Genomic DNA, 126258 nt, shown 5'->3' with positions numbered 1-126258 from the left:
TGCCAATCGGTAGTTTCAGGAAGGAATCGGCGCTCTCTGTCAATGGCGACGCGGCTTCGCTCCGTGGGCTGGGTTGCGATCCTCAGCACCGCGCTCACACCCGCTGCCGCTCCGGAGCCTTTAAAAAGGCTCTTTCGCGATACCGGGGGGCGCAAAGGTGCCCACCGAATCTCCTTGCTCACAGGCTTCAGCGCCTGTGATTTTAGGGGTCCCCCGCTCGCCGTAGCGGGTCAGACCCGAACTCACGGAGCAGTCCTGCTTCGGAGCTCGAAGCAAGGACCGCCATTAACGCTGGCGCCGACCGGAAGTCCGGTCAGCGCGGATTTAGTCAGCTGGTCCATAGACTCCGCCCTCGGCGCCCGGGAAAGTTCATCTTTCACTGCCGAGGAGAGCCCTTCTTCGAACAGCATTTGAATGGGGTCACTCGATAAATCCCAACCCAGTCTATGAATCAGCATGGTAAACTCAGTCCAGTACTCACGGACAGATCGGCTCCCCTGTTTACATGCCATCAACTGTCTGCGCACCACTCCCTGCTCAATCTCGCTGGAAAACATCAGATCCATGGCGCGAAAAAACTTCCCCGTGTCCTTTAGGATGTCATTATTGGCTGCCATCAGGGGCCTAACCCAGTCTTTCGCCCCCCCTTCGAGATGGCCAATCACAAACGCCACTCTCGAATCCTCACCGGGGAAGTCCTCAAACTGCAGATTGAGGGCATATTGCATCTCTGTTCTAAAGGCTTGGTAGTTCCTGGGATCCACCCCAAACTTCTGCACCAATCCTGGCACCTTTCTTGAGAGTGGGGTGGTTTTTCCCTTATCCGCATCCTGAGCTCTCCTCTCCTCAAGCCTCGCCGTTTGCAGTGCTAGCTGGACCTCCAACGCCCTGTACCTTTCTTCCAGGCTTGGACCCACTCCAGCTCCTGCTCCTCCGGTTCCAGCTGGATTGCTCATGATGCCTCTCCTTGCACAAGCTGCCTGCAGAGACTGTCGGATTGCTGTGATGGGATAATGAGCTGCTTGTGCGTAAAAGCTTAGTCCCTCAGAGTTTGGCAAAGTCAGTAAACCTCTGTCTCTCACGGAGCCCCCTGAGCATGGCTCCGTCAGTCGCTGGCAGAATCCGACAGTGGGCGTTTACGGAATCTACTCCAGCATAAAAGCTCCTTGACGGAAACGCGTCGTCTGGACTCTCGGCGCGACAGTTTCCGGCGAGGGGTGGGAGTACCTATGGGAGGACCTGGAACTCCTCCGCTGCTATCGCTGGAAGACTGCCTGAGCCATTCCTCCGTGTCTCTCTCTTTATGATCCCCCCTGCTGGTGCCTTCCTCCGCTGCTGAGTCTCTCCTGACTTGTGAAAGCCCCTCCACCTCCTGCCTATCCGATGGCAGTTCCCTGACAGGGACTTTCTGTTTCTTTGTTCTCTTGTCTATTGGATACTTTGAATTACTCCCTCTAGAGGGCTGAGGGGTAATAGTTGCAAAACAGACTGTAAAAAACAAGTCAGTGGATTTTTCCATTTAAAAGCTGCTCCTGTGGGAATGACCTTGGGACATGAGTGGCCCAGCAGAAGAGATAATAACAAGAGCTAAAAGTAAAGTTGGACAAAAGAAAAGGGGCTCAATATCTAGTGTACTGCCAGCAGGTGCAGCCGGGCAGGAAAAAGTGACAAATATACCCATGGATCCAGTGACACAAGCATTACTTAAAATAAATGAATCTTTAGAAGTCTTGACAAAGCAGAGTACAGAAAATACTAAACAGCTGACAGAACTTTCAACAAAACTAGATCTGAACACTAAAAGTATTACATCTAATACAGAAACTATAAATAAATTGATTGAAGAAAACTCCATAACTCGGAAAATTGCTGAAGAAGCTAAAACTACTGCTGAAACTACACAGGAGAAATTAGTACCAGTCTGTAAAAAGTTGGATGAACATGATGCGGCCTTGTCTTTGTGGGATCTACAGAGGAAGGAGAGAAATCTGAGATTAAGATTAGTCCCTGAAAGTGAAAAAGATAACTTGGTGGACTTTCTCACAAAAGAGTTTTCGGAATTTTGGCAGGTAAACTTGGAGGAAGAAGAATTTAAGATAACAGCTGCCTTCAGACTGGGTAGGAGACAAAACAGAAAGAGTCCAAGGGACTGTCTGATAACTTTAAGATCCAAAGAGGAAAGAGATAAAATATTAAATCTACACTATCAAAAAACTTTAGAGATCGAAGACGCTTATGTGCAAATCTACAAGGACATCCCCAAATACATCTTGGAGGCGAGAACTCACTACAAAGACCTGGTTTACCTGCTGAAAAGGAACAATCTACCTTTCAGGTGGGAATTTCCACAAGGTTTGTCTTTCAACTACAAAGGAAAGAAAGTAAAAATAAGAACAGTGCAAGACAAAGAACAATTCCTGCAAAGAAACGAGGAGGACCTTCAGAAGGGAGTGGTGGAACTGACTTCAGAAGCAGATATTCTAAATTTAACATTTGGACTTAAACCACTGACAGAGGAAGAACAGAAGCAGGGAGCAGCTGGAGGAGGAACTAACTAAATAACAAGATGTCTCTGCAATTTCTAAGTTGGAATTGTAATGGATTGAACCTTCCCAGAAAAAGGCGTGAGGTTTTTCACATTTTGAAAAGAGAACAATTGGACTTGATTTGCTTACAAGAAACCCACGTGACTAGGGCACACAGAAAATTGCTTATAAATAAAAGATTAGGACAGGAATTTATTTCATCAGACAAAGTTAAGAAAAGAGGAGTGGTGATCTATGCAAAGGAAAAGTTGGCCCCAAAGCTGATTTTTAAAGATGAACAAGGAAGATTTCTGGCAATTGAAATACAAGTCCAAGGAGAAAAATTTTTGACAGTCAGAATTTATGCACCAAATGAAGGGAAGGCAGAATTTTTTAAGAAGTTGCACGAGACTTTAATGGATTATCTGGATTACAATGTAATCATGATGGGAGACATGAATGGTGTGGTCTCCACAAACATGGACAAAGCACAAAGACAGGCGGTCTCTAAGGACGGGAGATTACCAAAGACTTTCTTTGAAATGACTGAAAATATGGACTTGATTGATATTTGGAGAAGAGGAACCCTCTGGAGAGAGAGGGAACCTTTTTCTCTGAAGCAAAAATGACATGGACAAGAATCGACCAAATATGGGTTACTAGTGGGATGGCTCCAAAGATAAAAAAAGTAGAAATCTGCCCAAAGACTTGCTCCGACCATAACGCCGTAAAGATGGAGATGAAATTAACAACAGCTGGCTCCTTCAGATGGAGAATGAATGACACCCTATTTAGAGATGAAGAGATTTACAAGAAGGCCCAAAAAACTTTGAAAGACTATTTTGAGATAAATCTAAGGACAGATGTTGAGAAAAGAGTAATTTGGGACGCAAGTAAAGCCGTGATGCGAGGTTTCCTAATACAACAGAATTCTTTAAAGAGGAAGAAACGAAATGAGAAGAAAGATAAGATCTTGGAAAAGATGAAAGAAGGAGAAAAGAAACTGAGGTCAAAACCAAAGTCTCATGAGATTTTGAGAGAAATTAAGTTCTACCAGATGCAGTATATGGAACTGATGAATCAAGAGATAGAATGGAAAATTAAGCAAATGAGACAAAGGACATTTGAATCAGCAGACAAATGTGGGAAACTTCTAGCATGGGAATTGAAGAAGAGACAAAAATTGAACACAGTTACAAGTTTGGAGGTGGAAGGAAAGAACATCTATAAACCAAATGAGATCAGTAACTGTTTTCAGAGTTATTTCAGAAGATTATATGCAAGAGGGCCGGAGAATGAAGGAGAAATAGATGATTTTCTTAAGAAATATGGTTTACAAAAGATTTCACAACAAAGTACAATGGTTTTAAATGAGAAAATAACAACAAGAAATAGAGGGTGCCATTCAAAATATGCAATTAGGGAAATCTCCAGGACCAGATGGGTTGACCTCCAGATACTACAAAGCTTTGAAGGAATGGTTAGTACAACCGTTGAAGGAGGTCTGCAATGAAATTTTAGAGGGGAAAAGGGCACCCGAATCGTGGAAAGAAGCATTTATTACACTTATACCAAAAACTGAGACTGAAAAGAACCAGATAAAGAACTACCGCTCTATATCATTACTTAATGTGGATTACAAAATATTTGCTGACATTTTGCAAAAAGATTAAAGAAGGTGTTGGTGGAAGAGATTCATAAGGCTGGCTTTCTCCCAGGGAGACATTTGTCAGACAATGTGAGAAATATAATTGACATTATGGAATTGCTAGAAGTCAACATTAATACGAAGGCTGCATTAATATTTGTGGATGCGGAGAAAGCTTTTGATATCTCTTGGAGTTTTATGAAGAAGAATCTCCATGGGATGGGGGTAGGCCAAAGGTTTGAAAATGGTATAGGTGCAATATATTCTGAACAAAAAGCAAAGTTAATTGTAAACAATGTGGTTAGTGAAGAACTTCCTATAGATAAAGGGACACGACAGGGGTGCCCAATATCCCCACTACTTTTTATATCTGTCTTGGAGGTTTTGTTAAATATGATCAGGGGGGACCAGCTGGTTAAAGGAATTCAGGTCGGAGCTAAACAATACAAACTGAGGGCCTTTGCAGATGACTTAGTATTAACTTTACAACAGCCAGACACTAGTACGAAAAGAGTTTTAGAACTAATTCAAGTTTTTGGTCATGTAGCAGGATTTAAGTTGAACAAGCAAAAAACAAATGCTGAAAAAGAGAGATTTCAAAGTGAAACTGGATTAATGGTGGCAAAGAAAGTGAAATATTTGGGGATTAACATGACATCTAAGAATGTGAACCTATTTAAAGATAACTATGATAAATGTTGGACAGAGGTAAAGAAAGATCTAGAAATATGGTCAAATTTGAGACTTTCCTTGTTAGGCCGAATTGCTGTAATTAAGATGAATGTATTGCCTAGAATGTTATTTTTGTTTCAAACATTACAGATTGTGGATAGAATGGACTGTTTCAAGAAGTGGCAGAAAGATATATCTAAATTTGTCTGGCAGGGCAAAAAGCCCAGAATAAAATTCAAGATATTAACTGATGCAAAAGACAGAGGGGGGTTTGCCCTACCGGACTTAAAACTGTACTATGAATCGGCAGCTTTCTGCTGGTTGAAAGACTGGCTACTTCTTGAGAACACAGACATTTTGGATTTGGAAGGGTTTGATAATAGATTCGGTTGGCATGCATATATATGGTATGACAAGGTAAAAACTCATAAAGGATTTAAAAACCATATTGTCAGGAAAGCACTATATAATGTTTGGATTCGATATAAAGATTTGTTGGAAAATAAAACCCCTAGGTGGTTGTCACCAATGGAAGCTAAGGAGGTGAAAAAACTTAATATGGAATCCAAATGGCCAAAATATTGTGAAATTTTGGAGCAAGAGAGTGGAAAAATCAAATTACAGAACTATGAGAAAATGAAGTCTAAAGTACGAGATTGGCTTCATTACCATCAAATAATGGAAGTGTTCAAACAAGACAGGAAAATTGGCTTCCAGGTGGAGAGATCAAAACTAGAAACAGAACTGTTAGAACCCAATACTAAGAATTTGTCAAGAATGTATAACCTGCTGTTGAAATGGAATACATTAGATGAGACAGTTAAATCAGCTATGATTAAGTGGGCACAAGACATTGGTCATGATATTATGTTTGCTGACTGGGAACAGTTATGGACCACCGGTATAAAATTTACGGCATGTATTGCCTTAAGAGAAAATATTATGAAAATGATTTACAGGTGGTACATGACCCCAGTCAAGCTTGCAAAAATTTATCATTTGCCCAATAATAAATGTTGGAAATGTAATGAGACTGAAGGTACCTTCTACCACCTTTGGTGGACTTGCCCGAGGATTAAGGCCTTCTGGGAAATGATTTATAACGAAATTAAGAAGGTACTTAAATGTACATTTCATAAGAAACCAGAGGCATTTCTCCTGGGCATAGTCGGCCAAGTGGTGTCTAAGAAGGATAGGACGTTTTTTATGTATGCCACCACAGCAGCAAGGATTCTTTTAGCAAAGTACTGGAAGACGCAAGAATTACCCACGCTGGAAGAATGGCAGACGAAGGTGATTGACTATATGGGACTTGCGGAGATGACCGGCAGAATCCGTGACCAAGAAAAAGAGACGGTGGAAGAAGATTGGAAGAAATTTAAAGTATATCTTAAGAACTGTTGTAAAATTAATGAGTGCTAAAATGTCAAGGGAAAATATAGAATTACAGCTGTTATTGATTAAGTATGAGAAGAAGCTAAAAAAGAAAATAAGTAATTAGACAATTGGTGTGAGGGGTTGTTGAAAAAATTTCAAAACAGGGATGCAGAAAAGGGGAGGTAAGGGGAAGTCTGGGAAGTAAGGTTTATGAAAAAGAGGTTTTGAAATTATACATGTTTATATGTTTTGTTTGTCTATGTATTGTGTGTTGTTTTGTTTTTGTGTTGAAAAACCAATAAAAAATTATACATATATATATATAAAAAAGAGAGCTTCCTTCTCCTGTTGCCCTCCTGTTCCCCATACCAAGTCATCCTTTTGTTTGCCTGAGAGCTTCCTACTCCTGTTGCCCTAGTAGAACTTCCCCAGGGAGGATGGGGAGAAAACTCACCTTGCTTGGCTCTGCCTGCCTTTGACTCTGGCTCCAACTGAACTGTTGGGCTTCCCACTTCCCACCCCAACAGTTGTAATGGCCACCGGCGGCAGCTGTGTTTTAAATGGGGAAAGCAATGGTGACCCTCAGTCTCTAATAAAACAATGTGTTCTTTGGAGCTGCACGACTCAAATTATTCTGTAGTGGAGCTAAAAAGGCTATTCAAGAAGGGTTTTGAGGAAATAACTTCTTTGGATGTACCTATCACAAGTAACAAACAGTTCTCAGTTAAGCATTTTAAAAATTAACTATTTTAACAGGAGTGCATGTTGCAGTTGCTGCCTAGCAACATGCAAGAGTATATTCAAAGAGTTCTCTTAACTTAAATCAGTTTTCATTAGGTACTTCTTTTGCAAAGGTACCTCAGAAACGTAATATTTTAAGTAATATTTTAGCATACCAACTGCTCAAAATAGCACAGAAACTAGTATTTTAAAATATATGTATTTAACAAGAAGTTGTATAATAGGAAGAAGAGCAATTATTTAATAAAACACAGAAACAAGGTATGTCAGAAAGCAGCTTTGTTGACTAAAATGTACTTTCATAAGCAAGTAGAGTTTTAATGGCTATTGGGAGATTATGAATAATTGTTAACAATAATTTACTATGGGGTCTGTTTGCTACTGTTATTTAAAAACGTGTTTTAGCATATTCTGTTATATCTTTTTAACTTTGTATGCTGCCTTGCATATACTCAGACAAAAAAATATATACAATATTTATAGTGTTACAGTTCTCACAGCAATTCTGTCAGGTAATATATACTGGAGATGTTTTTACTTAGGTTCCCAGGTTGTAAACCTTTGCACACTAACTAGAAGTTTGCAAATAATGAGGCTGAGTTCAGGGAAAACATGCTTTGGGTTGCCAAGAGTAGCTGGGAATCTGAATTAAAGTACCAACAGACAAAACAAAAATTATAATCTGTTCCCTCATACTGACTCCAATTGTAAAGAGTGAATAAATGCTCTACCAATCACTAAAGAGTTGATCCAATTATATTTTTCATAGAAATATTATCAAATTATCAGTAGACTCATTTATAGAATAAATTACACAGGCTTGGGTCACAAGATTAATTACTCAAATGATAATGAAAATAGTGCAAAATAATTATTGAAAGAAGTACTACTATTATTTAGTGGGGGAAAACATTTTCTACCATCCCAACAGATTTACTAAAAATAAAGGAGTTGACAAGTGTGAAACAGAATGCCAAATAAAGCCCAGGAGGTAAGCTGACCTTTTGACTTTTCTTCAGACTGCTTATTCTGAATCATACACAAGCACTTCTAGCTTCAGAAAGTGAGTTCAATACTTTGCATGCACAGTTCCTGATCACACGGTTGTTCACTTGTACATCTTTTCCAGCAATCATAGGAGGCTTGTCTTTAAAAATCAGATTTCGAAGTGTGAGGTGGGACTTCATAACCTGGTTTGTCATGCAACCCTGTCTTATATTTTGTGATTGAGTCAACGAAAGTCTTAAAACGGACAAAATGATGAATGATAACAGATGAGAAAAAGATAATGCTATTATCTGTGTTTCTGGTGCCTTTTTGCCTCCCACAAGCAACTTGCTTTAAGTACGACCAAAAGGGAAGCTGCAGCCCTGCTTTCCTTCTGCTGTCAGGAAGGCAACCTATCAGTAACTTTCTATTAGGCATACAAAGATTCCCTTGATTGGCATTTCCCACCAGCTTCAAACCTAAACACTGATGGTACAGTGAGAGGTCAAACAAATATTCAAAGAATGGCCAAATGATTGCCCAGCTATGAGCAGATATACCCACCTGTACCCACTGAAACAAGAGGCCCCACAAGTGTATTTGTCTAGGAACCAAAAGAATTAAACTGCTCATTTGATGGTAAGTTTTGGTAATACATAAGTAATAATTTAAGATGCCACGGGACATCTTAAATGTGTGTTGCTCAACAGTCCTCTTTTTTGTTAAAGGCATGCCTATTTTTTCTGTGAACATACCACTTGACCTGCATCATGAGTAAGGACACATATTTGCATGCTTTCTTCACATTTTGAAACACAGTTGCCTAATTGCAACCCTTTTCAAGACCTTGGGGGTTAATGTGATATGGCTGCTGGCAGAAAGACTTTTTCTGCATTAAAGAAATGGAAACTAAGGCAGCCGTTCCCAATTACCATTTGGTGTTGAGTGAAATATGGCTATGGTGTTATGCCATCAAAAACTAATCTATTTGCATACCTAGTTTCGTTGTACCTACGCAGAACAATATCCCGGGGGGAAAGCCCATGTAAAAGAGAAAGTAATTACACCATACACCAGGCATAGGCAAACTTGGCCCTCCAGATGTTTTGAGACTACAATTCCCATCATCCCTGACCACTGGTCCTGTTAGGTAGGCATGATGAGAGTTGTAGTCCCAAAACATCTGGAGGGCCAAGTTTGCCTATGCCTGGTATACAGTATAGGCGAGAAAGAAGGAAAGTAGCAATATAAGTAGAATCTGGTGTAATCGCTCTAAGATGGTGATGATTAATAATATAGTCATTTGTTTCTGTAGCAAAATCTATGTAGATTGCACTGTACAAAACTGGTTTAACAGGTCCCTCAATATGTCCAGAAAAGAACGCCCTCTGAATTAATAACACAAATATAAATTCAATAGGATGCTGTCATTAACCTCAAATCAGTGCAAGAACTGGGCAAGCAACTGGGTTTTGAATGGACCACGGTAGCCTCTGAACTGGGATTCAGTCGTGTGGAGATAAACCACTTTCGTGCAGCTACCACAAAAAAGACAGCTCAAGCCCAGAAAATGCTGGAGCATTGGTAAGTAGGTCAGAGCAGAGGGTAAATATCCTTTATTTTAGTCTTGAGCATGATTTTTGCATTTTCTTCACAGAAACAATGGCTCCTCAGAGATAATGGCTAAAAAGATAGAATTCACAACAGCAACATGTATGCTGCCATCTGACTGCGTTGCCCCAGCCACTCTGGGTGGCTTTCAACAAATTAAATAAATGCTGGTCACCGATGTAGCCTCTCTGCCACCTGTGTAGAGGAAGAGGCAAGCATGGATTGCAATTAATGTGATACACACAAAATATTCCACAATCAATTATTCTCTTTTGCAAGTACTCTCTCTTTAAAAATGATCAAACCCTGCTGCTTAGAACAAGCACTGGTCTAAGATCAGCCCAGGGCAATGAGATGATGTTGATTCCACCTTGAGTTACTCATCCAGTTTTGCCTCAAGGACTCGGTCAAGTCTTTTTAATTAGCTGAGGCCAATGCCCGGTTGGTGTCTTGCCACGCCACCGCAAGGGCTGGTCCTTCAGTAATTGAAGTGCCATGACTTGAACCTGGAAATGAACTGGCAACTAATGAAAGTCCCAACTCCTGCCCCAGTCAAGATCTTAGCAGCTGCATTTTGTACCAACCAAAGTAGTTTTCAAGGACAGACCCACAAGGAGAGCATTACAGTAGTCCTATCAAGATGCAGCTAATGCACGTATGCCTCTGGCCAGAGCTGACTATACAAGAAATGCGCTTGTGCACCAGTCTATCTGCCATTAGCCTTAGGAAATGATATGTTAAAGTACAGATGAAATGCCAGAGCAATTGTTACTTGGGTTCAGCACTTTTGAAGACTATCCAAATGGCTTTGGAGCCTTTGGTAACCACTATGAACCCTCCTCTCCCCCCTTTACACACAGGTACGAACAATCATGGCACAAACTTAACAAGACCAAACTGCTTCAGGATGCTCTAGAAAGGTCAGGAAGGAAAGACCTGGCAGACAAGCTTCGGTGTCTTCACTGGGGACACCAGAAACTGAGCAGGCGGGTGGAGTTACCGTCTGCTTTTCCCTTTCTCGTCACTGTGTACAAGACTATTAACAACAAAGAAGGGTTTATGAAAATTAACGAGCTTAGTCGCAAATACACCTAGGAGTGTTCAGCTCCATGACGGCAGAGCTAGGCTGAACTGTGACTCCTGCTGAAGTCAACAGCACAACATCTCTAGGCTTTCACAAAATAAAGAATTTAGTACAGATTAGGTTTTAAGCAGCTTAGAAAATCTTAAAAAAATAAATCAGTTACTGTATTTACTTTTCTTTGGACTTTAACGTATGAATCTAGAATATCTGTAATGATTTCATGCTCCTTCATGACTGAGATTAGTTCTCCTAATTATATACTATTGTTGATAGTGTATTTGTGAGACTATCACTTTTTCCCACTTTTGAAATGTAAAATAATCATAATCATTTTGTGATTCTGAATCTTAAGACAATATAAATAAACCAGAAAAGGCCTAAAAAGTTACAAGATGGAATAGATGTTAACTACTTTGGAAATGAGTTTTTGATCACCTGGATTTGACTTGTTTAAAAGACTCTTGTCACACAGACACGTGGTATGATGCAGACCTTTTTTAAAAAATGTTTTCATTAAAAGATTTTCCATGACTTACAAAAGTACCTTTAGTGTCTCTGTTTTCAAGTCACAGAGTCCTTCATATGGGTCCAATAGTGACCTATTTGTTGTAAGCAATGTGGGGCTGAGTGGGAAAGAGAACTGGGAAGATAACAGAGAAAGAGAACGGGGGCAGTAAACTTTCATTCCTTATGAGGTATATGGGCGGTGCTTTTCCGTCAGCGTCACGTGGATGGGACACTTAGTTTTGCTGGCAGAGCAAGAGATCAGAGGGAATGCTTGGCTGCTGTTGATTGCTTGCAGTTGCAGTGCCACCAGCGGACTCTCAGTCACGTAGTTTCTTAAAGTCCTCTCTCTCTGGGATGTAATTTCTCCATGGGCGGGGTCGGGTTGCTGTGTCTTGTGCTGGGGGGGGGGCATGTCAGGGAGAGTCTACCTGCCTCCACATGGAAGCTGGAGAAGAAGCTTGTGCCGAGACCCGGAGAGGTTCCCTTGCGTGGTGATCTCCCTGCTGCTTCCCTGGGGACGGTGTGGTTTTCTCTCCCTCTTTTTCATTCCAAGCGGCTGCTGCTCTGCACTATCCTGCACATGGAGGGCCTGGGTTTTCTCAGGTGGTGCAGGAGTCTCCAGGAGAGCTTTCTTCAGTCCACCATGTTTCCTGGAAGTCATCAGTATGATGCCTACTTGACTGATTTCCCATTTTCTGCACACTACATGTTGCCGATTATACGGGCTAACACGCTAGCTCTTCCCTGGAAGCTGTGTCTCAACAGCTTGAAAACTGAGTTGCGTCTTCCATGGATAAGTGTGTGTGTTTGCCAGTCTGATTAGTCAAGCTGCACCCATCCCTTTGAAAATTTTATTTGTATGATTTGTCAGAGCAACTATGGAGCCTGAAATAAAGCACCAGACAAACCTTTGTCTCTGCATGAAGTTCTACATGCTTTTATATGCCATTTGTTTAGGTCACAGCCATAAAGTCAGCGACAGTGATAATGAAATATTAAAATGCAGAACAGCACTCATACTTCTGTGAGGTTTGTTAAATTTTGCAAGCCAATTAAAAGCATTTGCATCCATTACACTTTTCAAGTCAGGAGTCTGCTTGCAGAGATTTTAAATTGTTTTCCAAATGTTCCATCAGAGATTCCATCTCTGCAGCCTCTAAGAGTTTGCTGATTAGTTCATCCAGGAGCTTCTTCCCACTTAAGAATTCCTATTAAAAGATGGGGGGAAATGAAACACGTTACTGTGGACTGAAAGGATCAACATGAGTTTGGATTACATCAGTAAGCAGCATATGGGCATGTATAATCTTCATGGTCTACTTGTGAAGTTGTTTTCGGCCACATTAATTATAACACCCCTTCTATGTCAGATTCAAGTTCTCCTTTGCCTACAAAGCTGTAGCCAAAAATGGCACCACTAACATACATGAGAGAAGTTACCAACAGATTTATGAGAATCTGAAATCTGCAGATTCTGGAAAATTCTTGTGAAAAAATCCCTGAGAGGAAACCACAAAAACCGCTCCGTAAGGACTTGGGTGGCATGGGACACTGGCTGAAAGAGAAGAGAAAAAGCTGGCAACTGAGTGTGAGGGAGAATGGGATGGAGCAGCAGGAAGAGGAGGAAGGAAGAAGAACACAGGTATAAAAAGATAGAAATAAGCATCTCATTGTCTGTATAATTCATTTCCTGGCTCACTATTATAAAGCTGTTTTAAAATGTACCCAGGGACAGAAGAGACAGCTGTCCACAAACATCAATAGAATAAACAAAAGATTTTAGGCATAAGACACATACTCCAAAGATCCCCAAATGAAGAAAAGCCAAAGCCACAGGCCCCTGAAGACAAAGCATGCTCAGCAGGCATGGAATTGCAGCATCATAGAACAGGAGAGTTGGAAGGGCTCCAGGGTCCTCTAGTCCAGCCCCCTGACCGGGGGCCATCCAAGGAATGGTATCTGCTTAAAAACCTCCAAGGAATGGTATCGGAAGAAATTAAAATTGAGAAAGGAATCAGGCAAGGGTGCCCACTTTCCCCTCTATTATTTATTGTGGTCCTGGAGGTCTTGCTGAACAGTTTGAGAAAAGAAGAGAAGGTCAAGGGGATCGTAGTGGGTTTGAAACAATATAAATTAAAAGCCTTTGCTGATGATTTGGTTCTAACTTTACAGGATCCAGAGACCAGTGCAGTAAAAGCACTGGAGATGATACAGGAGTATGGGCAGCTGGCTGGTTTTAAATTAAACAAGAACAAAACCAAAGTACCGTATTTTTCGCCCTATAGGACACACTTTTCCCCCTCCAAAAATGAAGGGGAAATGTGTGTGCATCCTATGGGGCGAATGCAGGCTCTCGCTCTCCAGGCTTCAGGAAGTTCTCTGCAAGCCTTGGGAGCTCCGCAGGAGTTCCCGTCGGGCTCCCAAGGCTTGTGGATAGCAGATATCGGGCAGATATCTTCGTGCAGATATCAGGCAGCCCCACAAGCTTGGGGGACAGCGGGGAGGCGCAGCGCCACTATCCTGCTGTTCCCCGACCTGGTTTGGACTCCCTGACCTGGTTTTGGGGGGGAAATAAAGGGGGGGAAATTCCCCCCAAAACTAGGTGCGCCCTATGGGCCGGTGCGCCCTATGGGGCGAAAAATACGGTAATCGATAAAAACTTAGATAAAGATGAAAGAAAAACCCTTATAGAAAAAACAGGCCTAGCATTTATGAAGAAGGTTAAATACTTGGGTGTGAATTTAACGGCTAAGAATTTGAATTTGTGTAAAGATAATTATGAGAAAGTATGGAATGAAATAGGGACGCAGGTGGCGCTGTGGGTTAAAGCCTCAGCGCCTAGGACTTGCCGATCGAAAGGTCGGCGGTTCGAATCCCTGCGGCGGGGTGCGCTCCCGCTGCTCGGTCCCAGCGCCTGCCAACCTAGCAGTTCGAAAGCACCTCCGGGTGCAAGTAGATAAATAGGGACCGCTTACCAGCGGGAAGGTAAACGGCGTTTCCGTGTGCAGCTCTGGCTCACCAGAGCAGCGATGTCACGCTGGCCACGTGACCCGGAAGTGTCTCCGGACAGCGCTGGCCCCTGGCCTCTTAAGTGAGATGGGCGCACAACCCCAGAGTCTGTCAAGACTGGCCCGTACGGGCAGGGGTACCTTTACCTTTTACCTTTATGGAATGAAATAAAAAGAGATTTAGAGATTTGATCAAACTTAAAATTTTCACTTATGGGACGAATATCGGTGGTTAAGATGAATGTATTGCCGAAAATGCTGTTTCTATTTCAAACTTTACCTATTATTGATAATGTCAAATGCTTTAAAGAATGGCAGAAGGCCCTGTCCAAATTTATCTGGCAAGGGAAAAAAACAAGAATTAAGAATAAATTACTTACAGATTCAAAAGAAAGAGGAGGCTTTTCCCTACCTGATTTAAAGATATATATTTGAGGCTGCAGCCTTCTGCTGGATTAAAGATTGGATCAATTTAGAAAATGAGGACATTTTGGACCTAGAAGGATTGGATAATAGGTTTGACTGGCATGCATATCTTTGGTATGATAAAATAAAGGCCCATAGTGGCTTTAAAAATCATATAATTAGGAAAGCACTTTTAAATGTTTGGTCTAGATATCAGGATCTTTTGGTAAGAAAAACACCCAAATGGATTTCACCAATGGAAGCGCAGGCACAAAAAAAGCTTAATATAAATGGTTGAGATAGTCAGATTTATTGGTTGAAGACGTGGAGGGATTTAAGTTAAAATCATTTGAACAAATCAAAGACAAAGTAAATTGGCTTCAATATTACCAACTTAATGAATTATTTAAGATTGATAAGAAAAAAGGTTTTGCAATTGGAAAAAACCAAACTGGAAACGGAGTTGTTAGATACTAATGTTAAAAATTTGTCTAAAATGTATAGTTTGTTATTGGAGTAGCATACAAAAGATGAGCAAGTAAAATCGGTTATGATTGATTGGCCACAAGATGTGGGACATAATATAATGATGGAGGACTGGGAGAGACTTTGGAAGAAAGGGGTTAAGTTTACTGCATGTACAATGTTTAAGGAAAATATTACGAAAATGATGGTACTGTTAAACTGGTGAAGATCTACCACAATTGTGATAATTTATACTGGAAATGTAAAGAAAAGGAAGGTACTTTTTATCATATGTGGTGGACTTGCTCCAAGGTAAAAGACTTCTGGGGAAAAAATTATAATGAATTTTTTTAAAAAAATTATGAAATATACATTTATGAAGAAACCAGAAGGCTTTCTCCTTGGAATAACAGGTTCTGAAGTGCCCAAAAAAGATGTAAAATTATTTTTGTATGCCACAACTGCTGCATGGATTTTATTAGCCAAAAAATGGAAAACACAAGAAATACCAACAGTACAAGAATGGCAGATGAAGATGATGGAGTTTATGGAGCTGGCTGACCTCACCGGGAGAATACATGACCAGAAAGAAGAGGAACACCAAGAAGACTGGAAGAAATTTAAAGACTATTTGAATAAGTATTTTAATATTAAAGATATGTAACCACTTGAAAGAAACAATTAGGCCTAGGATTAAAATGGAATTAAATTTATAAATAAGAAAATGTATTATAGAATAGAATCATAGAGTTGGAAAAGACCACAAAACATGCCCAGCTCCCTTAGCCATTCCTCATAAGGCATCGTTTCCAGGCCTTTGACCATTTTGGTTGCCCTCCTCTGGACACGTTCCAGTTTGTCAGTGTCCTTCTTGAACTGTGGTGCCCAGAACTGGACACAGTACTCCAGGTGAGGTCTGACCAGAGCAGAATACAGTGGCATTATTCCTTCCCTTGATCTAGATGCTATACTCCTATTGATGCAGCCCAGAATTGCATTGGCTTTTTTAGCTGCCGCGTCACACTGTTGGCTCATGTCAAGTTTGTGGTCAACCAAGACTCCTAGATCCTTTTCACATGTACTGCTCTCAAGCCAGGTGTCACCCATCTTGTATTTGTGCCTCTCATTTTTTTTTTTGCCCAAGTGCAATACTTTACATTTCTCCCTGTTAAAATTCATCTTGTTTGTTTTGGCCCAGTTCTCTAATCTGTCAAGGTCGTTTTGAAGTGTGATCCTGTCCTCTGGGGTGTTAGCCACCCCTCCCAGTTTGGTGTCATCTGCAAATTTGATCAGGATGCCCTTGAGTCCATCATCCAAGTCGTTGATAAAGATGTTGAATAAGACCGGGCCCAAGACAGAACCCTGTGGCACCCCACTAGTCACTCTTCTCCAGGATGAAGAGGAACCATTGATGAGCACCCTTTGGGTTCGGTCAGTCAGCCAGGAAAGCTATGTAATATGATTAGGACTGTGATATGGTTTTTTTGAAATTCTGATATTGGAAACTGCTACATATAATTACTAAGAAATTCAGATGGAAGAGATTCGAGGAAGTCAAATACTATGTTTATGAAGATGGATGGTACTTAATTTTAATTAATTAAGTGGTAATATGTTGTATGTATCATTTTCTTTTTTTCTCCTATTTTTTGTTTGTTTTTATTATTGTTAATCTTTTCTTTTTTTACTATGTTTATCTACTGAAAATAATAAATATTATTGGGGGGGGGATGAAAAACCTCCAAGGAAGGGGCATCCACCACCTCCCCATGAAGGAATGCAATGGCTGGAGCCACGAACAGAAGCGCCCCCCCCTCCCACAATGGACTGTTGCACAGCCTCTTCTGAGTGCCACTGTAAAGGGGAAGAGCTGAAGCTGAATAGTGCAACATGCAAAACTCCCAGTGAAAAGAGTATCGGGCAACAGGGTCTCCATGCACTGCTGCAGGGTCTTGCATTACTGGAGAAGATGGAGGCTCCAGGCCAACATAGGAGAACCCTTTAAGAGACAAATACCTTGATGTCACGGATTTCATAGGTAACCCTGTGGTCAGTGACTCGGTCTTGGTGGAAGTTATATGTGCGAATTCTCTCTGACTGGGCTCTTGTCCCCAACTGCAAAAGAACATTTTGTTTTGTTTCACAATTTAAAAAATGTAATAATTAAAACATTTTTGCTATAGTCTCAATAGCTCGGCATTTATTATTATTGATCAATGTCTACACATTTTTCAACACTTGAGAATTTATTATGTTTAATTCAATTTGTTAGTCACTTGCTACAAAAGGAGACTACAAGCACAAAATAAAATCAGAAAAAGAACATTACATTACAATAAAAGCCATATAATAACCTATAAAGCCTATTAAAATATAGTACTTATTTTGTATGCAAAGTGTCAATTAAGAATGCAGGTCTTAAAATCTAATTTACTTTTGCATTGTAGCTTTACTGTTTTCAATCTAGGTACTTTATAATAGATAATTTATTATAATAACCTTATGAGACGAGTTGTAATTATTGCAATTATACAAGTGCAAAATGCATTCAAAGTCGCTCAAAGGCCCTGATCCTTGGGCATCTGCAGCAAGAGGCAGCCACCCTCCCCAGGCCATTATCCCCCCAATCCTTGGTTTTCATTATTTTAAAAAAAACTTTCTAGCACTTGTAGAACCAAGCCATAAGGCAAAATATGCAGATATCTCATGTGTTTTGTGAGAAACTAATTTGGTCCTGCCTTCAGTCAATGTATGAAGTCATAGCAATGACTGAAACTCAGGGAGAGAAATCCAGGTATTAGACCCCCAAAAAGAAGGTTGCCGGGGGGGGGGCACCCATTGCCTAGATTACTGGTTTGCTCACATATTGCATGCCAACCTTTCCTGGTGAAGTGAATGCTGTCCCACAGAAATCAATTCAGGTATCCTGGATTTTTATTTAAATGTGATTGTCACCCATTACTAAACACTGACAAGCTTCAGACCTGCTTTGTGGTGATGTCAGAGGCTGAATCCAAAACCTCCTGCCTACAAACCCCCTGCTTACGGAGTGAGGCCAATTGCAGAGGTCCCCTCCCCCCCCCCTTTCCACACAGGGAGCACCTAAGGGAAGCAGTGGCCCATCTTCTCACCTGCAGTTTCCTGGCGCTCTGCCTCTGCCTCAGCTCTCTCTCTATGGTCTGCTGGTACAGCTTGTCTCTCAAGGTCCGCAGAGCAGTTTCTCTATTCATTTGCTGAGATCGCTCTTCTTGGCACTCAGTGGTTAACCCTTCAGAATTTTTAGAAAGCTTTCATCAGATAATCCCTGCCTGCATAAGTTTTGGAAATAAGTGACCATGTCTTGCAAATTATTCATGCTAAGCTGACCAGGCAGGGCTACTGCTCCCATTTGGTAAAATGGAAAATCCTGTGCTCCAAGAAACAAAAATGTACACAGACGCTATGAAGTTTAAGTTCCCATCTATAAACTTCTTATTTTATGTATTTTAAAACTATTTTTCTGGCATAATCACAAAAAATATTATCCAAGAAAAATTGTTTCCAGAAAAACAGAATCAAAGAATCACAGAATTGTAGAGTTGGACCCAATCCCTTCTAGTCCAACCCCCTGCAATGCAGGAATCCCAGCTAAAGCATCCATGACAGATGGCCATCTGACATCCACTTAAAAACCTCTGAGGAAGGAGACTCCACCACCTCCCGAGGGAGACTGTTCCACTGTCAAACAGCTCTTACTGTCAGAAAGTTCTTCCTGATGTTTAGTCAGAATCTCCTTTCTTGTAATTTACTATATATTTACATTACAACAAACAATACATCTAGACAGATCCTTATGCCTTGGTCAATTTTCTCAGGAAGAGAGTCTGAGGAAAGGAGGGAAACAGTGCTGAAGAATCTCCAGCTGGCAGCTTGTTCTGGGCCCTGGAGGTGTTCCACTTTGGCCTATGAGGTTGTTCCCCCCAAACCACAGCACACCAGATGTCGTATGTGACATCATGCAAGGGCAGGTGGAGATGCGGCTGGCGGTGCACCGCCTTAAAGTGCGCCCCCAACTGTACCTGGGCAAGAGAGGCTCGGGCAGCGGCAACAAGGATAGGGATGATCCTTCAGACATTGTATAAGGAGATTTTCAAAAAAGCTTTTGATACAGTCCCTCCCTCAGCAAAAAAAACTTAGCAGTTACAGGATGAAGCAACAGGCCCTCTTGTGGATCTGTAACTGGTTAAAGAACAGGAAGCAGAGAATACAAATAGATTATAAATAGATGGTGGTGATGATTTTATTTGTACCCTGCCCATCTGGCTGGTTGCCCCATCCACTCCTCTAAGGAGCACTCTCCCCCAAGAATCTGCATCAGTCCTCTTTTTTAGCATAGCCACAGAAGACAGCCTGCGTATCACAAATTGAATACTGGTTCCTATATATTTGATGTGCATGTTTCTGTGAAAAGGGGAGCAAAGATAAAACAAACTATACAAGGGTTACCTGTGGGAATGTGTACAATTCTAACAGCACTGTCTGTTGTATTGACATGCTGACCTCCTGCCCCTTTGGCTCGAAATGTATCTATACGCAAATCTCTTGGATCTATTTTAACTGTCACCTTGAGAGAGAGAGAGAGAGAGAGAGAACATTTTACTATCTTACACGGAATTTTATGAGGAAAGCCTGCATCCATCCCCCAAAGGTGTTTGTGTGTGTGTGGTTTTTTTTTTTCCTTCACCCTATTCAGAGAATCAGAAGAACTGCCAAAGAAGCCATGCTGGGGCTGCATGCATTTTTTAAAAAAATCCCTTTTTTGCTTTTGTTTGGTATGGTTATGTTTGGTTGAGGAGAAGTATCTTCTTCATCAGGGAGGGGAAGCTGTGGCTTGTGAGTTAAACCTGACTGGCCAGACCTCTCCATTTTGCCTGCCAGGCCGTCTGGAGGAAGCCATGCCCATCCACCCTTTAAGGAGCTTAAAGGGATCGGCCAATTTTGTTCCTTCAATGGAGCAAGGCTTGAGTGCACCATTTTCCTTTGCTGGAGAAGATAGGAGACTGCCCCCACTCACCAGTGCTGCTCTTTAATGCAGCCGCCCCAACCCTATCAGCCTCCAAAATGGGAAGTTGGGAGAAGCCACACAGAGCAGTTGCAGAACTCAGCTTAGCCGCACGTCCCTGTTCCTTTCTGGGGACAGCACACACTGTCAAAGCAAGCAGCGCCTCTCCTCCACCCCACAAGCATGGAGGTCCATGGCAAAGCTTTGACTTCTGGGTCACCCTCCCTAATGTTTGGGAAAGGGGATGCTAGCCTTGGCTGAGAGTGCTTTCAAAGTAGCACCTGGAGAGAGGAGTCGTAGCGCACTCTGTGCTGCTCTTTGAAGCAGCCCCACAGTGCTCAGCCCGAGGCACCACGGACCTCCTCCCACATCAGCTAAGGGGAATTTCCTGCAGGAACTGAACTTGTTCAATTGGGCTGGATTCCCAAATGCACGGCTAAAACGGAGATAAAAACCATTTTTAACAGCATGGTCCTGCCTGCATGGTGCTTTGCAGTCCTGGCTTCGGGATGCCACTTGACTGACAGGTGGGCCTTTGGGAGCTCTTTTCAATCTCTTTTTGAATTAACTGTCCTGAACAATTTCGTATCATCAGCAAACTTGGTCACCTCACTGCTCGCTCCTAACTCCAGTTCAACCAGTGCGGCCAATGGCCAGGGACAATGGGAGCCGCAGTACCCCACACCCCTCTCGTTATCCCTTGTGCCTAAGAGAAATGGGAGTAAAGCAAGCTGGCCTGGCCCATGGAGACTGGTGGGATGCAGCTTGCCCAGAGCTCAGCTTTTCTTCCCTGTGCAGAGTTGAAGTAGCACCAGAAACCTACTAAAAAGACAGACACATGCACAAGAGGCCCATCTCATGAGGCAGGTATGGGCATGGCTATTTCCCCCGGAACATCACGTAAGGTGGTGTTGTGGTCAAGTTAACAAACATTCTACTTAGAAACTAGCATTTATGGAGTTACACAGCAAGAGACACCGACTGAAATGAATACCTCATCTGGCTGAGGGAGGACAATCACGGACATGGTGCCAGTATGGATCCGCTGCATTCTGGAAGATAATCCTGTTTCAGGGATTCGCTGTACTCTGTGAGTCCCTCCTTCGTATTTCAAATGCCTGTAGACGTCGTCTCCCAAAATACGAGCAGCAGCATGGTGTAGCCCACCTTTAAATACACATTACAGGTTGGGGAAAGGGGTGAAGGCAATCTTTTAAGTTATCTATGCGACTAGTATAACAGCCTACAGCCATACCGTAATCCGCTGGAGTGTAGTTCACAGTCTCAAAGGTCCAGCATTTGTAATCAGCGTAACTCCGGTACATGTCAAATACCTCTTTGGTAAATTGCTGACAAATGTCACCTGAAATGCAAGAGTTTTCTCTGAATGCTACTGAAATGTCAATATGAGCAGTGCTGTGCAGAATGCTGTCGCCATAAGGAGATGAGCAGGCTCAGGGCCACCTAGCCCAGCTCCCTGGTCTCACAGGGGCCAACTTGTGGGAAACCTGCAAACAGGACTGGAGCCCAAGAGCAGCCCTCTCCCCTCCTGTCATTTCCAGCAACAGGTATTCTGAAGCACTGCCTCTGACTGTGGATCATCATCACCAACACTCATAATTTAGCTTCGTTAAATCAATATCTAATTTCTAACACAAAACAACTGACAAAAACGGAAAGCCCCATAACTAGGAGGAGGGTGGTTTTTATGTGGTGACTTTGCTGACCTCCAGTTGTCCTGCCAGATGTTACTTCTAACAATACACCACTGTCATCATATTTTTCTCTTGGTATCAAGATCTGGAAAATCTGAAAAATAAAAATAGGTTTTTAATTCACAAGTACAAAGTGGAAAATATTATCAATGCTGATAATAGTTAGAAAGCAAAAACAAAACACACATTTTTTGTGTGGGTGGGGTTGATATTCAGGAGCAAGTTCACGCTAATGTTTTATGTACAGGAACACATAACCTACTTTTTCATTCACAGTATCATAATGTGAACCAGAAGTTTATGTGTAGGTACAGTTTCTCACAAACTAGGAAGCTTTGTGAAAATATTCAGAACACAGGCTACCACAGTACTACACTGCAGATTCAAATGCTTTTTGCTTCTGATTCTGAAGAGTATCCAGTGTGAGAGGCCAACACCTCTCTGTATCCTACAGAGAACCTGTCTCCCCTTCTTTTTCTGCCCCCCTCAGAGGCTGGATGGCTCCAGCCCCAGCCCAGGCCATAGCTGCCCCCTCCCCCTCCCATAGTTAAGCCCAGCACCTGCACAATTGGAAATTGATCCTTGTGAGCACAGCAGCAGCAGCAGCCCGCTATCGAAGGGCTTGCGGGGGGCGGGGACAGTTTCAGCACCGCTTTTCCCTAGAAAAAAACTCCAGGCTGCTGGCCGCATTGAGAGATAAATGGGAAGATACAACCTTGTTTTTCCTACACAAGAGTCTAGCGCACACTATTCTCCATACATATCACCATTCAAACTGATTGCTGGAACAGGAAATCCGTCCATGGTCCGCTGCTCACCTTTCGACACAGAGCGCTGATCTTCTGGTCAATAATCTCCTTTTCCTCTAGAGCAAGTTCTAGTAGTGGTTTCTCTTCTGGGCTGTTTAGCTCTAGGGATAAGTGGTTGAAGAAGGAAACATTCAGTAATCTTGTTAAAACAAACAGTTTGGGTGCATCTGCCTCATTAAATTTTATTTCACTTTTGTCCTTTGTTGTTCTGCGAACCATCTTGACATAGTTCCTGTAGACATGTGCTACATTCTTCCATCAAGGTCCAGCCTGGACTTAGATGGCAAATTTGCATCCATGCTCATCTAAAGACATTTGAGGCAGTGTGCCATGAAGGACACGGGGAAAACCTTGAAATGGAATTATGTACCATATTTTTCACTCTATAGGATGCACTTTTTCCCTCCTAAAAAGCAAGGGAAAATGTGTGTGCGTCCTATGGGGCGAATGCAGGGGGGAGGCAGGTGGGGAAAGCCCCCAAGAGCCGCACTCCAGCTCCGTGCACTCTTGCGGGCTTTTCCCCGGGAGGGAGAAGGGACTGACTGGCTGTATCAGTCCCTTCTCCCACCTCGTAGAAAAGCCCACAGGAGCCACGCACCCTTTAAAGAGTGTGCGGCTTCTGCGGGCTTTTGCGAGAGGTGAGGGAATTCCCCCACCTCCCAGAAAAGCCAGGAGAAGCCGTGCAACCCTTTTAAATAGCGCGCGGCTTCTGCCGGTTTTGCGGAAGGTGGGGGAATCCCCCCACCTCCCAGAAAAGCCAGGAGAAGCCGCGCAGCCCCTTTAAAGAGCACAAGGCTTCTGCGGGAGGTGGGGAAATTCCCCCACCTCCTGCAAAAGCAGGGAGAAGGTCTGGGAGAAGCGCACAGGCTGCACACTTCTGTCCCCTTCTTCCCAAACTGGGCTTTTGTGGGAGGTGGGGGAATTCCCCCACCTCCCGCAAAAGCAGGAATAAGGTCTGGGAGAAGCGCACAGGCTGCCTGCAGCTTGTCCGCTGCTCCCAGAGCTGGGCGGGGGGGGGAATCATATTTTCCCCTTGATTTCCCCCTCTGAAAACTAGGTGCGCCCTATGGAGTGAAAAATACCGTAATATCAGAATCGTAAGAAAGCAGGGGTTTTGGCTTTTGCTAAAAATGAAATTGAAGGGGTGTGTAGGTCAACAGGAGAGAGGAGGAACTAAATGAAAACAATAGGCTCTTTCCTTCCCCATAAAAGATGGTGGTGAAAGCGGAAAATATTATTGCCCTAGTCAAATATTTTATCACTGTTTGCTGGGGAAAGGGACAGCAGCTTTTCTGGGCAAGCTACGTATCTTCATGTGGCTCTTCAAACTTTAGGATAGCATCCAGACTTTTTGGTCTCAATGAGCAGGGCAGGTAGTGGCAGCAGGAAGGAGATGAACAAACCTCCAGCCACCACCACTGCTCTACAACCTACTTCTGGGTTTGCAGCATTCGGGTTCCAAGTTGTTCGGGAACTAAGCTGTTCGAAAACCGAGGTACCACTGTACCATAGTTATGTTTGGATATCATCATGACAGATCCAAATAGTTACTAGATGGACAAGTAACTAAACAAGTGAGAAAAGTCAAACTATATTTTTTATTAGTTTACACAGATCTGATGAGCCAGTCAGTATCTCTTTCCCTTCTGAGTTACTTCCTTCCTTGCTCCATGATTCTTCTTCCCTGCTTCTCTCTCTCTCCCTAAAACAGCCCTTTCTCTCTCTGAGGAGCCAGTCAGAGCACGCTGGGCTTCTCTCTCTCAATCCAGCGACTGACTGGTCGATCGCAATTGATGTGTTGGACATGCCTGCTCCAGGGGATCCTTACTGAGAGATCTTTGTAAACACTCTTAAAGAAGTACTTCCTGCAGTACTTCCTCAGTGAATCCTGCAAATAGCTGCTGGTCCAAGCACGCTGCGCTTAAAGAACCCATGAATTTGAGAAAAAAGTGGGAGAGACTTGGAATGGCTTGTAAAGCCAACAGGTGAGGAGAAAGCTACCGAGAGTTGGTGGATGTCAGGGTTCAATTGCTCTATTAGATGAAATTTAAGCAAAAGGTCTTGAAGATGGCAGGGGAGGTGAGCTAAGCAAAAGAGCCGCATAACTTACTTGAACAAAGGATCTCCAAATCTTGAAGTTCTTTTTCTGCCTCTTGAATTTCTTTAAATGTCACAGCAAGCGGGAACAGTTCAGCATGTCTCTTGCTCAGAGCTCTTCTTCTGTGTTCTTTTACTGAGCTATCACTGAGCAATTTCTCCATTCTTTGGTATTCTTGGCTTAAAGTCTGTAAATACGTTTGCAGTGCTTCAAGGTTCCAGAGTGTTCCTGAGGTCTGGTGATATTTCCTTGGCCAGTTATTAAATGCTACAATAGGGGCAACTGTATTCCACAAATCCCAGCTGTGCTGAAAAGTATTCAGTTTTGTCCAACAAGTAGCTCTCTTACCAAGTAAAGGAAGATGACGCTGCTGGACAGAGCAGTAACACTGAACACGCAATGTTCTAAAAAAAGGAATTGTTTGGTGAGGTTTCATCTCAGGGTTCTAATCTTTCTGGAATGCAAAAAAAGAAAAGAAAGAAAAAGACTAGTATTGCTTTCCACTGCTTCACTTATATTAGTTTAACTAAGTGTCTGAACAACATATTGGGCAGGATCCACCTAACAAATGCCATCCGCAGAAGCCCTGCACCAGGGCCGTCATGTGTGCAGTGGCGCTTTCCTTGCCACTGAATTCAAGCCTATAACTCATACTATGATGCTGAATATCACTGACCACTATAGCAACCCCATGAGATAGGTTACTAATATTTCCATTACATAAATGTGGCATGTTGCCAAAACACAGCCTGAGAAAAAATGGTGGTTCAGTGAAAGTGTAGCCACTTTAATCAAAATAAATTATTGTTAAGGAAAAAATGATTAGTTTTCCATGTTTCTGGCATCATATCCTGTTTTGAGCATGAGCCAACAGGTTGTCTTAACATTAAAAGGTAAAAAAAGTAAAGGACCCCTGGGTGGTTAAGTCCAGTCAAAGCCAACTATGGAGTTGTGGCGCTCATCTCGCTTTCAGGCTGAGGGAGCCACCATTTGTCCACAGACAGCTTTTTGGGTCATGTGGCCAGCAGGACTAAACTGCTTCTGGTGCAACGGGACACCATGACGGAAACCAAAGCGCACGGAAATGCCGTTTACCTTCCTGTCGCAGCAGTACCTATTTATCTACTTGCTTTTGAACTGCTAGGTTGGCAGGAGCTGGGAACATGACATACATAAGCTCATAGGAAACTGCTCTGACAGGCATGGTTAGCAAATAAGAAACATTTTACATATCTCATGCTGTTGAGCAAAACGTTTAAGATTTAAACACCGTTCAAAGGCTGAGCAATACTGCTCACTACAGTTCTGAATGATCCTATAATTTCAGGAAATACCCAAGTTTCCCAGTCAGTAATTTCACGAACTACTTCCAGAATGGTAGTTGCTTCTGCAAACCGTAAGACAGTCTCTTCTAATAAGACAGCTGACCATTGGTACGGACACAAATTCTAGTCTCCAATATCCTGTAAGTCTTTTAGCAAAGCATCTGGCTCTGGCCCAAGCTGGCCAAGTTGGCAGGTCACAAGTGCTTAGTAGTAGTAGTAGTAGTAGTAGTAAAGGTAAAGGGACCCCTGACCATTAGGTTCAGTCGCGGACGACTCTGGGGTTGTGGCGCTCATCTCACTTTATTGGCCGAGGGAGCCGGTGTACCGCTTCCGGGTTATGTGGCCAGCATGACTAAGCCGCTTCTGGCGAACCAGAGCAGTGCACGGAAATGCCATTTACCCTCCTGCTGGAGCGGTACCTATTTATCTACTTGCACTTTGACGTGCTTTCGAACTGCTAGGTTGGCAGGAGCAGAGACCGAGCAATAGGAGCTCATCCCCTCGTGGGGATTCAAACCCCCGACCTTCCAATTGGCAAATAATAGGCTCTGTGGTTTAACCCACAGCGCCACCCGCGTCCCGAGTAGTAGTAGTACTACTACCATACAAATACTACTGCTACTATTATATAGTAGTAGTACAGTAGCCAGGGAATAGGAATGCAGGTCCGCCCTATCTTGTGCACAGGACGCTCTGTAAATCTGAGCAGGAATTCTAGGGCAGAGCTGCAGCTCCAGCCCGGGGCTCCCACATCCCAGCTGCAAGAGGAGCTGATGGGGAAATTAGGCAGCCATTTGCCAGGGGAACAAGGAACGGGCAGAACGGCGCCTCCCAGAAGGCCAGGGCGACGCTTCCGGCGCACCTCTTTCTTACCTCCGCTTCCCTGGCTCTGAAGTGGTCCGAGGGGGCAGCGCGGACCTCCCTCGCCCGTCGCCTCCTGCCGGGGCGGCCCTTCCTTCGCCTCGCGGGCCCAACACGCGCGCCTCTTCTTCTCGGGCGCGGGAGGCGGGGCAGCTCTGGGCGAGTGCAGGATGAGGCGCTGAGGGAGGGACACCCCCCCCCCCGCGCGCGCCTTTCCGCTTCCGCGGCCTCCTCAGTCTCGGCCGCTGCTCCTCGGCCGCTTCGGAGGGGGGGGGGAGGAGGAGCGGGCCGGCGAGGGAGCTGAGGGCGCCTGCGCCCGCCCCGCCCGCGGAGAGCAGCCTCTTCAAGGGGGCGCCTGGGGGGCAGCCCCCTCGCCGCCTTCCTCTCTCCGTCCCGCGCTGCCAGGGGCCGATCATGGGGGCCTTTCGTTCCTGTCTTGAGCTGGCCTGCTGCCCTTCCTGCCGAGGCCTCATCCTGCTCGCTCCCCTTTCGCCCCTCGCCAGAGATCCCCGAAGCTGGGGGCGGCCCTTCCGCTCCAGCCCCCCAGCTGAGCCCCCAGGGGATCCGAGCACGGCTGCCTCCCGACGAGTAGAGAGCCCGGAGAGCCCTCTCCGCCCTCAATGGGTCCAGCCCTCTTCGAAAGCCACCCGAGTTATGGCCAACTCCGCAACCCCATGAACACCACGGGGGTTCATTTTCTAGAAGTAGGCATAGGGTTCTGCTGTACGGCTGCAACCCCAGTAAGATGCATTATATTCAGCGGGGCTTGATGGATTGTTTATGTGTTTGTAAAGGGCTTCATAACGATGTAAAAAGTCATGTGTGTATCCTTTCAAAAAGTTCACCAATTTCAGCTTTTTCCTAATAGTTCTGAAATCTTTCTCCTCTCCCCCTCCTAATTATTCTCCAGTGGATGCTTTGCTATGTAACTGATTTGAATGTCTTATATTTAAGTTTATAGATTGGGCCATTAGATACTGTCTAACATACCTGTGGCCATCTAGAGATTGTTGGGACTCCCAGCTCCTTGCCAACTGTCAGGGATAATGAGAATTCTAGTCCCACAACATCTGGTGTGTCATAGATATGTAATATATTAAATTTACAAAATTCTAAAGTGCAGGTTATTAGTCACAACACTAGATTTCTGGGTACTTACTGCAGGTCAGCACAAAACATATGTTTACTATGGCATTCTGTTTTCTGCAGGGGTGGGGAATCCTTTTATTCTGGCAGGCTGGATCCTGTGGACTCCTGCCCTTGACAGGGCACTTGGACATCAACCTTATAGGTTAGGCTGAAAGAGCCACTGCCTGAGGTTACTCAGTGAGTTTCGTGGTAGAGTGGGAATTTGAACCAAGGTTTTCCCAGTGATACTCAGATGCACAATCCTTCAGTTACTGATAGTAATTTGCTCCTATAGCCAATGAATCTTTAGTCTGCAGAATTTATTTCTTTAGAGGTTTTTTTTTAGCAGGGGTAGAAATCTCCAGCCTGTGAGCCTAGTTAGCCCTCCAAGCCTCAGAGGTTTGCTCCCTGGGTTTTGTCTTTCCTGGGCCTGATGTACCGTATTTTTCGCTCTATAAGACACACTTTTCCCCTCCTAAAAAGTAAGGAGAAATGTGTGTGCGTCTTATGGAGCGAATGCAGGCTGCACAACTATCGCTGAAGCCAGGAGAGCAAGAGGGATTGGTGCGCACCGATCCCTCTTGCTCTCCTGGCTTCAGCGATAGCCGCACAAACCTCCTAAGCGCAGCGGGAGCACTCCTCCCGCTGTGCTCAGGAGGCTTTGCGTTGCTTTCGCTGCGGAGGTGCTGCGCAGCTTTCCCTCTCTGCGCAGCGCCCCTTCAGCGAAGCGGCAGGAGAAATGGAAGGGGCTCCGTTTCTCCTGCTGCTTCACTGAAGGGGCGCTGAGCAGAGAGGGAAAAAATATTTTTTTCTTGTTCTCTAAAACTAGGTGCGTCTTATGGTCGGGTGTGTCTTATAGAGTGAAAAAGACATGGCGCTGAGCACAGGAAAGTCCAAGCCTCAGATAAAGGAAGAATTCTGAGCACCCAGAAAGCATGCTTCTGATTCTTCCTTTGCAGGTGCTTCTTGAACTTTGAGTTACTTGATACAAAACTCAAAGGGACTCAAGAACAACATCAATGCACATTAAAACATACCCAGATTACTAAACCTGGGGGGTGGGCAGCAGAGAAGACCTTCCAGCTGGAGCAGCAGAAGCCATGCTCCTGGTGTCTCCTGGCCTGCTTGGCCTGCTCTCCTGGCTTTCTGTTCACAGAGCAGTTGTCAAAAACTTCCTTCATATCATGCAGCTTATTGCAATCTGACATGCAACTGCTTCATCTTCTGAGCTGCTTAGCCTCATTGGATTTGAGTCATTCTGCAGAAAGGCAGGTAGCAAAAACAAAATAATTTTAAGGAAAATAATATGTTTTGTCCTGTATGGCATACATCACCTATAAATATGTTATAGGCTATTTTGTGAAAACGAAGCATACCTAATATCACATGATCACCTCCCTTGGCTAATCCAATGGCTTGTTGTTGTTTAGTCGTTGTTGTTTAGTTGTTTAGTCTTTGTGACCCCATGGACCAGAGCACGCCAGGCACTTCTGTCTTCCACTGCCTCCCGCAGTTTAGTCATATCCGATGGCTTAGTCATATACAAACTTGGCATGGGAGCATAACCTTTGAACTCCAGTTCATCTGGGCCTAGCAGTGCCAAGAAGAGTTAGATCACCACTGTATTATGGGAGATTCTTCATGAGGAATAAGCTCTTACTGGGGTTGGGAAATACTTCAGTTTTCTAGGTGCCAGGATGTCTCAGTTCGCAGACAACAGAGCACTTTGGAATTATTTAGCCCAAGTATCTTCTCCACAATTTTCTGTTGAAGTGCTACTCTACAATTCTATGATTTATAAATTGCCTAATACAAAAATAGTCTGCAAATAGACTTACAAATAAAATAAAAACACCAGTAAAAACATGCCAGTCATCACTAATAAACAACTGCAATAACTGCATCTGCAACAGTGAAACATCAACAGTATAGGGGTCAGTATAGCTTGTCACAAGCAGTGAAATGCCTGGGAAAATAGGAAGGTTTTAACATGGTGTCATAAAGGTCTTAAGTTAGTGCCATATTAAGTTTGTGGGATATTTCATAGAATCATAGAATTGTAGAGTTGGAAGGAGCTGCAAGGGGCATCTGATCCAACCTTGCAATGCAGAAATCTTTGGCCCAATGTGGGGCTCGAACCACAAACCTGAGATTAAAAGCCTCATCCTTTATGACTGAGCTATCCCAGTTTCCATTTATTGTACTGTACAGACAATATCTTATAGCCACAGTTATGTCTTTTCACTTTTTCCTTTGTGAAATGCCAGAAAAGCAATGTGAGTTGTCTGTAAAGCTGTCATTCTTGGTGGGTGGATCAAATTAGATCTCTATAGGTCTCTAATAATTTTGTTGTCAATTTGAAATAAGTCTGTTCTGTGAAAAAGCTAAATTTAAATAGAAACCATTAAGCCACAGTATCATGAAGAATTGAGAAATGTGTTGTCAGGTAGCACACAAATTCAGTGCAAAGCTCTTATAACTTATGCTGTTGGATGGAATTATTTACTTCATAAATCTAATAAAAGCATTTTTTTCTACCTGGTATAATATGAACCTGGAACATTGGTATAATGTATGGCAGCAGGGGACTTTTCCCCCCTCTTACTGCATCAGTGTTTTTAAAATTGGAAAGCCTTGTTTTAAGCATGTGTGCACACAGTATGAATAGTACAGTACAGATGTACTTTGATACCAGAGTAAAAAAATCTCCCAAGAAACCGCTGTGAATGTCAATAGTAGAGAGGATAATTGAGATCAACTTATTGCTTTGTCATTTTTCAAGGCAAGAACTCTTTTAAATAACAGTCATTTTATTATCCAAGTTCTAATTCAACTATCCAGTGTCCCTTTATTAACCCAAAAAGAACTTTTGTGAAGTTAATCTTCCGGAGCAGATTAAATGTTAACTATTCTGTTATTTTCCAGATTCATCCTAATAAAATAGACAGTGAATTATTATTGTACCAGAATCAAGTTATGAGAGAGTCAGATCTGTTTCAAGAATCTCTGGAACATATAGAAACTTATGAGAGGCAAATATGTGACAAGCCGGAGAGTTGAGAATCAGGAGCCTTTTCTTAGTTTAGCAGGTAACCAATTTCAGCTGAGCGACACCAGAAATTAACCGGTAACCTGAGACTGGAGCACCTTCCCTGGGTGGGATGGCTAAAAGAAGTTGGGGCTTTCATAGCTTAGGGAAAGCTAGTGGTGTCCAAACTTTTTTCAAAAAGGGCCAGATTTGATGAAGTGAAGGGCCATGAGGGCCAACCAAAGTTGTTGATTTTACCCCAGGAAATAAACTGCCACAGGAGCTGGCTTGAAACTGACCGGCGGACCAGATTAAGCCCCCAAAAGTAGCTTTCTGACAGAAAATATAAAGAACTGAGACTAGAAAAAGAGGAAGACAAAATAGGAGAGGCAGCAGGAGGTGCAGAGGAAGAGACAGAGGAGGAAGCAGAAGGGACAAGAGGAGAAGAAGAAGAACAGGAGGAAGAAGAAACAGCTGAAATATAAAAAAGGAAGTAAATTAGGTCAAGCTTAAACACCATGGTGTTAAAGATTTGGAGTTGGAATATTAATGGGATAAATGAGAGGGAAAAAAGGAATAAAATTGAACAAATCCTGAAAAAAGAAAGTGTAGACATTATTTGTTTACAGGAGACTCATATAGCAAGAAGACATAAAAGAATTTTAATAAATAAAAGACTGGGAAACGAGTTCATATCATCTGACAAAGTTAAAAAAAGAGGTGTGGTCATTAATGTTAAAAATCAAATTGAGGACCAACAAATCTTTAAAGATGAAAATGGAAGGATAATGATGGTACAAATTAAATGGCATGGACAAAATTTGATTATAGTGGGGTTATATGCCCCGAATGACAATAAATCTGAGTTCTATAAAATCTTGGAAGAAAAACTAGCTGATTATGCAGACCAGAAAATGATCATATTGGGGGATATGAATGGGGTGGTTTCATTAGAAATGGACAGACTTAGAGACGGAGGGGGTAAGGAAGGGAAGCTGCCCAGATCCTTTTTTTCACTGGTTAAAAATTGTAACCTAATAGACGCCTGGAGACTTAGACATCCTCTGGTAAAGCAATTTACGTACCACTCTGAGCCCAATCAGTCATTGTCCCGAATAGATCAGATCTGGGTCTCGAATGAATTAACACCAAGAATTATACAGGTAGAGATCCAGGCTAAAACAATATCTGATCATAATCCAATAAAAATGGAACTGAAAGGCCTGGAAGAAGGTACTTTTAGATGGAGACTGAAGGATTATCTCTTAGATGATCAAGAAATAGTCGGAAAAGCGCAGAAAAGGATGAAAGAATTCCTTAAGGATAATATGAACAAAGACACCAAAACTAAGGTGGTATGGGATGCAGGCAAGGCAGTGATGAGGGGCTTTTTCATTCAGCAGAATGCCATTAAAAATAAAGGAAGGGAAAAAGTGAAAAAGGACATTCTGAAACAGATAATGGACTATGAGGGGAAGTTAGTTAAAAAGCCTATTAATAAGAGAATAAAAGAAAACATTAAAGTCCTGCAAGCCCAGTATGCAACATTAATAAACAGGGAAGTGGAATGGAATATCAAAAAACTAAGACAAAGAACGTTTGAGTTTGCGAATAAGTCAGGGAAGCTCCTGGCATGGCAGACTAAAAAAAGAAAGGAACAAAGTACAATAAATAAAATTGCAGTGAATGGAGAAGAAATAACTAACCCCAAGGAAATAAGGAAAGCTTTTCTGGATTATTATAGAGGATTATATAAAAACAGAGAGAGAAATAACCAGAGGAAAATAGAAAGATTTTTGAAAGATAAGCAGGTGCAGAAGATCCCAATAGAGAAAAAAGAGCAATTGAATATACCAATAGAGACAGAAGAAATAAAATTAGTAATAAAAGAATTAAAAAGAGGGAAAGCTCCGGGCCCAGATGGCTTCACGGCAAGCTACTATAAAGAAATGGAAACTATACTATTGACAGCACTGAGAGAAGTAATGAATATCCTGAAAGAAAAAGAAATACCAGACACATGGAAAGACGCATTCATTACTTTAATCCCAAAAGAAGATTCAGACCTACTGCAAGTCAAGAACTATAGGCCGATTTCATTGCTAAATGTTGATTATAAAATCTTTGCAGGGATACTGGCAAGTAGAGTTAAAAATATATGGTTAGAATATATCCATGGAGGGCTTTCTACCTGGCAGGCAAATGAAAGACAATATTAGAAATATAATAAATACTATAGAATATTTGTCTGCCAGGTACGAAAAGCAAGCTATATTGATGTTCGTGGATGCAGAGAAAGCATTCGACAATATAGTATGGGACTTTTTATTAAAACAGTTAGAATATATGGAGGTCGGTTCGAATTTCTTTAACGGAATAAAGGCAATCTATACGGAGCAAAAGGCTAAATTGATTATAAACAACGTGGTGTCAGAAGAAATAACGGTAGCGAAAGGAACGAGACAGGGCTGCCCACTTTCCCCGCTGTTATTTATAATAGTATTGGAAGTACTTCTGAATTCAATAAGACAAAATAAGAAGATAAAAGGGATTATAATTGGTAAAAACGAATACAAAGTCAAGGCGTTCGCAGACGATTTAGTAATAACAACAGAAGACCCGTTGAGTTCAATAAAAGAGATACTGGAAGAACTTGAACAATTTGGTAAGGTGGCGGGCTTCAAATTAAATAAAAGAAAGACTAAAATAATGGTGAAGAACATGGACTCGAAGGTAATTGAGGAAATACAACAACAAACAGAAATAGAGGTGGCCAAAAAGGTGAAATACCTAGGAATATGGATAACCCCGAAAAATATAGATTTATTTAAGAACAACTATGAGCAGGTATGGAAACAGATAAAGAAGGACCTTGAGAGGTGGGGGAAGCTGAGATTGTCATTCTGGGGCAGGATAGCCTTAATCAAGATGAACGTGCTCCCAAGAATGTTATTTTTGTTCCAGAATTTACCTATAATCAAGGGCACTAAGATATTTAAAGAGTGGCAAAGAGAGATCTCAAAATATGTCTGGCAGGGCAAAAAACCAAGAATTAAGTTTAAACTGTTAACAGAAGCTAAAGGAAGGGGGGTTTTGCCCTGCCAGACCTGAAACACTATTATGAGGCATCGTGTCTTTGCTGGGTGAAAACGTGGATAAAATTGGAAAATAAGGAACTATTAGATCTGGAGGGATTTGACAACAGAGCAGGATGGCACGCGTACTTATGGCAGGGAAAGAGGAAACACAAGGGTTTCGAAACCCACATCTTTAAAGGCCCTTTGATGGAAGTTTGGGAGAGGAACAGATTTCTACTAGAACCTAAAGTACCACACTGGCTATCCCCATTAGAAGTTATGAGTGTGAAAAAGGTAAATATGAGAGGCGATTGGATAACCTATGAACAACTGTTAATAATAGTAGGGGGGGCATGGAAATTGAAACCGTACGATCAGGTTAAAGAAAAAGTATTTGATTGGCTACACTATTTCCAAATAAATGAAATGTTTAAACAAGATATTAAAGAGAGAGGATATGTGGACAAAGATTCCAAATTCCAGACTGAAATAATAAACAATGACTATAAAATCATTTCTAAAATGTACAATCTGCTATTAGAGTGGAATTTGATAGATGAGGAAGTGAAGTCGGTGATGATTCAGTGGGCAAGGGACATCGGTCATAACATATACTACGAAGAATGGGAGAAACTTTGGGAAAAAACCTTAAATTTACAGCTTGTATAACGTTAAAGGAGAACCTCATGAAGATATTTTACCGATGGTATATAACACCTGCAAAGTTAGCAAAAATATATAAAACCTGTAACAAATGCTGGAAATGCAGGGAAAAAGAGGGATCCTTTTTCCACATGTGGTGGGAATGCAGAAAGGTCAAAGGTTTCTGGGAAAGTGTATATAATGAAATGAAGAGTATACTAAGATACACCTTTGGAAAAAAACCGGAGGCTTTCCTGTTAGGATTAGCAGGAAGGGATATAAAGAACAATGACGGCAAATTTTTTCAATATGCAACAACGGCCGCAAGAGTCCTACTAGCTCAAAATTGGAAACAACAGAACATACCGACGGTTGAGGAATGGAGAGCAAAATTGTTAGATTACGCGGAGATGGACAGATTGACGGGGGAAATTAGATATATAAAAGACCAAAGGTTCATTGATGACTGGGGGAAATTTGTGGAGTATCTGGAAAATAGAAGTGAAGGTCAGATAACGCTAGTTGGGTTCAAAAAGGCTCTGTGAAAAAGTAGGAATATTGTCTAAAGAGAAAAAGATGAAAAGAGAAAATAATGTCAATATAAACTAGGATTTGCGTAAATTTGTTAAATAAGGGCATGGATGATTTGAGGGGAAGTTGAAGGAAGTCTCAAAGAAAGGAATTCGTGATAATAAGATGTAAACTGTTTTATTTTTTGTTTGTTATGGTTTAAAAACAATAAAAATCATGAAGAAAAAAAACAAACCAAAGGTAGCTTTCTGACCACTAGATGGTGTCGTGGGCCAGAGGTGCTCACCTGACCCCTGGTCACTTGGGTCACTGATGCACCCCAAGATGGAGTGGAGGGACAATGCACCAACAGCCCATCTGGAGGTCAGCTGAGCACCATCAGCCCACTCTACTCTCTGCCTCAGTTGGCCACCATGGACAAACAACTCCTCTCTCTCTCATCACAGTGGAAATTGAGGCATTCAGGACCAAGCACACATTTGTGTTTAGCACATACAGTGGTACCTTGCAAGACGAATGCCTTGCAAGACGAAAAACGCGCAAGACGAAAGAGTTTTCCGTTTTTTGAGTCGTTCCACAAGACGAATTTCCCTATGGGCTTGCTTCACAAGACGAAACGTCTTGCGAGTTCTTGCGAGTTTGTTTCCTTTTTCTTAAAGCCGCTAATAGCCATGCTTCGCAAGACGAAAAAACCGCAAGACAAAGAGACTCGCGGAACGGATTAATTTCGGCTTGCGAGGCACCACTGTACTTTACAAACAACAGCACAACCATCTTGTTGCACCTTAAATACTGAGGGGACAGTCCTATAGCAAGATTTGCCAGGCTGAGCATGTTAGGATGTTGTGGAACTCCAGCTGAATTGGAAGGCTCCTGGTGCAGCTGAGCTGATTCCCCCAACCGAGCTCAGCCAAAAAGGTGCCCATGCCCTTTCCTCCATCCCAGCACAGTAGGGACCCAACTGGGGCAGCCAAGCCCAGTAGATTGCAAGCCAGTGAAAACCCTGAAAATAGAGTGTGGCAGGTATGGGTCAGGGATATATGCTGCACCCTAAGCTCATTCAGCTCAGCCAGGAACTCAGTGGGAGGTGAATCAGCTTAAAGGGTTCTCTAACTCAAATTGCATCATGGAAGTCATTGGGGAGAGCCTGATTCCCAGAAATTGGTCACTCTGGAAGGAGAGGGGAGCCTCAGCTACACCCTCTTCCTAATGTGGAGGGCTGGTGGTTGTCACAAATATCCCTTGCACCCCCACATGGGTGCCCCAGGCCTCCACACTCCCAGAGCCTTGTGGTTTGCTCCCAGGTCCCAACATGCAGATCCCTCGGGGGGGGGGGCAGGAAAACTCTGAGCCACCCCTGATAACAACACTGGCCAGCATGTCCCCCTCCCTGGGACTTTGAATGGGCTCAGGATAGGTTTATGCACACCTCATTTGCACCAGCTTACTCTGTACCACCTCCCTGTGCCTAGGATTGTCCTGTAAAGCATACTATAGTAAATCAGTCACAAGAGTCTCTGTTTCTGCTGCAACAAACCAACAGAGCTGTCACTGTTTTTTAGAAAAATCATGCAAATAACAGCCACTGGTTGGGTAGGACTAAGGATCAAACCTGGCAAAGAGGAGCAAAATAATCCTTTCCTCCCCTGCTGTGGTTCTAACAACAGCAAAAGGCACATTCCTCCAAAATTGTTAATTTTCTTGGGTGCCAATGGGAGCTTACCTCCCAATGCACACAGCGGCTTCAGAGGAGTTATGTTTGTCAGGATGGTGTCAAGGAAGGAAAGGGTTAACTCCCCCATACCTACCTGCTATACATAATCCTAAAAATCATTAGTGCCCCCTGTAGCTGCTATTGCTTTCTTTTCCTTTTTAAAAGTGACTGTTAAGAACAAAGTTTGGCCTTTGTTGAAGATGATTAGCAGCAGGTACAGGACATATGGTTGGAAGTGGATATTTTACACATTTAATTACCTTATGGAGTTTACTGCCACAAGGTGTTCTGATGGCCACTTGCTGTACAATAGAACATGACAGGTTCATCAAGAGCTATTGGTAGGCATCTATCATTTTTGGCTGGTCTTGCCAAGGCAAAAATTGTTGTTTTAATCCTTTTCTTCTCAGGGCAAGCTCCCAGCCAAATGCGTTTCCCAAAGGATGAACAACTGAGGGAGCGTGCCGAGCTTGGGGGATGAAATGCCTCTGGTGAGCAACACCCAATGCCCCTTCCACAAGAGGGGACAGCAGGAGGGGTCTTGAAGTTGCCCATCAATAGTTAGCACCTTGACACAGATTAAGCAGGCACATAGCTCTTAAAGTCTTCCCTGCCATGGTTCAAGAGTGGCTGGGGATGGGTGGGGTAAAATTATTATTATTCAGATGTATTTGTATTTAAGTGACAGTATTTTTTTCTAAATCTCCATCTATATGTAGAAATTTGCAGGGGCATTTCATATGCAAATCCCTGTCATCTTTCATCCTCTGTTTTGATGCGTTTGTCCTCTCTTTTTTGCTATGCATAAACGACCACTTTATGGCAAGCGGGGAAGGAGTTAGAAAGCCAGCAGGTGAAAAAAAAAGCCTTCCTTTATCAGGTGGCTTCCTCCAAGTCTGTGGACCACTGAATCTCGCCGGATGCTATTCGGCAGTTGAATGCGCATGCATCCTCTGTGCGCCCCGTGATGCTGGCAGCCCACGCTCCCGGGGTCCCCGAGAAGGCCGGCTGCTCAGCACACGGGCTCCCGCGGCTTTAAGGCTCCTGAAGCGGCTGCCTTCCGCCTTTGGTCAGGCCTCTTCCGCGTGCCGAGCCCAGCTGCTGCCTTGGCTGCCTGAAGCGACCCGAAGGCGCCTCTGCGCTCTCCCCTCTTCTAGCTCTAGGCGCTCGGGGCGAAGCAGGGCGCAGGCGCGCGGCCTCGGGGCCTGAGGCGGTTGGCGCCGCCCCTTCCCCGCCCCCTCGCGCCGCCTCACAAGTCGGGGCCTTGCGCGCGCGCGCCTGACAGGCCGGTGAGCGAGCGAGGGAGCGAACGGGCGGGGGGAGGGAGGCGCCGGGGCGGATGGATGGATGGATCCCCGCGTGGCCTGGATCCAGCCCGAGCAGAAAGGCCCCGCCAATGCGCTCTGGATGCAGATCTGGGAAACCTCGCAGGGCCGCGGCGGAGGCGGCTCCGGCTCCTCCTCCTCGCCGTCTACGCCCTCCTCGCCGCCGCCCTTCCCTCAGGCAGCCCAGGCCCGCCACTCCCTGTGCCGCTTGACGACGACGCCCGCCGCCAAGCCGCCGCCGCTCCTGACCGAGAGGCCGCCGCCGCTGCTGCTGCTGCACAAGCCTCCTCCGGGGCCTCCGCCCTCCTCCTCCTCCTCCGCGGAGTCCGGCGCTGACAGCCCCGGCGGGCCGCCTTCGTTCCCCTCGCCGCCGCCGCTGCCGCCCTCGGGGTCTCGCCAGGCCTCGCCCGTGGGGAAGCCGGCGAAGCGGAGCGGGGAAGCGGCGGCGGCGCAGAGCCCGAGGCCGGCGGACGCCTCGCCCCCGCCCCTGCCCGCCCGCCACCTCCACCAGCACCAGTACCACCCGAGCCGAAGGAAACGGGAGAACAAGGCCAGCACGTATGGGATGAACTACCTGCTCTCCGGCGGCGGCGGCGGCGGGCCTTGTCCCGAAGCCCAGCCCGCGCTCGGCCCCGCTCCGGGCACCCCGTGGAAAAGCAGGCAGCGCTACAGCCCCGGCATCCAAGGGTGAGCCGTTCTGGGCGCTTGCTGGCGACGGGCTCCTCAGCTGTGCGGGGCCAAGACCCCTCGCCTGAAATTCCCCTCCCCAGTGATTGCTTTTAGACTGGGGGGATCCTATTCATAGATACGTTGTAGCCGTGCTAAGTCTGGACCCCTAAGAGGGGGTTTCTACCAAGGCTGCCTGGTGGCTGATTTTTGTAGGCTGAAAGTGCTTGGATGGTTTTAAGACAAGATATGAATCCTAACAGTAAGGCATTCTCTATTGGACTGACTGAGAAATCCAGTAAATTGGCTTAGGACCTCCATTTAGAATAATAGAATTGTAGAGTTGGGAGGGTCCACAAGGGTCATCTAGTCCAACCCCTTGCGGTGCAGGAATCTTGCCCAACATGGGGCTCAAACCCAGGATTAAGAGTCTTATGTTCTATTGGCTGAGCTATTAACGGAATGAGACAGGGAGGATGATTGTGGGATTTTTCAAGGTGACCTGTGTCTTAATGCAGGGTCAAAACAAAAAAAAAATCCTTCCAGTAGCACCTTAAAGACCAACTAAGGTCTTTAAGGTCTTTAAGGTGCTACTGGAAGGAATTTTTTTTGTTTTGACTATGGCAGACCAACACGGCTACCTATCTGTTAATGCAGGGTCGTCTTTGCAGAACACATGTGAAACTTTCCTTTCTATATACACTTAAGTTGGGGTCTAAGTCACTTTGTGATCAGTGGTCATACTTCAGAGTAAAATGAGGTTGTGGCTGAAAGGTGTCCACTTTCCGTGAAGCCTGTAGTTAGGAATGGCTGTTCTGCCCATGTGTTTTAGGTGTAACAGTTCAAAATTATTTTTCACCTGGTTTAGTATTATAGCTATGAGACTGAGCTTCAAAGGAGGAATTCCCTAGTATACTAACAATGAACTCCGTAGGTAACCTTTGGAGAACCGCTCTCATCCCTCCCCCAGTATATCTGCAATATTAGGATAGCGCTGACTTACATTGCGGTTGTGATTGTTTATCACCTGCCCTTCATCCTAAGGTCCCAAGGTGGGTTACAACAATTAAAACAATGTTAGAAACGGCTTACAATTCCAGAAATGAGGGGAGTCATACAATCATAGAATCATAGAGTTGGAGGAGACCACAAGGGCCATTGAGTCCAACCCCCTGCCAAGCAGGAAACACCATCAGAGCACTCCTGACATATGGTTGTCAAGCCTCTGCTTAAAGACCTCCAAAGAAGGAGACTCCACCACACTCCTTGGCAGCAAATTCCACTGTCGAACAGCTCTTACTGTCAGGAAGTTCTTTCTTTTTTTAAAAAAAATAATTTTTATTCATTTTTCAAACACATAATAAAAAACAAACACAAAACAAAACAAAAACATACGAAACATTAAACATATATAATTTCATAACCTTAATTTCATACACCTTCTTTCTCCGACTTCCCCATACCTCCCTTTCGCTGCATCCTTATTCTGCAATTCTTTAGCAACCCTTTAGTCAATTTGTCTATTAGTTCCCTTTCATTAGATTTCCTTAAACTTATTAGTTACAGCTGTAATTCTCTACTTCTTACCCCTTGACATCTTAACACTCCTCAATTTTACAACAGTTTTTAAGATATGTTTTGAATTTCTTCCAGTCCTCTTCCACTGTCTCTTTCCCCTGGTCTCGGATTCTGCCGGTCATCTCTGCTAGTCCCATGAAGTCTGTCACCTTTGTCTGCCATTCTTCCAGAGTAGGTAGTTCTTGCATCTTCCAATACTTTGCCAGAAGAATTCTTGCTGCTGTGGTAGCGTACATGAAAAAAGTCCTGTCCTTCTTTGGCACCAGTTGGCCAACCATGCCCAGGAGAAAAGCCTCAGGTTTCTTAGGAAAAGTCCACTTAAGGACCTTCTTAATTTCATTATAGATCATCTCCCAAAAGGCTTTGATCTTTGGGCAGGTCCACCAAAGGTGGTAAAAGGTACCTTCAGTCTCATTACATTTCCAGCATTTGTTATTGGGCAGATGGTAAATTTTTGCAAGCTTGACTGGGGTCATGTACCACCTGTAAATCATTTTCATTATGTTTTCTTTTAAGGCATGACATGCCGTAAATTTAACACCAGTGGTCCATAACTGTTCCCAGTCAGCAAACATAATATCATGACCTATGTCTTGTGCCCATTTAATCATAGCTGATTTCACTGTTTCATCCTGTGTATTCCATTTCAACAACAAGTTATACATTCTTGACAAATTCTTAGTATTGGGTTCTAACAGTTCTGCTTCTAACTTTGACCTCTCCTTTTGAAATCCTATTTTCCTGTCCTGCTTAAATGTCTCATTTATCTGATGGTTATGTAACCAATCTCGAACTTTGAAATTTAGTTTCTCATAACTCTGAAGTTTAAGCTTCTCACCATCTTGTTCTAGGATTTCACAGTATTTTGGCCAATTAGAATCCATATTAAGTTTTTTCACCGCCTTGGCTTCCATTGGTGACAACCACCTGGGAGTTTTACTTTCCAACAAATCTTTATATCGAATCCAAACATTGTATAATGCTTTCCTGACAATATGGTTTTTAAAACTTTTATACACCTTTGCCTTGTCATACCATAAATATGCATGCCAACCGAAGTTATTATCATACCCTTCCAGATCCAAAATGTCTGTGTCTTCAAGAAGTAACCAGTGTTTCAACCAGCAAAAAGCTGCTGATTCATAATAGAGTCTTAAGTCCGGCAGGGCAAAGCCCCCTCTATCTTTTGCATCAGTTAAAATCTTAAATTTTATTCTGGGCTTTTTGCCCTGCCAGACAAATTTAGATATGTCTTTCTGCCACTTCTTGAAACAGTCCATCTTGTCCAAAATCTGTAAGGTCTGAAATAAGAATAACATTCTAGGCAATACATTCATCTTGATAACAGCAATTCAGCCTAACAAGGAAAGTCTCAACCTAGACCATATTTCTAGATCTTTCTTTACTTCTGTCCAACATTTTTCATAATTGTCTTTAAATAAATTCACATTCTTAGATGTTAAGTTCACCCCCAGGTATTTCACTTTTTTCGTTATTTCCAAACCAGTTTCACTCTGAAATCTCTCTTTTTCTTCCATTGTTAAATTTTTTTCCAGCACTTTCGTTTTCTGTTTATTCAGTTTAAATCCTGCTACTTGACAAATATCTCAATTCTAATACTCTTTTGGTACTAGTGTCTGGCTGTTGCAAAGTTAACACTAAGTCATCTGCAAATGCCCTTAGCTTATAATTTTTGACTCCGACCTGAATACCTTTAACCAACTGGTCCCTTCTAATCATATTTAACAAAACCTCCAGGACTGATATAAAAAGCAAAGGTTCTTCCTAATGTTTAGGTGGAATCTTCTTTCTTGTAGTTTGGATCCATTGCTCCTTGTCCGCTTCTCTGGAGCAGCAGAAAACAACCTTTCTCCCTCCTCTATGTGGCATCCTTTTATATACAGTGGTGCCCCGCAAGACGAATGCCTCGCAAGACGAAAAACCCGCAAGATGAAAGGGTTTTTTGGTTTTTGCGACGCTTCGCTAGACGATTTTCCCTATGGGCTTGCATCGCAAGACGAAAGCCCATAGGGAAATCTCGGGGACCTCTTTTAAATGCTGGCGGTGGGGAGCAAAGCCTTTCCCCCCCTCCGGACTTCAGAAGAGGTCCACGAAGGCCGGCGGGGGCGAAAGGCTTTGCTCCCCACCGCCAGCATTTTAAAAGCGGTCCGGGATAGCAGGGAAGTGCTTCCCGCTATCCCGGACGGCTTTTGAAGGCAGGCGGGGGGGAGCAAAGACTTTTGCCCCCCGCCAGCCTTAGGAAGAGGTCCTGGACCTCTTCTGAAGGCGGGCGGGCGGCAAAAGTCTTTGTCCCCCTGCCTGCCTTCCCGGGGGCTTTTAAATCGCCCCGGGACAGCGGAGAATTCCTCCGCTGTCCTGGGGCGATTTTAAAATGCTGGCGGGCGGCAGCGCTGCCGCCCACCAGCATTTTAAGATCGCCCCGGGACAGCGGAAAAGTCTCCGCTGTCCCGGGGGCTTTTAAAATGCTGGCGGGCGGCAGCGAAGCCTTCGCTGCCGCCCGCCAGCATTTTAAGATCGCCCAGGACAGCGGAACAGTCTCCGCTGTCCCGGGGGCTTTTAAAATGCTGGGGGACGGCAGCGAAACCTTCGCTGCCGCCCGCCAGCATTTTAAGATCGCCCCGGGACAGCGGAAAAGTCTCCGCTGTCCCGGGAAGGCAGGCGGGGGGGGAAGCAAAGACTTTCGCCCCCCGCCAGCCTTCAGAAGAGGTCGGGGGACAGACTGTCCCCGGACCTGGTCTGAAGGCGGTTTGCATAGGAACGCATTAATTGATTTTTAATGCATTCCTATGGGAAACCGTGCTTCGCAAGACGAAAAACTTGCAAGACGAAAAGACTTGCGGAACGAATTAATTTCGTCTTGCGAGGCACCACTGTATTTGAACATGGCTATCATATCACCCCTTAACCTCCTCTTCTCCAGGCTAAACATGCCCAGCTCCCTTAGCCGTTCCTCATAAGGCATTGTTTCCAGGCCTTTGACCATTTTGGTTGCCCTCCTCTGGACACGTTCCAGTTTGTCAGTGTCCTTCTTGAACTGTGGTGCCCAGAACTGGACACAGTACTCCAGGTGAGGTCTGACCAGAGCAGAATACAGTGGCACTATTACTTCCCTTGATCTAGATGCTATACTCCTATTGATGCAGCCCAGAATTGCATTGGCTTTTTTAGCTGCCGCGTCACACTGTTGGCTCATGTCAAGTTTGTGGTCAACCAAGACTCCTAGATCCTTTTCACATGTACTGCTCTCAAGCCAGGTGTCACCCATCTTGTATTTGTGCCTCTCATTTTTTTTGCCCAAGTGCAATACTTTACATTTCTCCCTGTTAAAGTTCATCTTGTTTGTTTTGGCCCAGTTCTCTAATCTGTCAAGGTTGTTTTGAAGTGTGATTCTGTCCTCTGGGGTGTTAGCCACCCCTCCCAGTTTGGTGTCATCTGCAAATTTGATCAGGATGCCCTTGAGTCCATCATCCAAGTCGTTGATAAAGATGTTGAATAAGACTGGGCCCAAGACCTCCTCCAGTCTGCCGGGACTTCGCCTGTTCTCCAGGAATTCTCAAAGATGACTGCCAGTGGTTCTGAGATCACATCTGTCAGTTCTTTTAATACTCTTGGATGCAGTTCATCTGGCCCTGGAGACTTGAATACATCTAAACTAGCCAAGTATTCTTGTACTATCTCCTTAGTTATTCTGGGCTGTGTTTCCTCTGCTGAATCATTTGCTCCAAATTCTTCAGGTCGGGCATTGTTTTCTTTATCGGAGAAGACTGAGGCAAAGAAGGCATTGAGGAGTTCAGCCCTTTCTGTGTCCCCTGTTTGCATTTCACCATCTTCTCCTCTGAGTGACCCCACTGTTTCTTTGTTCTTCCTTTTGCTACGAACATACCCATAAAAGCCTTTTTTGTTGCTTTTAACCTCTCTAGCAAGCCTGAGTTCATTCTGTGCTTTAGCTTTTCTGACTTTGTGTCTACACGTGCTGGCTATTTGTTTGAATTCCTCTTTGGTGGTTTCCCCCCTTTTCCATTTTTTGTACGCATCCTTTTTTAATCCTAACTCAGTTAAAAGTTCTTTAGATAGCCACCCTGGCTTCTTTAGGCACCTTCCATGTTTCCGTCTCATTGGTATTGCCTGAAGATGTGCTTTTACTATCTCCCTCTTAAACTCCCAGCCATCATGAACTCCCTTTCCTTTTAGTATTACTGTCCATGGGATCTCACCCAGCACTTCCCTAAGTTTTATGAAGTCGGCTTTCTTAAAGTCAAGAAATTGAGTCCTAGTATGCTTGGCTGCTCCTTTCCGCTGTATAGTAAACTTCAGAAGAGCATGATCACTCGCACCTAATGATCCTTCCACTTCTACCCCACTAACCAGGTCATCAACATTGGTTAGGACCAGATCTAAAATGGCTGTTCCTCTTGTTGCTTCTCCCACTTTCTGGACAATGAAGTTGTCTGCAAGGCCAGTGAGGGATCTGGTTGACCTTATGCTCTTGGCTGAGTTTGACATCCAACAAATATCCGGGTAATTGAAGTCCCCCATCCCAATATCTCCCTTCCTTTTGCATGCTTGGCCATCTGTTCCAGGAAGGCATCATTTATGTCCTCCGTTTGTCTTGGGGATCTATAGTAAACTCCAACAATGAGGTCCCTGTTATTCTTCTCTCCCTTAATTTTGACCCAAATGCTCTCACTTTGGCTTTGAGGTTCTAAATCTTGGATCTCTTCACAGGTATACACATCGCTGACATATAACGCCACTCCTCCTCCTTTCTTGTCTGGTCTGTTTCTCTGAAATAGATTGTATCCCTCCATTTTTACATTCCAATCGTGGGACTTATCCTACCAGGTTTCAGTGATGCCTATTATGTCATATTTAGTTTGCTGTACCAAGAGCTCAAGCTCATCTTGTTTATTTCCCATGCTTTGCGCATTAGTGTACAGACATTGAAGTCCATTAATCATTCCCCCGTGTCTCTTATTGAAGGATTTTTTCCTCCCACCACTAGGTCTGCGTGCTGTTTGCTCCATTCGGTCTATGACATTTAGATGATCATCTTCATCAATTGATAGACTCCTACCTTCAGGAGCACTGTCTCCCTCCCCCACATTAGTCAGTATAAAGCCCTCCTGATGAGGTTTCTGAGATTTTTTGCAAAAACATTCCTCCCAACCGTTGTGAGGTGCAGCCAATCGCTTGCCAGAAGTCCATCTTCAAGAAACTGCAGTCCGTGATCTAAGAATCCAAACCGTTCCTGTTTACACCATTTGCGAAGCCAGTTGTTCACTTCCACTATTTTCCCCTCTCTTCCTTTGCCACGTCGTTCAACTGGGAGGACAGATTAGATGACAATTTGTGCATTTAATTGCTTCAATTTCCTGCCCAGAGCCTCATAATCTCTTTTGATCTTCTGGAGGCTATTGCTTGCAGTGTCATTGGTTCCCACATGAACCAAGAGGAAGGGGTATTTGTCAGTGGGTTTTATGATTCCTTGCAGTCGTTCAGTTACATCTTGGATCTTAGCCCCAGGGAGACAGCACACTTCCCGAGACATCTTGTCAGGCCCACAGATCACTGCTTCTTTTCCCCTCAGTAGGGAATCCCCTATCACCACTACACGCCTCCTCTTAGGTCTGGTCGGGATTCTTCCATGAGCTGTCCGTTCCAAGGTCGCCTGCACATTCCCTGAGGACTGACTTTGCTGCTCGTCTTCATATACCTGATCGACTGTAATGAGGGAGAGATCCTCAAAAGTCTTAAAAATATAAACATCAACTGTCAAAGCCCAGGTTGTAAGAGATTTGTCTTCAACATTCCCTGAAAGTTGTAGAATGAAAATGCTAAACAGACCCCTGTGGGGAAGGAGTTCCATATCTTAGGGGCTGCCACAGAGAATGCCTTCTCCCACACCACTGTGAGCTTCTGAGGACAGTGGAACAAACCAATAGCAGCTCCTCTGACAATCTTAGCATCCCCAAAAGGGCTGTTATATAGATTGCAAGCAAAGGTGCACAAATTTTGGCTGGCCCATGGTAGTGGGAGAAGGCCAGAACTACTCCTGTAGTTGTAAGATGTTGTCCATAGTAAAGAAATCAGAGACCTATCCCCCACCACTTAAAGCTAAAAAGGTGAAGGGGTTTGTTCTGCTACTGTGCTCCTGAAGTTCTCCAAGTACAATAATACACAAGCAACAAATCTCCCCCTCACCTTTCTCTCTGCCTTGCAGCTGAAGAGGGGAAAACAATTGGAGGCAGTAAAATTCTGAATAATACCAGTTGCTAGAAATCACAGGAAGGGAGAATGCTCTTGAGCTTTAAATCTGCTTGCTGGTTTCCTACAGGCATTTGGTTGGCCACTGTCAGAAGAGGATGCTGGTCTAGATGGGCAGTTGGCCTGGTCTAGCAGGCTTTTTCCAGCTGCTAGGTTGGGATGAAGGCGGGTTTGTCACACATGCCAGAGTGGAACCTCTTAACAAATTTTTGCATTGTACCTATAAACTTTGAGGTGTGCACCTGTTAAAGGCGTAGCCATCTATCAGCAGAAGCCTTAGGAGTTTGTGGAGGGGAGTTTTATGTGAAAGGGGTTGCACCCTTGTATATTTTTTCTAGTACTGAGGAATGCTCTCTTTTATTAGACAGCAACAGCATCTGTTTGTGTATACATGTGATCTCCATAATCTGGACCAGCAGGAAATAGTTTGTTACCCATTGTAAGCATAAGGTTGTCAGAAGTGGTTGTCTCTCTATTTTTATCTTATGCCACACTTACATGGCAGCCATTTTGTGTTATGCCATGCCTTCTCCATGGCTGCTATGTTGCGACTGGTGCCCCCAGCACACTCTCAAAATTTGAAATGTGCTCACTAGTCCAAAAATGTTGGCAACTGCTTTATGCTATACAGTGATTGAGGGCACAGGGCCTGAACATGTTACCACTTTATGTAATGAGGAGGGTTTGAAGAGTGGGAAAGGGAAATATGTCCTTTTTATTTTCTTTTTTCTGAAGCATCCCCTGTATTGCAAAGATCAGTCTTTTAACCTCATGACACACATTCATTAACACACACACACACACACACCGTGGCCTGGTTCTAATCCTCAATATTCCAGGATACTGTAACATGTTAGTGGCTTGAGCAGACCTTCTTTCCTGAACTGTGCTAAACATTTTGTAAGCCCTGAAATCTTACAGGATGTTTTTTAAATTTCTTTTTTATTTTTGAAAATTTACAAACGTTATGTGTACATACAATACAACCTGCGTCCTAGAAGATGCCTAAGAATGTAGATTTTTGATCCTATTTTGGAATGGCCTTGATTTGCTGTCTAATTATGTGAAGTGATGTTGCACACCTAAATGTGTATATTAGGAAAACTTGTATCACACCTAAAGCACTAATCAAGGAGCCATAATTAGCTGCAGCTGTCAAATATACACAATGGCAGAACTGGGATTGCTCTTCCATCTCATAATGTGGAATGACCCTAAGATGGAGCTTAGAAAGCTACAACTTCCCTTAAAGCTAGTTGTCCCAGTCTTTCTCATGTGCTCTATTATTAAGCATACTTTTGATACTTTGATGGGACTTGTGTAATATTAAAATTGTGGTTGTTCCACATGTTTTAATGTGTGTACATGTATTGGGAAGCCATTGTCATTCAGTTGTATGTGTGAGAGAGTTTATATTGGATTATTCCATGTGGTTTGTACACTGTCCTACATGTCACATGAGAAAGACATAATGTATGGCCAAGGTTATGCCATGAAATAAAAATCCATTGACAGTTTACTGTGACCTGTGATCAGTTCCTTAGCTCTAATATCAATAACCAGAATCTATAATTTGTTTCCTGTAGTAGCTGTTGTGCCTATCATCCTTAAATATCTGATCCTCTGAGGCCTAGTTGAATTAATGATTTCTACTGCAAATCAGTTCTGAGTGTTTATAATAATAATAATTAATAATAATAATTTATTTATACCCCACCCATCTGACTGGGTTTCCCCAGCCACTCTGGTTTGCTCCCAACAAAACATTTAAACACGATAAAACATCAAACATTAAAAACTTCCTTAAACAGAGCTGCGTTCAGATGTCTTATAAAAGTCAGATAGTGTTTATTTCCTTGACATCTGATGGGAGAGTGTTCCACAGGGTGGGCACCACTACTGAGAAGGCCCTCTGCCTGCTTCCCTGTAACCTCACTTCTTGCAGTGAGGGAACTGCCAGAAGTCCCTTCGCTGAACGAGGCCTAACGATGGGGGTGGAGATGTTCCTTCAGGTATACTGTTAGGATTCAGAACAGTACTCTGGTTTATGAATAAAACATATTCATATGTTTGCTGTCTCTGTACACACCAGAAACATACCCTTAGAGTATACAGACAACCCTAGTTGAAAAAACTTTCTAAATGTATTTAGTGTCAAGGCGTTAATATTTGTTAAATTATTCTTTACTCATTATAATTACAGTCATACCTTGGTTGTCAAACTTAATCCATTTGACTCCCGAAACAGTTCGAAAACCAAGGCGCAGCTTCCGATCGGCTGCAGAAACTTCCTGCACCCATTTGGAAGCTGCGTCGGACATTCAGCCTCCAAAAAACGTTCACAAACCGGAACATTCACTTCTGGGTTTGTGGCGTTCGGGAGTCAAAACATCCAAGTACCAAGGCATTCAACAACCAAGGTACAGCTGTACTGCAGTTCACCAAAACTCTTTTGTCTTTTCAGGTTGCATATTTTGCTTCCTGCACCTAAACTGCTTTCTAGGAATGGAATTTCCTCCAAATTACATAATACAGTGGTGCCTCGCAAGACGAAATTAATTCGTTCCGCAAGTTTTTTCTTCTTGCGAGTTTTTCGTCTTGCGAAGCACGGTTTCCCATAGGAATGCATTAAAAATCAATTAATGCGTTCCTATGGAGACCGCTTGCCAGGCTGGCGGTGCGGAGAAGGGCTTTTCTCCCCACCGCAAGCCTTCAGCACAGGTACGGGAACAGAGGGGAAGGCGCACAGCGCTTCTCCTCTGTTCCCGGGGCTTGCGGTGGGAGGAGGGTTTTTCCTCCCCACCGCCAACATTCAGAACAGCATTCTGAATGTTGGCGGTGGGAAGGAAAACCCTCCTCCCACCGCAAGTCTTCAGGACAGCCATCCGAAGGCTGGCGCGGGGAGAAGGTCTCTCCGCCCCACCGCCAGCCTTCGGAGGAGCCTTCCGAAGCCTGGCGGGGGGAGAAGGGCTCTCCGCCCCACCGCCAGCCTTCGGAGCAGCCTTCCGAAGCCTGGCGCGCAGAGAAGGGCTCTCCGCCCCATCGCCAGCCTTCGGAGGAGCCTTCCGAAGCCTGGCGGGGGGAGGAGGGTTCTCCGCCCCACCGCCAGCCTTCGGAGGAGCCTTCCGAAGCCTGGCACGGGGAGAAGGGCTCTCCGCCCCACCGCCAACCTTCGGAGGAGCCTTCCGAAAACTGGCGGGGGGAGGAGGGCTCTCCGCCCCACTGCCAGCCTTTGGAGGAGCCTTCCGAAGCCTGGCGGGGGGAGGAGGTCTCTCCGCCCCACCGCCAGCCTTCGAAGCAGCCTTTCGAAGGCTGGCGCGGGGAGAAGGTCTCTCCGCCCCACCGCCAGCCTTCGGAGCAGCCTTCCGAAGCCTGGCGCGGGGAGAAGGGCTCTCCGCCCCATCGCCAGCCTTCGGAGGAGGTCCGAGGACAGTGGGGAAGACGCGCTGCGCTTCCCTGCTGTCCCGGAGATTTCCCTATGGGCTTTCGTCTTGCGAAGGAAGCCCATAGGGAAATTCGTTTTGCGAAGCGCCTCCAAAACGGAAAACCCTTTCGTCTAGCGGGTTTTCCGTCTTGTGAGGCGTTCGTCTTGCGGGGCACCACTGTAATCATTGGAAATTTTGCTTTTTATAGAATATTCTAGTTCACACTGTTCTAAATTCAAATTTGTGTACTTTTTCATACCAATGGATGAATTTTCAGACTACAGTGGTACCTCGGGTTACAGACACTTCAGGTTACAGACTCCACTAACCCAGAAATAGTACCTCAGCTTAAGAACTTTGCTTCAGGATAGGAACAGAAATTGTGCTCCTGGGGCGCAGCGTCAGCAGGAGGCCCTATTAGCTAAAGTGGTGCTTCAGGTTAAGAACAGTTTCAGGTTAAGAACAGACCCCCAGAACGAATTAAGTTCTTAACCCGAGGTACCACTGTAATTTAATGTACTTTTTCATACTAATGGATGGAAGTTTCGCTTTAGAAACCCAGACTTGGATCTTAGGTATAAATAATTTAAAAATATTTTTTTTATTCTTCCCCATAGGCTTCATGAAGAAATAATTGACTTTTATGCCTTCATGTCCCCTCGTCCTGAAGAAGAAGTCATGAGAAGAGAAGTAGTGAAAAGAATAAAAATGGTCATCAAAGATCTTTGGCCTACAGCAGATGTGAGTACATCTCAGACTGGTATTTTAGGTCCCCAAGCTCTTCTCAACTCCATTCTCACCATAACGTGGGTGGACTGGGCACAACATAGGGTTGACTTCCTTATGTCTTCTAACCCAAATCAAAAGCCTTGGAGTAAACAAGGTTTCTTTCTAAGTGCTGTGCTACGTTGATGGCTTCCATAGGATCCTTAATACCTTTTGTCTCTGTTTATTTAAAATGATGTATACAATGCTCTCGGCTAGCATTCAGTAGATCCAAAGTGTTGTGGAAACTTCCCTTATTATACTAAATTTATCCCCCCCCCCAAAAAAAACACACATCAGTAGGCTTTTTGTCATAAAAACCATCCCAATAAAACTATTTATATTTATGACACTGGAGGGACAGCTGTGCACTGCTTCAGATATTGTGACCACATTCATGTCTCTTAGCCTTAAAGCTGGATATGGGGATAGGTGCAGAGAGACAGTAGTCAGAGTGTTCCACTGTGATTTGTCATCTATGAAAATGCTTCTTTGCACTGTCCCTTCCCAATCTGGGCACATTCTTATTAGGAAACATTGAAACCTTTATTGTTGTATGCCTCCTTTTCAGAATCTGTTTTGTTTTTGATCTTTGCTATTGATGAGACGCCTGCCAGAAAAATCACAGTCTTGGTAATAAATATTACAAAGCATAAATATTTGTCTTTCCCTGTTAATTCAGTTTTATAAATTGGTTTCATTCAAGTAATAGGAATGTGTTGAGGGCTCCCTCATCCCCATGTAGGGTTTCTGACCTCCTGGTTTTCCGTAACCTACAGTTTTCCATGACAACTGAATCAAACAAACTCTGGTTAGAGTAAACCAGTAAAGAAATAATTCACTTCTGATTACCAAATCATTTGATTAGCAATTGAGTAGCATGACCTTTTAAGCAAGCCAGTTAGTTTTTGAGTGGAAGAAGCAAATAACAGTAAAAGGAACTGTTTCTGAAGATAAAGACATGTGGATTTCCGTGAGAGATTTTTCAGTTCAGCGTTCAGAATTGTGAGATCTGCATTAACTTTGTTTTTCTTTTGCAGGTTCAGATATTTGGAAGTTTTAGTACAGGGCTCTATCTGCCAACTAGGTAAGCCTTGACTAACATTTCCAGCTCTCATTGTATTTTGTTAATAATGCTATCATACAAAAGGGATTTTTTGTTCTTCCCAGTCTTAAAATCAGTACAGGGAAGACACCAAAGGAAGGGGAAGGAAATTGAATTGGGGATAAACATGCAATTATTTCCGTTAACATGAACTTAGGTTTAGTATGTGCTATGTAAAATGTAGGTTTACATAGTATGGTATGTAATGGGAATATGTTAATATATCTCCATTATATCCGTGCTTGAATTTGGCATAACTTTTTAAGCTAAGTCTTATTTAGCAGAATTGTTTGTGTGATACTGACTTTTCACTGAGGTGTTTCATAGCATTCAACATATCACATCACTATGTATGCTAGCATTTTAGACTTCTACTCTGTAATATTCTGGCAGATACAGAGTAATGATTATGAATAATAACTGACCTTAGCAATTGTTTTCCAGAGTTTAAATATTTCTATAAATGCAGAAAGGAAAGTATGTACACATGTAGGCAGTAATCTGGGCCTTTTTAAAATTTAACCAGATTGCCAACATTATGTGACAAAATACACAAAACACACAAACACTTATACCTGTGTGTGGTGCCCTTGGTTGAGGCTGTAATGTAATAACTTCACAGTCTGTTATCCTGTACAGTGGTGCCTCGCAAGACGAAAATAATCTGTTCCGCGAGTCTCTTCGTCTAGCGGTTTTTTCGTCTTGCGAAGCAACCCTATTAGCGGATTAGCGCTATTAGCGGCTTAGCAGCTATTAAAGGCTTAGCGGCTTAGAAAAAGGGGGGGAAGCAAAAAAAATCGCAAGACGTTTTTGTCTTGCGAAGCAAGCCCATAGGGAAATTCGTCTTGTGAAGCGCATCGAAAAACGGAAAACCCTTTCGTCTAGCGGGTTTTTCGTCTTGCGAGGCATTCGTCTTGCGGGGCGCCACTGTATTCATTTTCCTACTTTTAGAAGCCCTCCTATTCTGTTTGAGGGGATTAGTAGTAAGGTTAGTCTACTGAAGACTGAATTTAACAATCTTCAAAGGAATATTAATGTGTAATCCTCTAATGAACCTTTATGTATGTTGTATTATCTATAGTGATATTGATTTAGTCGTTTTTGGGAAATGGGAGAGCCCCCCTCTGCAGCTTCTGGAACAAGCACTAAGGAAACACAATGTGGCTGAGCCATATTCAATTAAAGTACTTGACAAAGCTACGGTAAGTAACAGGAACAAGCTATATTCCATTTTAGAAAGTCAAGCTATTTAGTATGATTTTTTTTTTAATGCAGCTATTTTTATGCTGTGTTGAATCTCAATACTTCTGCTTCTGAAGATGCAGGTTTCTGACTCAACGGCGTTATCTGAGTTTGTAATAGTAGTATTTGAATCCTAAACTTATTTTTTATTTCACAAAATGTATATTCTGCTTGATCATAAAAACCTCAAAACTGTTTATAAAAGGAGTAAGTAGGATAATAAGATTATCTAAACAACAACAACAACAACAATTTATTATTTGTACCCCGCCCATCTGGCTGGGTTTCCCCAGCCACTCTGGGCGGCTTCCACAGAAACCAAAAATACACTAAAATATCACATATTAAAAACTTCCCTGAACAGGGCTGCCTTAAGATTTCTTCTGAATGTCAGGTAGTTGTTTATTGCTTTGACATCTGATGGGAGGGCGTTCCACAGGGCGGGCGTCACTACCGAGAAGGCCTTCTGCCTGGTTCCCTGTAGCTTTGCTTCTCGCAATGAGGGAACCGCCAGAAGGCCCTTGGCGCTGGACCTCAGCGTCCGGGCAGAACGATGGGGGTGAGACGCTCCTTCAGGTATCCTGGGCCGAGGCCGTTTAGGGCTTTAAAGGTCAACACCAGCACTTTGAATTCTGCTCGGAAACGTACTGGGAGCCAATGTTGGTCTTTCAAGACTGGTGTTATGTGGTCTTGGCGGCCGCCCCCAGTCACCAGTCTAGCTGCCGCATTCTGGATTAGTTCTAGTTACCGGGTCACCTTCAAAGGTAGCCCCACGTAGAGCGCATTGCAGTAGTCCAAGCGGGAGATAACTAGAGCATGCACCACTCTGGCGAGACAGTCCGCGGGCAGGTAGGGTCTCAGCCTGCGTACCAGGTGGAGTTGGTAGACAGCTGCTCTGGATACAGAATTGACCTGGGCCTCCATGGACAGCTGTGAGTCCAAAATGACTCCCAGGCTGCGCACCTAGTCCTTCAGGGGCACAGTTACCTCATTCAGGACCAGGAAGTCCTCCACACCAGCCCGCCCCCTGTCCCCCCAAAACAGTACTTCTTTCTTGTCAGGATTCAACTTCAATCCATTAGCCACCATCCATCCTCCAACCGCCTCCAGGCACTCACACAGGACCTTCACCACCTTCACTGGTTCTGATTTGAAAGAGAGGTAGAGCTGGGTATCATCTGCATATTGATGCAGTCCAAACCCCCTGATGATCTCTCCCAGCGGCTTCATATAGATGTTAAAAAGCATGGGGAAGAGGACGGAACCCTGAGGCACCCCACAAGTGAGGGCCCAGGGGTCTGAACACTCATCCCCCAACACCACTTTCTGAACCCGGCCCAGGAGGAAGGAGCGAAACCACTGTATAACAGTGCCCCCAGCTCCCAGCCCCTCTAGACAGTCCAGGCGGATGTTATGGTCGATTGTATCAAAGGCCACTGAACTAGCAGAACTAGGAAACAACTCTCACCTTTGTCCCTAGCTCGCTGGAGATCATCAACCAGCACGACCAAGGCAGTTTCAGTCCCATGATGAGGCCTGAATCCTGATTGGAAGGGATCCAAATGGTCTGCATCCTCCAGGTGTGCCTGGAGTTGTTCAGCAACCACTCGCTCAATCACCTTGCCCAAGAATGGAAGATTTGAGACTGGGCGATAGTTGGCCATACTGGCCAGGTCTAAAGATGGTTTTTTAAGAAGCGGTTCAATGACCGCCTCTTTCAGCGGATCTGGGAATGTTCCCTCACAGAGGAAAGCATTCACCACCCCGCAGAGCCCATTGCCCAGCCCTTCCCGGCTTGCTTTTATTAGCCAGGATGGGCAAGGATCAAGGAGACTGGTGGTTGGTTTCTCGCGTCCAAGCAGCCTGTCCACATCCTCGGGGGTAACGGATTGAAATTGATTCCATGCAACTTGACCAGACAGGACTCTAGCACTCTCCCAACCCAGCCCTGCTCCCACGGTGGTGTCTAGCTCCTTCCGAATATGAGTGATTTTATCTGCAAAAAACTTTGCAAAATTGTTGCAGGAGATCTTGGGGTCTTTACAAGTCCCTGGTGGTAAAGGTGGTTCCGTTAAATTGTGGACCACCTGAAAGAGTCTCCTGCTACTATTTTCTGCAGATGCAATAGAGGCGGTGAAGAAAGTCTTCTTTGCCGTCGCTATCGCCACTTGGTAGGCTCAACGTTGAGCTCTAACCTGTGTCCGGTCAGATTCGGAGTGAGTTTTCTGCCACCGACGCTCTAGCCGTCTCAGCAATTGTTTCATTGCCCTCAGATCCGTGGAAAACCACGGGGCTCTCCGGGCTCCATGCAATCGGAGAGGGTGCTTTGGAGCCAGACAGTTGATAGCCCTGGTTAACTCCGCATTCCAGCGGGCCACCAGAGAATCAGCTGAAAGGCCATCAACATTGGATAAAGAATCCCCTACCACTCTCTGGAAACCATTTGGATCCATTAAGTGGCGGGGGCGGGCCATCCGAATTGGTCCCACCTCCCCGCAGAGGGGAATAGTCGCGGAGAAGTCCAGTTGCACCAGGAAGTGGTCTGACCATAGCACTTCTTTTGTTTCACTTTTACTTAGTGTCAGATCACCCACGTCACTAGAGGTGAACACCAGGTCTAAGGCATGTCCATGACTATGAGTTGGGCCAAACTTATTCAGGGACAGCCCCATGGAAGCCATGCTTTCCACGAAGTCCCGAGTGGCCCCTTGTAAGGTCGTGTCGGCATGGATGTTAAAATCCCCTAGGACAACCAAGCTAGGTGTCTCCAGGAGAACATCCGCTGCGACCTGAAGCAGCTCGGACAGGGAATCCTTGGTGCAGCGGGGAGGTCGGTACACCAAAAGAAATCCTGTACTGCCCTTATTGCCCAACTTCCAGAATATGCACTCAGAAAACTGAGTCTTTCCAGTAGGACGCCTGATGCAAGCTAATGACTTCCTAAAAATCACTGCAACCCCCCCTCCCCGCCCACATGACCTGGGTTGCTGTGCGTAAGAGAAACCTGGAGGGCAAGCGGTGGCAAAGACAGGCCCATCTGCTTCTTCCAACCAGGTCTCTGTCACACATGCCAGGTCAAATCCTCCATCCACAATCAGTTCATGGATGGCAGTGGTTTTATTCATCATTGACCTGGCATTACACAGCAACACCTTCAGGTCATGTGGGCTTCCCCTGTTGATTCCAGTATCCATCCGGTCAAGGCCAGACCCGGAGGCAGGGATAGTCCTCAAACTACGACTAAACCTGACTCCTCGGTAATGACATGGTCTGGTCTTAGCGTAACTCCTCCTCCTGCCCATGATCACCGAGATCGGATGTCCCAGTGCTCCCCCCCCCCCGTGGAACTTGTCCCAGCCATTGTGTTGGCTGGGGCCCCACTCCCAGGCAGCCCTAATCCCGCCCTTTAAAAACAAAGCACAAACTATACAGAACCAATAAAGCAAAAAACAAAAACAGAACAATTATACTAAAATTAATCCCCAACCAAATATCCATCCCACCCCCCCACCCCCCAACAAAGGAAAAAAGGAAAAAAAGAAATAAAAATTTAAATTGCCACCAACTGCTTGAGGACATTTTAAAACACATGAACCACTTGGAACAGGGAAGCAATGGCAGAACACTTCCCACACTTCCCCAAAAGTTTGTTCCAAATAAGGGCCTGGGCCACGCCCCCTGGGCCAGTTGGAAAAGGCCCTGGAAGGGAGCAGGCCCTGCAGTCCTCACCACAGCCGATTGTTAAAACAGCTAATTGAAACATTCAAATCAGCATTTTTTATCTTTTGTAACTAGACATGCCTGAGGAGCACATAAAAACTGTATTTAACGTATTATTTGAATTATTTTTAAAATTTTAGGATTATTTTATAGTAATTTGGTTACTTATTTTATAATCCATTTTGCAATTATTGATGTGCAGAAAATACCAGATGTAGAGTTAAGCTTGTTTTGGTTATCCTGCATCTTTTCTTTGAACATTGCATCAAGTAGACTTCCTTCCATTTACCCATCAATGACCTGAAACCTCTTGTAAATTTCTTCAGCAAAGCTACTACTTCACATTCATTGTTCAAATATAGATCTCATTGATTAGCAGCACTTCAAAAAAAACAAAACATTTTTCTTTTCCTTTCTTAGTTCAAAATAACTTGCAAATATATTTCATATTTCCTTAAAAATGCTTCCCTTTTGGAAACTTCCTTGTAGTTTTCTCTTTTGTTGGACTTCCTATCAAATTCCCAGTATTGCAATTGATTCATGGCTATCACTGTTTATGACTGTCACTGTTCACGAATATGTTCTCCACAAATTTAATAAATAACAACAACAACAACAACAACAATAATAAATAAAAATAAAAGTTGCTTGCAGTTTTCATTATCTTGATTAATTCTTCCAAATTAGCTCACCTCATTATATGTGGTCCAAATAACCCAAAACATAAGTGTTACGTTTCTGTTATTATTCAGACTGATCGCTCAATAGTTAAGTTTGTTATAATCATTTGTTCATGTGATACAGATATACTCTACATGCCAACTTGAGAACCATTTCTGGGTCCTGATATAAAATCTTCAGTCCTACCAACCATAAACTTAGCCATTTGTTTGCCTTTGTCTTGTTTGATTTTTCGTCCATGAGTTAAGGTCCTGACAACTTCGCTGACAAATGGTGTTCAGTGTCTATACTGCCCCCAGCTTTGCTGATGCTGACACTGGAAGATTCCTCCTGGCACATGCTAGGCTGCCTTTAGTCTTTGAGTCATAGCTTCAGAGGATTTGCAATAGTTAGCACACTTCCCAGACACATCTAGTTTGTAGGCTGCCTTTGTTTTGATGGTGCCTTGGGGCTTTAGTCCTTATTGTCTTAGGTAAAGGTAAAGGTACCCCTGCCGGTATGGGCCAGTCTTGACAGACTCTGGGGTTGTGCGCCCATCTCACTTAAGAGGCCAGGGGCCAGCGCTGTCCGGAGACACTTCCGGGTCACGTGGCCAGCATGACATCGCTGCTCTGGTGAGCCAGAGCCGCACACGGAAACGCCGTTTACCTTCCCGCTGGTAAGCGGTCCCTATTTATCTACTTGCACCTGGAGGTGCTTTCGAACTGCTAGGTTGGCAGGCGCTGGGACCGAGCAGCGGGAGCGCACCCCGCCGCAGGGATTCGAACCGCCGACCTTTCGATCGGCAAGTCCTAGGCGCTGAGTCTTTAACCCACAGCGCCACCTGCGTCCCATCCTTATTGTCTTACTGTGTCATTTTTTCTGAAGTTAAGTGGTCAAATTATACATCTCCAAATTTGTTTTGAAATGCTGGTAATATTGGTAGGTCCAAGGGTTAAAAGGTTCAGTCCATCACTTGAACTCTCAGTAAACAGATACAGATTCTGTATTTAGACTAGAGCATCACTGTAAATGAGCTGGTGTTTGATGCCGTAATAGTAAATGTGCTTGGGAGTTAGATAGAGCCTGTGGTGTGAATGGACATGTACCCTGTTTTTTAAAGATTTCTATGTCTAAGACACCAAATCTTGAGTTTTGGTGTAAGAAACCTGGTTGTACATGAAACTCTCAGCAGGTGATTCAACTCTGATCCTGTTTTATTTGGAGAGAGTGACTTTAAAAGTGGTGGAAGATTATCTTACCCAGGGGATTTCTTTTTTCAAAGACAGCATGGTGAATCTTCAAACTCTTTGTCACCCTGCCTCATAACAAAAACTAATAAATTATGCAAACCCCCATGTTTACTTTATTAAAATATTAATATCCCACTTTTTAAACTTACAGTGAGACGCACAGTGTAGTTGCTAACAACATAGACCCAGCTTGCATGCTGTGTTGAACTAATGGCTTAACATGAGTGAGCAAAAGTATGAGTTCTCAGAGTGGAGATTGCAGCTGCAGCACTCTTCCCCCATTTGGTGTTATTCTTTCCAGGGCTAAGCTGTGTTTGACTTAATGTTATGTCTGAAGCAGCACTTGTGCTTTGCCTCGCTCTAGAGCGTGTGTTGGCAAATTAAGGCCCGCGGGCTGGATCCGGCCCAATAGCCTTCTAAACCCGGCCTGCGGCGTGGATCTGCTTGTTTGGCTGCGCCAGCGTGCGCATTCTTTCCCTCTCCCTCACACGGTGGCGGTGGCACCTCCTCCTCTCTCCTCCTGACTTCTCCCCACCCTGTGGAGGAAAGGGGCTGGACTTTGATTGGTGCCAGCAGCATTGTTTCCCCCTCATTGGTGCCAGCGGCTTTCTTTCCTCCTCCCTCCCTCCTTCTGGCTTCTCTGCGCCGCCATTACTAAGCCAAGATCACCAGGGAGGGAGGAGGAGGAGGAGGGATGGGGCCAGGCTGCGAAGAGGTGACAATGAGCTGCCGGAGCTGAGCAAGAGTCCCCGGAATGGTGCCTTTGGGAGAATCAGAGACTGAGGTACGGAGGAAAGAACCGCTCCTCCTTTCCAGCTCCCACCCCACTCCCCACACACAACTACACCCAGCCCCATCAGCTGCCAGTTCCGAGGAGGGCTGGGGCCGCCGCCAGCAGCAGCAGCAGCAGCAGGAACTGCTGAGTGGGTGAAAGAACTGGGAAGACCAGGGCTGCCTTTTCTCCTCCCCCCTGCCTTCCTTCCTCGCCTCCCGTGCTTCCTTCCTAGCTTGCTCTGGTCCCTGACAGGTGATGATGGCCTGAGCCGGCGGGGAGGGTCGGAGGCTGCTCTACCAGGCTCTGGTGCTGGTGGTGGCGGCTGCCAGCTGGTCACGGATCCCCCACAGAGGGAGGAGAATGAGGAAGAGGAGAGGAGATGGCAAGGAAAGGGGCAGCATACCTCCTCTTTCCTTTTGCTGCCTGACCCCCCTTCATGCTTTCTGTTTTTTGTTTTTTTTTAATAACCACAGGTCTTCCGTTCTTGCCTTTCTCTCCCACACCCCGCATCTCATTTCTTTTCTTCTTCCCCAATCTTGCCACAGCAAACTTTCCTCTCAGGCGCAAGTGGCCTCCTCTTTCCCCTCCAACCTTTCCATAACTCCATAGGGTGGATAGCAGGACTTTCGGAAACAGCGGTAGGAGGCAGGCCAGTGTGGTGCTGGTTGCAATTCTTTCGTGTTCTTTCTTGCCTGTGTAAAAAACAAACCCCCCACCCCATATTTAGCAGCAAGTTTCAGGGGCAAGCCAACCCATTTTCCTGCTAGAATAAAAACTTTTTGGTCTGACATTTGAAGACTATGTGGGAAACGACCAGTCTGATCACTCAGGTCAGGGTGACCCAGCAGAGATAGCTCTACCAAATACCTACCAACTGTATCTGGTGGCGGGACACAAAACAATGCCTCCCCAAAACTTTGAGTTAAATAGACATATTCATACACTAAGTGATGGTTCTTAAAGCTTAGAGCTTTAAAAACAACAACCAGCACTTTGAATTGGGCTCGGAAATGAACTGGAAGCCAATACAAATTGAATTGTGCTGGTGTTGCATGGTTTACAAAACTGGGACTGATTTATTGAAAGTATTTTTATCCCTTTCTTCAGCAAAAAAGGCTATGAGAACAGCATACAAATATCAGTACTAAGGCAGTCTCAGGCTTATAATCTAATTAAAAAGACTTAACACAAAAGGGGAAAAAGTTTGAGAGAGAGAAGGACAAAAGAAAATTATGCAACTCTGATTGATTATTGATTAGAGATCTAGCTGCTGCATTTCTTTGGCCAGCTGAAATTTCCAGTTACTTTTTTTAAGGCAGCCCCATGTTGCGCGTGTTAATCATGATCTTAATATGTGATCATGACTAGGTCTCCCTTCTCAAAGAATGAGCTCACCAGCCTAAACAGAGCAGAAACACTGTTCAAAACTGCTTCCTCACAACTATTAAATAAATACAATTTAAATCTCCATCCCAAGGTGAGCACCTGAATCTGCACAAGTGTACTGTTCTGATGGTAACACTTTGCAAAGGATGCTGAAGCTCCTTTAAAGTGCCATAAAGGCTGCATACGTTGGTGCCAGTTCAGTGTCAAAAGAAGAACTTGAGGGACGCGGGTGGTGCTGTGGGTTAAACCACAGAGCCTAGGACTTGCTGATCAGAAGGTCGGCGGTTCGAATCCCCGCAGCGGGGTGAGCTCCAGTTGCTTGGTCCCTGCTCCTGCCAACCTAGCAGTTCAAAATCACATAAAAGTGCAAGTAGATAAATAGGTACCGCTCCGGCGGGAAGGTAAACGGCGTTTCCGTGCGCTGCTCTGGTTCGCCAGAAGCGGCTTAGTCATGCTGGCCACATGACCCAGAAGCTGTATGCCGGCTCCCTCAGCCAATAAAGCAAGATGAGCGCCGCAACGCCAGAGTCGGTCACGACTGGACCTAATGATAGGGGTTCCTTTACCTTTATGTTGACAGTAGCAACATTGGCATGGTAAAAGAAGCAGTGCTTATGGGTTGAACAGATACTGGGTAGCTACCTCAAAGCAGTTATTTGCAAGACTTCTCTAGATCATTGTGAAATTAATTTTATTCACTGCACATCATCTGCATTGATGCAAAGTTAAATTGTCCTTGTAAGTCATGCTTGGATATTTTAATTTAAAATAAAAACTGTTGGTCTACTTGTTGGAGTTGGTTGAATGACTGGTTTGAATATCTTTACAGGTACCAATAATAAAGCTTACTGACCAGCAAACAGAAGTGAAAGTTGACATTAGTTTTAATATGGAAACTGGTGTGAAGGCAGCTCAACTTATCCAAGACTACATGAAGGTACAGTCAATAGAAGATAAACAAATTTTGATATTCCCTGATACTTCTATTCCTTTTTGAAATGCAACAATTCATATGGTTACCAGCATTTTTTAACTATGTCATTCAAAGCAGAACAGTCCAGCCAGGCTCAGAGTACACAATTAAACCATTTTACACCCTGCCTCCACCCATCATGGGCTCATTAAAGTTCACCTCTTGGTTGCACTTTTCCCCAACTCTGTGACTCCCTTTATAGGCATGTGCTCCCTAGAAATAATGAAGTAGCATTGTGCAGAATGCACAAGGCTTCATTGCTTTCCCTCAAAGCAGTTGCTGCCAAATCCATCCTGACAAAGCTTTTACATTGTAGGCATGGGCAGTCCTCTGGAGTTCCAAGCATCCTAGGGAACATCTAACACATGGAGAAAAATGACAAAGTTTATGGCAGGCTTCTATATGGATTGCCTGCTAATCTGTGGCAGAGCTATAGCCTCAGGTTGTTGTCTGCAGGAGCTTTTCATTCAAGCATTGGGACATAAAGACTGAGCTTTCTACCATGTCTTTTTATGGAGAGGGTGACAGCTCTTCATCAGACTTTGTTCAAGATGCCACGCCTATTGTGCTAGGAGTAAGGTGACCGCGGACATTCCAGGCCCTCTGAGATTCTATAACTGGATTGGTGGATGCTGGAAACAATTTATCACCTTCTCTTTCAAACTGAGTGCCATTACTAGGGGCAGGTTCCTCTTCTCTCCCTTGTCTGAAATCCAGACATACTGAATCTTGGTCAACATCAAGCACCTGCCATACCCATCAATCATAGAACCAGATTAGTTGTCCAAAATATTGTTTGGTATTTTCTCTTGTTTCATGGTGCAAAAATAAAATAACTTTTTTGCAACTACTTCTGGACCTCAAGTTGCGTGCCGAGGCACCTGAGCCACAAAGTTCCCAGGAGAACAATAAAACACGCTGACAAAAAGTATTTTGGTTTATGGGTTCAAATAGGCCACAACTTTATTGGCTACAGACTACCTTGACTCCTGCCTGTCTGCAGGGAGTCCCCTTAAGGATAAACCACTAATAGGAGGTGTGCTATGACTTATATCAAAGAGGGGCACCCCGAGGGGTCCCTGTAGGGGCTGTGACATGGCCCGAGCCCCCGTCCTGCTTTGGACAGGATTCACACCCTGGGTCCCTTTAGCATACCTTTACTGACGAGCGGTTGGCGAAGGCTACAACTGCAATGCTGCCCACCAGGAAAAAAGTGATTGGACTTCCTGAAAATCTCTGGTCAATAAAATGGATAATTTTGGACTGAAAAAATAGCCAAGTCCTCCACCCAGGTGATTTCTTGAGAGCAGTTGACCTCATTCAGGCCTAATTACACATCCCAATCCTCTTAGCCCACTTGTTCTTCCTAAGGCTTCCTTCCACAACTGGGCAATATCTGTATAGTGCCATCCCATTCAGTTCTGTTATTTTCCCCTCCAAGAAGCTCTGGGCTTATACATAGAGGCATTCAGTTTTATTCTCTACTGCCCTATGAAGTAGATAGGCTAAACTGCAGTCATTTAACAAAGGCTTTCTGTGCACTTCAGGACAGAATAAATTTTGAACCTGCATCTTGCATTTACTGCCAGAGGCATATTTCTTAATAATGCTCTTATGGGTTATCTTCAAGTGAACAGTTTTATCAGTGCCAGTTCATAAGTTGGAGGTAAGCATATCAAGAGTTGGCACTACATATTCACTCAAACCTTGAGCCCCTGATACTGAGAACAATGAATGAACTATACAGTGTAAGTACTCTGTGAACTTTCTACTGCTGTTCTGAAAAAATGGCAAGTTCATACAGCATTTTTCTTTGGGATGAAACAAATTAGTAATCTGGTTTCTTAATGTAAAAAAAAAAATTCTATCTATATCCTGCTGTCCTATGGGGCTCCCAGTGGACCCTTGGGTTTCACCTACTCTGGCTCAGGTGCCTTCAGATTACCCACTAGGCTCGGGAATATTGGCTGAATAAACTAGTACATATTTACAGAAGTTTGTTGCCCTTGAATGATTTTGTATGGATACAGTAAGGTGAATCACTTGTTCACTGCATGTACCATCACAAAGGTCTGTCTTGATTTTTCTGATTCCCTGTAAAATGGAATATTAATTTAAAAAAACACTAATCTCTGAATACTTTCTAAGGTTTGGTGGATGTGCTTAGTACAAATACATAGTTCAATTTTTTTAATACATCCTTTCACATCCCTTAACAAGTGCAACTTTCTTGCTAACTGTGTCAAAGTTTGTATTTTTGGTGTTAACCGCAGTTCTTGATGCCTTACTGACACTTATATTTTTGTAGGTAATAAATATGAATTTAAGGAAAATACGTTAGCTCATTCACAAGAATGTATAAAGGCTTTTTACTCCCATTATTCTTTTGGGGGTTTTTTTTGTAGAAATCTTTTGTATTTTATAGTAAATAATGATAAACGTATCACCTAGAACTTGTCTTACAGAAAATTAACTGTTCTTTTCATTTGCAGAAATACTCATTGCTGCCTTACTTGATTTTAGTATTAAAACAGTTCCTCCTTCAAAGGGATTTGAATGAAGTTTTTACTGGTGGAATTAGCTCTTACAGCCTAATTTTAATGGCAGTTAGCTTCCTACAGGTATGTGATTTGGTACTGTCAGTCTTGAAGAATTCTTTACAAATTTTTGGTTAGCAATTAATGTTTATTTACCTTTATATGATTTTTTCGCTTCAAAACCTTTTGTATTGGCTGTAGATTTTACTTTATTAGTGTGTAATTCCTGCAAGAGTTCTGTCCAAAAAGCAACAAAAGGCTATGGGATAAAGACAGTAGAATCTTTGTGTAAAGTGGGCTGAGAAACATGATGCTGTTCCGCTGTAAACTTTCACTCCTCCACAGATTTTGTGTGTATGGTGCAAATGTTGACTCACGTTAGCCCCAGCCAGCATGGCTAGTGGTCAGGGATGATGGGAGCAGGAATCCAACAATAGCTGGAGGATGCTGTTTGGGCTATCCTGGGGTTAAGGATAGAGTTCATGTAGTTGTGTAATCATTTTTCAGTGCTGCCTCATACTGCATAACTTTTCAAATAGCAGTAATTGAATGGTTTGTATTTCACATGGCATGTTTCTTATGAATAAAAGATAAAGGGACCCCTGACCGTTAGGTCCAGTCGCGAATGACTCTAGGGTTGCAGTGCTCATCTCACTTAACTGGCTGAGGGAGCCAGGTACAGCTTCCGGCTCATGTGGCCAGCATGACTAAGCCGCTTCTGGCGAACCAGAACAGCATACAGAAACGCCGTCTACCTTCCCGCTGAAGCGGTACCTATTTATATACTTGCACTTTTATGTGATTTTGAACTGCTAGGTTGGCAGGAGCAGGGACCGAGCAACTGGAGCTCACCCCGTTGCGGGGATTCGAACTGCCAACCTTCTGATCGGCAAGCCCTAGGCTCTGTGGTTTAGACCACAGCGCCACCTGCATCCCTTCTTATGAATAAATGTACGTAATTAATTTGAACTGGACTAGTTATGATACCTTCTTGTAGCATACAATTTTTTGAAAGTCTATCTCCTAAAATCTTAAAGTGAGAGAAGACTATCTGATATTAAAGAAGTTGAGGTTATTTTTGGTTGTTGATAGTTAATGCTCATTTCCAACTTTAAATGGTTCGCCATAAAGATGACAGAAGTATAAATGATCACATACACCAGCATAATAAAACTGCTATTTTTCTTCTTGTAGTTGCACCCAAGAATTGATGCTAGAAGACTGGAGGAAAATCTTGGAATGCTTCTAATAGAATTTTTTGAACTCTATGGAAGGAATTTTAATTACTTGAAAACTGGTATTAGAATAAAAAATGGAGGCGCCTATATTGCCAAAGAAGAAATCATGAAAGACATGACCAATGGATATCGACCTTCCATGTTATGTATTGAAGATCCTCTTCTGCCTGGTGAGATAGCAAGCTGCTTCATATTTTTCCATTAAGAATGCAGATTTAACACAGAGTTTAAAGGTTATCTGAGGAAATCCTTCAAATGGGTGCTCCTGTTACTTGTTTTAAATAATCATTCAGAAATAAGCCCTAAACCTTGCCTTGATCTTGTGATTTCTTTCCGCCATCAATTTTGTGTGTGTTTTCTTACCCCACTGTTTTTACTATCATATAATACAAAGAGATTAGTAGCAGAATGTAGTATATTTTTAATGTTTTAAATGGTGCTGCTTTTTTTTTAAGACGCCTGAGACCAGAATTTCCCTATTTTCTGTATCCATGGCTGCAAGAATTTCCATATAAGGGCTTAGTAAATCAGTTTTTATATCTTTTCCTTTTCATCCTGTTGCATTTGACTTTTCTGGGGCAAAATTATGGACCTAAACACTGCATACTAAGTTTTGTGAAGCATCCCACAATAATAGGGAAGGAGTTAGGGTCCTCAAGATTTGAAAATGCAATAATCCTCTGCTGAGCAAATTGAGTGTTCTCCTAATTTGACCACTTTCACCTTCAGTTGCTGCTAGGCATGAATGTAGCATGAGCCTTGTAAATGACACACAGGTTTGATCTGCAGTGTAGACTATGACTGGAAGTTTCCTACCTTAACGTTCTTGCGTAACAATGCAATTTCCCTTACTGCTGGTTCCTTGTTGCTCTGCACCGCACTCTGGTGTCACATTTTAATAACACATTATTAACATTACAATCAAAACGTAATACAGTGGTACCTTGGGTTAAGAACTTAATTCATTCTGGAGGTCCATTCCTAACCTGAAACTGTTCTTAACCTGAGGTACCATGGAGCTAATAGAACCTCCAGCTGCTGCTGCGCCACCGCTGCACATTTTCTTTTCTCAGTCTGAAGCAAAGTTCTTAACCCGAGATACTATTTCCAGGTTAGCGGAGTCTGTAACCTGAAGTGTCTGTACGGTGGTACCTCAGATTACATACGCTTCAGGTTACAGACTCCGCTAACTCAGAAATATTACCTCGGGTTAAGAACTTTGCTTCAGGATGAAAACAGAAATCATGCAGCGGTTAGCTAAAGTGGTGCTTCAGGTTAAGAACAGTTTCAGGTTAAGAACAGACCTCCGGAACGAATTAAGTTCTTGACCCGAGGTACTGCTGTATGTCTAAATATGTTACGATAACCGTTCCGTAACCATTCCTTAACGTTACAAACCATGAGTGTAGATCCAACCTATCATTTTGTAACCCTGAGCTTCCAACTGAAAAGCGATGTGAATGGAATTTCTTATTTAGGCTGGAAAACAGACTGCTTTAAAATATATGGAAAATGCAATAATTTATAACAATGTGTGTGCGTTGGTCACCAGAACAGTCTGTCCGATAGCAGATCGGGTACCTAGGTGAAGTATGGATCACAATATGTGCAGAAAGTGGTTTGTGTATAAGGACTAAGAACCTCTCCAAGCAGTCACTGCTTGTTTCAAGATTTTAAGGGGTAAATGTATGGGCATTCCAAGGACAACATGGAATCAGAAGTGTCCATTACTATCCAGCTTTAAAAATGATGAACAGGTCTTGTAGGTCAACATTATTTAAATTTTTAATTTAACCGTTATAGGCAACGATGTTGGAAGAAGTTGTTATGGTGCCATGCAAGTAAAGCAAGTTTTTGATTATGCCTACATTGTTCTAAGCCATGCAGTATCACCACTTGCGAGATCGTATCCCAACAGAGATTCGGAAAGGTAACCAATTTGAGTGTGTTAATTGCATGGCTTCTGAAAATCCAACTTTGCACTATTGGTCTTCTTAAATGGCTTCATAACTGGAGATGTCAGCATACAGTACTGTATCCTGAAATGCATGATTAGCTTAATGTAACTGTGCAACTTGTTTCTTTCTCCCTTCCCCCTTCCTCCTCTCGCTGTCTTTCCTCCATTCTGCATGACAAGCTGTTTAAAACTTTCTTTGTCAAAATGAAGCAAGATTGTGTGTATGCAAGCCTTTATCTACAAGGGCTCTTGATTGCAAACTTCTATCCGTAAATCAGTGTAGATTTCTTATGTAGGTCACTATTTCTTCCAGTACCTTAGGAAGAATCATCAAAGTGACACAGGAAGTGATTGACTACAGAGCTTGGATTAAGAAGAAATGGGGAAACAAAGCTAATTTGTCACCTGATCTTGGTGAGTAAAGGATTTGAAGTAAAAACTCACATCAAAATTTCAATTAATTTTAACCACATCTTGGTTTGATGTGATATCTGAAGTGAGCATGTGGATCATGGCTAAACCCTGCAGTAAATCTCATAATTGCATAATATCGCTTGTTTACAGCAAGGGACTGTGAAAGGTTATTTATTTGCAAACAAAACTGATAAATGTGTATGCTTACAGGTATTCCAATGAAAGGGAGAGAACCAATATCTGCATGTAATGTAGTCCAGAATGGTGATGCTGAATCGGCATACAGCCAGCCTTTGGCTTTGTCATTTACTGGTACTCAGCAGCTGTCATCAGGCTCATCTGCCTCTTCCGTTTCTTCTCTTTCTGGCAGTGATATTGTAAGTCCTATTCCTCCCCCCTTGAAGCTGTTTTCTATTTGTTTATTCCTTTTTTCTGACTGTAATTTGGTATATCTGTGTAAGATTGCAATAGGACTTCCGTAACTTTTGTTGAAACTAACTGAGCTTGAAACTTTTCCAGTTACCGTATTTTTTGCTCTATAAGACTCACTTTTTCCCTCCTAAAAAGTAAGGGGAAATGTGTGTGCGTCTTATGGAGCGAATGCAGGCTGCGCACCTATCACAGAAGCCAGAACAGCAAGAGGGATTGCTGCTTTCACTGCATAGCTGTTCTGGCTTCTGAGAAATTTTTTTTCTTCCTTGTTTTCCTCCTCCAAAAACTAGGTGCGTCTTGTGGTCTGGTGCATCTTATAGAGCGAAAAATACGGTACATTGCTGTTCTCTAAAACTTGATCATGCTGTATTTTCAGAAAGATAAAATGCCTATGTCACCTTAACTGTCATAATGACATTTAATGTTAAATCAATCTTTTAATAAGAGAGAAAATAATTTTATAGTTTTTAAAAAAGAAAACCACACAGAAACACTTAAATGAAAGAGCATTATAGCACCAATTAAAGTAATTAGTTCTTAAAAACCTTGCTTCCTTTCTGTTGCAGCCATTTTAGCTCTGTATTTTATGTATTTGGTGTCTCAAAATGCTTCTTAACTTTAAAATGTTTCCCAAGTCCTGAACAACACCATTGAATTTAAATAGGTAAATGTATTAAAGCACATGAAATAACAGATTTAAAAAAGGTTATAAGACAAAGAAAAGTTGTTGCTCATGTGAATTGCACCTTTCTTGCCTATACAACTATATCATCCTCATTAGTATGGACAGAGCATGGCAGGTTTTACACTTGTCATGTAAAACCTGTGGTGTAGCAGTTAGAATGTCATGCTAGAACTTGGGAAACCAGGGTTCAAAACCCTACTCGGCCATGAAGATCACTAGGTGACCCTCGGCCAGTCGCAGTCTCTCAGCCTCACCTACCTCTCTGGGTTGTTGTGGGGATTAAAGGAGGAGGGGGAGAACCATGTAGGCCACCTTGAGCTCCTTAGAGAAAGAGGTGGGACAGAAATGCAATATATAATAAAAAATAGTGATCAAGCAATCTCAGGAATTGCTTATTTAAGTCCCAGAACATACAGGGTGTATAGTATATGTAGATATACATATGGTGTCATGTCCTGGGGGAAAGTCCACAGTTCCTGAATCCCCTTTGGATCTTTCCCCAAAGATGATTGCCTTTCTTACAAAGGCTTCCTTGATCTCCAGTGGCATTACAAATTAGTACATTTCTACACCATTCTTGGTGAAAACCACATCTTAAGAGGACTAAGTATCAGCTTCCTGGCATATTTATCATCTTCTGGTGCTTACAGTGCTATTGGTATTTGCTTGTGTGGGTGCTTAAATGAGTAGTAAGCATGTGCTCCTTTCATATTAAAAGAACAACAAACCTATTCCCCCCTTTTCTTTGTCACAAGGATTCAGATACTCCACCTTGCACAACTCCTAATGTGTACCACTTCAATCTCCAAGCACCATCTCAGCTTACAGTTGGTTTACCACCAGCATTGCCTGTGCCAAGTGGTAAAACTCAGTCTGTGCCTGCAAGAACATTGATTATGACTACTAATAATCAGGTATGGACTATATGATGGAAGTTGTCCCATTGGATAGTGGTGATGGTGGAGCAGAAAGTCAGTTCGCTCGCAATACTATTCTAAAATGGATTTTCTTGAAGCATTTTGTTTATATCTTACTGTCTGCAGTTTGCATCTCTTCCGGTCACACATGTGGAAACAGCTGTATGAGTCTGGCCTTGGTGAATTGCTAGGAGACAAAACTTAGTAAAAGAATTTGGTAAATTTGCAATTTAGCTGGCACTAATTGTGACCTCTTGTTTCCAGCAGCACAATGGAATGAAGCTGACGGTCAAAGCAGCTCACAATCATACTCAAGGCAGCGGATACAGTTCTTCTGGTAATGGAGCCATGAGGCAGCCTGTTAGCAACCGAGGGCACCACCAACATAACCGTAATATCTGGAGAAGAAAGAAATACAGAGACAGTTTGCCTATTAGCCTTAGCAGATAATGGCCAACCTCAGAGTGTCCACTTAAGACTTACGCAGTATGTGTGACACTAGTCTGGACTTGAGAACAGCACTGGGCATTTCAGTTTGTGGATGTTGCCAAATATCTGCATCCAACCTTGCATGTTACTTTGTGTGGTGGTGGAGTCCATCTTAAAAGAAATAATTGTGCTTATCTGTGAAGCCTTATTAAATGTGGAAGTTTGTCTTCTGCCTATCCATGATTACTACAGTGCCGAAGCAGCTGTAGCAGAAGTACTGTGAGGACCATAAATGTGGTGGCACCTTCTGCTGTAGCTGCATTTGTTCATTATAGCTTTTTTGTTTTGTCAGAAAAGTATAGATGGTTTGGACTTTCCTTTCCTTTGTAGCAAATTTTTGTGACTTTGCTTGTTGCCTTCCCATTTCTTGTTTAAACTTTTTTGTTACCATACTCAAATCAAACATAACTTTTGTGCAATAACTCTGAATGTTTTTCATTTAAGTTATATTTAAGGAATGAAGGGTGTACAGAATGTAATTTTATTATTTGCTTGCTTTACAGATCCTTTCTCAGACTGCATTTTTTAAGTTGGGGTTCACTACGTTAACTCTAGCTAATGGGGAGGGCACAATCTAGTGCTCTTGCACAGGTCATACTTGTTTCAATGTGGATCACGCAAGATAATTTGGACCTTCAATTGATTCCTTAAAACTGGACAGAGATCAGCATAAAGAATTCCAGTCTTTTAGGGTAAAGGTGAATAAGTCACAGATGTTCATCTACAAATGCTTTTATTTTGTTTTATTTACCCTCTGGTTGGCTCCAAGCATTGTTGCTGAATAAAATATCCAACTTAAAGAATGTGGAGAAAGGAACATATATTGATTCCATTAAGGAATCTGATTAGCAGCGTGCATTAGTTCTGTTAAAAGCAACTACCTGCAATGTACCTTTGGGCTTCTCTATGCTTTTAAAGTATCAGTCTGTTAACTTGTAAAAGAGCACAGTCCCGTGCGACACGATCGTCTGTGGCAGTCACTTGATTTAAAGATGCATACAGGGGTTCTATGCAAGTGTGCGTTGCCATGGCAACCTCTGTTAACCTTTTTTAAAGCAAGAAAACGCATCTTGTGTAGCCCTGGGTTTTTAAAAAAGCACTATATTCTCATTGTCACTGGCTGCATCTTTTCCTTGTTTTAAAGATAAGAAGTCTTAAATCTCAACAGCACTGTATAAGTAGCTCTGCTTAGAGGAGGAGCTTAGAAAGAATTCTGCTATCTTGACATCTGAAGGATATACAGAAGTGAATGTTCTTAACTGATATTTGAATGTTTGACACGGAATGATTTTTCTAATAGTGAGCTTTAGTATCTGTAGGCTTGCCTTGAAAGGTGGTGCAGCACATATTAAAGAAAACATTGTCCGAATTAATGCAAGGCCTTTGGGTAGTGAGAGAAGAGAGCGCAACATTCCAAAGTAGAGTAGCACATTTTGTCTGCAGTTCAGAGTTTAACAAAAATGAAACTTTAAATATTATTTACCTATTATTAATGAATATTCATATTGGTATTGGTTGTAGCTGCTGTTTTGATACTCTCATGGGCATAAAATGTATATGACTTACTGTACCAGCATCTCTCGTGAAAGGTATGTCACGTTTATGAGTATAAAACCTCTTCATCAGGCAAATGTGATTAAGGCAGAGGCTTTGCAAATGCACACTGGCAGTTGGGCAGCCTGCAGCCAGAAGTAAACAATCAGTGTCTCTCCTAGTCGGTCATAGGTTGTAAGATACTAAGTTTTCTCAGAATAATTCTTGAACATTGTTGCCAAGATCTCCACATACACAAAAGGTTTTTCTGTCTCACAATGCCTCTCAGACCTCATGAAAAGCTTCTCTTGGAACTTGAGGAGCTCTTCAGAGCATCATCTAATGCAGTGCAAGGGGTTGCAGAAAGAAGGGAAAGTTGTTTGTGTGCCCCTTTTCTCATGCAGAATTGTAGGATCCCAGTCCTGGTGTATATACTGCTCCAGATGAATGATAATTTTACAACTGATAACTATGTAAACAGCAATTGGATTTTGAATTGCCAAAAATCTCAGTCCTGCTTTGATATTGGATGTGTATCTTTGCTTTGACTGTTTTTTAAACCTTGTGAAAGGTTTTTAATAGATGCTGGTACAATAAGGGATCTAAACTTGAATAAACCAGTATTCAAGGGCTGATTATAGACCTGTACTCACTTTTACATGCTAGCAATATTGAATATGAACCTATGTTATGGAAACCTCTGTGTCCTAAACAGAGTCCATTTAAAAGCAGAATAGGCTTAAGAGAAGCAGATATCATGTTCCATTTCAGTCATGGTGAACCAATAAATTGCACTGGCTACCACTCTGGTTATATTATATGCTGCTGTGGATAGCTAATTAAAATATCATGTTCAGTTTCTTTTTGTGTGTATAACAATGTGGGAAGCTAAAATACATATTTTTATGTGAAGTTTTGTATTCTTTGATTTTTAATAAATTTTCAAAGCCAGATGAGTCTGTGGTGCTACTTTCTTCATTTGCCACTGTGACCTTTTCTGTTCATTGTGTTATCACAATACTGTGATCAAGCCAAAAACCTGCCTGATCCTGCATTCTGTTTCACAAATGCCCATGCAGGACATGAGGGTAGCAGATACTTCATTCCCAGATGCTGGGAATAAACAGGAAATATGCTGCCTCTGAAACTGGAGCTTTTATCTTGCTAGCATGACTCATAGCTGTTGCTAATCCTGTCCTCTAATAATTGGTGTACTTTTTCTTTAAAGTCATCTAAGTGAGTGGCTGCATGTTTTGTGAATACATTTGTATTTTTCAGTGCTTAATGTCAATAGGAAACCCACAACTCTAATATGGGGAATGTGGGAAATGCTTCTAAGCAATGCAACAGGACCAACAGCTGTATCATTTGTCTAAAGGAGAAAAGAACTTGAAGAACAAAAAGAAGAGGACACTTTATTCCTTTCTTAATATAGAGTTTTACTGGGAGCCTTCTGTGCCAGCTTTTAAACACTTGCTGAAAGTTTTTTCTATTCTGCCAGGCCTATGCAGGCAAGCAAGAGAACACCCCGCCCCCCAGGATGGTCTATTGATGTTTATTTTTAATTTAACTTTTATTTTTTTGTGATGCTGTTTGGTTTTATGTTTTTATGTTGTAAACCACTGTGGTACATTTTTACAATACAGCAGTATAGAAATATTTTTATAAAAATAAAAAAAGAAGAGTTAAGATTTTTGTTTTGAAAACCTACCATTTTGGAATGATTAGTGGAAACAGTGGTTTTTTTTAACTGCTGGCTAATCTTATAAAGCTCTCTTGTTTGTCATTTATTTATTTCATTTTTATCCTACCTTTCCTCCAAGGAGCTCAATCAAAGTGGCATGTATAGTTCTCTTCATAATTGGAGTAGTTTTTAGGGATCCATATATTACTTTCCTTGGGACGCGGGTGGCGTTGTGGGTAAAACCTCAGTGCCTAGAGCTTGCCGATCGCATGGTCGGCGGTTCAAATCCCCGCGGCAGGGTGAGCTCCCGTCTTTCGGTCCCAGCTCCTGCCCATCTAGCAGTTCGAAAGCACCCTTAAGTGCAAGTAGATAAATAGGTACCGCTTTATAGCGGGAAGGTAAACGGCGTTTCCGTGTGCTGCACTGGTGCTGGCTCGCCAGAGCAGCTTCATCACGCTGGCCACATGACCCGGAAGTGTCTTCGGACAGCGCTGGCCCCCGGCCTCTTAAGTGAGATGGGTGCACAACCCTAGAGTCGGACACAACTGCCCCGTATGGGCAAGGGTACCTTTACCTTTTATATTACTTTACTTAGATAAAGTACAGTAGTACCTCGAGTTAAGAACTTAATTTGTTCTGGAGGTCTGTTCTTAACCTGAAACTGTTCTTAACCTGAAGCACCACTTTAGCTAATGGGGCCTCCTGCTGCCGCCGGGCTGCCGGAGTACGATTTCTGTTCTCATCCTGAAGCAAAGTTCTTAACCCAAGGTACTATTTCTGGGTTAGCGGCGTCTGTAACCTGAAGTGTATGTAACCTGAAGCGTATGTAACCCGAGGTACCACTGTATAAACAAAAAATTAGGTATACTTAATTTTTTTCCAGCACCATGATGGCATAGGATCTCCTCACTGAGCTTGATTTCACTTAAACTTAAAACTGTTTCCAAAGCTTAAGCCACAGCGTGCAATCCCATTATAAAAAGTATTATTGCAGTCGCAGACTTGCGAATTATAAGCAGTTCATTTAAAATGGAGCTGGCCTATTAGTGCAATTCTAGTGGGTCTGCTCCTAAATGTAGGAGTTCCCTCATTTCTCTTGATGGCAGAGGTTAATTCAGGATGGTGTCTGTACCACTTGCCCCAATCCTGTGTTCCTCCATCTTTTTATCAACTCCTGCCACAGCCTCTTCTCATGCAAGTGTGGGGCCCCAGATGTTTTTGAACTACAACTCCCACCCCCAAGCACTGACCCTGCTGGCTAGGAATGATGGGAGTTGTCCAACAATATCTAGGAACCCAAGGTTGAAAAAGGCTGTTATCATATACCGTATTTTTCGCACCTGACCATAAGACGCACCTAGTTTTTAGAGGGGGAATGCAAGGGGGGGAAATTCTTTAAAGGGAGCGCTGAGAAGAGCCTGTATGCATCCCAGGCTCTGCTCAGCGTTCCCTTTCATGAGCCGCATGGAGCGTGTGTGTGGCGCTTGCAGGCTTTTCCCTGAGGAGGGAGAAAAGCCCCCAAGAGCCACACACACGCTCCATGAGGCTTGTGAAAGGGAGCATGGCTCTTGCGGGCCTTTCTACGAGGTGGGAGAAGGACAGCCCGTCCCTGCACAATCCTTGCACTGATTGACTGTTACTTTGGATACAACCCCAAAACTTATATGTGATTGTGCTATAGATAGAGTGCTTACATTGTGGTGCTTACATTCATTGAACTAATGAGCTACCAAGGGAGTTGATGATAATAATAATAATAATAATAATAATAATAATAATAATAATAAAAAATAATAAAAGAAGAAGAAGAAGAAGAAGAAATGGTTTTTAAAAAACAAAAAAACTCACCCCTTCTGTTCTGGGTGGATTATGAGATTCTGAATTATACTGGAATATTTTCTTTTTTTACAGGAAGGGGGCACCCTTGCATTAGTTTTCCTTTCTGACTAAAAATACTGTATAAAATACAGTACAAAATTCTCTGATCTCTTGGGCTGTTGCTTTGCAAAGTGTTTTGCCTTGGTTTCAAAAACTGCTTTTTTGAGTGAAAACAAAAATTCGAAATACAAAGATATTCAAAAATGTACAGACACATATAGTCATCCACACCTAAAGTTGGCTTTGAGTCCAATTGAGTTGAGTGAATGGGGCAAACATGCTTAGAGAGCCTTCCAGAAAAATACTGGCGGGAAGGGGACAAATGGCACTTTGTTTCTCCCAAAGCCTGCTCCAGCTATGGGGGGCCTATAGAGGCAGGTGGTGGCACACAGATGCGAGGTCTGGACAGGTATTGTGAGGATAGAGTGAGAGAGCGGATGAACCATGTATACTACCTTGAGTTCCTTGGAGCAAAGGTGGGATATCTTCCTATATACATAAAAAATGGCAGGCTATTGTCATGCTGCAGTTCACAAGGTGGCCACGCCAACACCAGTGTGACGACAAGGTGGCAGGTGGCACAGGTGAGCAGTTGAACAGTGTGGGAAGACGCTTCACAAAGCAGTTGAGCAAAGCATTCCGTGAAGAGCTTCCTCCCTCCATTAAAAGTGGGCTTGGAGTGCATTGTGTGGGGAGGGTGGGGTAAGCTGTGTTGGGACAGGTGAGGTGGGTGAGGGGTTGAGGGAGGAGCAGTTGGCCAGGTGTGGGGGACGGAGAACTGAGGAAAGAGAACTTGCTTTCAAGTCCATGGGAGCTGAAGCTCTTTCCTTTCAGAAGGCCCACTGTGAGGTGATACTCTCTGAGCCCTAATGTGGTTGTCCTCAGGGCAAATGTAGTTTCTGTCATACGTGTGGAAGAAAAACTTAAACATGTAGCAGAGATTCCCAAAAAATAGACCAGAGGCAATTGTACTTCATGCAGCAGAGCTTTACTTGCTACTGAAGGCAGATGAGCATAATGGCCACTAATCCAGTACATTCAGGCTTGGCACAGTCCATAAAAATCCAGTTGCAACACTTACAAAAACTTATAAACCTATAGCAAGACTGAACCTTAACACTAGGCATACTATGTACAGAATGCCACACCAAAAGGAAGAGAGAAAGTAAAACCCAGGCTCCTTCTGGTCTATATTTATAGTCAGCATGACCTTAATTAGAAGAGATAAGAGAACCAGTTCAAACCAGCTTCCCAGAAGGTATAACCCAAACAATCATGAAGCTTCTTTCATGCAGAGAACCTTCCAGTAGCTTCCAGAACCTTCTTGAATTAATCAGAATAGGAAAGATCTCTACACATCAGATCAATACTTTCTGCACTAAGAAATGCAAACTGACAGTTTCCTCTCCCCACCCCCAACTTAGGAGGGAAATGGAGTACTCCCTGTCTCCAAAACAACTTATCATGGGTGGAGTTTTGCTTCCAGGTTGTATTCTTTCTCTGAGCACTTCAGTGGGTCTGATACTTTTATTTAAAATAGCCACCTTTGTGATTAAAGTTAATGTTCCAATAAAAGCCTGGTGCTGGTTTTGAAAGTGCTCCTAAAGATAACATTTCAAATTTTCAGGCCAGGAAACATTTCTTCTTCCTGGTAGGTCTCTGAGTCCCTTAACTACGTAAATGCAATTTGGGTGCTTAGGATCCTAATTATGTCAGCATGCAGGGATGATTATTCTCTTTTTATGAGACACCCTTGTGAATAAAACAGTGTGCCTCTGACAGGACATTTCTCTAACCAGAAGAGGCTCTGTTCTTTCTGAGGCTGATGGAAATGGAAATGTATTTCAACCACTAACCTTCAATTGAAGATTTGGCTGGTTATTTCAATCTAATGTGAAATGCATCTTTGCTCTTCTCTGCTCCAGGACTTTTGAGTAGTACATGGTAACCACATCTGCAAACCCCCACTGCTCTCTGCATGTGTATAAATGGACATACAATTGACCTTTTGTATCCTTCCCACTTCTTGCCATGGCTCTCCACACATCCCAGGAAGATGTTCCCAACACTCATGCATGGGTCTGTTTGCATCCAAGCCATTGCAGCCAGCCAGGATTTATTATCTTCACAGCCTGAACATCCCATCATCTGAAGTGACTGAATCTTGCTCTTGAACACTCGAAGCAAGGGATGTCAGACCTGCTGGTTATCATGAGGGACTGGCAACTTAAAAACAAACAAAGCACATTATTGTACAACACTTCCCTCCCCCCCCTCACCATATTTCTACTGTGTTACCTTTTCTTTTCAGGCCTGAGTTTAATCCTTTTCTGTTTTCATGCACCAAGGGGCAAGTGGGAACAGGTGGGGCCAGTTCCTCTCCACTGAGGAGGCTCTGCATGCCAGGCCTAGTTTTCTGACCAGGGCAGCCTCACTTGCATGTCGGATTTTCAGTGTGAGGCTGGGAACGCATTGGCTGAATTGTGCCCTGGGCATCAGCAGCATCAAAGGGTCAGAGGTTCCCCACATTCATCTCTGCCAGCCCTTTTGTATGTTCAGACCCAACTGCTATTATTTATTGTTTGTCTCCTATGGATACTTTCCATTTTTTAAAAAAGAGAAAAATCAAGGAAATAGTACCACAGAATTACAAACGTGTAGTTTAGCTTCAAGAGAAAATGATTCACCACAGTCACCAACAAGGTTTACAGCTGAGTAAGGATTTGAGGCCAGATCTACCTGACCCAGATCAAACACTTACCACACTGGCTTCCCTGTTGTGTGTTCTTAAGAAAAGAGAAAGAATTGGGGAGGATATGATTTTCACGTTTCAGCTGTTGTGATGAGAAAGTATGTCCAACAGTAGGAGAATGGTATCTATAGACTTTATTATATGGATGAGATTTTTTCAAATAAGGATTTCAGAGTGGAAGTATGATCACTGGGCAACAATTTTTTACTTTTTGAATGTTGTCTAGATTTCTACAAATGATTTAGAGTATTTTTGCACTGCTGAATCAGGAAATGGCATCCGTTTCTCTCCATCAGGTCAGGTTTTTGTGCTATGTTGATTTGAAAAAAATCAGATCTTGTGACAAAATCGATTACATTTTTGTGGCATTATCAGCTGATTTTTGTCAACACATATCATCCTAAATATGTTTTTAAGAGAAAAAAATGTTTTCCCAACAACATACGGTATATTGATTACCTGATAGAAACATCGATTACTGTAAACTGAATGGTGGGCATTGATAAAGGTAAGGTAAAGGTAAAGGTACCCCTGCCCGTACGGGCCAGTCATGTCCAACTCTAGGGTTGTGCACCCATCTCACTTAAGAGGCCGGGGCCAGTGCTGTCCGGAGACACTTCCGGGTCACGTGGCCAGCGTGACGAAGCTGCTCTGGCGAGCCAGCACCAGCACAGCACACAGAAACGCCGTTTACCTTCCCACTATAAAGCGGTACCTATTTATCTACTTGCACTTAGGGGTGCTTTCGAACTGCTAGGTGGGCAGGACCTGGGACTGAAAGACGGGAGCTCACCCCGCCGCGGGGATTCGAACTGCCGACCATGCGATTGGCAAGCCCTAGTGTGCTGGTCCAGGGGGGGAGGTTACCGTGGGGCGAGGTCCAGAACCTGAGTTGAGGGTCGGCAGACAGTCCTCCACGGGCGAAGCGGGGTCCACAGTGAGAAGCCGGGCAAGGACAGGAACTCTGGGGAAACAGGACTGGATGCTGGCCGAAACAGCTCTTCGACGACGTTGCTCCCGCAACCTGGGACCGGGCTGACTGGCCTTTATCTTCTCTGAGGCCAGGGGCGGTCCCGGCTCCCAGGAGACCCGCCTCTCCTGGCCTTAAGGTGAGCACTCCTCCTGGGAGAAACCAGTTCTCTTTGCCTCTGTGCCCTGAGCCTCTGCAGTTCAGGAGAGGCTGAAGGGTTACTGGACCCAGGGGGAGACTCACCTGTAGGCACTGAGTTCTCAACCACCTCCGGAGCCAGAGTGGAATCACCTGGTGCCTGCTCCTGAGGATCCAGCACAGGTGTAGGCGCTTCAGAATCAAGGCCCTGCCCCAGCTCAGCCGGCGCTGGAGGCGGGGACTCCTGTGCAGGCTGAGATTCCTCCGGTTCAGCCTCTGAATCAGATTCCCAGGCCATGACACCTAGGCACTGAGGTTTTACCCACAGCGCCACCTGCATCCCCATTGATAAAGGTAACTACACGTAAATTGCATGTTGCTTCACCATTTTTCAAACTTCAGGGCTTGAACTTCTGTTTCTTGGAACTCCTGGAATGCTCAGCGGCAGGGAGGTCTCTCTTCAGAGTCCAACAGTAGTCAGCCATTATGACTGCATTCCAGCGACCCTGATACCTGGTCTCCATCTCTTTCATGTCCTGATGGAATCTCACCCCCTGCTCGTCACTCATTGAACCCAGGTTCTCACATAGGTTCTACCTATGTGAAAATAGGTAGTGCATCTTGACGCTCATGTTGCAGCCCAAGTTTCTGAAAGCAGTCAGCATGTTGTTGACAAGTTCTGCGTAGTTTCTGGCCTTATTGTTGCCCAGAAAGTTTTTCACTACCAGAACAAATGCCTTCCACGCTTCCAGTTCCACTTCGTCCGTTGAGTTTCCAAACTCTGGATCTCTGATGAGCTGACGGATCTAAGGACCGTCAAAGATGCCAGCTTTCAACTTCTCCATGGTCAATCCTGGAAAAGCCTGGCACAAGTAAGTGAAGCAGTCACCATCCTTGTCCAGAGCCTTGGTGAACAGCTTGATTAAGCCGAGCTTGATGTGTAGCGGTGGGAAGAGTATTCTGTCTCTGTCCACCAGAGGGTTGTTGATGACGTTCCTTTTTCTGCAAGGCACCAATTCCTCTCACACAGGCCAGTCCTTCTTCGTGTAATGCTGAGCACGGTCCCTACTATCCCACATGCACAGAAAACATGGGTACTTGGTGAAGCCAGACTGTTGTCCCAACAAAAAGTTCACCATCTTCAGGTCAACACAAATAAACCACTTATGCTGATCATAACCAATTTTCTCCAGCACATACTTCATAGTTCTCCTTCAGTGTAGTCGAGTGAACCAGGGGTATAGAGGCAAACTGGTTGCCGTTGTGTAGCAGAACACATTTCAGTGATCGCTTGCTGCTGTCAATGAACAGTCTCCAATCTTTGGGTTTGTACTGTGGCACTCCAAGCTTGAGCAGAAGCTGCACAATATCTGCACAGTACACCAAATCCTTCTCTTCCGAGAAAAAACGGAGGTACTCTTGATGCCTGTTGCAGAAGAAGCTGATGCGAGCACTGTCAGAGAGGAGGTTTTTTCCCTTCAATCTGGATGCCAACAGTTCGGCAGAGTCCTTTGACAAGCTGAGGTCGCGAACTAGATCATTCAACTCCTTTTGGGAAAGTGGATGTGGAGCATCATCTTCAAGAACCACTTCTTCTTCATGTCCTTCAACACTGGAGGCATCTTCGTCACTAATGTCAGGAAGTTCTTCGTCACTAATGTCAGGAAGTTCTCCGAAGATAGGAATTTCATCACAATGAGCTACAGGACAACGTGCTGATTGAAGATCAGGATACTTGAGGCTGCTCCAGTTCTTTCTGTTGATCCCAGTCACATCAACAGCACAGAAGTAGCAGTCAGTGACATGGCTTGTCGGCTCCCTCCAAACCATAGGAATTCCAAAGTTCAGACTCCTCTTGCCATTGGTCCACCCATGTAGAGTCTCAGTGCATGCCTTGTGGTGCCCAAGCTTTATCCTGGTCACCAAGTTTAATACCAAAATAAGCATGGTAAGCACGCCTTATGAAACTTGTGCACCAATTTATGGAAGATTTCAAGGTTTTATCACTTCAAACTGATCCCTTTTCGACATAATCACCCAGAACTATCGGACCTGAATACTTCTTGTCATTAAAATAATCATTCCCAATCAAAACAATTATTCGACATGGCATTTTGCCCCCACCAACTTCTTCTAAAGTGTTCCACACAAGCATACATGTGAACAAAAACGTAAAAAAACAACATGTGGCCATAGCTTAAAAACTTGACCTGATTGAGCAAAACCAATGTGATTTTTGGATTCAGCGCATCTGATTCATCCTAAATCAACTGAAAAAATGCAGACAACAAATTTGTTGTTGACCAGTGTCAGGCACATACAGATTCCATAACTCATTTGCAGAAAACTTTGGGTTCCTGTCAGCTACATATCTGGGAGATGGCTTAACCCAAAAAGTTAAAGATGGTAGCAGTAAGATGGTTGGGATGGTCCCCACTTGGAGAAGTCAGATTGCAGTTTAAGATATCCTCCCTATTTAAATTCATTTTGTTAACTTGGGCCCAGTCCTCCAATCTCTTACAGTCATCTTGTATCCTGATTCTGTCTTCACCGGCACTGGTTACCGCTCCCAGCTTGCTGTCATCTGCAGATTTGATGAGCATCCCCTCAACTCCTTCATTCAAGTCATTTATAAAGACATTGACCAACAACGGACCCAGGACAGAACCCTGCAGCACCCCACTTCTCACTTTTGCCCAAGGTGACAAGGAGCCTTACTGAGCACTCTTTGGGTTCGGTAGTCAACCAGCTACAAATCTACCTAACAGTTATCTCATCCAGCCCACTTTTTTCCACCTTCTAAGTGACTTACTGTAGTTAAGCCTGGCAGGACAGCTTACTCTATGGTCTTAACCCCTCCATGGATTAATTAGAATTAAGCATGTTGGTTATATAGACCACAGCAACACCTTTCTCATTTCATAGAAATCACTTAGAAGGCTCTTGCATATTTCACCCCATAACTTTCTTTCTAGGAGGGCTATAGACTTCTGGAAGCTCAGAGTTTGGGGCAGCTGGTTGGGGGTACCAGTGAAAGCTTTAATAGGTGGCTTGATACCATGGGCACTGAGTCAACCCCTGGTCTAAGATTTCCACTAGTCTTTGCCATTTCTATCTTACCAGGTTGCTGCTGAGAGAAATTTGTGGAATGGAATCCTTTATTAAAATGGTTCTGTTTTAGAGACATTATAAGTTGTGTAAATGTATGATTTGTGAGTTTGTAAATTAAATCAAATGAATAGTGTGAGAACCTCAGGGGCTAAGGAGGAGGCATGAATCTGGCCAACTGTCTGGAGGGGAGACCAATGGGATCACAATATTAGAGCAGGTTATCCATATCCATGATTATTTTTTAAATGACAAACTTAAGAAGCTGCCTTATATGAGACCAGATAATAACCTTGACTATTGTGGGGGGTTTTACATGTTCTCATGGGCAAGTAAAAAGTGTATTAAAAAGCACAGTACAAGTTAAATTGACTCAGATATTGCTTCTGATCTGTAGTATTTTTTCTTTTAATTGTTAAATTGTTTCTTTTAATTTTTCACCAACATTTTAGTTTTTACCTTATTGAGTTTAAAACCAGCAACACCTAAGGTGACAATCTTACACACAATTACCTTGGAGTACAAACAGGCTGCGCCCCAGGTGTGGGCTGCTTAAATAGGCAAGGGGCGGATCCGAGGGAAGCCCAACATTTTCTCCATTGGCTCCATGGCTAAGATCCGGCTCCTGACAGCCAGCGGGGGCATATGCCCCCTCCACCTATCAGGAAGGGCACTGCCGTTTGAATTCCACCGTCGGGGCCCCCAGTGAAGCCTCTTTTGTCCAGCAATGTCACCCCACCAAGAGAGGTGAGCAGACTTGGAGTAATTCCCAGTAAATTACTAGAACTTACTTCTAAGTAAACATGCACAGCAGCTGGGCTGCATCGCACAATTTTTAAGAAGTTGCACAAAATGTTGTGTTCCTTTTGGATCTTGATGTTTGCAAAAAAAAGTCATTTTATTCAATGTTGTAATGAAACTGAAATTGCTGGAAGCAGTGTCACTGAGAGAATCTGCGTAACCCGCCAGAGATGCAAGACTCATCATGAGCTCAGATAACAGTTCAATGGGCAGGGCCACTTTTCTGTTTTTGAGTGTGGGGTGTGTGGGAATAATGATTTTTAAATGAGGTCTCGGTGCCAACATTTCAGAATAATATTTCTTACTCCAACAGTTAATCCCTCAATAAGTTCTTGATACAAACACACCAGGCGTTGGGACGTGATTTCCCCCCATCTGGGAGGAGATGCTATTTTTGAGAGACAGAGATGTAAGCCAAGTGTGGTGCTACATCCAGCTGAATCCCCAGGGTGTAACTCTCTAATTATAAATGCTGCTCTTACTAATGGTTTGCTGGGTGGGGGAATAATGAGGGGAAAACAAAATGCAGATGGGTAAGATTTTTGCTCAGTGGCCTTTTTAAGGTATGGCCTTATACATGACCTTCAAGACCTTACATCCTCCCTCCTTTGGAAGCTGTAAGCTAGAAAAGGGCCAGGCAGCTATTTGGTAGGCTGTCCCCCTCCAAGCGCCTTGTCCACAGCAACGGAAAGGCATTCAGAATCACAGAATCATAGAGTTGGAAGAGACCACAAGGGCCATCGAGTCCACCCCCCTGCCAAGCAGGAAACACCATCAGAGCACTCCTGACATATGGTTGTCAAGCCTCTGCTTAAAGACCTCTGAAGAAGGAGACTCCACCACACTCCTTGGCAGCAAATTCCACTGTCAAACAGCTCTTACTGTCAGGAAGTTCTTCCTAATGTTTAGGTGGAATCTTCTTTCTTGTAGTTTGGATCCATTGCTCCGTGTCCGCTTCTCTGTTTTGGCCCAGTTCTCTAATCTGTCAAGGTTGTTTTGAAGTGTGATCCTGTCCTCTGGGGTGTTAGCCACTCCTCCCAGTTTGGTGTCATCTGCAAATTTGATTAGGATGCCCTTGAGTCCATCATCCAAGTCGTTGATAAAGATGTTGAATAAGACCGGGCCCAAGACAGAACCCTGTGGCACCCCACTAGTCACTCTTCTCCAGGATGAAGAGGAACCATTGATGAGCACCCTTTGGGTTCGGTCAGTCAGCCAATTACAAATCCACTGAGTGGTAGCATAGTCAAGACCGCATTTTACCAGCTTCTTTACAAGAATATCATGGGGCACCTTGTCAAATGCCTTGCTGAAATCAAGGTAGGCTACATCCACTGCGTTCCCTTCATTTACCAGGCTTGTAATTCTGTCAAGAAACGAGATCAGGTTAGTCTGACATGACTTATTTTTCAAAAATCCATGCTGACTATTGGTGATCACAGCATTCCTTTCTAGGTGCTCATAGACTGTTTGCTTAATAATCTGCTCCATGAAGCCATTTGAACCCGTGCTCCAGACATGCCCCTATCACACCCAAGTCAAGGGGTTGACAGCAACTTTATCCTTGAAACACTTAGCAGTCATGTCATGGTAGGCATCCAATGCGTTCATGTCATCTGTAGCCAAGATGTCACAGCTCCTGAGCCACCTAGAATAGTCAGAAGCAGAACGCTTGGAAAAGAAAGGCAGGGGAGTATGCTTAGCACTCTTAGGCAAAATCTTAAAATAAGATTCACAACCCCAGCAGCTTCACTTTATATGTAACTGGCACAGAGGCACATGGTAACTGTTTCCACATGGTAACTGTTCAGCCATGAGCCCAGAAGCGAGTCACTCCAGAATCCTGTTTATGGAGCCTGCCATAATTGTGACCTAGCTTTCTGAAGACTTGAGGATCCGGCACAGCTTGCAGACTACTCTTGGGAGAGCAGCAGTGGCAGCAACTGCCTGGTAGGAAGCTGTATGAATGCATATGCCTTTAGAAGCATATACATCTAAGGCCAGGCTTTTGAGCTTAGTTACTCCTGCGATATTTCAGTGCTTCACATTCTGTTTCGCAACAGGAAATTCCAGGAAATAAGCTATCCAAGTGTAGAACTCTAATTTACCAGAAGTAATGACTATGAATGTTGTCAAAACGTTCAGCTGAAACGTTCAGTGGACTTCTGGGAAGTCCGTTCTCTAGTCCTTTCTAGTCTATGCTGGCTGCAAAAATTATCATCTCTTAAATCCTAGGCACCATTTAATTTTTTTGTGAAGGCTCACATAACAACAACAACAACAACAACAACAACAACAACAACAACAACAACAACAACAAACTAGCCTGATTTGGGTTACACTGTATAAACACTCATCAAAAAGTTATTTGTGTTTTGCTTCTGAGTCAAGGTTTGGCTAATCAGATATGGAATCCGATTAACTCTTCACATTTCTGCTGAAGCAAAAAATGTTTCAAAATTAACCTTGTGATGTGCTGCACAATGCGTTCTGATTGCTTCTCTTGATCTTGGAGGGAGCCATGGCTGTTAAAATGGCATAAAATTGCTTTTAATCCACAGGTGGGTTTTGAAAAGCAATTTGGAAGAAAAGAGAGGTTAGCTCAGTGAATTTCAATTTCGGGTCCCTAGATCTTGTGGGACTACAGCACCCATCATCCCTGGCCAGCGTGGCCAAGTGTCATGGATGATTGTAGTTGTAGTCCCACAACGTCTGGGGACCCAAGGTTGAAGCACATTGGGTGAGCTGCCTGTTAGCTAGAGTTTTACTTTTTGTTTTTCCTAGAAATGGAAGTAACCCTCTCATTTGATGCAAAATCAGTCACTATCATAATGAAACTTCTGGATGAAATCTAAGGTGAATTTGTAACTGCACATAAGTTGTTTAACAAGGCCGAATCCAGATGGGTCTCTTAGCACTGCTGCTTCAGTGGGAAGAATTCACCAGTAGTGGAGGAAGAGAAATTATCTTTGCCAATCCTCCTTGCATGCCCCATGCCCCATCTGAAAATCTGTTCTAGAGGGTTAGAGTATAGAAGTTATATCCTTATTGATTTCATTCTGCTGCAGCATACTTCAAGAAGTGAAATCCTCAGAGTAATAAGTGTAGTATTTTGCAAGCCCATTTAAGTGGAGAAAATTCAAACAAATTGTGTTCCAGGAGCAAAACTTTCACAGGCACCAGCAAATACAGTCACAATTTCCTGGGGTCCACTCCTGGTCCACCTCTAAGGACACCTCTTTGCTGTCATCCTTCTCTGCTTATACGCAGTGCAACCATAGGCACTGCCTCTGTTATCCTGCCAGAGACACAGCAGTTGTTTTCCTTTTATTTCATGAAGAGGAGCAGAGAATTTCATGTTTTTATCTTGACAAGGCTAGCAATTGCTTTGCCATATAGTTGTCATTTAAACCAATCATGCCTACATATCATTGTGGTGTATGACATTCATGCCAAATTGTACAGCCTCATTTGTAAAATGGGAAATACCGTATTTCACAGTGTATCTGTTCTGGATGTCTACTCTTAGAAGGATACAGGTAGAACTCTTTGCCCAGAGATAGCTTTGAAGCTATGGGAATATATTAACTCGGTAAGTTTCCAGACAATACTGTATTTAGTTGTTGTTGGTTGTTGTTTTGTTTTTTTAAGTGTGTGTGTGTTCATTTAAGTGTGTGTGTGTTCATTACAAAAACAATCCTTCTAACTTTGTAAGGGATAAATCATATTTCAGAGAATTTGTGGATGTTGGGAATTAGAAATGGGTGTTCTATATTGGCTGGTTGGTTTATATTTTCCTTCCTACCCTATTTATTTTGTTCCCACAAGAGCCCCTCACATGTTTGATAAAATATTTATATTCCACCTTTTCGTTTTGTTTCCAAGATGCCCAAGGCACCTAACACTGACAAAATATAAAACATATAATACTAAATTATATATAACAGAAACAAGAACAACAGGAGAAATCATCTATTTGCACAAGCAGAATATTAATAAGCTCAAAAATAACAGCTCAAAAATGCACAGGACAGTGGCCTCTGCCAAGTAAAAATGTTTTTACTTGGTATGGGAATATTGTGAAGGTGCATTTCCCAGGAATCAAAGTTCCATAAATGTGATTGCTGCCCCAGAGACTGCCCAGCCACCCACACCTCTGATGGTAGTGGGATATAGAGCAGCACCTCCCACCCTGAAGATCTGAGCATATAAGAATACATGTCCTTTACTGGGGAGCATGTGTTGGTGATATGGGAGTAACCGTTAGGCTTCCTGTGGCCCACAATGCATATAGAGCTGGCAGCTATACACATTCACACATGCAATCTATCCCTTTTTGCAGCAGACGGACCATGTGGTTGGGGTCATACTCATGGTCAAGTGCACATTAGTCCACCTGAAATGTTATGCATTCATGGACTGGTTGGGCATAAAGGAGTGAGTGGTAGGAGGAACCGGGTGGAGCCACCAAGGGAAGAAGGTTCAGAGCATGGGAAGTGGTGATGGGACAACGATGAGTGGTCAGAGGGAGAAGACTGGGAAGAGGAGGTAATGGAAGCTGAAGGGGTAACAGGGCTCAGAGAGTTGGGAGAGTCTGTGGCAGAGAGAAGTCAGGAATCAGAGGCAGAAGCTGAAGCAGGATGGTGGAAGGAGGGAGGTCAAGAGGCAGAGATGAACCAAGTTAGTGGAAAGTCATGGGTGTCTCCTCCTCCTGCTGCTACAAGCTGACTCCCAGAACCAGAAGAAGGGATGAAATGGGCAGAGCAGCAGGCGGCTTCATGCATGTGCAGTTTCTGATGGCTTGAAAGAAGCTCTGGAGAGGAGGAGACATAGACGGCAGTGGGGAGGTGGGGGCTTTAAGTCTCAGCAACTTATTTCATGGAATAGGACCTACAGAGCATGAGCTGCTGAGTTTGTGCAGATCGTGTTTCTCTAATAAAGAGTTGACTCCACCTTTGAACTGTGTGATTCACTGACCTGCTTGCTCCATGACAGTGCAGTGGGAGGAGTCTGTGAGCCCATCCTTTGCCCCACTGCATGCAGAGTACATGTGGGCAGAGTGTGATCTGTCCCTTGGAACCAATTATTTTTGAACCTTCTCAGTTGCTAAGGGATGTAGCACTTCTTAGTGCGACTTTTGCATTGTACAGGTAACAACCATTCTGCATGGGATTTCCACCAATTGTTGAATGAAAGATGGACTGTCAATTTCTGTAGACAAAAGAGGCAATCTTATGCTCAAGAAACTGGTATAAAACAAGCAAGCCTGTGTAAGTTAAACTGGTGCTGTCAGGGACAGGGCTCCCCAGAGCGACGATGAGGGTGATGAGGGGGACAGGGAGTCAGAGGCGCAAGGAGTAGTTTGCTTCCTTCTCAGCTGTTTGAAGACAGTCGCCTGCAACCCCTCTTCTCCTCAGCCGGAGAAGAGGAGATAAATTCTAGGTAGGAGGCCAGCCGGAATCTCCCCGTGCCCATAGGTTAACGAGGGTCAGGGGAACGCGTCAATCAAGGAAGCGGGAGGAGGGGTTCTGACGTGCTTCCTGTTGGTGCTGGTCGGAGCCTGGATGCCTCAACGTCTTGAAAGAGACAGTAGCCCATGGGAGCTGCTCTGAGTGCAATTACTGTGTTTAACAAATCTGCTTGTAAACTGACAGTGTCTCCTTGCTGCTTATTAAGCCTGGGAGCCAGCTAGATCATGACTGGTGCAAACTCACACCAGATGCAAACTCTGTTCAGCAATAGGGCTACTGCTTCTGCTGTACCTAAGTCTCGCAGTGGGAATCCAAGGCTTTATAATAGTGTTCTGTGCTGGGTTGCCAGGTCAGATAACTGACCTAAATAGACTTAGGATCCTGACCAAGCCTCCAACTTCTGGCTCCACTTCTGCCACGTCCCCATAACACCCTTTTGGGGAGACTTACACCAATATTGGCTGAGCCCCAGCTGAGTTAGGATGAGCAAGTTTATGCCAGTGTAGTCTTGACATATGGATTTAAATTATATGCAGAATTCATCATGCAAAAGGCTGGACTGGATGAATCCCAAGCCGGAATTAAGATTGCCGGAAGAAATATCAACAACCTCAGATATGCAGATGACACAACATTGATGGCAGAAATTGAGGAGGAATTAAAGAACCTCTTAATGAGGGTGAAAGAGGAGAGTGCAAAATATGGTCTGAAGCTCAACATCAAAAAAACTAAGATCATGGCCACTGGGCCCATCACCTCCTGGCAAATAGAAGGGGAAGAAATGGAGGCAGTGAGAGATTTTACTTTCTTGGTGTTATAAGAATTTAAGGTCTCAAATATATAAACTAAATGTACAAGGCAAAGACGTACATAAATATATAAACCACATGTCTGAAACAGTACAGGAAGACAGTCCTGAAACCATTTTGACTCTCCCAAACTGACCAAATGTTTCTCTGCAAGGAGGGAGGAAATGTAAAAGCCTCCCCATTGTCTCTGTGCTCACAAATCCTGCCTTAAGGGCACATTTAAGGTGTGAATAGGATGAGGAATTAAGGAATTAAGTATTTATCATTAAAAAAGAATGGCCAGGCTGCCCTGGTGATCCAATCAGTGACCATTGACAAGTTTTCTACCAGATAGGATTTTGCTGGAAGCCACCTCTTTCTGTGATGTATGTATGATGTATTTGGGGGGGGTGGGCCTGAGTTTGAGGGTGGGCAATTTCAAAAGTCTATATAAGGGCTGGCACACCTTTGTTCTGGGTCTTTCTCCTCTCTCCTGCGTGTGGGGGGGAGCACCCTGTTGCAACAGTTTTAATAAAGATCAGACTTACTAGCTGCTTTGCTTCTCAATATTCTATGGTTGGCCTCTGTTATTTTCTCCTACCGATAGGGAACCCACTTAAGGACTCTATATGGGCTCTTGGATACCCCTTAAGGGAAAAAGGGCAGATTTTGTTAACAAAATTGGGCTCCATGATCACTGCAGATGGTGACACAAAATTAAAAGACGCCTGCTTCTTGGGAGAAAAGCAATGACAAACCTAGACACCATCTTAAAAAGCAGAGACATGACCTTGCCAACAAAGGTCCGTATAGTTAAAACTATGGGTTTCCCAGGAGTGATGTATGGAAGTGAGAGCTGATCGCCGAAGAATTGATGCTTTAGAATTATGGTGCTGGAGGAGACTCTTGAGAGTCCCATGGACTGCAAGAAGATCAAACCTATCCATTCTGAAGGAAATCAGCCCTGAGTGCTCACTGGAAGGACAGATCCTGAAGCTGAGGCTCCAAGACTCCCTGGAAAAGACCCTGATGTTGGGAAAGATGGAGGGCACAAGGAGAAGGGGACAACAGAGGACGAAATGGTTGGATAGTGTCTTCGAAGCTACCAGCATGAGTTTGACCAAACTGCGCGAGGCAGTGGAAGACAGAAGTGCCTGGCGTGCTCTGGTCCAGGGGGTCACGAAGAGTCGGACACGACTAAACGACTAAACAACAACAACAATCCTTGGCTGAACCAGAGTGGGGAGCTTAATGCCAGCTGAGTCTGGCTGAGTCTGTAATCAGCTGGCTGAACTGGAGATCTGCTACATCCAAAAATGCTAATCCCAGCAAAACTTGCCAGAGGGTCGTCCTCTTAGCAACCAGCTTTATTAGGCTTTTGTGTGGCAACTCCCCACCTCCAGAATGATTTCCCCCTCCAAGGAGAGTCTTGCCTGCTGAGCTCATTCCTTTCAATGTGATTTGCCATTGGTGGGCTGCACCTTGTGAGGTTTTCTGAGCAGACGTTTTGAATCCCCTTTGACATAACAATTGTTTAAATTCCCCCAGAGAATTTATGATGAGCCTCATTTCAGAGCATCACTGTTTTTCAGTGTTGATGCTATAGGAAAAAAATCTGAGTTTGCTGCAGAGTGCACTTTTATTAATTTACTGTGTCCAATAAATCATATCACTTGAGTAATTACTTCATAGGCTCCTGAATCACTGTGAATAAGGTTCCACCCCCAGCTCCCCCTGCACAGCTGTCATTCAGTGGCAGAGCTTCATGCTCCGGCAGCAGGGGGGCAGAGAGCAGGCGGGGGTATGGCTGGTGTGCATCCTGGGGGTGTGGCACACCACCTGCGGGGCCGTGGCACCCAGCGCGGGCAGGGGGGCAGCCGTGATGGCACCCCACCGGGATCACGCTGCGGGGGTGGTGCGCTCCAACTGCCCTCCTCTTCCTCCGCCAGTGCTCTCATTGTCACCATCAAGGAAAGTGAAAAGGTCTGGAGCTGATAGAATGCCGGCTGTCACAGAACAACACTTACCCATTGCCTTGTCAAGTTCTAAATCAACTGATTTACGAGCTTTGACTATCATCCCCAGAAATTGTGTGAGTTTTCAATAATAAAAACCTTAAGAGGAAATGAAAAGACTTCTTACAGGAATATTTCAGTTTACCTGAGATGAATACCATCTCTTTTGCTGCTGCTGCTCTTTATTTTTCCTTTATTGTTAAAGACTGAGTTCATTTAATTGAATAGTCAACCTGCAGCACAGCGGAGGCAATGTTAGAGGCAACTGGGGCTTGAGATCCTCCTCAAGACGACTAGGAGGGTCTGTTTGGGCCTAGTTAGGATGGTGTAGAATCAGGAGTGTTCTTCTGCCTACTTTGGGAGCTCATTGTTACCTGCTCTCTGGCTAGTAGATGTGCTAGGGGCCAAGGTGGCTTTCCTCAGCAACAAGTTGCCCATCCTCAAAGAAGACAGCCAATCTGGGAGCAAGAACAGCACTAGAGCTGGAGCCTGGGGGGCACAGCATCATCCTCACCCCGAGCATCTTCCTTTATCTTCTGCCGGGGTCTCCTTGGAAAGAGATGAATAGCTCAGTTGGTTAGAGCGTGGTGCAGATAATGTCAAGGTTGCAGGTTTAATCCTTGGATGGGACAACTGCATATTCCTGCATTGGAGAGGGTTGGACTAGATGATCCTCAGGATCCCTTCCAACTCTGCAATTCTGTGATTCAACTGTGAACCATCTAACTTGGTGAGATAAATCTGAACCCAAATAAGTCCAGCACTAGCAGTGAGGGGTCCTCCACAAACATACCCAAATTAATTTTGATATACCCTTTTTATTAGTTTATGTGCTAACCATGATTTGGTTGGTAGATCAGATTTAATTGTCGTGTTGCATTCAGGGGCGAACAAAGGCATCGTGATACCTGGGGTGGGGTGTCGCTATGTAGGGCGCATGTGCAGCATCGATACGTACAATGCATGCGCCGTACTTAGTGACACTACACATGCGCTGTACATAGCGGTTTGCTGGCGGTGCTGCTCCAGTGGCATACGGATGGTGCCGGGGTCCTCTGCTTGCGCCTGCAGGCATGAACAGAGGATCCTCCACATGCAGCTGCGGCGGCGCAATGGCTGCTCACGCCATTGAGGTGGGGCGAGCCCCTGCGGGGTGCCTTCTTGTCACCCCCCAGGCATGGCACCCAGGGCGCAGCGCACCCCCCACACCCCCGTTGCGGCGCCACTGGTTGCATTAATGTTATTATGGTCTTTAGGTCCTCCATAAACCTATTCCCAGTAGAAAAGCAGTCTCTAACTTTCCATATTTGTTGCTGTGTTCTACAGTTAGTTCTAAGTAACTAACTGTAGTGTAAACTAACTTTCTGTGTAAACAGAAAGTGTTTCTCTAAATGGTTCGAACGTTTCCTTGGGCTATTTGTATTAATGAGCTCCTGCTTATGTTTCATTGCAGCCTGTATGAATAAAAGGCGATTCCCAAGCTACTTAGTTTCTTGCATGAATATGGATATCCTGAAGATTTCCATCCATTTTGGGGCTCATGGAAATGTAAGGACAGTTGGAGCTTCACCTCTTACTAAAGGAATAATAGACCTGCTAATACATATTGCGGTTTCCTTCAATCATTTTATTATTTGCTCTCAACCTGCTCTTCTTAACCTTGCTCAGAAAGTGAGAGAATTCTCCAAAGAGCCCCAAAGAAAAGCTGGCTGCTCACCAGAATGCAGGATAGAGGACTCCTGAAGATGAAAACTTCAGGGGAGAAAATTGCCAAGAAACCAGGTTGCTGAGTTTAGGATCTGAATGCAAAATTAATTCTTCAATCATTGTAGAAAACTTTCTGCGTTTCTAACATCTTGTACAAATGAGGTTGCAACCCAGACCACTGTGTACCACTGGAGCCTTGGTAAGCAAGCTTAGGATGCCACATAGCTTACAAATGATAGCACAGTTATTATTTCATAGACCATGTATGCCCCCAAGTTTCACAGTTATGTCTTGCTTGCTTTATTCATAATTTTAAAAACAGAGCTCAGCTTTGCCATGCACGCATTCTGAGTCCCAGGTGACACACAGGGCAAAAGGTCTCTTCTGCGATCATGGTTTAACATGAATTGCTAGTCATTCATATTTAGAGAAGAAGGGGTGTTGTTGTTGTTGTTTAGTCGTTTAGTCGTGTCCGACTCTTCGTGACCCCCTGTACCAGAGCACGCCAGGCACTTCTGTCTTCCACTGCCTTCCGCAGTTTGGTCAGACTCATGTTTGTAGCTTCGAAGACACTATCCAACCATCTCATCCTCTGTCGTCCTCTTCTCCTTGTGCTCTCCATCTTTCCCAACATCAGGATCTTTTCCAGGGAGTCTTCTCTTCTCATGAGGTGGCCAAAGTATTGGAGCCTCAGCTTCACAATCTGTCCTTCCAGTGAGCACTCAGGGTTGATATCCTTAAGAATGGATAGGTTTGATCTTCTTGCAGTCCATGGGACTCTCAAGAGTCTCCTCCAGCACCATAATTCAAAAGCATCAATTCTTCGGCGATCAGCCTTCTTTATGGTCCAGCTCTCACTTCCATACATCACTACTGGGAAAACCATAGCTTTTACTATATGGACCTTTGTTGGCAAGGTGATGTCTCTACTTTTTAAGATGCTGTCTAGGTTTGTCATTGCTTTCCTCCCAAGAAACAGGCGTCTCTTAATTTCGTGGCTGCTGTCACCATCTGCAGTGATCATGGAGCCCAAGAAAGTAAAATCTCTCACTGCCTCCGTTTCTTCCCCTTCTATTTGCCAGGAGGTGATGAGACCAGTGGCCATGATCTTCGTTTTTTTGATGTTGAGCTTCAGACCATATTTTGCGCTCTCCGCTTTCACCCACAATAAAAGGTTCTTTAATTCCTCCTCACTTTCTGCCATCAAGGTTGTGTCATCTGCATATCTGAGGTTGTTGATATTTCTTCCAGCAATCTTAATTCCGGCTAGGGATTCATCCAGCCCAGCCTTTCGCATGATGAATTCTGCATATAAGTGTCACTTATATAAGGTGTTGTAAGTCTTCATAGAATTGGTCAATTTCAGTTTCTTCAGCACCAGTAGTTGGTGCATAAAGAGGGAGACAAAATACAGCCTTGTCATACTCCTTTCCCAATTTTGAACCAATCAGTTGTTCCATATCCAGTTCTAACTGTAGCTTCTTGTCCCACATAGAGATTTCTCAGGAGACAGATGAGGTGATCAGGCACTCCCATTTCTTTAAGAACTTGCCATAGTTTGCTGTGGTCAACACAGTCAAAGGCTTTTGCATAGTCAATGAAGCAGAAGTAGATGTCTTTCTGGAACTCTTTAGCTTTCTCCATAATCCAGCGCATGTTTGCAATTTGGTCTCTGGTTCCTCTGCCTCTTCGAAATCCAGCTTGCACTTCTGGGAGTTCTCGGTCCACATACTGCTTGAGCCTTCCTTGTAGAATTTTAAGCATAATCTTGCTAGCGTGTGAAATGAGTGCAATTGTGCGGTAGTTGGAGCATTCTTTAGCACTGCCCTTCTTTGGGATTGGGATGTAGACTGATCTTCTCCAATCCTCTGGCCACTGCTGAGTTTTCCAAATTTGCTGGCATATTGAGTGGAGCACCTTAACAGCATCATCTTTTAAAATTTTAAATAGTTCAGCTGGAATACCATCACTTCCACTGGCCTTGTTATTTGCAGTGCTTTCTAAGGCCGATTTGACTTCACTCTCCAGGATGTCTGGCTCAAGATCAGCAACCACACTACCTGGGGTGTACGAGACATCCAAATCTTTCTGGTATAATTCCTCTGTGTATTCTTGCCACCTCTTCTTGATGTCTTCTGCTTCTGTTAGGTCCTTACCACTTTTGTCTTTTATTATGGTAATCTTTGAACGAAATGTTCCTTTCATATCTCCAATTTTCTTGAACAGATCTCTGGTTCTTCCCATTCTATTGCTTTCCTCTATTTCTTTGCATTGCTCATTTAAGAAGGCCTTCTTGTCTCTCCTTGCTATTCTTTGGAAATCTGCATTCAATTTCCTGTATCTTTCACCATCTCCCTCGCATTTTGCTTGCCTTCTCTCCCCCGCTATTTGTAAGGCCTCATTGGACAGCCACTTTGCTTTCTTGCATTTCCTTTTCATTGGGATGGTTTTCGTTGCTGCCTCCAGTATAATATTACGAGCCTCCATCCATAGTTCTTCAGGCACTCTGTCCAGCAAATCTAAATCCTTAAACCTGTTCCTCACTTCCACTGTGTATTCATAAGGGATTTGATTTAGATTTTATCTTACCGGCCCAGTGGTTTTTCCTACTTTCTTCAGTTTAAGCTTGAATTTTGCTATAAGAAGCTGATGATCTGAGCCACAGTCAGCTCCAGGTCTTGTTTTTGCTGATTGTATAGAGCTTCTCCATCTTTGGCTGCAGAGAATATAATCAATCTGATTTCGATGCTGCCCATCTGGTGATGTCCACGTGTAGAGTCGTCTCTTGTGTTGTTGGAAAAGCGTGTTTGTGATGACCAGCTTGTTCTCTTGACAGAACTCTATTAGCCTTTGCCCTGCTTCGTTTTGCTCTCCAAGGCCAAACTTGCCAGTTGTCCCTTTTATCTCTTGATTCCCTACTTTAGCATTCCAATCCCCTATAATGAGAAGAACATCCTTCTTTGGTGTCCCTTCAATAAGGTGTTGTAAGTCTTCATAGAAGACTTCATAGAATTGGTCAATTTCAGTTTCTTCAGCACCAGTAGTTGGTGCATAAACTTGGATTACTGATATGTTAAAAGGTCTGCCTTGGATTCGTATCAAGATCATTCTATCATTTTTGAGATTGCATCCCAGTACAGCTTTTGCCACTCTTTTGTTGACTATGAGGGCCACTTCATTTCTTTTGCAGGTTTCTTGCCCACAGTAGTAGATATGATGGTCATCCGAACTGAATTCGCCCATTCCCGTCCATTTTAGTTCACTGATGCCCAGGATGTCAATATTTATTCTTGCCATCTCATTTTTGACCACACCCAACTCACCTCATGGTTCTTACATTCCAGGTTCCTATGCAATATTTTTCTTTACAGCATTGGACTTTCCTTTCGCTTCCAGGCATATCCGCAACTGAGCGTCCTTTCGGCTTTAGCCCAGCCGCTTCATCAGCTCTGGATCTACTTGTACTTGTCCTCCACTCTTCCCCAGTAGCATGTTGGACACCTTCCAACCTGAGGGGCTCATCTTCCAGCGTCATAACTTTTATATGCCTGTTGTCTTTGTCCATGGAGTTTTCTTGGCAGGGATACTGGAGTGGCTTGCCGGTTCCTCCTCGAGGTGGATCACGTTTGGTCAAAACTCTCCACTATGACCTGTTCATCTTGGGTGCCCTGATCGGCATAGTTCATAGCTTCTCTGAGTTCTTCAAGCCCCTTCGCCACGGCAAGGCAGTGATCCATGAAGGGGTCAAGGCAGTGATCCAAGAAGAAGGGGTACAATACAAATTAATAATACAATTTCTCCTCCCTCAGGGCATGAGTCAGCAGCTACTGGTTTATGCAAAGAAAATACATTTTAATGGATTGCCTTTACTTGAGTGCTCTCTAATGTTTTAGGGCCTGGTTGTTAGTAAAGGCAGCATACCCATGAGAGAGATGCGAGGCCTGGGCCTTGTTCCTTTTATCCTGATCAGGCCTAGGCAAACTCGGCCCTCCAGATGTTTTGGGACTATGACTCCCATCAGCCCTGACCACTGGTCCTGTTAGCTAGGGATCATGACAGTTGTAGTCCCAGAACATCTGGAGGGCCAAGTTTGCTGGGTGTGAAAGGGTTGCCTCTCTAGCAGCCAGTGAGAGACACAGGCCATTTCTTTTTTTCTGTGCCTTTTACTTAGTTTGAGGCTTACCTAACCCCTTCACAGTTTAACTGGGAAGCTCTTAGCAGATTGGTGTTGTTCCTCATACAAACTGCTACACTAGCAAGGGGTGGGGCATGTTTTCGCATAGCTGGAGAGGGAAGACTTAAACCTCCCAGTGGGAAGTCTCAGAGCAGAGAAATCCAGGTTCAAATCCCCAGACATCTATGAAGCTTCCTGCATGACTCTAGCCAGGCTTTCTCTCTTTCTCTCCCCAGCCCCCTCTCTCTTTGTCTGGAACCATGGCTCTAGGGAATTATTTTTTTCTCTATGGATCCTCTCCTTCCATGCCATTTTCCATCATCACGACCACTGTTATGTACTGAAGTTCTCACCCTGGGCCAGCAGGGGGGTACTGTAGATAGTTATGCAAATGAAGGATCGAAAGTGACGTTCAGTGATTGGATAGTTTGTATGCAAATGAAGGATCGGAAGTGACGTTCAGTGATTGGATAGTTTTAGAAAATGGCAACAGTTACATTGTTCTGGAGTTCTATATAAGCAGGCTGACTGAGCTCCTCAGTCAGTTCTGTTCCAGCTTACAAATAAAGAACCGCTTTGGAAGAATCACTGTGTCGTCTGATATGTTCGCCCACAACTTGCGACGAAGTTGGTGACGAAGGTGGGATTGATGGACATCAGAGCACAGCCACATGCGGCCATCCTCTGAACGGAGCTGAATCACTGAGCGAAATCACTGAACAGAACCAATTCAGAGCTGACTGTTCTGGCTAGAGCACTGTGTTCCATCCATCGCCCTTCACGCCGGCATCGGAATCATGGTTTCACTTGTGCCTCTACCGCCGTTTGCACCAGCCTCTGAATCATGGGACTCGTACCTCGCTTGGTTCGACTGCTACCTCCAAGCCAATGAGCTGACAGCAGTATCAAAGGAACGGAAGCGGGGTCTATTCCTCAGCCGCTGTGGGCCTGAGGTGTTTGAGACGGCCCAAGCATTGGTTGCGCCTGAAGCAGTCCAGGCAACACCATGGGACACGATCCAAGAGAAGCTCCGCAACCACTATGCACCAAAGTCGTCCAAGATTGCTGCCCGCCATGCGTTTTACCACCGGAACCAGGCAGAGGGGGAGTCAATCAACAACTACACCACTGCCCTCTTACAGGCTGTAATGCACTGCGAGTTCCAAGACTTAGACGATGCCCTGATGGATCGAATTACCTGCGGGGTCCAGGACATCCATCTGCCACTGCAAGCCAGACCTGACGCTGCAGAAAGCCATTGAGGAAGCTGTGGCCTCGGAAGCTGCTGAATGCTCCGCCCAGGAGATCCACAAGGCCAGCAGCCCGTGTCTTGCTAGGAAGCCAGTTCCAGTGCATCACGAAGAGGCCAGCAGTGATGAGGCATCCTCCAGTGAAGACGATGACGTGCACCAGACAAAGCGGCAGCGCAGGAAGTTCCAACAGAAGTCCAAGGGCCAACCAGAATGTGCCGGCTGCGGAGGCAACCATTCCCATGCCAAGTATCGATTCAGAGATGCCATCTGTCGGTCATGTTCCAGAAGGGGCCACATCACTAAGGTCTGCCGATCGGCTCCATCTGACACCCCCCCTCACCAACTCGCAAGTCCAAGTCTTCACTCCAGTCTGCCAAGGAAAGCTGTTTCGTTCTCACCAACTGCCGCTGCCCGTCTGGAACCACGATTGGCCAAACTAACTCGCCTACGCGACGCAAGCTGAACGTCACGGTGCTCATTGAAGGAGCTCTATGTGACATGGAGATCGACACCGGGTCTGCCCTGTCCATCGTGTCTTGGAGCACCATCAAAAGACTGGTACCCAGAGTGTCCAAAAGGCAACTCGACTCTCACCACGTACACCTGAGAGACTACCAGGGAAACAACATTCCCGTGGTAGGCGTTGGCCGGTTCTGGATCGCCTTCAAGGATTTTTTGGGCCTGCTCTGATTGGTGGTGGTTGAAGGTCAGCGGCCAAGCCTCCTAGGGCTAGACTGGTTTGATGCCCTCGGCCTGGAGGTCACCGACATAAACTGCATCTCTAATGCAGAGACTGAGGGTCTGGTCAAAGACTTTGCCGAGCTTTTTGATGGCACTTTGGGGCAATATACAGGTACGCCCATCTCCTTTAGCCTTGATCCACAAGTCACCCCCATCAAGCTAAAGCCACGCCGGGTTCCCTTTGCTCTCAAGGCTAAGGTGGACGAACAACTGGACAAGCTGATTGCCCAAGGAGTTTTGGAGCCGGTTGACCACGCCAAGTGGGAAACCCCCATCGTCATGCCGGATGGGTCGGTGGGAATCTGCGCTGACTACAAGTGCATGATCAACAAGGCACTTCAGCAGCACGCTTATCCGGTTCCTCTTGTCCAACACCTGCTGCATTACTTGGGTAAGGTCTTTGCTAAGCTGGACCTTGCCCAAGCCTATCAACAACTGCCCGTCGATGGTGCCACTGCTGAAGCCCGGACGATTGTCACCCACCGAGGGGCATTTCATTGCCGCCATTTGCAGTTCAGGGTAAATGTGGCTCCTGGCATCTTCCAAAGCCTGCAAGGGCTTCCGGGCATGGTACCGTATTTTGATGACGTCTTGGTGTCCGCAGACTCACACCAGCAGCTGTTCGAGCGCCTCCGCGCCGTGCTGATCAGGTTCCAGGAGGCCGGGCTCAAGGTAAAGAGGGAGAAGTGCCAGATCGCCATTCCACAGGTGGAGTTCCTGGGCTATTTATCGATGTCTCCGGCCTTCACCCAACCACATCCAAGATCCGCGCTATCCAGCAGGCCCCCATCCCGAAGAACAAGAACTTTTATAACATGTTCCTGCCCCACAAAGCCACGGTGGCTGAGCCTCTTCACCGACTTCTCAGCACGAAGACACCTTGGTCCTGGGGCCATCGGTAGACGGCCGCCTTCAACGCTGTCAAGGTTCTCCTTTCATCGGACAGTGTGCTGGTACAGTACAGTGAATCCAGGCCGCTGGTCCTTGCCTGCGACGCCTCATCTTTTGGCATCGGCGCTGTACTTAGTCACCGTTTTCCAGACGGAAGAGAAGCACCACTCGCCTACTTTTCCAGGATGCTGTCTCTGACTGAACGGAATTACAGCCAGCTCGACAAGGAGGCACTGGCACTTGTGGCTGGAGTGAAGAGGTTCCATGAATACCTCTACGGCAGGACTTTTGACCTCATCACTGACCACAAGCCGCTCCTGGGCCTCCTCGCCGGTGATCGACCAAGAGCCAGTGTGGTGTAGTGGTTAAGAGCGGTAGTCTCGTAATCTGGGGAACCGGGTTCGCGTCTCCGCTCCTCCACATGCAGCTGCTGGGTGACCTTGGGCCAGTCACAATTCTTTGAAGTCTCTCAGCCCCACTCACCTCACAGAGTGTTCGTTGTGGGGGAGGAAGGGAAAGGAGAATGTTAGCCGCTTTGAGACTCCTTAAAGGGAGTGAAAGGCGGGATATCAAATCCAAACTCTTCTTCTTCTTCTTCTTCCTCTCGCAACACATGCTGCGATGGACTGTTTTCCTGGCTGCCTACCATTACTGGCTCGTTCATCGCCCGGGGAAATCGATGGGCCATGCCGACGCCCTCAGCCGTTGCCCTCTTCCAGCATTTGTGGAAGACCCGGCTCCTGCTTCATCGCTCCTCCTGATTGAGGATCTTCCGGCAGCGCCTGTATCGGCTGCTACTGTGGCCTCTGAATCTGCCCAGGATCGCACCATCAGCTGTGTGCTGAACTGGGTGTGGAGGGGGTGGCCACAAGGGCCTTTTGCATCGGAGTTCCAGCCCTTCGCAACCAGACAGCACAAACTCTCGGCTCATCGCGGCTGTCTGCTGTGGGGAGACCGCGTCGTGATTCCCCAAAGACTCCGTCAATGTGTCCTGGAGGCTCTGCACGTTGGCCACCCAGGAATCGTCAAAATGAAGGCGTTGGCTCGGTGTTACGTCTGGTGGCCTAACATGGACGATGCCATCACTGCCTTGGTGTCCGCCTGTCAAGCGTGCCAAGAATCGAGGCCTGCGCCACCAGCAGCTAAGGGACACACCTGGGAGACGCTCAAGACACCCTGGGCGAGGGTGCACGTCGATCTGGCCGGCCCCTTTCATGGCTGGACCGTTATGGTAGTGGTGCACACCCATTCCAAATGGCTGGAGGTGGTCCTGATGCCCTCCACCACTACCGAGGCCGTCATCCGGGTGCTGCGAGGCCTCTTTGCGATGCCTGGGTGTCCTGATGTCCTTGTCTCCGACAATGGACCGCAGTTCACGTCAAGCACTTTTGAGCGGTACCTTTTGGGACTGGGCATCCGCCATGCCCTAATGGCACCATTTCATCCATCCAGCAATGGGCAAGCGGAGAGAATGGTGCGCTCAGCAAAAGAGGCACTGGGACGCCTGGACCGGGGAGACTGGTACGAGCAGGTCGCCAAATACTTGTTCGTGCAACACATCACCCCTCAGGCGGCCACAGGGAGGAGTCCTGCCGAACTGCTTATGGGCCGCCGCCTCAGGTCACCGCTCAACCGGCTTCACCCGGACTTTGCCGTGGCTGAACCCCCAGGCTGTGCCAACGCGCCACGGTCATTTGTCCCAGGAAACCAGGTATTTGCCCGGAACTTTGTGGGGGACATTCCTTGGGTGCCAACCACAGTTGTGGGAGTCACTGGACCTCGCTCGTACCAGGTGGCACTCGAAAACGGACGTTTGTGGCACCAGCACATAGACCAGCTTAGGCGCAGGGTTGGGGACTTGGACACTACTGTGGTGCCCCCAACTGTGCTCATGGCTCCAGAACAGACACTTACAGACGGCGAGGCTCCACCTACACCTCTCTCACAAACTGCGGGCATGGAGCTGAACCAAGCCACCAGAGGGTCTGCCAGACTTACCACAGACTCAGACCACTGCCGTGCCTGACATTCTGCCAACTCCACTCGCAGAGGTTCCACCCACAGCAGCGGATCCAGGGGACTTGGTTTCAACGCCACCTAGGGTCGCGCCACAGCCTCAGCAAGAATCGGGCAGCCCACCGGACCTGGGTACCGCTCCTCGGCAGAGTTTCCAAGCAACCAACCTATTTAAAGGACTATGTTGTTGGACATGTAACACTGTTGGTCTAAGTATGTGGAAGTATGTGAAATGTAACTGATATGCTTTTGTGCCTAATTGAACCATTACGTGTAGTGCTGTATATAAGGAGACCATTACTATTGTAACTAATGCCTTATCTCGGTGGGGAGGGGTGTTATGTACTGAAGTTCTCACCCTGGGCCAGCATGTACATAGTTATGCAAATGAAGGATCGAAAGTGACGTTCAGTGATTGGATAGTTTTAGAAAGTTGTTACAGAAACGTGGTACTGGAGCTCTATATAAGCAGGCTGACTGAGCCCTTCAGTTCAGTTCTGCCCTGGCCTGTGAATAAACAAGAGCTGTTTGAAGAATTGCTGTGTCGTCTGATATGTTCACCCACAACTTAACAGGGGCGGGAGGAAGATGTGAATAGGAAACAGATGGAATCCCCATATACTGTAACTCTGAGCCTTCTAAGGGAGAAGAGATATAATTGCAGATGTTTACTGAGAAAACGACTGATGTCTGGCTTCAGCAATTGATTGATTGATTGATTGATGAATGAGAGCTAGTGGCAAGAGATATTCTCCTGATGCTAGGGAATCTCTCTTTAGTTTTTGGATTGAGATTCCCATCAGAGCTTGGGGAAGGCAATACCTGTTGGTTTCTGCTTCATTCACTGAACAGCGGAAGTGCTTGTCACAAGACAATGTTTACATTCCACAGAGTCTGTACTGTTGGAGGTTTTCTCACGGGAAAGGAGACTGGATGTGACGTACACTGGTTTCCTGTTTTTCACTGTTCTTTGCAGTTTCACTTTGTGATTCTCTCTGTGCTTTTGAGGAGAGATGACGCTTTCTCTGCTCCGGCAGAGGGAAAATGTTTTTCTGTAACTTACCAGCTTTGAACTGTCAATAAAGTAGTATAGAGCATGTTGGCACATACTTCTCATCATTCCGCTGTGCACTGGACACTGCTTATCCCCAACATTTGGTTATGGGCCCAGAAAAACGCAGTGTTTTGAGAATGGACTCCAGAAGTCGGGCTCCTGGCAAAGGAACAAAGGAGCAAAGAAACGGAGTGCCGGCAGAGGATCGGAACAGCGGCAGAGGGACAGATCGGATCGGAATCTGCTCTGCGCGTAAAGATGATTGATGAGGTATGTGCTACTGCTCCGGGCAGCCTGCCAGCTTCTAATTAATGGCTTTAAGGCTGGACATTGAACTTTTAATAGCCGGTTTTTGCCGTGGCACAGGCAAAAGGCTAAAAGAAAAAGATTTCCTATGCTGGGGGAAATCGAAAGTAACTTTTACAAATGCTGTTGAAGTACAGCAGCTGCAGAATTCAGTGACGCAGCATGAATTTAGGGCAGTAGAGAAAGCACTTGGGGACTTTCGCTTTTGAACTTGCATTTGGAATGCAGTTTGAAGCAGCTGCAGATAAGCAAAGCAAATAAACAGAAGAGCGGCTCAGGCTCACAAGGCAGAGGCTGTTTAGAATTTGCTTTTGGATTGAGGCAGCTGTACACAGACGCAGCATGTATAAAGCAGCTTGATTTAAAGCACCATAGATGACGCAAGAGGCAAATGCCAGAGTCATGATGGCTAGCTGCAGAAGGCTGGATGAGGCAAGTGGGGGATTTGATACCACTGATCAGCCAAATGCTCAACTCACAGTAGCTTGTGATACTGCCATGATTCAGAATGAAGCAGATCGGCGGGGTGCTGGCTGCATGGGAAATGGGGAGACTTCACAGACGTCATCCCATAGTGCAGTGGAACCACCAGATGGCGCCAAAGCTTTGAAGGCAGTGAAATGCTACTCGTGTGGACGTCTAGGCCATATGAAGAGGGAATGCAAATATCCCAGGGCCAAGACAGAGCAGCGCAGCGAAAGCTCATCGCGTGGAAAAGGCCAGAGCAAAGGCAAAGGTCCGGTGTCCAGGACAACGCAGCACAAGGCAATGGTCTCACGCTTCGCTCCAAAGGTTACAAAGGTTGCAGAGGTCCAGAAGACGTCTAGATCTTTCTTCGTTGTTGATTCAGCTGCAACGCATCACATGTGCAACGATAAGAGACTGTTCGTGTCTTTTACACCGCAGGAAGGTGCAATTCACCAGGCGGATGACCACACAATCCCCAGTAAAGGCTACGGAACTGTTGTTCTTCACAGTTTGGACTTATCGATACAGGATGTTCTTTATGTGCCGGATGCGAAACATAATCTGCTCAGCGTTGGACAGCTGATTGAGAAGAAAATTGACGTTTCTTTTAAGAACAATAGGTGCATCATCACCAAGAAAAATGATTATCAATTATATGCTGAATTTGTTGGTCGTTTGTTTGTTTTGTATTATGATGATGTTGTGCAGGATGACACTTGTTGCATTGCAGGTTCTAACAAAAGTTTGCATGCAGAATGTATTCATGATTTTCACAGGAAATTTGGTCATTTGCATTTTGAGGCAGTATCTAAAATACCTGCCTTGGTTGAAGGTATGACTATTAAACCCTGCAGGTACCACATGAAGTGCAAGGCATGCGCAGCAAACAAGGTGAAAATGGCTGCGAAAGGTAAGGTGTCTAGTAGGCAAGCTACAGAACCATACCAAATTATTCATGCTGATTTGGTTGGACCACTAGCGCCCTCTTTGGGTGGAAATAGGTACTTCATGGTTCTTATTGATGCATTTTCCAGGTATATTTTTGTGTACAATCTCAAGCAGAAATCAGAGGCTTTTCCTAGGTTCAAGGAATTCTGTGCTTGGTTGGGAAATGTGCATGGTAAGAAGATAAAGATTCTTTTCACTGACCGGGGGGGAGAATTCACTTCTCAGCAGTTTGAAGCTTTTCTGGCTGAGAAAGGAATTCAACACGATTTGTCTAGTCCTTGCTCGCCATGGCAGAATGGACTTGCGGAACGAGCAAATCAGACATTGCTTCAAGGGTTAAAAACCTTGCTGCATGATGCAAATCTTCCAGAGAGTTATTGGGCCGAAGCTCTCTCATGTTTCACTTACAGTTATAATCGCAGGTTATCTTCAGCGATTGGTTGTACCCCCTATGAGAAGATGTTTGGCAAGAAGCCATACATCAAACACATGAAAATTTTTGGTTCTGACATGTGGGTTCGCTCTCCACAAAACTCCAAGTTAGACAAGCGTGGTTTGCATGGTATCTTTCTAGGTTATCAGAAAGGGTCTTACAGAATAATGATGACTGACTCTAAGGAAATTAAGCTCACAAGAAGTGTTGAGTACAATGCCAAGTGGGGGGAGAATGTGGGAATTTTCCAATGTTATCCTGATTACAGTGATGAGACTGAGGATAGTCAAAAGCAACCGCAACAACCCACACCCACTGATGAAGGTTCTGATTCTGAGTCTGAAACTGAGTCGGGTGATTCAGAGGATTTCAAGAGTGCGAAAGCCTCTATGCGACCCTCTGAAAGCTCTGATCAAGAATTGGAGGAACCATTGTTCACAATAGGTCGTTTTTCTCCTAAGAAGGAAGAGGAGAGTGTTGAAGACTTAAGGCTAATTCGCAGGTCACAGAGAGCCACAAAAGGCAGACCTCCAAAGAGATTTGCTGATGAGTTTGCTAAGATAGCAGTAACAGCTGTTAAAAGCTCCAAGAAGGTATTTGAACCTTCAAGTTTCCAAGAAATCCAGGATTTGGAATCAAAGGAAGCTGAGCCATGGTTAAATGCCATGAAGGCTGAGCTTGATTCCTTGGAAAGGAACAAAACATGGGAACTAGTTCCAGTAGTTCCAGGAATGAAATTGCTTGGAAGCAAATGGGTCTTCAAAGCGAAGACTGATCAAAATGGCAAGATAGTCAGACACAAAGCCAGATTGGTAGCCAGAGGTTTTGCACAGGTACCAGGTGAAGACTATCACGAGACCTACTCACCCACAGTGAGGTATGAGAGCATTAGGCTTATGCTCAAGCTAGCTGCAGAGGAAAATCTACACATTAGTCACCATGATGTGAATACAGCTTTTCTGTACGGATCTCTAAATGAATCACTTTATATGCTTCCACCTGATGGCGTACAGGTAAAACAGGGATTTGTTTGTGCTCTGAAAAAGTCAATTTATGGTCTCAAACAAAGTGCACGGTGTTGGCACACAAAACTCACTGAAGTATTGTTTTCTCTAGGTTTTAAGCAAGGGAAATCTGATCCATGTGTATTTGTCAAAGAGGAGGGGCAAAAGAAACTGTATTGTTTGTTTTATGTTGATGATCTTTTATTCTTTTGGAAAGATGTCACAATGTACAATAACGCCCTAGCTCAACTGAAAGAGCACTTTGACATGAAAGATCTTGGTGAGGTAAACAACTACCTATCTCTGGAAATAGAGAGAGATCAAGATGGTAACATTCTAGTACACCAGTCACGGAAAATTGCTGATGTGTTAAGCAAGCTAAACCTGATGGATGCTAACCCTGTAGACACACCGATGACAACAGGTTATCAGGTAGATGACACTGAAGAAGCATTTTCTGACACTACACTGTACAGAAGTGTGCTAGGCAAGCTAAACTTCATTGCCAGATGTTCAAGACCAGACATTGCTGTAAGCTGTAATTTGCTAAGCAGACAAGTCAACAATCCTACTGTTAAGGATTGGAAAGCTCTGAAACGCATAGCGCGGTATTTGAAAGGCACTATGCATTACAGACTGAGATTTAACAATCAGAAGTCTGGTGGTCTTGAGATATTTGCAGATGCAAGTTTTGGAAGTGACACTACAGACAGGAAAAGTACGTCTGGAGTTTGCTATAAGTACAATCAGGGTCTATTTGATTGGTCATGCAAGAAGCAAACAACAGTTAGCTTAAGTACTTGTGAAGCTGAACTGAATGCACTGTCTTATTCACTTAAGGATTGTGAATGGTTGTTACAATTGTGCAAAGATATGAAAATTCCTGTCAAATGTCCAATCCAGGTTTACCAGGACAACAAAGCATGTTTGGCTTTGCTGAATTCTGAAGGTTGTAAGCAAAGCACGAAGCACTTGCAATTGAAGTTGCAACATGCTAGGGAACGTATTCAGAAGGGACTCGTAACGGTGTCCTATATGCCAAGGAATGAAATTCCTGCTGATGTATTGTCCAAGATTGTATCAAGGGATCAACACTGTACCTATGTGCAGAAGTTGGGTTTGTACTGATATTGTACGAACACGCTGTCCAGTGATGTTCACAGAAAGGGGGAGGATGTTGGTTTCTGCTTCATTCACTGAACAGCGGAAGTGCTTGTCACAAGACAATGTTTACATTCCACAGAGTCTGTACTGTTGGAGGTTTTCTCACGGGAAAGGAGACTGGATGTGACGTACACTGGTTTCCTGTTTTTCACTGTTCTTTGCAGTTTCACTTTGTGATTCTCTCTGTGCTTTTGAGGAGAGATGACGCTTTCTCTGCTCCGGCAGAGGGAAAATGTTTTTCTGTAACTTACCAGCTTTGAACTGTAAATAAAGTAGTATAGAGCATGTTGGCACATACTTCTCATCATTCCGCTGTGCACTGGACACTGCTTATCCCCAACAATACCATGCTGACTGAGGGAAAGGAACAGGCAATAGTAGGAGCCAGTTTTGCAATTTGAATCTGGAGGGAATGCAATAGTATGTGAAATTGATGAAGGCGAAGCAACTTAGGTTGCAGGCTGTCTCTCTGGGAAATCAAATGCAGTGTTAGTGAATTTGCTGCATGCTGTAGGGATGCCTATTCTGCTCTGCTTGTATATTTGAAAATAAAGCAAAGATGATGTGAACACCACAGGTCTCTTGTATTGTTTCATCTAATGGAAGCTAAATCTAGTGCTGCTGCCCCAGAAAATTCTTAACGGAAGAGAATAACAGTATAATAAAATCAACCATACAACAATAATGCTCAGAAACATTTCAAGATGGGACAGAGATGCAGGTAGAGGCCACATGAAATGGAAGCTATCTCCATGCACTAAACCATTCATGCACACAGCCTCACAAAAAGCAGCTGGGGATTTTATCCATGTTACAGCAAAACCTTAAAGAGGAAATAAAAGTCTGTAGCACTAAAGAGAAAATCTTGTGATCTGCAATTTGTCTGGTAGTTCCTGTGCTGTATAGTTATGTATCCCCCAGCTTTCGGAGTATGCTGAAAGAAGAATATGACTTTAACTTTCATTGGTCAAACAACCCACCCTTCGCCCAAAGGCCACAAAGTGCCCAGGAGCTCATCTGGATCAGATTAGTTCTGTGCTGCTTTCAACTGGCTCCATATTCTGCCGCCATTAAGTCCCACATTTTACCAAATCACTGAGTATGGGATTTAATTCAATTTCCATTCATATGCTACTGGAACTTAGCCACTAATAGAAAAGAGGTAATTAGTTTCCTTTGTATTTTAGGTGTCATCCTCTCTTCTTTGAAGTAATTTAATAGGATCTATTGGGAGGTAATAGGCCATAATTTTTTCTGTCCAATCCAAAGTCTTTGTACAGCGCAGGCAGAATTTTAAAGACAGACACCAAATATATTATCATTTCTGCCCACTGCTCTTCTAGGGTAATCCAGAATGTTTGGAGTGTCTGTGGTTCTCCTGGTCAGTCAAAAGGTGCATCAGGGAAGAGGGATCCAGCCTGCACTGGATAAGGTTCTACTCTCCTTGAAGACTCAGGCTCACAGTTTGAGGGTCCTTCTGGATTATGTCCTGAACCTGGAAGAGAAGTTTCACCAGTGGCCAGGACAGCATTTGCACAATTATGGCTTAGGCTCCAACTGCACCCATTCCTTGAGATGATGGATCTGGCCACGGTGACACATGCCTTACATGTATCCTGGCTAAACTACTGTAACACACTCTATGTGGGGCTGCCTTGGACAAGCATTTGGAAGCTTCTTCTGGTCCAGACTGCTGCAGCCAGACTGCTGATGGGGGCTGCCTTCAGGGAGCATGTGAGCCCCTTCACCACCTACTGAGCCATTTCTGTGCACAGTTCAGAGTGCTGGTTATGCTGGTGAAGCCCTATATAGCTCAGACTGCCCCAACCAGATGCCTTTAAGAACACCACAAGGAGAACATGAGCGGAACAGAACAGGGAGGAGAAGCCTCAGCTGCTGAATCCTCTACCTCATTAGGAATTGAAGTATGCAGAGCAAATCTCTGGGCTGAAACTTACCAGCCACACCTGTATAACCTGTAACCTACTAATCTGTGTGCAGAGCACCAAGTATAGCAGAGCTTGATAAATGTTTGCTTTGAGGGGACTGTGAAGACAAAGCAGCTGACAGGCGTCCAATGGGCCACTAATAAGACGTGCATTCACTTTGGTGGGTCACAGATTTTGCAGGCCTGGTTCAGGATGAGTTGTTAAACTCTGCTATGGGCAGCTTACCTGCCCATTCACTCATAATTGTGCCCATTTTAGTCTAAAGCAAGAGAGCGCTGCCATGCCCCACTTTTGAGTCCTGGGCCAAATAGTGAAAGTGACAAGTTTAGCAATGATAGCATTCACTTTCCCTGCAAACAGATTTGAGCTATGCTACATGAAAGAGGAACCCTTCTCATTGACATGACAGCTTTGTATTTTCCGGGAGGTTTTTGGCTATTCATTTCTACCCTACCAATCTGAAATGCTACAGTCCAACAGAGGCGTGGGGTGCACCTGCTGATAATGCACCCTGTAAGCCACCATGTTACAGTTTTAGGTACTTTCCCTGCTACTAGCATAAATTGGCCCATGTGCTACTGCTGCCACAGTCACAGATCTGCAGCATTAATGGTAATATTCACTGGTACTCTTCTATTCAATTGTCTTTCCTTGGCATGATGTTACCTTTAAATTAAATTAACTAGAATTTGTGATTGCATTTCCTGGAACTTTTGCTGCCTAAGCCTGCAAGCTAAAACTTGCACCCACTTCAGAAAAAGGTGACTCTTCCATTTCTTGTTCATTTTTCCTTTCTTTTTAATCAAAGATGTCAGTGAACTCCAGTTCTGCCTCTGCTGTCTTGATTCTGCTTTGCTCACTATATGTATGTATGTATGTATGTATGTATGTATGTATGTATGTATATCTGTTCAACACAAAGTGTGATATTCCTTCGGATTCATTGGTAAAGACAAGGATTTGATTTCTTCAATATAGTGTTGCTTCATTTATTTGACACTCAGAAGGTAGCTTTAGACTTTGTCTTGGTCCTCACACTGCTTTAAATCAGGGCATATGAGGCCCCACAGTTTGCATATAGCTTCTCCTTTCCAACCAGCTGCAAAACTCAAATTGTGGTTGTAATGGTTCTAGGGGTTGCCCCCTTCTCCACTGGTATTACACTGATTTCCTTCCCCAGCAGATGGGCTGCCTCTCTACCTACTGGGACCCTCTTCGGCATCCCCCCGGAGCCTTCCCTCCGCCTCTGGCTCCAATGGCAGTTCCCTGACATCCACCTCCCCCCCAGGACCCCCTCCACCCCCGGCCCGACCTTCTGATCCAACCTCATCCCTCTCCTCTGCCGATGATGCGAGGAATCCCCTGAAGGAGCTGTCGCCATCCTCTGAGGATTCAAAACCCACTTCCCACCCGCTCCGATCTCTTCCCGCGGGGTGGGCCTCCCAGTCTGATTCTTCTCCCTCTGACACCTCCCTTCCCTCCTCTTCGGAGGCAGGAAAACCCACAAAGTCCTCTTCGTCGTCTGTGGTTCCAAATTCTTCCTCCCAGAATCTCGCTAGTGGTTTTGGTTTATCTGGGAACAGGCTGTGGAATTCTTCCACCAGATACCCATCATTGATAGCCTCCGCTGGAACCCACGTGTTTTCTGACTCGGGTTCTCCCTCCCAAGCTACCAAGTACTCCACCTGGCGACCTCGCCACCTTGAATCGAGTATTTCCGTGGCTTTGTTGTGGTGTCCCCTCTCCTCTACCTGCGGGTGGGTGGTGACTCCTCCCTCCCGCCCCGGAAATTCCTGCCCCTCCCTGTACGGTAAGTGTAGGAACACCGGATGTATCTTCATGCTGTCAGGCAACTTGAGCTTGAATGCCACAGGGTTCACCTGCTGTGTTACCTCAAAAGGTCCCAGCCGCCTTGGCTGCAACTTCTTGCACCCTCCCTTAAGGGGTAACCCTTGGGTTGACAACCACACCCGGTCTCCCACACGTATGGCCTCCCCCTCCTGACGGTGCTTGTCTGCCTGCCTCTTGTAAACTTCCTTGGCCCGCTCCAAGTTCATCTTGAGTTGCTGGTGCAAGGCCTCCATTTCTTCCACAAACTGCTCTGCCGCAGGTACACTCCATCCTTCCTCCCCCCTCCCCGGGAAGGCCCTGGGGTGACACCCATAATTGGCCATGAACGGGCTCATTCCCGTGGACACATGTTCAGCGTTATTGTACGCAAATTCAGCCAGCGCTAGTTTCTCTACCAATCGTTCTGTCTCTTGCTGACGTAGCAGCGTAGGTATTGCTGGAGTATACTGTTTGCTCTTTCTGCTTGCCCGTTGGTTTCCGGGTGTCTCACCGTCGAGAAGCCCACCTCGACCTGCAGCAAGCTCATGAGCTTCCTCCAGAACCGGGAAGTAAATTGTTTCCCGCGATCTGAGATGACCCTCGAGGGAGCCCCATGCAGCCTGAAGATGTGATCCACAAACAACCTGGCTGTCTCCTCTGCCGTCACCGCATGTGAGCAAGCTATAAAATGGCACATCTTCGTCAGTATATCGACTACTACCATGACTGCTGTCTTCCCCCTTGACTTGGGCAAATCTGTCATAAAATCAATGGACACCACCTCCCAGGGTCTTCCCGGCGTGGGTAAGGGTTCCAGTAACCCTGCGGGGGCAGCCCTCTCCCCCTTTGCCCTCCAGCAGCAGTCGCACCCCCGTACATATTCCCATGCATCTTCCCTCACCCTTGGCCACCAGAACTGCCTGGTGACGAGCAGCATGGTTTTGTGCTGTCCCAAGTGCCCAGCTGTTGGGTTGTCGTGGAGTTGTTTGAGTACCTTCCCCCTCAAGGTCTCCCCCGGTACATACAGCACCCCCTTATAGTACAGTAGCCCTTCCTTTTCCTCAAACCCTCCATGGTTTTCCCTTCCGTCCCGGAGTTCCCCGATTTTCGTTTGAGCGAACTCGTCATTTCTAGTAAGCCCGGCCAGTTCTCGTTTCCCAACCAATGCTCCCCCCCACACCCATCGGTTCTCAGGGAACACATGTCGGATCTCCGGCGGTCCCTCTCCTTCCATGTACTCCGGCTTCCGGAGAGAGCATCTGCTCTTATGTTTTCCTCTCCCGGCACGTATCGGATCTCGAAGGAAAACTTGGAGAACTCCTGTGCCCATCGAATCTGTCTCTGGTTGAGTACTCGCGCGGTCCTCCAGTATTCCAAGTTCTTGTGGTCAGTACAAACCTGGATCTTGTGCTGCGCCCCTATTAACAAATGTCTCCATCGGTGAAATGCTGCATAGATCGCAAGCAGTTCGCGACCATACACCATAATTTTGCTCCGACTTGCTCAGCTTCCTTGAGAAAAAGGCACATGGCCTCCAGCCCTGCTTGGCCCCTGGCTGCAAAAGTACCACTCCAATGGCTTGGTTGGACACGTCGGTCTCCAGCCTCATGGGCTTCTCCGAATCAACGTGCAGGAGCTGCTCTTCTGAAGTGAACGCCTTCTTCAGTCTTTCAAAGGATTGCTGGACACTTTCTGTCCAGGTGAACTTCTTTTTCCTACTGAGACAATCTGTGATGGGCGCTGTCAAGTGGGCGAAGTTCTTGATGAACTTCCTGTAGAAGTTGCTGAACCCTAGGAACCTCTGCACATCCTTCCGGGTTTTGGGGGCCTTCCATTCCAGCACTGCCTGCACCTTGCTTGGGTCCATAGCTAGGCCCTTGTCTGACAACTTGTACCCCAGAAACTCGACCTCTCTGGTGTGAAATTGGCATTTTTCCAGCTTGACCCACAACTGGTGCTTCTGCAGTCTCTTTAGCACTTCCCTGACGTCTCTGACATGTTGCTTCTCATTGTCCAAATAGATTAAGACGTCGTCCAAAAAGGCTACACAGTTTTTGTACAGCAGGGGCCACAACACGTGGTGCATGAATGCTTGAAAGCAGGCGGAGCCCGATTGTAATCCAAATGGCATGACTAAGTACTCAAAAGCCCCCAGGGGGGTGAACATGGTGGCTTTCCTTTCGCCCCCTCCCTTATCCTAATCAAATTGTACGCTCCCCTGAGGTCCAGCTTGGTAAAAATTTTCCCCTGCCTCACCCGCATTAAAATGTCATCAATCCTGGGCATTGGGAAGGTCACGGGTTCTGATACCAGGTTCAAGGCCTGGTAGTCTATGACTAATCTGGGCTGATTAGTCTCCTTTTGGTCCACAAGGAACACCGGACTGCCCCCCACTGCCTTTGATTCCCTTATGAACCCCCTCTTCAGGTTCTTGTCAATAAACTGCCGCAACTCCTGCATCTCCTGGTCAGACATGGCATACAGCTTACCCACCAGCAGCTGAGCCCCTGGGAGTAAGTTGATTTGGCAGTCAAAGGGCCTATGGGGGGGTAGTCTATCTGCCTCCTTCTCGCTGAAGACTTCCTTCAGGTCAGCGTATTGTGGTGGCACCTCCCCTTTTGTTTCCACCGCCAGCCCAGCCAGCCTGGCCACTGTCATTCTTGGGTTCTCCCCCCCAGACAGTGTTCCAAGCAGTAAGCTGACCCAAAGGTGACTGACCGCTGATGCCATGACACTACTGGATCATGCAGTGCCAGCCAGTTCATTCCCAGTATTATTGGGGGTCCTGCCAGTGTGGCCACGTGAAAGGCAATGGTCTCCGTGTGCCTGGAAACCCTCATTCGCATTGGCGGGGTCTGGTGTGTCACTTCCCCTCCCAGAAGTTCCCTGCCATCGATGGTGGTCACTTGCAAGGGAAAATCCAGGGGCAGCAGGTGGAGTTGGTGCTCCAGAGCGAAGTCCCTGCTGAAGAAATTGCAGGAGCTGCCCGAATCCAGCAGTCCCTCAACTTTGACTGGGTGTCCATTCGGGAGTTCTAGTACCACTTCTATGGCTATAGCTGCCCTGGGAAGGTCAGGCTGGGGCACTTCTATTGGTTGCTGGCCTGGCTGCTGCCCCCGCTGGTTGGCAGCAAGGCGTTGTCGTTTCCCTGCGCCCGCCCTTCCTCCCCCTTCTCCTTGCAGCCAGCAGCCCCCACCATCCCTTGCCAGGCCTTTCTTTGAGGGCAGACCCTGGCAAAATGTCCTGGCCGTTGGCAGAGGAAACACTTCTTGGTGGTTTTCCAATCCTTCCCCTCCCTCTTGTGACCTTCACTGGAGTTTGAAATCTCGTGCGCGTGCGCGCCATCTATTTCCATTGGCTCAGCTGCCTGGGAAAGCTGTCTCGGTATTTCAGGAATGCGGTAGTCATGGCAACGTTCCCCTCTCACTTCGCGTTTCTCCTGAGCCCGCGCTTCCTGCCGCACTCCAATCGCAAGCACAGCCTTGGTCAGCTGATCCATCGACTGTGGGCGGGGTGCGCGGGACAGCTCGTCCTTCACAGTTGGGGACAACCCCTCCTCAAACAACATTTGAATTGGTTCAGAGTCCAGATCCCACCCGAGCCGGTGGATCAACATCGCAAAGCGCGACCAGTAGTCTGATTGACTGGCTCCCCTGCTTGCACCCCATCAGTTCTCGCCGAGTCACACTTTGCTCCACTTCACTGGAATACATCGCGTTCATTGCCCGGAAGAATTTCTTAAGGTCCTTCAAGGCATCATTTTGCATCGCCATTAGGGGCCTGATCCATTCGCGTGCCCCATCCTCCAGATGCCCCACAATGTAGGCTACCCTCTCCCCGTCATCAGCAAAGTCATTATGCTGCAGTTCCAAAGCATACTCTATTTCCGTTTGGAACGCATTGTAGTCCTGGGGTTTCCCCCCAAACTTGTGTACCAGCCCCGGTACCTTCCTTGCGATGGGGGTGGGTCTGACCTGTGCATCCTGAGTCCGTCTTTCGTCCAGCCGCGCCATCAGGAGAGCTACATGCTGTTCCAAGTCTCAGTTCCTCTCTACCAGACTTTGCACTCCAGTTGCTTGCTCCGTCTCTCCGGCTGCCCTGGTTTGGCTCATCGTGCTGCCTCTCTGGGGCTGCGCACAAGCAACGTTGGTGACTGACGGATTGCTGTAATGGTTCTAGGGGTTGCTCGTGCGTAAGTTGCCGCCACTCCTGGCTAGGTTGCCTGGTTGAACCCTTTCTGTCTGGACTGCCTCTTACCCGTGGCTGTCTCAATCGCTGGCAGAATCCGTCAGTGGCCGTTTCTTGAACTTCTTCCAGCAAAGAAGTTCTTTGACGCCAAGTCTCCTCCTACTCTCCCTGCACGGAAGTCTTCTGCGCAGGGAGGGTGTGGGCAGCGGAGTACCCGTGCTCTCCCCGCTGGTCTCCGGCGGGGAGTCCTGGAGCCTCCTCTCCGATTCCCCCATCTGCCCCCCTTCTCCACTGGTGTTACGCTGATTTCCTTCCCCAGCAGATGGGCTGCCTCTCTCCCTAGTGGGACCCTCTCCGGCATCCCTCCAGAGCCTTCCCTCCGCCTCTGGCTCCGATGGCAGTTCCCTGACAGTGGTCTACCCCCATCCCATCCCACACCAGGGACATTCTCCGTTCATGGATGCCAGTTTAAATGGCACCACAGATTAATCTGGTCCAGAGAGAGGGGAGGGCATAAGCAGCAGTCGTCACATAGATTTTGAACTTAGATGTTTGGGTTCAGTTTGGTCAATGAGAAATTTCTCTCTGCAGGCAGCCATTCTAATTTGCTTGGACAACCAAAGCAGCACAATACTTAAGCACTCCTTTCCAGACACTGAAATAATCAGCTTCCTCTTATCCCCTAGACAAAAGAGTGTAAAAGTATTTATAGAGAGGGAGCAAAAAGCAATTTCATGCTACAGAGGAATAATGCAGAATGGAATCATATTATTCAACAACTTAAATGGCTAAAATCCCAGCGTGCTTTTCCTGAAAGAACGACTCTGCATCTATCCAGGATTCATCCATTAAAACAGATGACAATAATGCTGATTCATATATTTCTGAGTTTCCAAAAGCACTTCACACCCATTATCTAATTAATTTTCCCAGCTTTTGTGGAAAATAGGTCAGTGATATTTATCTCCATAACACAGGAGGCAGCTGAGAGAACAGCAGTGGCCTAAGGTCAAATAATGGCTTCATGGTTAAGGTGAGATTTATTTATTCCTAATGTTGGGGTGTATGGGGTGTTAGAGGAGGGGTAGTAGCTTTGGTGGGGGGCATGTTGTGCTTCTTCTGGGGTAGTTTGTCCACCTTTGGTCCCCACCCTGTACTCCACTCCCACCTCTGGCTACTAGAAGCTGTCAGTATGTGACAGTGGCCACACCCTGGGAATGGCTTCAACTAGCTAAACAGGTGAGGGTAGCTGATGGGTCTCAAACCCACGGTGAGTTAGGGACTTTCCCTGCATGTGAAAACAGATGGGCTCCTGTGGATTGAGTGGACGAGACCAAGAGTGGGTCCAATGGTCAAGGAGGCAGTTTCTGCATGTGCTGTAGAGGGAAGTGAGGGGCAAATGGGGCTCATCCACCTGGGAAGGGAGCTCATCTACGAGAAGGAAACTCTGATCCTAAACCTCTGCTGCCTAGTAGGATATCTTCAGGAGAAGAAAAGGCTAAAGAACAAACCCTACACAAATCTGAAGGAAATCTCTAAGTCAGTTAGATGGTGTTTCATATGCCTCCTTCTGCAGCCAAGCTGGTGCCAAACATATTGCTCTGCTTTCATTTGGACCACACCAGCAAGGCTGAGAGGGGGTCTGGTCATCTGGGCAGCCCAGGACCTCCGTACACACTGCCCAGGCTTGCAGCCTGATCAGGTCAGCAGTTTGATTTCACATTTGTCTCTTGAGACAGACAGATACCAACAATTTCTAATATTGTGTGGACCTCCTGGCATAAAGCATATTCCCTTAACCACAAGAGCAGGTCAGTTCTCATTATGATTACCTGCTCAACATCACAATGGGGGCATGCGTGAGAGGTTTGTATCATAAAGTCCCCTTGGCCTATGTACCCCACCCAAATCAGATGTGTCCCAGCTTTGCTCTCATTGCCTCAGTGTCATCTATTGTTTATAGGGATAAATATTCACTTATGAAGTATAAAGTGAATGTGATACATGTAGAAACGTTGTCTGACGTGCCTGGAACCATCTTTCTCTCCCTGGTGACAAAATCCCCCTTGGGGTTCTGTGTAGGCCTGTTCTGGAGCTATAAGCCAAACATACAAGGAAGACATCATGAGTAGTCCCAGCCTGCTGTCAGGCATCCACATGTATTATTACAAATATTTATATGCCACCCCACCCTCAGAGAGTATCCAGGCCATGTTAGCATCAGCCTGAAACCATATAAAGCATTATTTTCATTCACTTCAATTCAATGCACTGTCAGCAACATGGTTGGGCTAAAGTGTGGAAAGGAGGGAGCAGGAGCTATGGGGGAGAGATTCAATTCAGATCAAATTCAAAGAGCTAATTTCACTTCTGAATGAAAACACAGTCCTTCTTTGAAATTCACACTTCTCTGAATTTTGCAATTCCAAATCTCCAGCCAAGTAACATGCACAAAAATGCATGTACTATATTGGTGAACATAACAAAAATGCATTCTATCAGGGGAAATTGCTTTTCAAAAAATGTGTGTATTAGGCAAAATTGCATAGAAATTAATGCATTAGGAGAAATTAATTCTAAAATGCTGATGAATTTTCATGAGAACTTTTTTAAAATAATGCAAACTGATGTGAAAATGTGGAGAACTGAATTTAAGATGGAAAAACTGAAAGCAACTGAAATGGACAGATTTGTCAATCCCTCCAGGTGGATGGAGCAGGGTCTGCTCAGCTGCCATGATGTCACAGCAGAATTCTTTGCCTAGTCCCCGCTCGTCTCATGACTTATCATGACAGACTGTGGGGAACTGCATATTGGCAGCTGGCTTATATATTCTCCAAGGCTAGTTAATATATCTCTAGCAGAGTTAACAAAGTCCAATCAATATTTATGTGGTGCCTTTTTATCTGCCACTGATGTACTGATCAGATGCATCCAGCCTGGTTTACATATAGTTTTGTCTTTCTGCTAGCAAATGAGAAACATTACCTGAAAAAATTCAGCATAGTTTTACACACCTCAGTGAAGATACATCCTTCATGCTACTTGCCTTTGAAACAATAAGAGAAAAATCTTCAGAAAAAACAGAGTTTAAAAATAGGCCATGGATGCTTGGGGAATACTATTGAGATGAAAAATGAATCTCATCTTTGATTGAATACCTTGCTTGCGTTATGCTGCATACTTTGTTATGTAAAATCTCAGAATCTTTTTTCCTCCTGTAAAGGCTGTCAGTGAAAATTAGAAGAAAATTTGTGAATTGCATTTCCATAAATGAGTTGCACTGAGCTCAACTTTAATTATTTTTAGGAAATACAATTGAATTCAATTTTAATTATTCATCCTAGAATGTCTAGGCAGGGATGAATTCAAACAACAGTGCAGAGTTAGAAAATTACCTTGGGACAATATTATCATAAAAAGTCAGCTCAATGCTCTAAAACCCTGTTTTGCAACACTGGTTAGCTAACTCCCTTCAGAAATAGTAGCAATATAGTACACACAGCACAGTCTTATCTCAAATGTGTCTCAAACTGTACAGTTTTTTAAAAATATTGTTTGCTTTTCTGAACACTCAGTCATGACATACTATAGTGTTTCTGTACCATTGCCTTGCCTTTGAAAAGAACATCTAACTACCACAGGGTGAAAAAAGGAACAGGAGGATATTCATTATGTTGTAGAGAGAGGTTTGGAAAAGAGATCCTACTCTCCAGTAGCACAATGGTGATTGCTCCATTAAAACTTGGTTAGTTTTGCATCTGCCATCACTCAATTTTAAACAGCATTCCCCACAAAAATACATAGGCTAGAATGATTCACAGCTGTGCAAATAAGATAATATTTTACTCACAGAGTTTCCAGAAGTTACAGCAAACAAATCCCCATCCAGTGGCAGTAAAAGAAAGGTGAAAACAAGGTTCCATATGACTTACAAAAGAAAAGAACTTTATTACCTTACAAAAAAGATCATGCAATCTTTGGGTTAGCAAAGATGCAGGCTATAAAATTTCCCTTTTGGAGAGATACAGTTCACTTGCAGCATTTGCTGAGTTGGGAGCCAAGCTGCATGTCTCCTTCTTCATTTGTTCCACAACGAGAACAGACTGAAAAGAGAGGGAGCAGAGGTAACTAGAGCTCTGGTAACTAGAACTCAGGGCTCAAGTTAACTCATTCATTCATGGACACAAGTTTGAGTCAGTATCTGCATATTACAACACATTCAAGCCGAGACATTAACGTCTCAGACCAGAGCCATCCCTGTCCTGGAAATCAGGTGAATCTTGAGACTGAATTATCTGTAGCCAGGGTGGAGAACTTCAGGTCCAGGAACCAACCATGGCCACCCAAAGTTCTCAAACTGGTCAGGATTTTCCCCAGGGCACACTTCCTACTAGCCCTTGTCTGGGCCCTCCTGGAGTGTTTTTCTTTGGATGGAATGTGTCCTTGAACTGTAATACTGACTTTTGCTTGTCTGAAGAGAGAGAGAGAGAGAGAGAAAGAGAGAAAGAGACTGTGATTTGCCATGGGACAGAGCTGCACAAGCAAAATTGGTTCAGACTAGATTTCATTTCATTCCCAGATCTTAGTCTAGTTCAGAACTTATTCACATCTATCTTAATATTTTCCCTAAAAAAAATATTATTGTACATAAATTATACCTGTTAAGATAATTTAACTAAGCTAATTCTTACAGATCTCCCAACACCAGCTTGACTTGTTTGTTGGTTTTTGTTTTACATTTTGCTAGTTGACCATCAGAGAGTAGACGTGATCAGGTGAGTCTTACCCATAGACATTAGTAGCACGGGGCACCAGGGCGCCAGGATTTTGGAGGGCGCTACAGGCTGAGTGTCCAGGAAGGAGAGTCAGGGCGCGCTCCCTTCCCCGCTCTGGGGCAGCCCTCTCCTCTCATCTCAGCATCCCATTGGAGCCCACTGCGTCCAGCTCAGGGAAGCCTCTTTGCATCCCCTCCCGCCGGGGCTGCCTGGGTGCCTGGTGGGTGCAATCGGGGGCCATTCCCAGGATCACTTGCTCCTTTGTCCCCTTGAGACTCCGCCCCCAGACTCTCACAGCTCTTGGAAGGTTTGCCGGTGTCCTGAGTGAGTAGCTGGAGGGATGCGGGAGCGGCGACTCAACAGATTTCCCCCCTGTCCCTGTCCCACTGGGAGCCAGCTAAGAGAGAGAGAGAGATTCATGGGTCCTCTAGACCAACCCCCTCTAGTGCAGGAATCACAGCACAAGCATCTCTCACAAAACAAGTTTGCTTCATCTTCCCTGTGAACAGGCCTTCAGATACAGCAGCTTATGATAGAACTATTCAGAGAGTTGGAAGGGAACCACCAGGGTCATCTAGTCCAACCCCCTGCAATGCAGGAATCTTTTGCCCAACATCGGGCTTGAAACTGCAGCCCTGAGATTGTCTCATGTTTTACTGACTGAGGTATATCTAAGTTCAGGTTAAGCTATGCCATTTTGCTTGGACAATTTAAGACCAGGAGTGACTTTTCAGATTTTGGCTGGCCCACATGCACCTGAGACCACAGAACACGGCCCATTGGCTGTCTTGAACCCCATATATATATTCCCATGTAGTGGTAGAGCTGCTGCTTTGCATGCAGTAGATCAATCCCAGGTTCAATCCTCAATATCTTCAGGTAGAGCTGGGAATGCCCCGTGTCTGAAACCCTCACCACTGCTGGTCACGGTAGACAATAAACTCAGCTTCCTGTGTTCCATAAGCCACTACTAGTATATCCTATCAGGGGCGTTAACAGAGAATTATCTCATATAATTTATGTAAGATGATCCTTTTTTCTGTGTTTGTTTTCCTTCAATCTCTTAATATGCTTTCCCTTGGATATGTTACAGCTAGTTCTGCAATCTGATATTGAGTGTGGACTTAAGAATTATTGTGGGACAAATGACCGTGGCGCGTTGGCACAGCCTGGGGGTTCAGCCACGGCAAAGTCTGGGTGAAGCCGGTCGAGCGGTGACCTGAGGTGGCGGCCCATAAGCAGTTCAGCAGGACTCCTCCCTGTGGCCGCATGAGGGGTGATGTGTTGCACGAACAAGTATTCGGTGACCCGCTCATGCCAGTCTCCCCGGTCCAGGCGCGCCAGTGCCTCTTTTGCCGAGCGCACCATTCTTTCCGCTTGCCCGTTGCTGGATGGATGAAAGGGTGCCGTTAGGGCATGGCGGATGCCCAGTCCCAAAAGATACCGCTCAAACGTGCCTGACGTGAACTGCGGTCCGTTGTCAGAGACAAGGACATCAGGACACCCATGCGTTGCAAACAGGCCTTGCAGCACCCGGATGACAGCTTCGGTAGTGGTGGAGGGCATCAGGGCGACCTCCAGCCATTTGGAATAGGCGTCCACCACTACCATAAAGGTCCGGCCGTGAAAGGGGCCAGCCAGATAGCTGCCGGTGGTGCAGGCCTCGACTCTTGGCACGCTTGACAGGCGGACACCCAGGCAGTGATGGCATCGTCCATATTAGGCCACCAGACGTAACACCGAGCCAACGCCTTCATTTTGACAATTCCCGGGTGGCCAACGTGCAGAGCCTCCAGGACGCGCTGACGGAGTCCCTGGGGAATCACGACGCGGTCTCCCCACAGCAGACAGCCGCGATGAGCTGAGAGTTCATGTTGTCTGGTTGCGAAGGGCTGGAACTCCGATGCAAAAGGCCCTTGTGGCCACCCCCTCCACACCCAGTTGAGCACCCGGCTGATGGTGCGATCCTGGGCAGACGCGGAGGCCACAGTGGCAGCCGATACAGGCGCTGCCGGAAGATCCTCAATCAGAAGGAGCGATGAAGCTGGAGCCGGGTCTTCCACAAATGCTGGAAGAGGGCAACGGCTGAGGGCGTCGGCATGGCCCATCGATTTCCGCGGGCGATGGAGGAGCCGGTAGTGGTAGGCAGCCAGGAAAACAGTCCATCGCAGCATGCGTGGCGAGAGGACCGGTGGAGTTGGACAACCACTGGCGAGGAGGCCCAGGAGTGGCTTGTGGTCAGTGATGAGGTCAAAAGTCCTGCCATAGAGGTATTCATGGAACCTCTTCACTCCAGCCACAAGTGCCAATGCCTCCTTGTCGAGCTGGCTGTAATTCCGTTCCGTCGGAGATAGCGTCCTGGAAAAGTAGGCGAGCGGTGCTTCTCTTCCATCTGGAAAACGGTGACTAAGGACAGCACCGATGCCAAAAGGTGAGGCGTCGCAGGCAAGGACCAGCAGCCTGGATTCACTGTACTGTACCAGCACACTGTCTGAAGAAAGGAGAGCCTTGACCGCGTTGAAGGCCGCCGTCTCCCGATGACCCCAGGCCCAAGGCGTCTTAGTGTTAAGTTGTGGGTTGACATAGCAGCCGGCAGAGCGATTTCTTCAAGTAGCTCTTTATTTTGTAAGCTGGAATAAACTGACTGCAAACAGCTCAGCCGGCCTGCTTTTATAGGCAGCCGGCTGTCAACATTGTAACAACAACAGCCCAGAGTTCCCGCCACACACACCAGGTTAAGGGGGGGAACCCCTTCCTGTCAGTTGCCAGAGTTAGGCTTTATCTATAATTTCTGGCTTTGCTCTGCTGTGAGCCTCTTGGATTGTTTTTATGAAAAAAGATCTGTTTGGACTGACTTTGCAGTCATTTAGATTATTATTATTATTATTTTTAAAAAGATCATAGAATCATAGAATCATAGAGTTGGAAGAGACCACAAGGGCCATCGAGTCCAATCCCCTGCCAAGCAGGAAACACCATCAGAGCACTCCTGACATATGGTTGTCAAGCCTCTGCTTAAAGACCTCCAAAGAAGGAGACTCCACCACACTCCTTGGCAGCAAATTCCACTGTCAAACAGCTCTTAATGTCAGGAAGTTCTTCCTAATGTTTAGGTGGAATCAGTGGCGTAGTGTGGGTTGTCAGCACCCGGGGCAAGGCAAGTAATTTGCGCCCCCTAACCCATGGATTTGCGCCCCCAACCCGTGGATTCGCGCCCCCAACCTGTGGATTTGCGCCCCCTAACCCGTGGATTTGCGCCCCCAACCCGTGGATTTGCGCTCCCTAACCCTAACCCCCAGATGTTGCGCCCGGTGCGGCTGGCCCCCCTGCACCCCCCACGCTACGCCACTGGGTGGAATCTTCTTTCTTGTAGTTTGGATCCATTGCTCCTTGTCCGCTTCTCTGGAGCAGCAGAAAACAACCTTTCTCCCTCCTCTATGTGGCATCCTTTTATATATTTGAACATGGCTATCATATCACCCCTTAACCTCCTCTTCTCCAGGCTAAACATGCCCAGCTCCCTTAGCCGTTCCTCATAAGGCATTGTTTTGAGGCCTTTGACCATTTTGGTTGCCCTCCTCTGGACACGTTCCAGTTTGTCAGTGTCCTTCTTGAACTGTGGTGCCCAGAACTGGACACAGTACTCCAGGTGAGGTCTGACCAGAGCAGAATACAGTGGCACTATTACTTCCCTTGATCTAGATCTGAATTTAAAAAGAAATCAACATTGTTAAAAACAAGGTGATACATAATAAGATAATTTGTCTTAAATCTGAAAAAACAAGAAAAAACGAAACATGGTGGTGTTGTATATACCACCTCCAGAACAGACCTCTAGAATGAATTAAGTTCTTAACCTGAGGTACCACTGTATAAGTGCATTGTTAATAAATGAGCAACTAAAAAAGCTTACAGTATATTTCCTGTTTTCTGTTCCCAAGCAGAGATAATGTGTAAGTGTGGTGTCAGCTCCCTAAAAAAAGGTCAACAACTCTGAGGGAACCTTTTGGGTCCCCTCCTTAAAAGGGGGAAATTTGGGGGGGCACCGGAGGGATCTTTGCACCACGGCGCCGGATACGCTTAAGATGGCCCTGGAGGGGATGGCAACAGGTCTGGATGTGAAAACTAGGTTTGTCCTCAAATCCATACAAAGAGAGAGGGGTGAGATGAACTGAGGTCTATTTAAAGCACAGAACGGGCAGGGGGACATTGAAAACCTCCCACACTGGTGCTAATCCACGGGTCCTGCACTGCTTTTACCTACTAGGGCTCTGTAAAGGGAACTGATCCTGACAAAGAGTTGGGGGACAAATACACAGGTATGCATACAGTTTTCATACTTTCAGTGTTTAATTATTTTTTAATGATTATTTTCCCCTATGTTTTTAGTTGGTCTTCTTTTTATCTGTAAGCTGTTTTGAGTCCCATCACGGAAAAAGGTGGGGTTATTATTATTATTATTATTATTCTTCAACTTCTTCCAAACCACTTGTCTGCCCTGTTTTTTCAATTATCACTTCACCCCTTTATAGAGATTCAGCAAGACCAAAATTGAGTCAGTCCCCATCAAGCCTGCTTTGGCCTGTATATCCTGAAATAAACTGAGCAAAGAGTCCCCCCTGCAAAACAGTTGCCTCCAGAACTGGATGTTTCATTTTAGAGCTGCCAAGTAGATTGATGTTCCCTCTCACGGCTCATGCTTCGTTTGCGTTCCCTCTTCAGAGCCCACTGAGATATCATGAATGGTAGGCTAATTTATCATGGCTGCGATGATAGAGCAGCTGCAATCTAATGTGTTTATTTCAGAAACAGAACACTTCTACTATTGATTTTTAATTAACTTGAACACTTTCCTTTTGGACCTTCTGCATTCTGGGAATACCATGTGGGAATGCTTGAAAGGACTCTAGCCATCAAACCTGAAGGCTGATTCGCCCATGTCCAAAGCTTAATGTCCGCAACCGCAAGTGGATGAATGGGTGAAGCAGTCATTGCAAACCATCAACTACCACAGAGAGCTTTTGCATCAGCTCATATCTGACAGAGGAAGGTTTGTGGCCTGGGCAGCCACACCTTAATCCAGACCTTGGGGAGGGTCCCTGTGCTCTGTTGCTGAATGTTGAGGATGGGGAGCTTGAGGTACAACAGGGATAACACACTGCTTTGTCGACCAGGTGACAGCAGAGGGCTAGAGTCCTAGTGTTTATAGCAATCTCATACTGCCTGCCAATCGTAGTGCCTGATGTTGCACCTTCATATTCCCTTTTGTACCTTAGGGGGCTCTGAGTACTCAACCCCAAACACCTTACTGGGTAGATCTTAGTCTCAGAGCAGAATAATAATAATATTATAATTATTTAGTATTTATAGCCCGCCCATCTGGCTGGGTT

The 126258-nt window shown here is 44.8% G+C and overlaps 3 protein-coding genes and 3 long non-coding RNA genes across 8 annotated transcripts; 5 read left to right on the top strand and 1 right to left on the bottom strand.

The window, feature by feature from the left end:
• Positions 1–7048: 7048 nt before the first annotated feature.
• Positions 7049–11185, top strand: LOC309373596 (uncharacterized protein). Of its 2 annotated transcripts, XM_081917947.1 has the most exons (4): positions 7049–7224; positions 7895–7954; positions 9371–9534; positions 10422–11185. In XM_081917947.1, the coding sequence occupies exons 2-4, from the start codon at positions 7934–7936 to the stop codon at positions 10654–10656; spliced, it is 420 nt and encodes a 139-aa protein (XP_081774073.1). In that variant the 5' UTR covers positions 7049–7224; positions 7895–7933; the 3' UTR covers positions 10657–11185. The 2 variants fall into 2 exon arrangements, with proteins under 2 accessions (XP_081774073.1, XP_081774072.1); XM_081917946.1 differs by having other exon boundaries at positions 7049–7954.
• Positions 11186–12061: 876 nt separating this feature from the next.
• MTRF1 (mitochondrial translation release factor 1) lies at positions 12062–27044 on the bottom strand. The gene is made up of 10 exons (XM_081917864.1): positions 26892–27044; positions 24706–25147; positions 22605–22696; positions 21799–21880; positions 21327–21434; positions 21066–21238; positions 19516–19633; positions 18162–18298; positions 17047–17145; positions 12062–12360 (listed from the first exon to the last, which is right to left on the bottom strand). The coding sequence occupies exons 2-10, from the start codon at positions 25127–25129 to the stop codon at positions 12238–12240; spliced, it is 1356 nt and encodes a 451-aa protein (XP_081773990.1). The 5' UTR covers positions 25130–25147; positions 26892–27044; the 3' UTR covers positions 12062–12237.
• On the top strand, positions 22714–123923 carry LOC309373639. The gene is made up of 3 exons (XR_014170119.1): positions 22714–23233; positions 23509–23840; positions 123766–123923. It is a non-coding gene; the product is annotated as an uncharacterized lncRNA (long non-coding RNA).
• On the top strand, positions 27395–35775 carry LOC309373618. The gene is made up of 3 exons (XR_014170099.1): positions 27395–27619; positions 30933–31360; positions 35526–35775. It is a non-coding gene; the product is annotated as an uncharacterized lncRNA (long non-coding RNA).
• On the top strand, positions 38293–73310 carry TENT4A (terminal nucleotidyltransferase 4A). 2 transcript variants are annotated; one of them, XM_081917809.1, is made up of 12 exons: positions 38293–39011; positions 50896–51019; positions 52084–52130; positions 53230–53350; positions 62014–62121; positions 64650–64778; positions 65889–66102; positions 67736–67862; positions 68203–68303; positions 68514–68680; positions 70176–70334; positions 70605–73310. In XM_081917809.1, exons 1-12 carry the CDS (start codon positions 38347–38349, stop codon positions 70785–70787), a joined length of 2145 nt encoding a protein of 714 aa, XP_081773935.1. In that variant the 5' UTR covers positions 38293–38346; the 3' UTR covers positions 70788–73310. The 2 variants fall into 2 exon arrangements, with proteins under 2 accessions (XP_081773935.1, XP_081773934.1); XM_081917808.1 differs by having other exon boundaries at positions 38294–39011; positions 70602–73310.
• Positions 79128–81426, top strand: LOC309374774. The gene is made up of 3 exons (XR_014170728.1): positions 79128–79181; positions 80136–80246; positions 81242–81426. It is a non-coding gene; the product is annotated as an uncharacterized lncRNA (long non-coding RNA).
• Positions 123924–126258: the final 2335 nt, after the last annotated feature.

This window comes from Podarcis melisellensis (assembly GCF_964234715.1).
Source record: "Podarcis melisellensis genome assembly, chromosome: 7".
In the NCBI taxonomy this organism is placed as follows: domain Eukaryota; kingdom Metazoa; phylum Chordata; class Lepidosauria; order Squamata; family Lacertidae; genus Podarcis; species Podarcis melisellensis.
This window is presented reverse-complemented; position numbering and strand designations above follow the sequence as displayed.

Coding starts and splice junctions, on each gene's coding strand:
- LOC309373596 (XM_081917947.1), top strand. CDS start 7,934: ATGCCAAATAAAGCCCAGGAG. Junction 7,955..9,370: donor TGCCAAATAAAGCCCAGGAG/GTAAGCTGACCT, acceptor TAAATTCAATAG/GATGCTGTCATTAACCTCAA. Junction 9,535..10,421: donor CAGAAAATGCTGGAGCATTG/GTAAGTAGGTCA, acceptor CTTTACACACAG/GTACGAACAATCATGGCACA.
- MTRF1 (XM_081917864.1), bottom strand. CDS start 25,129: ATGAAACCTCACCAAACAATTCCTTTTTTTAGAACATTGCGTGTTCAG. Junction 21,881..22,604: donor TCAGCGCTCTGTGTCGAAAG/GTGAGCAGCGGA, acceptor TTTATTTTTCAG/ATTTTCCAGATCTTGATACC. Junction 17,146..18,161: donor AGAGCGCCAGGAAACTGCAG/GTGAGAAGATGG, acceptor GTTCTTTTGCAG/TTGGGGACAAGAGCCCAGTC.
- TENT4A (XM_081917808.1), top strand. CDS start 38,347: ATGGATCCCCGCGTGGCCTGGATCCAGCCCGAGCAGAAAGGCCCCGCC. Junction 68,304..68,513: donor TAATTTGTCACCTGATCTTG/GTGAGTAAAGGA, acceptor GTATGCTTACAG/GTATTCCAATGAAAGGGAGA. Junction 68,681..70,175: donor CTCTTTCTGGCAGTGATATT/GTAAGTCCTATT, acceptor CTTTGTCACAAG/GATTCAGATACTCCACCTTG.